Raw genomic sequence first — 144179 nt, 5'->3', positions numbered from 1 at the left:
GGTAGGGACACAATTCAGCCAATAAAAATCTCTATTGAATGTCTTGCACCCCAAGCCTCATCTCAGCATCTGCTTCTGGAAAATTCAGCCTGGGACACTGAGCCGACACATTGAGTCCCAATTCCCAGTATTCATAGGCTTAGCCTGATGGAATCTTAGATTTCTTCCATTTGGTCTACTACACTTGTGATACACCAGCCTTGCTTCTGCTCATGCCCCTTCCTTCATTCCATGTGAAAGCTACTTCCTCCCGGAACAAACCGCAGGTGAAGCCTTACTATGTCAACCGTAATATGAATATCTTGACGCCTCTTGATTGTGTCTCTTCCATTCCGTGACCGCTGCCTTGGTTAAATCCATTGTCATCCTTTGCCCTGGTTTTTGCAACAGCATCTTAACTAGCCTGTCTCCTGTCTTGTCCATGTTTAATTCATTTCTTGCACTGCATCCTTAGTGATCTTCCTGAAGAATTCTGCAGACATAATGTCTGTGTGGTATTAAACAGATGCATTTTTCTTTTCTCATAGGTGATGTAAGCTTCCCTTTCGTTGAACTGGTGGCATTCAGAGCTTAAGAGGGAGGCTGCAAACTCCCTAGAAAGGGGGTTTGTGCTGAGGTCTGCCTGACAAATGAGATATTTTAACTCTATGGCAAGAATGTGTTGAAGTGAGGAAGAAAATGTTGCTTGTTTTTTATTTCCTTCTATGTTTCAAAATTATATTTGCTTGCAAATCAAGGGCCAATTGAGAGTTGTGAGCGGAGTTTGCTGAAAATGCAGATCAGGGGCTGGCTGAGACATAGGGAGATTTCCCACTGGGGGCGGGGGTCTAGGGGAGACCTTCGGGAGCTTGGGAGGGGGGCTGTAGGAGACAGGGCAGGGCAGGGATTCTAGTTAAGAGTGGAGTTAATTCACCCACACCTGAAACTTCTAGATAGCTCTGGAGGAAAGCACAGGACAGGGAAGGTTTCTTCCCCATCCTTTGGGCATAGCCTCAGAAGACAGCAGTCCCGCAGGAGGAGAGGCCTGAGGGGACTGAGGACCCAGGGCTGAGGGAAGAAAGCCTCCAAGTGCCAGGGTCTCAGAGAGGAATCAGTCTGTGGATTTGGGCAGCTAGGGCTGGCCCGATACCCAGAGTTTAGACCCGGGAGGCCTGCTTCCGTGGCCAGCAGCCTGGGCCACACTGGCCAGGCTTTACAGGGAAACGCGCGGACCCCAGGCTTCTGCTCCCAGCCCGGGAGACAGGACCTCAGCTGCTCCCTCCTTCAGGACAAGGAGGGATGAGAGAGATGCCCTAAGAGGAGAGAAACTCCTAGAAGGGCACTGTCAACTTGGACAGGCATAATCTGCCTCCTCACCTCCCCATGTGGTCTCTCCATTAGCTGGAAGAGAGGAGACCACAGGAGGTTAGTTACAGAAAATGTCCTTCCTCCCTCTTTCATCCTTCCTCTCTCCCCCTCCCTCCCGTCTTCTCCCTCTCACCCTCCTTCGCTCTCTCTCTCTCTTTCTCCCTGTCTCTCTCTCTCTCTCCGAAGCACTTCTGATCATGTCACTTTCCTGCCAGTGTCCCCAGTTTTCCCCCAGTGGTAAAACCTCAACACAAACCTTGGCTACAAAGAAAGTGACCCTGGGCCCTGGGGCTTCTATAAGGGGAGGTGCACAGAGGGGAAGGACGCTGGGAGGGACCATGGTGAGCGTCTTCACAGAGATCCTGGTTTCCCAGTCAGATCGAGCGCCAGGGCAAGGGTGCTGAAGGGGGGATTAGTCTCCAAGACCCCGAGATGCCACTCAGGGTGGGCTGCTTCCAACAGCATGTTTGCTCCCCTGCGTGTTTTCCCCATTTGGTAATAATTTGCCCATTATGATGGACAGATTGGTTATAAACATAATCGTTGTGCTGGTCATACTCTAGGGTGGCCCCCCATGATCCTTGCCTCATGGTGTATAATGTGCCTACCTTGAGTGGGGGTGGGGGACCTCTGCCGAGGAACTGAAAGTCAGGGTTGGCTGGGAAGGAAAGATTAGCAAAGCAATTCTCTGCACCGATGGAAAGCAATCTTTTTGGTGATGAAACCTCCTTTCTAGATAATTAGCAGCACATATTATACGTGCTCTGAGACGATGGGCAGCAGGGGGGTGAACAGGACACCCCAGATATCCAGGGAAGCCAGAGCTTCCCGAACCCAGCTTCAGGCTAGAAGGTCTGTGCCTTTAGATGGGTCTCCATCTGTCTTCTGTCAGGAGTCACACCTCCTGCCCCCCGGAGCTAGATTTTGGCTAAGCAATGGGGCTTGGAACCCAGAGGAACAGCTCACACTTTTTCCAGTTAGATGCTTATCCTGCGATTCATTTATTTTGTCTGAATTGAATCCCCAGAATATTAAAAATACGCATAATCAAATGTAAGTACAAGCTCACATTTGAAAGTCAAATATAAAAGGTTTCTGGATTCGTATCATTTTGCATTATCCAGGCTTCTGCTTTCATCCACGAGAATGAATAAATAAGAGTTGTGTGAGACCAAAATAATTTTCTGGGCAAAGTGGAATAAATGTATTAAAATGAAGAGGGGGGGGCGGGAAAGCACCCTGAAGATGAAAAGGTTTTCACCCAAGATTAAGCTAGGAGAGATGGAATCTGCCTCTTATTTTCAGTTTTGATCACCCAGCCTTTTATTATCAAGGTAATGATAGGGGAGTACAAGTACATCACGGGGGGAGGGGGGGCGGGGAGAGAGGAGCCACCGTGAACAAGCGGTGCCTTCATCAATTAGCCCCAAGCACGCGCTGCTGGAGCCCCTAACACCAACCTTGGAAAGCATTAGGCTCTAATCAGTTCTCCTCAAGGTCCTAATCAAATCCCTTTTTTTGAAAATCAAATTTCTTTTGATAATTTAATTAGTATTTTCCGAGGGAGCTTGAGAAAGCAACCCAGTGAAGCCCCTAAGTTAGGGGGATGTTCAATCCGACAAAGGAGGCCCTCCATGCTGTTTCTTCTTTCCATTCTTAGAAAAGAGTAGACACCTTACAGCTGGAGGCATTTGGGAAGCCTTCTCGAACAAGGAGAGATCATTTATTATTGAGGTATTGCTCCTCTGTCCACTTGCTATTTTTCCTCTTGGGTTATCCAAGAAGCCCCACCTCTTTTTTAAAATGGCTTTCTTGATAACGTTTACATAAGAATTAGTTCCAGTTTTAATTATGCATGCATCTCCCCTTGTGAAATTTAACAGGTACTTTGATGAGAGAAATGGAGTCAATGGGTTGAAGTGGTATTTTTAGAAGGCGCACTTTCTATTGTAAAATAGAACATCCATACAGACGTGTGCAGTTTAACAGATAATTCTAAAGTGAACACCAGATATAATCACTACCTAGGTCAAGAAATAGAGCATTATTGGCACCCCCAAAAGCCCACCCTAGTCTCCCTCACCCGCAACCACTGACTTCACCGAAAGGCACTTCCTGACTTTTCTTTGTATGTTTAACTTCCTCCATAGGGATCCTAAGTAAAGACAGGCTTGTCTCTGTCTCTCTTACACACACACACACACACACACACACACACACTATGGCCCCCTAGATTTTTATTTACTCCTTTATTTTTTTTACAGTAACTATTCCTTTTGATGTTCACATGGTCCCAATTTGACCAGAGAAAGCCCACCAAGGTAGCTCCTGTGTCCTTTGGACTTCCCTGTATGGTCTTTAAAATATCAGCCTCACTGTAATATTATTTATGGAAAATTCCACATTTGTCACTGCAGAGTCTGGTAGCTTTGGCCTGTGTCCCCTCTGCTACCATTGCACGAAGAATTTCCAGCACCCACAAACTTCTCTTGTGCTCATGTTCACTCAGCATTATCTGCTTTCATCGCCCTTGACCAGTTTTGTTTTTCTCGAATTTCACAAAAGGGAAGGATTACAGTATGGGCTCTTTGGAGTCTGTTATTTTGTCCCCTCAGCACAGGGTTTTGGGGATTTATTTCTGTTGCTGGGCGTGCCGTGGTGGATCCCTTACTATTTCTGAGTCGTGCTGACCTGTGGGATATACCGCACTTTGTTTATTTCTTCAGCTGTGGCTGGCCATTCGGGTTGTTTCCAGTTTGGGGTAAGTGAGAATACAGCTCTGTGAAATTTGCATACAAACAAGTCTTTCTGTGGACATAATTTTCATTTCTCTTGGGTCAAAACCCAGGCACGGGATTGCTGGTTCATGTATTTGGTTAATAAGACACTGGCATGAGACGACCCGAGTTCACCTCGCCCGTTCCCTGCCCTAGACAGGGCAGCCATTTCTCCAATGAGCTCTGATTCCTTTTTTCCATAAAGAGCAGTATTTGGAAATCAGGGTTGGGAGCTGGGCACGCTAATTGCTACCAGCAGGGTGCTGCCTCTGGTGGGGTAGTTTCCTGAAATACTGATTCACTTTGTCTCAACCTTGGTGGGTCACCCTGCAGCCCCAGCTTCCATGCAGTAAATGCCAGTATCATCCCTCAGTCACTGAGAAAGCGCACACACACACACACACACACACACACACACACCAAGAAAACCCCTGCACGATTTCCACAAGGAGGTACTATTGAGATCCCCCATTACAATTAAGAGCCCCCATTCTATACAGCTTTCTACCATCAAATGGATGTATTGATCTGCGTGGATGTATTGATCTGCGTGGATGTATTGATCTACGTGCATTTCCTTGATCTCTGAAGCTGCCCACTTTATTCTTTCTGTCTCTCTGGCTGGTCCTTGGAAAGCTTTGTCTTCCTCTCTCTCTTTCCTTGTCATTTAAATGTCACTGGACCTCACAGGCCTTTTCTTTTTCATTCAACATTACCCACCCCTCTGGAAGCTATCATTCACTCTCATGGCTCCAGATACCCCCCGTATGCCCCCTGATCCAGGTATCCAGCTCTATCCCTTCTCCTAGGCTCCAGACCCTTCCCTCTCTTCCCATCAGACACTTGAACGTGGACAGTTCAGCAAGTGGCCTCCATCCCTGACTCTTCTCTTTCTTGCACTCTAACCTCTAATCAAATTGCTAGGATTGGCATGTTCTCCTTCTAAATCATCTCTCTAGTCCATCCACTTCATTCTATGGCCACTAATCCAGTCTGTGCCCTTCCTCTAGGATACACGTTAACACTGTGATTTATAATAAATATATATTTGGTCTTCTCCCTGCATCTGGCACAGAACTTTTAAGTTTTTATTCATTTATTTGAGAGAGAGAGAATGAGAGATAGAGAGCACGAGAGGGAAGAGGGTCAGAGGGAGAAGCAGACTCCCTGTTGAGCAGGGAGCCCGATGTGGGACTCGATCCCGGGACTTCAGGATCATGACCTGAGCCGAAGGCAGTCGCTTAACCAACTGAGCCACCCAGGCGCCCTGGCACAGAGCTTTTAAAACCCATGGGATTTCCTAAGTGATCAGAGTGATAAAGGGGTCTTTTGTTATCCATAAGGAGCCCCTTTTTGAGCATACCTGAGTTTATGCTGATGAGGTGACAGGGTGGGGCCCCTAAATCACCTCAGGATGGAGCCTGTCATTAGAAAGACCAACTGGTTGGAGGGTTGGAACATCCAACTTCACCCACCAACCTCTGGGAAGGGCTGGGGGGCTGCATATTATGCTTTATATAAACTCCTGAATGAAGTGATCTGTTGAGCTTCCAGGTTGCTAAATACATCCACATGCTGGGAGGGTGCTGTGCCCTAGTTCCATGGGCACAGCACACCTGTGTTTGTGACCCTTCTGAACCTCACCCTGTGTACCTCTTCATCTGGCTGTTCATCTGTATCCTTTATAATATCCTTTATAAAGACCTGGCCAATGTAAGTATTTCTATGAGCTTTGTGAGCCATTCTAGAAAATTATCAGACCCAAGATGGAGGTTGTGAAAACCCTGATTTCAACCAGTTGTTTAGAAGAACAAGGTGGCAAACTGGCCTTGAGATTGGTGTTTGAAGTGGGGTCAGTCTTGTGGGGCTGAGCCCTTTACCTCTGGGATCTAATGTTTCTTCGGGTAGCTGGTGTCAGAATTGAGTTAAACGTGTAAGAAACCCACTCAGTATCCATTGGAAATTGGGGACTTGCTTGGTGGCATTAGAAAACACACCAGAATACACCAGATCTTCAGAAAAGTGACTAATCACAGTACTTAATACTATTTGCATCATCATATTTATTTATGAGCGATTTTAAAAAGCCCTGATGATTTGTCTCCACTACTAAAATATAGGCTCCGTGGGAGAGGGATCTTGCCTGGTTTACTGATTTAGTCTCAGCGCCAAGAACACTGCCCCACATGGAGGAAGGGAAGGATGAGGAAATACAGAATGATGTCTGATTGAGTTTCTTAGGGAAAAAAGGAAAGGCTGAATGTTTCCTCCGGATACAACACGGAAGAATCTAGGAGAGTAGTTAAGTGTGGAAACTGAGTGATGGGCTTTGAGCTGCCAGGCCCTGGACCTCAGGTTTAAGTTACACCCAAATCTCTGAGGGACAGAGCAGGGAACTTCAGCAGGTTACATACTATGTACCCTCTATGGGGTTAAGGATGTCCCCCCTACCCCTAACTACACCAGTCACACCCAAGCCAGGACCTACCCATCCATTTCTTCCTGGTGGTATGTGTTACATGGCACATCACTCTCGCCATAATTGTCAGCACCACACTGGCTCATACACTCTCTGAGGAACAGATTCCATCTCCCTTGTTCTCTGCAACATCTCCCTGCTATTCCTGGGCCTGGCCCAGACTCGAGGCTAAGTAAGATGAATAAATAAATGAAAAGCTTTTACATGCTAGGAAGATGACGGTCAGAGGTTAAAGTATCAGAGTCAAAATGGCTATAGATATTTGAACCTTTGTCTCAAAATCTGTGCACTTTCCTCTAAATGGCTGACACCTCTGTGTGCTACATTTGAAATACTTACCCATTCACTACATTTTCACTAGCCTTATCTCCAGTGGACTTATTGCTACCACCTATTTCTAGCCCTCTATGATGAATGAATGGGATCAGAGAAATCATGTAAAAACACAATTTGTATTATTTGGAATTCTCTCACTCCTTTCGATGTTTTTTATATTTTGGTTTAAGATGCAAGATATCAAAGCAAAACCAAAGTTGTTTCTGGCTTTGTTGCTTTACCATTTATGTTAGATTGTATTTTATTTCAGAATGTTCACCACCCCTTCCCGTGGGAGAATTACACTTCCCCACCCCACTGAGGTCAGACCTGGTCATGTGATGTGCTTTGATGCATGAAATTTGCATCATGTGGTGTACTTCTGGGCAGAAGCACAGAGTAACTGTGTGGTTCTGCCGTCTTTTCTCTTCCCTCTGCCCCAAGACCAGCTGTATCTCAGATGGGAGCAGCTCTGTGGTTAAGAAGTCTTGGAGCAGAGCCTTGACTGACCCCTCTGATGTGAGTGAGTTGCTATAAACCACCAAGATTTATGCTTGTTAATTATGCTTGCAGCGTGATTAATGTGAGTTCACTGATAGCCCATCTACAATCCATCTTATTGGTAGCCAGCAAAAATAAATTTTATCAAGTATTTTTGTCTCCTGTCTCAAAGCATTTTACCTTTAGGTAATGGGTTAGGACAACAATCATAGCTTAGTACTGGAGAGTTTCAACTGCATCAATCAATTGGATGTTGTCCTCCATCAATGGCTGTGGCAAACTGGAAGGATTTGAGGTTGAGATTCTACTCTTGCATTCACATATGGTGTGACTTTGAGCTTTCACCTCCTCATCTCCAGTGAGGATGAGGGTGAAGGCATCCAGCACCCTTTTGACATAGAGTATTCCCTCAGTGTATTCTGGGGATTTTTGAGGGTGAGGGGAATGTACTAAAATTCCACTGGAAACTTCAACTTTTCAGTTGGCTCATTCCATCATTAAATTATATTTTTCATAACTCAAAGATTTACCTCTTGCAACAAACCTTCTTTGGTGAATATTAACCACATTTGAAACTTACCTGGTCCTCTGATGTCCATTAAGCCCTCTCAGCATGTGTGCAGATTATATCTTTATTTTTCCTTATGTAGCAGCAGGAAGTTATAGAAAGGGATAGAACTAAATTGACTTTTGTGTTTTACACATCTATGTGAATATTACATATAAATGCATCAGGTATGACTATGACTCTGAGGCTAATTTTTAAGGAAATTTATTGTGTAGCTTTGGATTTTTTCAAAAGAATTTGGGCGCCTGGGTGGCTCAGTCAGTTGAGTGTCTGACTCTTGATTTTGGCTCAGATTATGATCTCAGAGCCCCGAGTAGGCCTCCATGCTCAGCAAGAGGTCTGTTTGTTCCTCTCCCTCTGCTCCTCCTACTGCTTATGTTTGCTATCTCTCTCTAAAATAAATAAAGAAATAAAGAAATAAAATCTTAAAAAAACAAGAATTTCTGTCATAATGTATTAATAAAACAAACACATCACCACCCAGCGTCACCAGCACATTCCCAGTACTGTCAAACTTCTTGTCTGCCCCTGGCCTGTCCCATCCTCCTGCCCTCCCCAGAAGTGATCCCTACCTTGAGTTTTGTGTTTATCACTGAAATTCTTTCTCAACAATTGTGCCAAACATCACCTGACCCATGAGAATTTACCCCTTCAGAGTCATCAGTAGTCAGTAGTCAGCTCACACCACTCAACTTTTTGGTTGCCCCTCATGGAATTACCTTTGGAGCCTCAGCCATACACTTTGAACATCCTCACTTACAAGGATTTAATTTTTCAAAACAGTAAAGCCCTAACAACACTCACTATCATTTCTTCAATATTTATTATATGTCAGGCACTCTTCTGTGCTCCCTGGTTTTATAGCTTCCTTAGTCCTCACTATGTCCCCGAGTCTCTTTTACCGCTAAGCGATGGAGACTTAGCAAGGTGAACAACTCCTCCTGAATCACCTGGCTAGTAAGTAGCAAAGCTGGGTAAGTCCATCGCTGAGAAACCTCATCCTATTCACTGCTACATGACCCTGCCAAAGCCAGCTTGTGAATAAGGGGACAGGTGGGGTTAATCAGGACAGGAAATACCATCTGTGATTAAAAATAAAAGCAAGACAGCACTATAGGTACTGATTTTCTTCAGTTGTCCTGGCTCTAAAAGGTCCACAGAAAAGATTCAGGGTTTGAGAAACGGTCCTAGGGTGACTGTCTTGGAAGGGCTTAGCATAGGTTTGGAAATGTGAGCTTCAGGTTTGTTAAATTATGTAACACTGTACCTAAAGACCTGGCCTATCCCCTTTCCTACACAGCGCCTCCCCTGCAACATAAATCACCCTTGCTGCCAGCACACCACCTCACGTGAACCTTCTGTGTTGAAAAAGAAGAGGACACCGAAGGAAAACACCCAGTATTCGATTCCACTTGCATTTCTCTTCAGAAACAAACACTGCTATACATGTCTATGATCAAAAGATGCAACTATTTTTGACAAAAGTACAAAAGCAGTTCAGTGGAGGAAGATGGACTTCTCAACAAATGGCCCTGGGCAATGGGACACCCAGAGGCAAAAAAAAGTGAACCCTGACCTCACATCACACCTGATACAATGAAACCTTATTCAAAATGGGTCGCAGATTTTTACAAATGTAAATGTTAAGAATGTAAAGCTATAAAGCTTTTAGGAAAAATAGGAGAGTATCTTTGGGACCTAGGGCTAGGAGAAGCATTCTTTGACTTGACATCAACAAAAAGGATCCATAAAAGGCAAACGACCTCACTGAAACGCATGTGGTCATCCGCTTTGCTCCTTAAGAGATCCTACTAAATATATAATATCCTATACTACAGGATGAGAAGACAAGCTACAGAGAGACAGAAAGTATCAGCAATCACATATCTGATAAAGGACTTGTAACCGCAATATATAAAGAACTCTCAACAGTGAAGAGTAAAAAGCGAACAACCCAACTAGCAAATGGGCAAGACATGAATGGAGACATGACATGTCTTTGCAGAGGAGGATACACAGATGGCAAACAAGCACACAAGAAGGTGTCATCTGCCATTCGGAAAATGCAAGTTAAAAAGGCACAATAAGACATCAGTATGTACCTACCAGAATGGCTAAAATTTAAAATAGTGACAACACCAAATGCTAGCAAGGATGTAGAGAAACTGGATCACTCGCACATTGCTGGAGGGAATGCAAAATGATGCAGCCACACTGGCAAATAGTTTGGCAGATTCTTATAAAACCAAACATGCAGCTGACACAGCAATTGTGCTCCTAGGCCTCTGCCCCAGAAAAAATGAAGACTTAGGTGCACATAAAAACATGTGCACAGACGCTCATAGCATTTTAATGCAACTTCAAATTGCAGTAAAAGCTATTTTAAGTTGGAGAAAAAATGTAAAGTCAGCCATATTCATCAGTGCTTGCAAAAATAACTCCCTCCCCCCCTTAACACAATACAGTCAGTAGCTAAAAAATGCCTTTTATGAAATTCTTTTCTGCTTTGTAGATGATGCAAATCAGTGGATAATCAGGAAAAGTTCTCATATGAAAAGGGAAGTTTTCCATTTAATTTATTAATATTCTAAGAAGGGTTTTTAACACCTGAAATGGCTTTTGGGAGAAAGAAGTAGAGAGAAAGCCCTCTGGTTTAAATGCAGAGCCTCTGCCAGACCTCAGCCAAGAGCAGCATACTTCCTCCCTGACAACATCCTAATTCCTCTTGTCATTTAGATGAATCGTCAAAAATTTCCACTAGGCTTTATTTCTTGCCTTTCTCATTAGAAAAACCCATAAACTTTAAATTTTACTTATGCTAATGTTTTAAAACAAACCTTGCTATCTTATTTGCATAATATCAGAATATTGTTTGAAATCTTACATTTATCTTAGTTAACTTCAAGCTCAGAGACACACAAGCACTAAGATGCGTTAAAGCCTCCTCTGACTCCATCTCCTCCACTCTGTGAAATGCAGGCCCCTCTGCCAGACACCTACCTTTGTCATCATCACTGCTCACGATGCCTGCGATGGTGGGAGAAGTCTCCAACAGACCAGCCTATGCATTACAACTTCCAGAATTGGAGGTATCTCTCCCTTAGTTTAGTGCCTAGTCAAAGACTTTTATAGCTTACCATGTGCTAGGCACTGTTCTAAGCATGTTACATATGTTAATTTATTCCTTATAACCACCCTATGAAGTAACTAGTATTTTTCTCCATTTTATAGATAAGGAAAGTGAGGCACAGGAAGGCAAATAAACTGCTCAAGATCACACAGACAGGTGGCAGAGGTAGGTTTCAAACTAAGCAACTCATATCTAGGCTCTTAGCTATGCTGCCTCCCAAATGAATGAAAGAGTAGATGATTGGATGGATGGATGGATGGATGGATGGATGGATGGATGGATGGATGGAAGGAAGGATGAATGGATGGATGGAAGGATGGATGGAAGGTTGGGTGGATAGATGGATGGATGAATGGATAGGTGGATGGATGGATGGATGTTTGATGGATGATGGATGGATGGATGGATGGATAGGTGGATGAGTGGATGGGTGGGTGAGTGGATGGATGGATGGATGGATGGATGGATGGATGGATGGATGGATAGGTGGATAGGTGGATGGATGGATGGATGGATGGATGGATGGATGGATGGATGGATGGATAGGTGGATGGGTGAGTGGATGGATGGATGAGTGGATGGATGGATAGGTGGATAGGTGGATGGATGGATGATGGATGGATATGTGGATAGATGGATGGGTGGATGGATGGATGGATGGATGGATATGTGGATAGGTGGATGGATGGATAGATGGATGGATATGTGGATAGGTGGATGGATGGATGGATGGATGGGTGGATGGATGGATGGATGGATGGATGGATATACAAATGATTGAATGAACAAATGAAGAAGTTTGTCCCAACGAATATAATCCCCATTAGTCGGAGAGCTCTATGGTTCTAGGGCCTATCTGTGGCCTCCACATGTCAGCATTTAGACTTGTTCCTGACCCAGGACTTGCTTTCTAATAAATGCCATGGCTGCCAAAGTATAATATCAGGAGTCTGGGGTTGGGAGGCAGGAAACATGGGTTCTTATTTTGGCTGTACCTTTGTTTGTGTGTTTTCAGGTAAATCGATGACCTATTTTCCCATCTGTAAATGAGAGTGTTCAACTAAAAGAATCTCTAATATTTCACAATTCCAAGTGAAATTCTATCAGTAAGACCAGAAATATAGGAGGTGGGCATGAATCAAGCCTCACAGACATGGAGGGTGAAGCACTGGAGAGTGCTGCTGAGGCTGGGTGTTGTTCAAGTTCACGGTCCAAGAGACTACAATAGTGTTGTGTGGCCACAGCTCAGGGAGAGGTAGCAGATGAGGCCAGAAAAGGTGAGCTGAGATTGATCCTCAAGGACTTGGAGCAAATGCTGTGGTGTTGCAACTTTGTAGGCAGTGGGAGACACTCAAGTTTTTTTTTAATTGTGGCAAAAAAATGCATAAAATACTCCTTTGTAACCATTTTTTATGTGAATGGTTCAGTTGCAGTAAATACGTTCACATTGTTGTGCAATTATCACCCCCATCCATCTCCTGAACTTTTCCATTTTCCCAAACTGAAACTCTGTGCCAATGAAACACTAATTCTCCATTTGCCCCTCCCCTCCTCCCCCCTGGCAGCCACCATATGACCTCTGTCTCTATGGATTTGACTATTCTGGGTACCTCATAGTGGAATCACCAGTATTTGTCCTTTTGTGACTGGTTTATTTCACTTACATAATGTCCTCAAGACTTATCCATGCTATAGCTCATGTCAGAATTTCCTTCCTTTTGAAGGCTTAATAATATTCTATTGCATGTACACACCATATTTTGTTCATCCATTCATCCATCCATGGACACTTGGATTGTTTTCCCCCTCTGGCTATTGCCAATAACACTTCTATGAAGATGGACATACAAATATCTATTTGAACTGAAGGATTTTGAATAGTATACTGGCTGGACCATATTTTTCCTTTAGAAAGTTCTACCTGGTAGTGCAGAAGAAGATGATGATGATAACCACAATGAACACTTAATGAGTGACTACCGGGTGCCAGGTGCTATCTCAGGTGCTGGACATGTACGGACTCACATAATCCCCATCCCATCTCATACCTACTCCTTTGAGGTAGATGCTATATTGTTTCCCTCTTACACATGAGCAAATGAAAAGAAGTTAAAGAACCTGCCCAAAGCTGCAGAAGATAGAGTCTATAATTGAATCTGGAAAGTCTGCCTGTAGAACCTACCTGCTCTCGTGATGGATGGGGAGAATGGGCTACAGAATGGAGGTCATTTGTGGGGCTGTTGGAATAATCCAGGCAGGAGCTCACAAGAGTTGTGAGGTGAACTCAGGAAGCAGTGAAGGATGGACATGAGGGGAGAGATTGGAGAGCTTTAGAAGGTGGGATGGACAAGCTCCTAGTGAGTAAGTGGCCCTGGATGTGAGGAAGGGGAAGGAGTCTGAAGTGAGAGACAGCTTTTGAACTTCGTCACGTAGGTGGAGAGTGGTGTCATTCACTAATAGAACACAAGTAACCTGGCAGGTAAGGTGAGGGGGGTAGTAATGATTCTATTTGGTACCACTGAATCTGAGATACCTACAGGACCTTCAGATAGAGGTGTCCACTGGGCATCTCTTAGATAAGAATCAAACTCAATAGAAAAACCTTGCTGGAGGCACAGATGGGGAAGCCATTAGAGTAGGAGAGGATTATGATCTTGGAAGCAGATGAGCTTGTTCATGGATCATGAGTATCTGAAAAGAAGGGGGAGACTGAATCCAGGATTGGGAGTCACAAAGCCAGAGTAGAGGACACACTGGGGTTTGTAAATTTTAGAACCAACATGACAGCATAGAGACAGGGCATGAGGCCCCATTGCATTGTCCTATGTGCCATTTATCCCATTTGGGGAAACACTAATGATTAAGGGCTGAGTCTGCAAAGAGAAGACAGCAGACATTTGCAGAGAAGCATCAGAAGGCTAGGAGGGCATGGAAGCCAAGGCAGGAGGAAGTTTCCAGAAGGGTGGTGTTAATGCTTCACAGAAAGCAAAAGCAAAGTGCCTCCAAGATGACCCTGACTTTTGCAGTTCACATCACTGGTGGCCTCAGAAAGAGCCATTCCATCGAAGAAGTGGAGGCAGGAGCCAGATTGCCTGGAGTTAGGTGCAAAGGGGAGGTTGGAGCATCGATGGGTATGGAAGCACACCCGGGGAGGAGAGGCCCGCTGGAGGGCCCCTGGGGAACTGTGGGCACATTCACAGAATGAGAGGGGACTCTGCTGAGGGTAACCAGAGGATAACCATGGGACCAGCCTGAGAGGTCAGTGTATGGGGGCTGCAATAAGGTGCACATGCGAGCATCCGCCTTCAGTAGGAGGACTACCCCAAAACAGAGGGCAGTAAAGAATGGCTGCATGTCCATGGGGCAGACTGTGGGCAAGTTGGAGGCTTCCAAAAATGAAAATGCTCAGTGCTGATATGGATGTAGTGATGCTGGCACACTCATAGATGGAAACGGCAAGTTCCTTTGGGGAAGTCATTTGGCACCAGGTATAAAGTCATGGTGCCCATTGACTCGATAAAGTTAGTTTGGAGAATTTACCTTAGGGATCAATGAAAAGAAAAGCATGCATCCAAATGTGCTTGTGGCATATTATTTACAATATTATTTTTTAAAAGCGCATTTGGCTAACAATATAGAAACCAGTTAATTATGGAACATATGCTCAATGGATGGAATATTATGAGGTCATTAAAATCATAATTATGACACTTATAGCTGCACAGAAAAGTGATTATGACGGTAAATGGAAAACCAGTTTGAAAATTGTATGTGTAGTCTAACTGCAACTATGTGAAATACACTTTCATGTGAAAACATACTACAATAGAATTCCTAAAAATGATACTAGCTGTTTGCTGGGGATAATGGTAAGATGATTTGTTTTCTTTCTCTGTGAGGTAAGCGCCTTCTGAATCCTAATGCTACAGTGCTGGTTGGAAGGATAAACAGTAGCCTTGTAACTTGTGAGTTATTACTTTATTCAAAAGAAAACAGTTGATTTTTTTTCCCCTCCATACTCTGATGGTACTGAGGTCCCCTAAGATGGATTTTACATGGTGTAGTGATTCTGTTAGGACCCCCCCCCCACAATCCAATGTCAAGATTGAGTGTGGATAGTAACTAATGGGGGTCTCCTCGCTGCCAAAGCAGTCTCCGTCATCAGCAGCACCCAGCATCTTTGGAGGCTTTGGCTAGAAAACACGCCAGCCAAACTCTGGACGACATTCTCAGCCCACGCATCACACCAGGATGGGTTGTCGGTGGGAGGCAGGGAAGGGAAGAGAGGACTCTTCTTGCCAATCCTGGATCCACAACCAGTGAGGTTTTCATTCTGCAGGGGTGAGTCCTCGCTGCCACCAGCATGCTCATTTGCTTCCCATGCCCTCTCCCCCAAGCCTCATGGTGGAATCCGGTCCTAATGCCTTGTTTTTGAGTCTCAGTCTCTTATTATTGGTCTTCCTCTATTTTGAGTCAAATCCTCTCTTTTTCTCTCTTTTTTTTTGGACACTAACATTTAGAGAGTTTGTTAATGGTTCAAAACATCGATATAAATGTTTTGAAAGGCACTCGAAGTTGAATGGTAGCCATTCTGTGGGGCTGGGGGGCAGGGCAGCTTGAGGAGGAAGCGGTGGGTCCCTGACCTTCGTGTGCAAGAGTTTTCCTTCATTAGAAGAAGATGCTGCTAAATACAATTTTGGTTTCTAGTCTTCTCTAACAGTTTACCTTTCGTTAAAAGAAAATAATTTAATAAGAGATAATTGTAAGTTCAAAATGTAATCATCAGAAAAATCAGAATTTAGAAATTCATCTGCAATAGATGGATTTTAAAATACACTTAATATGCCTGATGTTTTCAAGAGGCATCACAATGCACATGAATCACCTAGATTAAATTCTGGAACGGGGCAGGAATCCCATTCCCCTCGCCTCTCCCTGCGTCTGGCTGCTTATTCGATTGTAAACTACTCCATCTTGTGGCTGAACAAGGTTACTCATAGCTAGAAATCTGGACACTTGTCACAGTGAAAAATCACTGTATTCTCTCCTCTATTATGAAAGTTATGAATGAGCTGTAAAAAATCTAAACCGTCCCTAAAAGAAAAAAGTAAAATGTATCAATCATTTCATTGTCTAGAGATATCTAGACACATATATTTTATAAGTCAAATATAGGTACATAACACTTGCACATTCTTTTATGTAAGAAACAGTAGTTACCATTTGCCTGTTTTCACTTCAAATGAATCACCCCATCTCAATAAGACTCAGGAGAGAGCTAACCAGTGTTTGGTTGGCAGGTTGGAATAAAAATGGAATATTTTCATAACTGTTGGGATAACCACAGACTGCGTAGGCTTTGCCTTCCTGATCTGTTATAGGGGTGGTGTCAGAGATTCCACCAGAGAATCCTGATTCCAGGCCCTAGCCCTTGTGGTGCCTGTGGTCTCACACCATTCCGCATGTTTATGTTGCCTCCCTGGGGAAGCATTTGGTCTGCAACAGTTAGTAAATGATTCTTCTTTTTTCTTTTTAAAGATTTGATTTATTTATTTGAGAGAGAGGGCATGAGTGGGAATAAGGGGCAGAGGGAGAAGCAGACTCCCCATGGAGCGGGGAGCACGATGCGGGACTCGATCCCAGGACCCGGGATCATGGCCTGAATGGAAGGCAGACACTTAACCAACTGAGCCACTCAGGCACCCCAGTAAATGACTCTTAAATTCTCCTTCGCTTGAGACATTCACAGATTCTGTTCCTATCCTAAGAACTAGTGCTTCTCAAAGTGTGGCCCTTGGACACTGGTAGCCTCAGCCTCAGCCTCAGAAGTGCAAATTCCCTGGCTTTTCAGACCTCCTGAGTCAGAAACTCAGGGAGGCAGGAACCTGGATGTGTCTGAACAAGACTTCCAGATATTTCTGATGCACACTTACGTTTGACATCAACGAAACATCCCATCCATTCTTATTCACTGTCTCTCACTTTTTCATTATTAATTTTCAAAGTTTTCCCTCCACACAGGATTGGGCTACTGTAGTTCAACTGGTCATAATATGGGTTATAATATTAATTGGTTTGGCAGTTAGTGGCAAGAGTGCCACTGATAAAGTAACAGGACAGAGTGACATAAACTTTAGACGAATCGAGAATGACTTGAATCAGGACTTGGCTTTCCAGCTCCAGAGTCTGAAACCTTTCCCTACCTTCACTGTTAGCACTGGGTCCAAGCTAGCATCATGTCACCTAATTTGGCACAGAAGACCCTATCTGGCGTCTCTGCTCCTCCCACCCACTTCTTGCAGTCACTCCTGGGCGCATCAACCTCTGCTTAGAACGCTCATGACTCTCCTGAACCCCCAAGAGAAACTACTGCTTAAATAACTTCAGGGCCTTCTACTTCACCCCTCCAGCCCTCTGACCTCATCTTATACTATTTCTACCCACCCTCCCACCCTCTGCTCTAGCCACATCTGCCTATTCCTGGTCTTACCTCAGGGCCTTCACACAAGCCCAACCCTTGCTTGGAGCCCTCTGGTCCTGGATGTACCTGTGGCTCACTGACCCGCCGCCTTCACATCTCTGCTCCCCCTGACCTCCCTGTTAAAGTTGGAACCCCTCCACCCCCTCCCCAGTCCCCCTTTCCCTGCTTCCTGGCACTTTCCACCATGTGCAACACCAAGGTACCTGACTTAGTTTATTGTTTGTTTCCTGGCTGGAGTGTGAGCTCTGTGAGGGGCAGATTTTTTTTTTTTTTTTAAGATTTTATCCATTTGAGAGAGAGAGAGAGCACAGAAGCAGGTGGAGGGACAGAGGGAGAGAGAGAAGCAGACTCCTCGCTGAGCAGGGAGCCCAATGCGGGGCTCATCCGAGGACCCTGGGATCATGACCTGAGCTGAAGGCAGGCGCTTAACCGACTGAACCACCCAGGTGCCCCAGGGGTTGGAATTTTGCATTCCACTCTGGAACATCCTCAGCCATTTCACCTGGGGCTCCTGGTAGTGGCGATCACTAAGTATTTGCTGGATAAATGAAGGAGCATCTGGGGAGCCCTGGCTGGGAGGGGTCCTACTCCTTCTCTTGGATAGGTGTCAGCCTGTGAACAATAGGAGGACGGAACTCGACTGGGGAAGGAGGTGCTATGTTGACCCCAGCCAGAGCCATAGCCTCTCATGCAGTGAGACTCTTGCCTGTCCAGCTGAACGTGGATTCAGAATCCTAGCACAGAGATCCATGCAGCTGCACCCAGTCAATCCATCCATGTGCCATGCCTAAGACTATGGCCAAAAGGGGCCGATAAGGCAATATGTGTTTGAAAAGAAACTTTCATCTCTCCTTCTGGAAATAAGTCTTTTTTTTTTAAATAGTTTTTTATTTTTATGTTAATCACCATACATTACATCATTAGTTTTTGATGTAGTGGTCCATGATTCATCGTTTGTGCAGAACACCCAGTGCTCCAAGCAGAAGGTGCCCTCTTTAATACCCATCACCAGGCTAACCCATCCCCCCACCCCCCTCCCCTCTAGAACCCTCGGTTTGTTTTTCAGAGTCCATCGTCTCTAATGGTTCGTCTCCCTTTCCGACTTACTCCCCTTCATTCTTCCCCTCCTGCTATCTTCTACTTTTTCTTAACATATATTGCATTATTTGTTTCAGAAGTACAGATCCGTGATTCATCAGTCTTGTACAATTCATAGTGCTCACCATAGCACATACCTTCCCCAATGCCTATCACCCAGCCACCCCATCCTTCCCACCCCCCACCACTCCAGCAACCCTCAGTTTGTTTCCTGAGATTAAGAATTCCTCATATCAGTGAGGTCATATGATACATGTCTTTCTCTGATTGACTTATTTCACTCAGCATAACACCCTCCAGTTCCATCCACGTCATTGCAAATGGCAAGATCTCATTCCTTTTGATGGCTGCATAATATTCCATTGTGTATATATACCACCTCTTCTTTATCCATTCATCTGTCGATGGACATCTTGGCTCTTTCCACAGTTTGGCTATGGTGGACATTGCTGCTATAAACATTGGGGTGCACGTACCCCTTCGGATCCCTACATTTGTATCTTTGTGGTAAATACCTAGTAGTGCAATTGCTGGATCTTATGGTAGCTCTATTTTCAACTGTTTGAGGAACCTCCATACTGTTTTCCAGAGTGGTTGCACCAGCTTGCATTCCCACCAAAAGTGTAGGAGGGTTCCCCTTTCTCCACATCCCCACCAACATCTGTCGTTTCCTGACTTATTCATTTTAGCCATTCTGACGGGTGTGAGGTGGTTATCTCATTGAGGTTTTCATTTGGATTTCCCTGATGCCGAGCGATGTTGATCACTTTTTCATGTGTCTGTTGGCCATTTGGATGTCTTCTTTGGAAAAATGTCTGTTCATGTCTTCTGCCCATTTCCTGATTGGATTATTTGTTCGTTGGGTGTTGAGTTGGATAAGTTCTTTATAGATTTTGGATACTAGCCCTTTATCTGATATGTCATTTGCAAATATTTTCTCCCATTCTGTCGGTTGTCTTTTGGTTTTGTGGACTGTTTCTTTTGCTGTGCAAAAGCTTTTTATCTTGATGAAATCCCAATAGTTCATTTTTGCCCTGGCTTCCCGTGCCTTTGGCGATGTTTCTAGGAAGAGGTTGCTGCGGCTGAGGTCGAAGAGGTTGCTACCTGTGTTCTCCCTTAGGATTTTGATGGACTCCTGTCTCACGTTTAGGTCTTTCAACCATTTGGAGGCTATTTTTGTGTGTGGTGTAAGGAAATGGTCCAGTTTCATTCTTCTGCATGTGGCTGTCCAATTTTCCCAACACCATTTCTTGAAGAGACTTTTTTCCATTGGACATTCTTTCCTGCTTTGTCAAAGATAAGTTGACCATAGAGTTGAGGGTCCATTTCTGGGCTCTTGATTCTGTTCCATTGATCTATGTGTCTGTTTTTGTGCCAGTACCATACTGTCTTGATGATGACAGCTTTGTAATAGAGCTGGAAGTCCGGAATTGTGATGCCGCCAGCTTTGCTTTTCTTTTTCAATATTCCTCTGGCTATTCGGGGTTTCTTCTGGTTCCATACAAATTTTAGGATTATTTGTTCCATTTCTTTGAAAAAAGTGGATGGTATTTTGATGGGGATTGCATTGAATGTGTAGATTGCTCTAGGTAGCATTGACATCTTCACAATGTTGGTTCTCCCAATCCATGAGCATGGAACATTTTTCCATTTCTTTGTGTCTTACAGATCCTTTGCCTCTTTGGTTAAATTTATTCCTAGGTATCTTATGGTTTTGGGTGCCATTGTAAATGGGATTGACTCCTTGATTTGTCTCTCTTCTCTCTTGTTGTTGGTGTATAGGAATGCCACTGATTTCTGTGCATTGATTTTATATCCTGCTACTTGCCTGAATTCCTGTATGAGTTCTAGCAGTTTTGGGGTGGAGTCTTTTGGGTTTTCCACATACAGTATCATATCATCTGCAAAGAGTGAGAGTTTGACTTCCTCTTTGCCGATTTGGATGCCTTCGATTTCTTTTTGTTGTCTGATTGCTGTGGCTAGGACTTCTAATACTATGTTGAATAGCAGTGGTGAGAGTGGACATCCCTGCCGCGTTCCTGACCTTAGGGGAAAAGCTTTCAGCCTTTCCCCATTGAGAATGATATTCGCTGTAGGTTTTTCATAGATGGCTTTTATGATATTGAGGTATGTACCCTCTATCCCTATAGTCTGAAGAGTTTTGATCAAGAAAGGATGCTGTACTTTGTCAAATGCTTTTTCTGCATCTATTGAGAGGATCATATGATTCTTGTTCTTTCTTTTGTTCATGTATTATATCACGTTGACTGATTTGTGGATGTTGAACAAGCCTTGCAGCCCAGGGATAAATTCCACTTGGTTGTGGTGAATAATCCTTTTAATGTACTGTTGGATCCTATTGGCTAGTATTTTGGTGAGAATTTTTGCATCCATGTTCATCAAGGACACTGGTCTGTAATTCTCCTTTTTGATGGGGTCTTTGTCTGGTTTTGGGATCAAGGTAATGCTGGCCTCATAAAATGAGTTTGGAAGTTTTCCTTCCATTTCTCTTTTTTGGAACAGTTTCAGGAGAATAGGTATTAAATCTTCTTTAAATGTCTGATAGAATTCCCCTGGGAAGCCATCTGGCCCTGTGCTTTTGTTTCTTGGGAGATTTTTGATGACTGCTTCAATTTCCTTAGTGGTTATAGGTCTGTTCAGGTTTTCTATTTCTTCCTGGTTCAATTTTGGTAGTTGATACATCTCTAGGAAGGCACCCATTTCTTCCAGGTTATCTAATTTGCTGGCATAGAGTTGCTCATAATATGTTCTTATAATTGTTTGTATTTCTTTGGTGTTGGTTGTGATCTCTCCTCTTTCATTCATTATTTTGTTGATTTGGGTCATTTCTCTTTTCTTTTTGATCAGTCTGGCCAGGGGTTTATCAATCTTGTTAATTCTTTCAAAGAACCAGCTCCTAGTTTCGTTGATCTGTTCTACTGTTCTTTTGGTTTCTAGTTCATTGATTTCTGCTCTGATCTTTATGATTTCTCTTCTCCTGCTGGGTTTAGGCTTTATTTGCTGTTCTTCCTCCAGCTCCTTTAGGTGTAGCGTTAGGTTGTGTATTTGAGACCTTTCTTGTTTCTTGAGAAAGGCTTGTATTGCTATATACTTTCCTCTCAGGACTGCCTTTTCTGTATCCCAAAGATTTTGAACAGTTGTGTTTTCATTTTCATTGGTTTCCATGAATTTTTTTAATTCTTCTTTAATTGCCTGGTTGACCCATCATTCTTTAGGAGGATGCTCTTTAGCCTCCATGTATTGGAGTTCTTTCCGACTTTCCTCTTGTGATTGAGTTCTAGTTTCAAAGCATTGTGGTCTGAAAATATGGAGGGAATAATCCCAATCTTTTGGTACCGGTTGAGACCTGATTTGTGACCTAGGATGTGATCAATTCTGGAGAATGTTCCATGGGCACTAGAGAATAACGTGTATTCTGTTGCTTTGGGATGGAATGTTCTGAATATGTCTGTGAAGTCCATCTGGTCCAGTGTGTCATTTAAAGTCTTTATTTCCTTGTTGATCTTTTGCTTAGATGATCTGTCCATTTCAGTTAGGGGGGTGTTAAAGTCCCCCACTATTATTGTATTGTTGTCAATGTGTTTCTTTGCTTTTGTTATGAATTGCCTTATAGAATTGGCTGCTCCCATGTTCGGGGCATAGATATTTACAATTGTTAGATCTTCTTGTTGGATAGACCCTTTAAGTAGGATATAGTGTCCTTCTTCATCTCTTATTACAGTCTTTGTTTTAAAATCTAGTTTGTCTGATATAAGGATTGCCACCTCAGCTTTCTTTGGGTGTCCATTAGCATGGTAAATGGTTTTCCACCCCCTCAATTTCAATCTAGGGGTGTCTTTGGGTCTAAAATGAGTCTCTTGCAGACAGCAGATGAATGGGTCTTGTTTTTTAATCCAATCTGATAGCCTGTGTCTTTTGATTGGGGCATTTAGCCCATTTACATTCAGGGTAACTATTGAAAGGTATGAATTTAGTGCCATTGTATTGCCTGTAAGGTGACTGTTACTGTATATTGTCTGTGTTCCTTTCTGATCTTTGCTGCTTTTAGGCTCTCTCTTTGCTTAGAGGACCCCTTTCAATATTTCGTGGAGGGCTGGTTTCGTGTTTGCAAATTCCTTTAGTTTTTGTTTGTTCTGGAAGCTTTTTATCTCTCCTTCTATTTTCAATGTCAGCCTAGCTGGATATAGTATTCTTGGCTGCATATTTTTCTCGTTTAGTGCTCTGAAGATATCTTGCCAGTCCTTTCTGGCCTGCCAGGTCTCTGTGGATAGGTCTGTTGCCAATCTAATGTTTCTACCATTGTAGGTTACATATCTCTTCTCCCGAGCTGCTTTCAGGATTTTCTCTTTGTCTCTGAGACTTGTAAGTTTTACTATTAGATGTCGGGTTGTTGACCTATTTTTATTGATTTTGAGAGGGGTTCTCTGTGCCTCCTGGAGTTTGATGCCTGTTTCCTTCTTCACATTAGGGAAGTTCTCTGCTATTATTTGCTCCAATATACCTTCTGCCCCCCTCTCTCTCTCTCCTTCTTCTGGGATCCCAATTATTCTAATGTTGTTTTGTCTTATCGTATCGCTTATCTCTCGAATTCTGCCCTCGTGACGCTGTAGTTGTTTCTCTTTTTCTCAGCCTCTTTATTTTCCATCATTTGGTCTTCTATATCGCTGATTCTCTCTTCTGCCTCATTTATCCTAGTAGTTAGTGCCCCCATTTTTGATTGCACCTCTTTAATAGCCTTTTTGATTTCAACTTGGTTAGATTTTAGTTCTTTTATTTCTCCAGAAAGGGTTTCTCTAATAACTTCCACACTTTTTTCAAGCCCAGCTAGTAACTTTAAAGTCATGATTCTGAACTCTAGGTCCAACATCATACTAATGTCGGTATTGAGTAGGTCCCTGGCGGACGGTACTACCTCTTGTTCTTTTTGCTGAGGTGATTTTTTTGTCTTGTCATTTTGTCCAGAGGAGAACAGATGAATGAGAGAACAGAATGCTAACAGGCTAAGAACGTCTCCAGCAAATACACTCTATACAAATCAGAAAAGATCTGAAACCAGGGGACAAGAAAGGGAAAGAAAGAAGAGGAAAAAAAAAGGAAAAAGAAAAAGATAAAAACAAACAAAAACAGAACAAAACAAGGAAAAACAGAATATGATCAAATATGATCAGGCTAGTGCATAGATCAATGCCATACTCTAGCTTTTGGGCATATTTTGGTCTGTTAGATAAAGTGCCTGCTAAAATTTTAAAGGAAGAAAGACTTATATATGTACAAAATAAGGGTTGATACAATGAAGGGTTGGCAGATGACTGTAAAGATGAAAATTATAAAAGATTTTATAAAAGGAATTGATAAGAAGTTGTTTTTTAAAAAGAAAGAAGATTTAAAAGAAAAAGAAAAAAGAAAAAAAAGGGAGAGAATGTGATCAGGCAGAAGAATAGAACAAAGCCATACACTAGTGATTAGGGTATATTTTGATCTGTTAGAAGAAATTGTATCTCAAAATTTTAAAGAGAGAACAACTTATATATATATACCAAAAATAAGGGTAACTATTATGAAGGGATAAAAATATGACTCTAAAAATGAAAAATTAAAAATGTTTCTTTAAAAAAAGGGATTGATAAGATGTTGGTTGAAAAAGGGAAAAAGAAAAATTAAAAAAAAAACAGTTAAAAAATTAACTTTGAAAAACTAATGAATTATGGTAAAAAAAAAAGCCATGAATTCTAGGTGCAGTATTCCCCTAGCGCTGGAGTTCTTCGTTTTCCTTGATCGGTAAACTTGGTCTTGGCTTGTTCGTGCTGATCTTCTGGGGAAGGGGACTGTTGCCGTGGTTCCCAAATGTCTTTGCCAGAGGCGGAATTGCCCCGCCTTTGTGAGTCCGGGCTAAGCAAGCTGCTCGGGTTTGCTCTCAGGAGCTTTTGTTCCCTGCAAGCTCTCGGCACAGCTTTGGAGGACCAGGGTGAAAATGGTGGCCTCCCAATCTCCGCCCGGAGGAGCTGAGACCTCGGGTCCCCGCTCCTCAGTGCGCCCCCAGAGAAAAGCAATCACTCCCATCTCCCTGGTCTCTGGCTGGAGTGCGTGCTCACCCGGCCTGTGACCGAGCATTTCTATCTCTGGCACTCGACCCCGTGTGGAGTCTCCAAACCCAGCAGATCCCTGCGGTGCGCTCCCACGCCGCTCCTCCCGGGGGAGGAAGGGGAGTCTCCCCGGCTCTGCCGCTTGTTGGGTCCCTGCTGGAGGAGCAGTGGCCCGACTGGGCCGCGGATCACAGTTTATGGCAACCCCGAGCTGAGAGCCCCGCGCCTCGGCTCCGTCTCTGCAGCTGGCTTCCCCGCTCCCATACCTGGGAGCTCTGCTGCACTCAGGCACCCCTCGTCTTTCTGTGACCCCGAGGGTCCTGAGAGCACACTGTCCCGCGAGGGTTCCACCTCCCGCTTAGCCACTGGAGCGACGTCCCTCAGCGAGCCGACTTCTAAAAGGTCCGATTTTGTGCTCCGCGGCTCTATCACTTGCCAGAAGTGGCCGACGGAGGCCCCCTCCCCCGCCGTCTATCCTCCCGAATATCGCCTCGGATTCACTTCCTCGCCCGTCCTACCTTCCAGTAAGTGGTCGCTTTTCTGTTGAGAGAGTTGTTACTCTTCTTTTCTTTGATTTCCTGTTGAGTTCGTAGGTGTTCAGAATGGTTTGATCCCTATTCAGCTGAATTCCTGAGACCAGACGAAATCCAGGTCTCCTACTCCTCTGCCATCTTGCTCCGCCGCCCCCCCTGGAAATAAGTCTTTATGGTAGAGCCATGGTAGGTGCAAAATTACCCCACACAAGCTCTTCTTAGGCCACAAAAACAGTCTGAGAGAAGGCTGTGTCCCTGGGTTGCATTTGGGAACTCAATTTACGGATCTCACCCAGAAGTCCTTGGCTCCTGTGACTCCATGATGTACTTGGAACAGCTCCCTGGAACCTCTGCCTGGCACCAGCTTGGTCTCATTCTTTCCAAGAGTCTGGTATAAAAATAACAAGAACATATATTCCATACACACCTGTATTAGTCCTCTATGTCAGCTGTAACAAGCCAGAATTTTAATGGCTAAAAACAGCCCAAATTTATTATCTCTACAATTCTGTAGATGAGAAATCCACCTGTGAAGGTTTAGTCTCACCAGGCCAAAATCAGGGTGTGGACAGTCTATGTTCCCTCCTTAATATTAAGGCTAGGGATTCGTTTTGCTGATTAGATTAAACGTATAGAATATGACAGCAGTTAGTCAATGTGTAAATTTTCCTATTTAATTTTTCTAACTGAAAGGAAATAATAGAGATTTACTGAGCCACAAGCAAGTTTTTGTTACTCTGCTAACTGAACTCAGAAGTCAGACAAATGGCTTGACAGTATTTGAAAAGACCTGAGGTCTAGAATGAAATCAGTAATAATAGGCATACAGTAGGTATGTTAAAAAATTTTACTGAAGTAAAGTTGACACACAATGCTGTATCAGTTTCGGGTGTAGAACACCATGACTCAGCAAGTCTATATCTCATGCTACGCTCACCACATGGTAGCGCCCATCTGTCACCATACATGCTATTACAAGACCATTGACTAGACTCCCTACACTGTACCTTTCATTCCTGTGACCTATTCGTTCCATAACTGGAAGCCTGTACCTCCCACTCCCCTTCCCCCATTCTGCCCATCCTCCCACCCTCACCCCTCTGGTAACCACCAGTTTATTCTCTGTATTTATGGGCCTGTTTCTGCTTTTTATTCGTTTTGTTTTTTAGATTCTGCATATAAATCATATGGCATTTGTCTTTCTCTGTCTGACTTATCTCACTTAGCACAATATCCTCTAGCTCTATCCATGTTGTAGAAAATGGTATGTTCTCCTTTTTTACAGCTGAGTAGTACTCTGTTGTGTATATGTATGTGTGTGTGTATATATTATGTGTTTGAATTTAAATATATATATTAAATGTATATATATATATTATGTGTTAGAAATTAAAAACACCCATCAATTTACTCCACAGCTACTAGTGTCCTCAAGCCTCACAAGCACTGGGTCACGCTCCACACATGGGATGACATCTCAGCTCCCATTCTGGTGTTACCCATGAGTGGGCTGCATTCTGTGGAAGGAGCTAAGTTTGTAACTTAAAGATCTGCTTTGGAGTTTTGGGTGGCTTATTGTTGGTCTCCAAATTCTCCCTTCAAGCCCTCTGAGAGCTGAAAAGATGTCTACCAATCAGCCAGGCAGTTCTAGAGAAGGGGAAGTGTGTGGGGACAAGGGTCAGATGCTGATGGCAAGCTTCCCCCTTGCTTAACGTACTGCCCTTCGTCCATTCAGATCCTAAGTTCGGAGGCAGGCGGGGGGGGCGGGCGGGCAAGTGGAGGGAGGGAACTCAGGAAGGCTTGGATAGGGAGAGATCTCAGATGGCGATGCCTTGCAGACAGTCGGAAACACCTATCATCTATGTGTGACAGTACCTGGGGCTTATATTTAGGGAGCTTATAGACAAAAGCCAAAATTAATCCACTGTGCTTTCTAAAATAAGTATTTCAAAGGTAGGAGCAAGAAAACCAGAAATTAAGTAAGTTGACTGGACAATTTTGAATTTGTCTCATCTCAGTAAGGAATTCAATGGGAGGGGCGCCTGGGTGGCTCAGTTGGTTAAGCGACTGCCTTTGGCTCAGGTCATGATCCTGGAGTCCTGGGATCAAGTCCCGCATCGGGCTCCCTGCTCAGCGAGGAGCCTGCTTCTCCCTCAAACCCTCCCATATCTCATGTACTCTCTCTCTCTCTTTCTCATTCTCGCTTTCTCAAATAAATAAATAAATCTTAAAAAAAAAAAAAGGAACTCAATGGGGATTCTTAGCTTGGGGTGCGTAGAAGCCCCAGTGCATGGATGAACTTTAGGGATACTGTGAACCCCTCAATGTGATTGTATGATATTGCCCATACATGATGTTTGTCTAGGGCGAGAATCCCCTGCTTTCATCTGATTCCATTACTCCAACATGGACTAGTAGAATTTTTATGTTGTTTAATTTCACATCATTTGGAAAGAAATCAAGTGTCGGTGGTATGCATGGTGGCCTCTAGCTTGGACAATATTTGTTTGCAAAGATGTCTGTAGAGAATGCCTCCAACACCTGTGTGTCGGGCCACAGCTGACTAAGTCTTTGTCATAGTCTGTGAGATAGGTCAAGGCAAAAAGAAGCAGGAACCAGGAGGACCCCTAGAAGAGAGATCATCAACATGAATCTCAACAAGCCAATTAAAGCCAAACCAACTTTCAGATGAAGAAATAATCATAGCATCGTCCTCAGAGACCCAGTGACATATCCAGTTAATATTGTTTTCCTATTGATTCTGTTGTCAGGAAGGAAAGGCCCGGGTAGAATGGCAATCCAATGTCACATGCCTCTCTAAACGCTACCTATGGGTCACAGCTCACTTTCTCCTTGAAGCAGTTTTGACTTTTGGGGTCAACCCTGAACTTCTTTCCCTTTTAGTCTTTGTTGGTTGGCCTAATAATTACACTGACAAAACAGATGAACAGGAGAAGAATGAGTTCTAAGTTTGTCCCTCTGGGAGATCACAGAAATAGGAGATTCCCTGAAGTGACCAAGGCGGGCAGCTTCTGTAGCTTTTAAACCGAGAAACAATTATTTGTGAAGAATTGACAGAGGGGTTTGGGCTTGGGGTAGCAAATGAAGGAAGAAGCAACAAGGTTTGTTTATCCAGCCCTGGTGGCCCCAAGGGTGCTATTTAGGCAATCAGGATGCCTTCCACCCTCCAGGTGCAGGGAGGGTAGCCTTCACGGGGGAAATAGTTCCAGCTTTCAGGGGACAAAGGAGGGTCCACCTGTTCTTCTTGCACTGGCTGTTTCTTAAATGGCTTTCATGCAAAATAATCAACATACCAAAGTGGCATATTTGGGGGTGGCCTGCCCTGAACCCCATCAGTTCCTTCCTCTTAAACTTCCCTGGAAAGTGCACACTTTAAAGGTGAGCTGATGGCTGGAGAGAGCAGAATCAGGTTTGTCGCTGAGAGGGAAGAGGTCTGCAAAGGGAGAAAAGAGCGTAGACTAGAAGCAGGTTGGACAGAGATGAACAAAGGGAAGTAATTTGACCCACAACCCATTAAACCACCTCCCAGTCCTGGGACTTGATCAGTCCAATACAATGGTTGTGCTTCATTTATCTGATGGACAGAGTTCATCTTCTCTTTCAATAGATGTAAGTTAGACTCTACTTGTCCTGTTTGATTTACATTAAAACAGCATTTTTCACTGATGAATGCATATGCTCCTTATCACCGGGCAGTGAGAGCATGATGAATTTGGAGGATGGCGGAAGCGAAGCTGTTAACTTCCAACTGAGTAGCTTCCAAGCCCGGGTTGGTGGTGTGGAACTCTCGTTCTCTCACCACAGAAGGATTTAAGATCCTTTTCCAATTCATAACTCCCACAGCTTGGGAATAAGGTCCTCAGTGCTAAAAAAAAGCTTGCAGTGGGGATACCCAAGCCGATTTTCTAGTCTAAGATGTTTATGTGGCATGACTTCATGAACAAAGGGGTGCAAGTCTGCAATTCGGCCGGCATTTAAGGTGGGGTGTCTAGTGACAGAAAGAGCCAGGGGTCCGGGTCCACATCACCCTGACCACTTGGGTGGGAACACTTTATAGACCTTGTCGCCACATAAGATTAAAAGACCCTTGTGATTCAAAGCTACGATCAGAGCAGAATCTGTAATATCTCAGATCTGGGGCTTTCCATCACCTCTGCTTCTAGAAATGTTAGCATCCACACATCCACACTTTGTCTGTAAGAGAAAAGCAGGTTGCAAAACATCCGACATAGGAAGCCTGCACGCCTGCTTTGGCAGCTATAAATCTTGGTTTTGTCCCCTGGCCAAGTTAGGCCAGATTTCTTGGTCCACTCATATATAGTTTGCGGTGTTGGGTAGTCTAATCAGGGAGCAGCTAAGATACTGCAAGTCATACAAGTGTGGCTTGTGAACCATCTAAAACATAGAGTGATTTGGCAAACATCTGCGCCATGGGAGGTAGTGCTAGAATCACTTTTAATCTCCTTGACATGTTTGCAGATGCCCACAGTGTTTGTCTGCAACATCCTCCTGGTATGTCACCCAGGAAGGGCCCAGTGGCACGTCTGTTTTCAATATAAAGGGGAACACCTGGTGATGGGTATTGAGGAGGGCACGTTCTGCATGGAGCACTGGGTGTTATGAACAAACAATGAATCATGGAACACTGCACCAAAAACTAATGATGTAATATATGGTGATTAACATAACAATAAAAAAATAAAAAAAAAAGAGTAAGAAACAAACAAACAAAAAAAAATATAAAGGGGAACATTTTCACCTGTTGTCCTTATCTGGGCAACGGACTGTCCTTGAGCTTCTCTAGAGGTTTTCCCAAGCCCAGCAACCCACCCGAAGAAGAGGCAGAGTGATGTTTCTCTAGGAGTGGATGCCATACCCTGCCGTTCACGTGCTTTCCACAAGCAGTCTGCCACATGGGCAGAAACGAAAACCAGTATAGGTCGTTTTGCACTCTTGAGGATGTCAACATCAACATCATCAACACAGCCAGGGGCTGGTAAACTGGCAAGAGGGGGTGTTGGGTCTGGGGCCAAAGTGCTGGAAAGGTAATATTGGTAAGAGCAAGATACAAGTTGAAAGAGAGCCATTGTGGAAACTCAGAGGGAGCAGAGGACGGACTGAAACAAGCATTCTCCACTCAGCCTTCTAATACATGATGAATAAATGTGGGGGGAAATGTTCACTAATAACAAAGGGGTGTGTGTGGGGGGGGGAGTCTTAAAAGAGAGGGAAGGGAGAGGTGGAAGCAAGTTTATTAATCCACAAGCTTGGGAAAGGAGGTCTACTCCGTGAGGCCGTCTGTCGGAGTGCTGACAACAGTGAGTCCATCTTTGATGCTCCACCTCTCATGGCCTGCAATGACCTTACTCGGGGCCACGTGTTCCAGGTGGTGCGGAGGTTAATGGATGCCCTGCCCCAGGTGTGGGAAGGCTTGTTCTGAGCTTCCCTGAGCACCCAGAAGGCTCCACTTTAGGGAACTAGTGGAGGCCCTCTGGCGCACAGATGGCCCCACTTTAGATCATGACCTTGTGATCCCACCACCATGTTCCTCATTCTATAAATGCTGGGGATTAAGGCCCAGACTGGAGGGAGAATGAGGAGCATCCTGGTTCTTCCCCCTTCAGTAAGTTACCCCGAATAAAACTGAGCAGTGTGGGGGGGCTTGCTTCACTTTTCGGCCTCAAAGTGCCTTCTCCGTGTGGGGGATACTTTCCTGACCCTCCTCCACCTTCTGAGAATTGGTGAGCCAGGCACAGAGCGAAAATGAAACAAACACAGGGAAAAGGGGTGCTGGGGGTGGCCTGCGGTCTGCATGGGGGGGCAGCCAGGGGTCCGCGCAGGAAACCCCCAGCTGGCTGGACACCGCATGTGGGGAGACTTGCCCGGGTCTTTCAAGCGTTCCGGACCAGTGCGTGAGTACGGGGACGGGGACACCCTGCAGACGCCCCAGGGAATGTGTCCCATCCGAAACGGTGGGGAAAAAGCAGAGAAGGGAGAGTGGCCAAGCTGTTGCAGCGGTGGCTTGATTGTTGATCTGAGTGTTCAGAGACACCAGGGAAAGGGAATTATGAGTAAGGAGAGAATCGGAACCGAGCTTTAGAAAACCTGTATGAGCCACAGGCTCTTCTAATAGGGATATTACGTGCAAGGGAAGGCCTGGAAATCCTGGCAGGAGCGGGCAGGGGTGCGGACTGCCCCACACTGAAGTGAGACGTAGTGGGTGTCAGGAGAGCTGGTGCCTGGAGCACGGGGTCCCTGGGATGGAGACTCCCCCGATGAGGAGGACTCGGTCTTGGAGGAAGAGGAGGAGGTACAGGGCCCTTTGATTCGGGTGGAGAGCCAGGCCGGTTGTGAGCCTGGGCATGATCGAGAAGAATTCCCACTAGTCAGAAGACTGCTTTGAGAGAATATTCTGCCGTTGAATTTGTGGAGCTAATGAGCCCCTTGAAGCCCAAGGGCCAAGAAGGGGTGGCTGTTTGGGTGTCAGGACTGGGAAACCGGGGGAGATGGTATTGTATGAAATGGGCTTGAGACGCCGGGAAATGGACTCAGTCTCGTGGGACGAAGGTTGCCTGCCTCAGGCTTGGGCGCCGGCACTAACTTAATGCATTAGGTCAGCCTGACATTGATATAACCTGGCCTCGCGAAGGGACTGTTCCATTCCCTCCCTTACACTGGCCCTCTCCAGAAGAACTACAAGAACTTATACGTGAACTGGGAATGAGGCATGCCATTTACATCCAGCATTTTAGAGGCCCAGACACAGAACGCTTTTCCTGTGGTGTGAAAGACTGATTCGTGCAGTCAGGCCCCCGGGGGGCTGTGGGGTGGGGCTTGTGTATCTGTCCTTGCTCCTATGGTTCGTTGGCTCATGGCTACAGTAGCCGCTCTGGTGGCAGACTTACGTGAAACCAAAAGATTCTGTCACAAGGGAAATAGATGGGTTGAAAAACGGAAAAACAAAGGACACTGCCAAGGACAAAATGGCTCACAGGGGGCCCATCAAGGTCTCTCCTTAACAGCTGTGGCAAGATCTAATATTATCTGGGACCCGGGGAGAAAATATGGACAAACAATCCACTCTGGTCTTGCTAAGCCTATGGAAGGCGTTGCCTGAGCGAAAGCAGTTGACTCCCTTGAAGGAAGGCTCAGAAAAGCCAAGTGTATCCCTGAGTGCCCTTCCACTAACAGGAATTTTAGGGGTGGATCCCCCATACCCGCAGAGACTAGGGGTTAGGCCAACATTGCCCTCTAGTGCATGTGCTAGGGGGCGACCAGAGGCCCCATGTCTTGCACTAACAAACACACTGTACTAGCTTTAATATTCACTGGCTGAATGAACACTTATCTATGGAAACCCCTCAATATTTCAGGGAGAAATAAAGGCTATTGATGGTTATGGGAGACAAATTGTCACCGACTCGAGTCCTTGGGCTCTCCAAGCAGTAGAAATTGGCTGGGGCCAACAGGAATTTCCAGGCAAGGCTTTTACTGGGGCTTATGCTTGAGCACAAGGGAGACGGAATAAGGGAAAGGATTCTTCATGCTGGCATTCTAAACAAAGGCCAGAGAAAGTTTTTGAAAAGACAGGTGGGAAAGGAGTGATGTCTAAGAATGGGGGATGGGCAGAGGTACAGGAAGTTGGGTGCACAGGTGCAGTGGACAGAACATGGTTGTCATGCATTGAATAGCTCATTAGCATGTTAAATCTCCACCCCTGAGGGTGATCTTTAGTATTATAATGAGGGCAAAAGTCAATGACAGGTCAGTGCTGGCATCCACCTTGGTGCAGACTGATTTGGTTTGGTCTTCCAGTCTTTGTAGTTGAGCATCTCCTTTGGTAAGCAACCTTCTCCCACCTTCCTGCAAGACATGCTACTCAAGAGGCACAGAGTGTTATCTATCAAGGAACGCTGGACTTTGCGGTCAGGGTTGAGGGGACTTGAGTCCAGTCCCTGCTCTGTCTCAAAATTATTGAGGCCAGCAAACTAGTCTCTACCTACAGACCAGCAGGCTTCCTCCCCACTGTTTTCTAGAGCATATCTCCCCCATTCCTGAATGTATTTGGGGTGTAGATGTTTTACAGGTTGTAGATACAACTACAACGACAGGTGAATTCAGGTTGTGTATCTGAGTAGAGAAACCCATCATGGTGAGTCATGCAAAATGGGAACCTCTATAGCTGCTGGTTCCCAGAGTGGGACAAATGTAAAATACTATAAGCTATCGGGGGTGCGCGACGAGATTACTTCCACTGTGACCAAATTAGAGTACGCAGGGGTCATCAGGTCTGCTCAAAGCCCATTCAGTAGTCTGGTTGGGCCTGTAAAGAAATCTAAGGGGATCTGGCAAATGACAGTAGATTGTAGGGAACTCAATATAGTTATTCTGGCCATCCATGCTGTGGTGCCAATCTAGTCTTATATTCAGAGAAAATCATGGCGTCCATTAAGACCTACCATTTTGTACTGGGCCTCTCTAATGCCTTTTTTAGCATTCCATTAGGACTTGAATTCCAAGACCAATTCACTGTCACATGGAACAGGAGACAATGGACCTTCCAGGAGTTGCCCCAAGGGTATCTCCACAGTCCCACAGTTTGTCACGGGATAGTAGGCAGAGATTTGGAAGAATGAATATTGCCAGAGGAGATGGTGCTTTCTCATGATATAGATGATGTCAACTTGTGATGATTTAGCCTCCCTGTCTCAAGCAGCCACGTCATTCCAGCGTACTAAAAGTCACAAGGATGGGCGGTAAATGCCGACAAGATTCAAGGGCCCGGTCAATCAGTACAATGCCTGGGTTCCATCAGGTTGAGGAAGACACAAATGTTGTGGGAGGTGGTCATCCATAGGACCTGAGCCTTCCCAGTCCCTAATATGGTAAAGGAATCACAGGCTTCTGTTGGTTTATTGGGTTACTAGAGACCTTTTTTTATTTCCCACCTCCCCAGAAGGTGGAGAAGGGAAGCCAATGGGACGGAGGTGCTAACCAACAAGAGGCTTTCTTAAAGGCAAAAATGGTAGTGAAACCAGTACAGGCCCCAGGAGTATTGATGCCTGATGTGAGTTGTGAATGAGATGTGAGTTCATTTCCAGAAGGGCTTGGCTGGGGCTTGTGGCAATGGCAAAATGTGAAACGAGTCCGGTTAGGATTCTGGTCTCGATTATGGAAGGGAACGGAAACCGGGTATAGTCCCATCGAGAAACAACTTGAGCTGTATATCTCGTACTACAAAAGACAGCAGGACTGATAGCTGACCTGCCTGATGGTAGGAATCTCCCTGCAGGTAGGAGAATGGATTTAGGACGTGTTCAGCAAAGTCTATGCCCAGGAAAGCACCTTACAGAAATGGCTTGCTTACCTACAGCAGACATTATGCCTCCCCTCCCCCGAGCAAAGGAATGGGTAGACTGGCTTCCGGCAGACACCGGGTATACTCATGCCAGTTGCCAGGGAAACCCACCTCCTTGGCATTCCTCTGCCATCCTGCTGGATGCTGATGGACTTTGGTTTGGAGAAAGCTATTTGGGAAGCATGCACTAAACCTAATGTAGCCGTCCAAGTATGGTGTGTGTCCGCTCAGTACCCATCTACACCAACACCACCAGGCAATCATGAGGCAGAACCACAAGTTGCTGACAAGGACTGCCCCTGATGCCATCTCAGGTGACAGCCAGGGCATGTTGGTTGGACGACACACCACCCTCTTTCTTGCTGGCAAATAGATAGCATTGGCCCACTGGCAGGACACAAATAGGCACTGGTCTGTGTGGACACCTTCACAAGACTTGTGCAAACCTTTGCCTGAAAAAGAGCAAGTATGGGGGGAGGGGCAGGGGCAGAGGGAGAGAAAAATCTCAAGCAGACTCCCTGCTCAGCGTGGAGCCTGATGTGGGGCTCGATCTCACAACCCTGAGATCATGACCTGAGCTGAAACCAAGAGTTGGACACTTAACTGACTGAGCCACCCAGGCATCCCTCCAGTATTATTCTTAACCCCTTGACATTGGTCAGGGCCCCACACGTGGCTATAGCTTTTGAACCTCTGACACTTAGTGCTGAGGTAGAGAGGTTAGTATGGGTACCAACTGAGACAACCGTGGACAATATAGACACACTCAGATATGAAGGAGCATAATTTATGGTATCATCCCTCAAGGAAAATACCTAAGCCAACAGTGGTGTTGAGTCATGGGGACCAAACCACTTCCATGTTGCTCCAAAATGAAGATTTGTCCATAGCTATTGCCTGTAGAACATTTGTCTTATTGCCTCTACCCTCAGTTGCTGATGTTCCTTCCTACTTGGTCAGGAAACCTCTCCCTGTTATGGATGTTCTCAGTCCCTCTGTGGAAAGGACCTCTTTACTGGGTCGCTGGGGAACCACAGTTCTGAGGTTTTTTCTTTGGGCTTTAGGGTATATTAATGTTGTTGTCGTGGCACAGGGGTGCAAGTCACCTCCTGATCTGTGGCCCTAGGGTCATGGTGGAAGAAGGGTATGAGATTGGGCTGTAAAGATGTCAGGGTGGAGTGTAGGGGTGCTAACAACACTGACTCCATCTTTGGCCTTCCATCTTTTTGTTTTGTTTTGTTTTTTGTTTTTTAAGATTTTATTTCTTTGAGAGAGAGAGAACGAGAGATAGAGAGCACGAGAGGGAAGAGGGTCAGAGGGAGAAGCAGACTCCCTGCCGAGCAGGGAGCCCGATGTGGGACTCGATCCCGGGACTCCAGGATCATGACCTGAGCCGAAGGCAGTCGCTTAACCAACTGAGCCACCCAGGCGCCCTTTGGCCTTCCATCTTGTTCATGCGCCCCAATGACTTGCAGGACCACATGTTCCAGGGCCCGTGGGATGAACGTGTGCCCTGACTTGGGTGCAGGAAGGCTTGTTCTGATCTTCCCTAACATGGTGCACAGAGGGCAGCACAGTGCAGATGGCCCCACTTTGGGTGACCAGTAGAGAGCCTCTAGCGCATAGATGGTGCCCCTTTAGAAGACTTCCATGTGACCTCACCACCATGCCCCTCATTCCATAAAAGCTAGGGATTAAGGTCAGACTGGGCAGAGAATGGGGGTGGAGAAAGGCCATGTACCTCCGGGATTGCCCACATGCCCAATCTCCGCATCAGTCAGTTACCTGAAATAAAACTCTGTGTGAAATCAAAGAGCCTTCTCTGTGTACAGGATGCTTTCCTGACCTCTTTCACCTTCTATCACCATCTGTTTCAAGAGCCTGGGAGTTTGCTCTAGAAATCCTTCCTTTAAGGTCATCTATAGGGATTGTCTTCCGGTTATCTCAGAAGTGATGAGCTGGGTTTTCTTTGGCATAGCTTGCACGAATCCAGGAGATTTTCTTTTATTTTCATTGTGGTTACGTGGTCAGTAGTACCTCATAAGGTCCTCCCAGCGAGGTAACCATGCATGTTTTCTTCTAAAGACCTTGAGGTATATTGGTCTTCTGGTCGAGAGGGATGGCAAGCCTTGTCCATCAGTGGAGGCCATGCCCCTTTTACCTGTTGGTGATATGTTTTAGGTATACTGAAGTGCTTGTATATAGCTAGTCATAGCATCAAATGGTTCACTTAAGTTCCCACAATGTTCACTTAGCCCAGGATGGAAGGTTTGTTTGTTTGTTTGTTTTTTAAGATTTTATTTATTTTTTCGAGTGAGAGAGCATAACTGGGCAGGGAGCGGAGGGAGGACAAGCAGACTCCGTGCTGAGCGTGCAGCCTGATGTAGGGCTCGATCCCACGACTCTGAGATCATGACCTGAGCTGAAAGCAAGAGGTCCAATGCTTAACCAACTGAGCCACCAGGCACCCCCAGGCGTGGAGGGTTTTAAATGCCAGGAGGCATTGGGTGTCCAAACACTATTTCAGAAAGGGTCAATCCATTTCTCCTATTTGGAGTGTTCTGCATCTTTATGAGGGGAGGGGTAATGCATCTGGCCAATTAAGTCTAGTTTCTTGACCAGTCTTTCCTACAGTCCTTTGTATGTCTAAATTTTACGCTCCACTTGCCCTGATGATTGAGGATGGTATGGAGTCTGAAACTGTAATGAGTACCCGAGTCTCTGCAAGCAAATGGTTTCTCTCTGCTGTAAAATGAACTCCCGGCCTGACTTGATCCATAACAGAGTAACAAAATGTGGAATAATCTGTTATTAATTTCTTTACCACTGTTGTGGTATCAGCACATCTGGCCAGATAGCATTCAGTTCCTCCACCAAGGATACAGACAAAAAAACCCACACCGTGAGAAGAGCCCAAGCCTGGGGGCAAATCTATAAAATCCATTTGGAACACCACCACTACATGGGCCTGGGAGGACTTCCTAGGGTATGTCCATTTCTTCCAGAAATTTGGTGAGACTGACAAGTGGACACTGGTAAGTAATCTGGTCAGCAATTCTGTGGATGCCAGGACAGAACCAATTGTCTTTTAGTTCCTTACCTATCCCCTGTCTGCACATATGTCCCATTCGGTGGGAGATAAATACACGCCAACAAGTCCAAAGGAAGGGACTATGGAAGTGTGTCTGGCCCAAGGTATAATCCATCTGGTAACTTGTTTGGCACCTTTTAGTATCCATTTGTCTTTTTCAGATTGGGGCATGGGGCATTTGCCTAATAATACCAGTCAAGGATAAAGGCGGGCTTAAAAGTTGGGTGGAGAAAGGAAGGGAGTTCTGTTTTGGGCTGCGTACTTAGCAGCTGTATCAGCCCTATTGCTTCCTAAGGGTATAACATCCGTTTCCTTAGTATGGGTTGAACAGTGAACGATGGAGGTTTTAGAAGGAGGAGAATGGCTTGTAATAGGGCAGTGATCATATGCACGTTAGCAATAGAAGTACCGCAGAGGTGAAGAATCTGAGGGCTTTCTGAACTGCGCCAATAGCATGGCAGACCCCAAAAGCCTATGTGGAGTCAGTGTAAAAAGTGGCGCTTTTCCCTTCCACCAACGTACAAGCTATGGTGAGCGCTAGTGGTTCAGCCGCTTGGGCCGATTTCAGAGCAGGCAGGGAAGGAGTAGGCCACCAGTGTTTCACATGGGGACACTATGGCGTAGCCAGTTTTTACATTTCACTGGAAATTTTGTTTATAGGAGCCATTACGAATGAGAGGTAAATCTGGGTTGACTAAGGGGGTGTCTGGGGCCCCTCCTGTGGCTTTGAGCCCATTCTATAGTGGCAAGGCAACCGTCATGGCGGGGGGCTGGGGGCTGTACTCTGGGTAGTATGACGGCTGGATCAAAAGCATAACAGTAAGATGGTGGACGGTTAGTCAGAAGAACTAGGTTGTAGGTACTGTGTCTTATGAACTTGTCAGCAGGCAGACACCTCATGGGGAACACAGGTGAAAGGGGAGAACCCAATGCAAGGCTTTGTCAGTCAAGATGGCAGTGGCTACAGTAGGCAAACACGGGGGCCATGCCTGTGCCACGGGGCCTGACCCACAGGAGCCCCCTGTGAGCAGTACACCACAGGGTGAATTGGAGACGCAGAGACTGTCCTGGGACCCTGTTATTTTCATGGCAGTATAGATAAAAAGGTTTGTGAACATTAGACAAGCCAAGAGCTGGGGGTGTGGACAATGTTTATCTTAAGGCTTCAGAGGAGGTTAATGCCTTGGAAAGCTGGCCAGGAAGTGGGCTCTGGAGGACATACAGAGGTTTAGCAAGGGCAGCAAAATTAGGAATCCATTGGCCGCAGGAACCGGCTACCTCACAGAAATGTATAACTTTTTTTTGGTTTTGGGGAGAGGGATGGGCAAAAGTGATTCGAGGCATTTTGGGGTGAGCCTTTGAACACCCTGAGGACATCTCATGCCCTGACTAGGTAACAGTTGTCTGCACCCACTGAATTTAGATGGGCAGGCCTTATGGCCTCCTCGTTCAGCTGGTGCCTTTCGGAAGATGCGGGCGGCTCTGAGAGAGGCTGGCCTAGTGTGCTTCTAGCATAAAAGCTCATCAACATACTGAAGGAGAGTGGAGCCTTGTGTGCAGCCTACGGAACCCAAGTCGGCTTTAAGTACTTAGAGTAGTGAGGGAGACCCATCGTATCTTTGAGGTTTGCGAGTCCCTGTTAACTGCTCCCTAAGGCAATCTTGAGTCAGGATGCCGTGGGGCTAAAGAGAAAGCCAAGCAGAAGTCATCTACTGCAAACCAGACAGCATGCCCTGGAATCGAGGCAAGAACAGTAACTGGATTAGGGACACAGGGTAACTGGTGGGGGGTGTGTGTGTGTGCAGGAGTTTATGGCTCTTAGGTCTTGCACAAATGGACAGATTTCATTCCTGTCCGAGTCCAATTTACCTTCTTTCTTTACTGGCAAAATTGGAGTGGCACAGGGTGAGGCCGTAAAGACCAGTGTGAGATCTGCTGCCAACAAACCTCTTACAGGCTCCAGGCGCTGCTGTGTGTGTCCGGGGTCGGGGTGCTGGGCTGCTGATGGGAAGGGCTCATTCCTTTCCAAGAAACACACCCGCTCGGCACTCAGGCACAACCCAACCTCACTCGCATGTGTGGCCCAGAGATGAACTGGGGCATCCTTTACAGACCCATCCTCTTCAGAGGAATCCAAATCAAGATGAGTTACAAGTAAGGAGAGTAGGAAATCTGTGGTTTCGCCGGAGGGCTAGGAGATAGACCCCTCTCTCGTTGTATTTTACAGTGGCATTAAACTTACACGAGTCTGAACCAGGAAGGTTTGCTGATGAGGAGCTGGACCCCAGAAAGACATGCTGGGTGCCAGGAGGGCCTGAGGATCTTGGAGTGGTTGAGACTGGGGCCATGGAAGAGGGTCCCAGAGTCTCCAGTGCCTCAAATAGAATCAGGTGACAGGCAGAAATGAATCCACCGAGCAGATGGTAGAGAGAGTCACACCAGGCCCGATTTAAACATCCGGTTCTGGGTCCTCTATTTCCACTTGAACGGTGGGCTTGGGTGTGATGGAGGATCAGGTGACCCCATCCATGGATGGTGAACTGTCCCACAGGGGTCGACAAACTGACCTTCTGGGGATGTGGGCCCTGGGGGATGGTTTCCTCAACTCTTCTCTCTGAAGTGCAGGGCAGTTATTCTTCCAATATTTTTTATAACATCCACAAATGTCTGGAGGCGAATAGGAAGGGTCACAGTGGCCTTGGAGTAGCTTTGAGAGTTACAAGTTGCAGAGAAAGAGTAGTTGATTTAAAAAAAAAAAATTTCCCTACAAGCTATTTTCAAAGAATTTAGTAGCTGTTTCATTTATAGGCTGGCCAGCTGATCCAACTATATTATTTTGAAGGTGCCTCTGTATATCAGGGAGAAAGTTTCCTACTAAAGGGGAAATTAAAAGATTTTTATATTCTGGAGTTTCTGGGCTCGGTGCAGTCGCACGTTTGAAGAGTTTGCATAAAGCATTCAGCAAAGGCCTTTGGATGTTCTCCTTCCCTCTGAGTTCACAATTCAACCTTAGACCAATTCACTTTAGGGAGAAAAGCCTCTAATACCGTTCCCATCAAGCCTTGAATATCAGCATCCAGCTGAGCCATCTCCTGGTCATTTGCAGAAGGGCCTTGGAGAATTTCTGGCCATCTGTTTCCTCTGCGAGGGGGTTTTTCCAGGGTCTGTCTGGCCTGCCTAAATAACCACAGTATAGTCACGGGAGGGAAGAACACTCGCAAGCAGCCGAGGCAGGGCTCTGGGAGTAGGGTGGTAAATGGCCACTAATCTTTCTAATTCCTCTCTAAATTTGATAGGATCTTCTGAAAGTGGAGGTAAAAGAGCTTTATAGTTTCAAAGGTCGGCTGCTATCCAGAGGACATGAATTCTTGGCGGTGGGGGGGTCCAACATGCATCTGTGAAGGACGCTGCCTAGGCAGGCCTGAGGCAAGCAGGGTCTGAGTAGAGAGCCCTGGCAAGTAGGAGGAGCTGTAGGGGGACAGTAAGCCCGCCTCACCGCCTGCCCTACGTGTTTCGGCTACACTCACTTCCCGACCTTCAGTACTTCCACAGGCAACCTGTGTACCCTGGGCTGGGAAGTCAGGCCAGCGTGCCCTCTGAAAATCTTGAAGGGAAAGGGAAGTTAAAACAGGGAGCTGAAGGGATTTTTCTGGGGAAGATGGAAGAGTTTGGGGAGCTCTGAGAATTTGCTGAGGAGAGAAAGCTGGCTTCTGAGAAGGGGACTTTGACCCAGCGCCTGGAGATCCATAAGATCTTCTGGAAGGTAGGGGACAGGGAGCTGGGGGTAAAGGGGTGCATGAGACTGTGGAGACAGGGAATTTATGCTGGATGTGGATTTTAATCTTTGTTCCCAGTCTGATTTCTGTTCCTTCCTCTTGTTAAGGGAGCCCCAAATGTTGGCCATTATACTCCTTGGTGTCCTGTTCTCAATTTGATCTTCCCAGAGATACCAACAAGTTAGCTCTGTAGGAGGAGAGCTCATTTTTTTTTTTTTTTTAAAGGAGAGAAATTCTTCCCATTCAAAAGATCCATCATCTGGTCATTGACCAGTGGGGTCTCCATTAGTATATTTATTCCAAATGTGACTCAATCCAATAAGCCTTTTTAGTGGAAGGACCTGGAGATAACTTCCCAGGCTTAGAATAAATTCAATAAATCTTAATCATGGGTATAAGGCACCTCCAGAGTGGGTGCAGAAGATGGAACCCCACAACCCAAGGCCTCCTGGAGTTACTCTATGAAAACACAGACCTTGGTAGTCACAGGCGAACAGTGTGGTGAAAATGGGGTCTCCGGTCCGTCACGGGAACGTGAGACACCTGCCATCACAGACCCGCAAATCTGTGACACCAGGCAAGTGCTCCTGGAATGGGGCTCATGAGGCTTTTCTAACATTAGCAAGACAAGGAAGGCTGGGTCAAATGACAAAGGGCCCATGTGGGCTGGGACCCCTTATAACAAACTCTCCTGAGAGCAGGCAAGGAAGGACAAAGAGAGTGCTGCCTGACTTTGTGTCTTGGATCGCCAGTCTCTTGGACTGGCCACCACTGGGACCTGCCCCTTCTCGATGGTGGGGACCAGAAGGAATATTCTCTTCACTGGTCCCAAAGCCAAGCTCTCAGGCCACAGAACAAGACAGGAAAACCTCATGCAGTTTTTAGAAAGAGGACCCACAGCAAAGTCTAAGCAGATGCCAGTCTGGTGAGGCTGATGGGGCCTGTGCCTGTGTCCCATCTTGTGGGTTTCTGCCCTGTGACAAATGACACACAAGACAAAAGAAAACAGTCACCGCCTGTGGGAGGAACAGGATCAATAGAGAACAAAAGTACTCCTAACAAATCTTTACCAGAGTGCACGCAGGTATTTTCTCCTGCCAGGAAGAGGGTTCTCTCCGGGTTGTGTCTCTGGGACCCTGCGGGCAGAGCAGGAGGGAGGAATTTCACCTCTGCCGGCACCCGTCAGCCGTCCCAGGGCTCAGCCGGGGCAGCCCCCCGGGGCGGGCAGCGTCCGGCCAGGCCAGGGCCCCGCACGGGGCGCCAACACCGTCGGGAGGAAAAATGTCCTTTCTTCCCTTCTAGGTTCTGTGGCTGGCCTCATGATTACATTGACACGAGACAGAGGAACAGGAGAAAAACTTTAATTTTGTCCATATGGGGGCTCACAGAAATAGGAGACTCCCCAAAGTGACCAAAGCCTTTGAAACCGAGAAACAATTATTTGTAAGAACTTGACAAGGGGTTTGGGCTTGGGGTAGCAAATGAAGAAGCAACAAGGTTTGTTTATCCAGCCTTGGTGGCCCCGAGGGCGCAATTTCGGCAATCAGGATGCCTTCCACCTTCCAGGTGCAGGGAGGCTAGCCTTCACCGGGGGACTATTTCCTGCTTTGAGGGGACAAAGGAGGGTCCGAGTGGTCTTCTTGCACTGGTGGTTTCTTAAATGGCTTTCATGCAAAATAATCAACATACCGAAGTGGCATATCTGGGGGTGGCCTGCCCTGAACCCCATCACATCTATTCCCCTAGGACGTGTCCACGTCGGAGACTCTGCTAGGTATTTTGCTCAAGTTTGCTGAGTGGTCTGCAGAACCCTGGGAGGCAGAGACAGCAGCTCCATTTTTCAGACTAGAAAGCAGAGGCTCGGTGAAGGCAGAGTGGCGGTTTCCTGAGCACCTGTTGTGCACCATGCCCCACTGGGCACAGCGTGTTCAGGCCCGTGTCTGTCCCCTCCAGCATCTGCCCTGGCGGTGCCCTCAGCTCTGACTCCTCTCCCAGCCAATGCATCTCAGCGGGGCTGAACACTTAACTGGCCTCTAATTGTTGTCTCTAAGTCCAACTCTGGGGACTGAACTCTGACTCGACTAGTTTTGGCAATCCTCTTACTGCCGGACCCCAAGGAGAGCCCGCGCGTGCGGGGACAGAAGAGTCCGGGCTGCACGGGGCAGGCAGGCACAGTGTTCCCTTTGAAATGGACCGTTTTTCTGAGGACTCGCTAACGAAGTCCTTGACCTCTGTGGCAAAGGTTTATTCCTGCCCCTTCTGTGAGCCAGGCCCCGGGCCTTGAAGATGAGCCAGACACTCTCCCCACCTTTGCGGAGCTTGCGGTCCGGTGCGAGGAAAACCCACAAGTGGGCACTCAGTGTTGAGTGCCATGCCCGCTGCGCAGGGCAGGTGTTGTGGGAGCAGAGGGGAGCCGGTGGGGGCAGTGGGGCCAGGCCTCAGCACCTCAGATGGCTGGCGGGAGGGTGTTGTAAGGAAGTAACAGGCCCTGAAGGGTGTGGAGAGGCCATGTTCTTTCATGCGTAAGGGGCCCACAACCACAGTGGGGCAGGGGGAGCGTGCAGACTGCCTCTACAGACCTGCAAGGACAATTTCTATTTTTTTTTCTTTTTTCTTTTATTATGTTAGTCACCATACATTACATCATTAGTTTTTTTTTAATTTTTTTATTGTTATGTTAATCAACATATATTACATCATTAGTTTTTGATGTAGTGTTCCATGATTCATTGTTTGTTCATAACACCCAGTGCTCCATGCAGAATGTGCCCTCTTTAATACCCATCACCAGGCTAACCCATCCCCCTACCCTCCTCCCCTCCAGAACCCTCAGTTTGTTTTGCAGAGTCCATCATCTCTCATGGTTCGTCTCCCCCTCTGACTTACTCCCCTTCATTCTTCCTCTCCTGCTATCTTCTTCTTTTTCTTTTTTCTTAAAATATGTTGCATTGTTTCAGAAGTACAGATCTGTGATTCAACAGTCTTGCATAATTCACAGCGCTCACCGTAGCACATACCCTCCCCAATGTCTATCACCCAGCCACCCCATCCCTCCCACCCCCCACCACTCCAGCAACCCTCAGTTTGTTTCCTGAGATTAAGAATTCCTCCGATCAGTGAGGTCATATGATACATGTCTTTCTCTGATTGACTTATTTCACTAAGCATAACACCCTCCAGTTCCATCCACATCCTTGCAAATGGCAAGATCTCATTCCTTTTGATGGCTGCATAATATTCCATTGTGTATATATACCACTTCTTCTTTATCCATCTGTCGATGGACATCTTGGCTCTTTGCACAGTTTGGCTATTGTGGACATTGCTGCTATAAACATTGGGGTGCACGTACCCCTTCGGATCCCTACATTTGTATCTTTGTGGTAAATACCCAGTACTGCAATTGCTGGATCGTATGGTAGCTCCATTTTCAACTGTTTGAGGAACCTCCATACTGTTTTCCAGAGTGGTTGCACCAGCTTGCATTCCCACCAACAGTGTAGGAGGGTTCCCCTTTCTCCACATCCCCGCCAACATCTGTCATTCCCTGACTTGTTAATTTTAGCCATTCTGACGGGTGTGAGGTGGTATCTCATTGAGGTTTTGATTTGGATTTCCCTGATGCCGAGCGATGTTGAGCACTTTTTCATGTGTCTGTTGGCCATTTGGTTGTCTTCTTTGGAAAAATGTCTGTTCATGTCTTCTGCCCATTTCAGGATTGGATTATTTGTTCTTTGGGTGTTGAGTTGGATAAGTTCTTTATAGATTTTGGATACTAGCCCTTTATCTGATATGTCATTTGCAAATATTTTCTCCCATTCTGTCGGTTGTCTTTTGGTTTTGTGGACTGTTTCTTTTGCTGTGCAAAAGCTTTTTATCTTGATGAAATCCCAATAGTTCATTTTTGCCCTGGCTTCCCGTGCCTTTGGCGATGTTTCTAGGAAGAAGTTGCTGCGGCTGAGGTCGAAGAGGTTGCTACCTGTGTTCTCCTTTAGGATTTTGATGGACTCCTGTCTCACATTTACGTCTTTCAACCATTTGGAGTCTATTTTTGTGTGTGGTGTAAGGAAATGGTCCAGTTTCATTCTTCTGCATGTGGCTGTCCAATTTTCCCAACACCATTTCTTGAAGAGACTTTTTTCCGTTGGACATTCTTTCCTGCTTTGTCAAAGATAAGTTGACCATAGAGTTGAGGGTCCATTTCTGGGCTCTTGATTCTGTTCCATTGATCTATGTGTCTGTTTTTGTGCCAGTACCATACTGTCTTGATGATGACAGCTTTGTAATAGAGCTGGAAGTCCGGAATTGTGATGCCGCCAGCTTTGCTTTTCTTTTTCAATATTCCTCTGGCTATTCGGGGTTTCTTCTGGTTCCATACAAATTTTAGGATTATTTGTTCCATTTCTTTGAAAAAAGTGGATGGTATTTTGATGGGGATTGCATTGAATGTGTAGATTGCTCTAGGTAGCATTGACATCTTCACAATGTTGGTTCTCCCAATCCATGAGCATGGAACATTTTTCCATTTCTTTGTGTCTTACAGATCCTTTGCCTCTTTGGTTAAATTTATTCCTAGGTATCTTATGGTTTTGGGTGCCATTGTAAATGGGATCGACTCCTTGATTTGTCTCTCTTCTGTCTTGTTGTTGGTGTATAGGAATGCCACTGATTTCTGTGCATTGATTTTATATCCTGCCACTTGACTGAATTCCTGTATGAGTTCTAGCAGTTTTGGGGTGGAGTCTTTTGGGTTTTCCACATACAGTAGCATATCATCTGCAAAGAGTGAGAGTTTGACTTCCTCTTTGCCGATTTGGATGCCTTCGATTTCTTTTTGTTGTCTGATTGCTGTGGCTAGGACTTCTAATACTATGTTGAATAGCAGTGGTGAGAGTGGACATCCCTGCCGCGTTCCTGACCTTAGGGGAAAAGCTCTCAGCCTTTCCCCATTGAGAATGATATTCGCTGTAGGTTTTTCATAGATGGCTTTTATGATATTGAGGTATGTACCCTCTATCCCTATAGTCTGAAGAGTTTTGATCAAGAAAGGATGCTGTACTTTGTCAAATGCTTTTTCTGCATCTATTGAGAGGATCATATGATTCTTGTTCTTTCTTTTGTTCATGTATTATATCACGTTGACTGATTTGTGGATGTTGAACAAGCCTTGCAGCCCAGGGATAAATTCCACTTGGTTGTGGTGAATAATCCTTTTAATGTACTGTTGGATCCTATTGGCTAGTATTTTGGTGAGAATTTTTGCATCCATGTTCATCAAGGACACTGGTCTGTAATTCTCCTTTTTGATGGGGTCTTTGTCCGGTTTTGGGATCAAGGTAATGCTGGCCTCATAAAATGAGTTTGGAAGTTTTCCTTCCATTTCTCTTTTTTGGAACAGTTTCAGGAGAATAGGTATTAAATCTTCTTTAAATGTCTGATAGAATTCCCCTGGGAAGCCATCTGGCCCTGGGCTTTTGTTTCTTGGGAGATTTTTGATGACTGCTTCAATTTCCTTAGTGGTTATAGGTCTGTTCAGGTTTTCTATTTCTTCCTGGTTCAGTTTTGGTAGTTGATACATCTCTAGGAAGGCACCCATTTCTTCCAGGTTATCTAATTTGCTGGCATAGAGTTGCTCATAATATGTTCTTATAATTGTTTGTATTTCTTTGGTGTTGGTTGTGATCTCTCCTCTTTCATTCATGATTTTGTTGATTTGGGTCATTTCTCTTTTCTTTTTGATCAGTCTGGCCAGGGGTTTATCAATCTTGTTAATTCTTTCAAAGAACCAGCTCCTAGTTTCGTTGATCTGTTCTACTGTTCTTTTGGTTTCTAGTTCATTGATTTCTGCTCTGATCTTTATGATTTCTCTTCTCCTGCTGGGTTTAGGCTTTATTTGCTGTTCTTCCTCCAGCTCCTTTAGGTGTAGCGTTAGGTTGTGTATTTGAGACCTTTCTTGTTTCTTGAGAAAGGCTTGTATTGCTATATACTTTCCTCTCAGGACTGCCTTTGCTGTATCCCAAAGATTTTGAACAGTTGTGTTTTCATTTTCATTGGTTTCCATGAATTTTTTTAATTCTTCTTTAATTGCCTGGTTGACCCATCATTCTTTAGGAGGATGCTCTTTAGCCTCCATGTATTGGAGTTCTTTCCGACTTTCCTCTTGTGATTGAGTTCTAGTTTCAAAGCATTGTGGTCTGAAAATATGGAGGGAATAATCCCAATCTTTTGGTACCAGTTGAGACCTGATTTGTGACCTAGGATGTGATCAATTCTGGAGAATGTTCCATGGGCACTAGAGAATAACGTGTATTCTGTTGCTTTGGGATGGAATGTTCTGAATATGTCTGTGAAGTCCATCTGGTCCAGTGTGTCATTTAAAGTCTTTATTTCCTTGTTGATCTTTTGCTTAGATGATCTGTCCATTTCAGTCAGGGGGGTGTTAAAGTCCCCCACTATTATTGTATTGTTGTCAATGTGTTTCTTTGCTTTTGTTATGAATTGCCTTATAGAATTGGCTGCTCCCATGTTCGGGGCATAGATATTTACAATTGTTAGATCTTCTTGTTGGATAGACCCTTTAAGTAGGATATAGTGTCCTTCCTCATCTCTTATTACAGTCTTTGTTTTAAAATCTAGTTTGTCTGATATAAGGATTGCCACCCCAGCTTTCTTTGGGTGTCCATTAGCATGGTAAATGGTTTTCCACCCCCTCAATTTCAATCTGGGGGTGTCTTTGGGTCTAAAATGAGTCTCTTGCAGACAGCAGATGAATGGGTCTTGTTTTTTAATCCAATCTGATAGCCTGTGTCTTTTGATTGGGGCATTTAGCCCATTTACATTCAGGGTAACTATTGAAAGGTATGAATTTAGTGCCATTGTATTGCCTGTAAGGTGACTGTTACTGTATATTGTCTGTGTTCCTTTCTGATCTTTGCTGCTTTTAGGCTCTCTCTTTGCTTAGAGGACCCCTTTCAATATTTCGTGGAGGGCTGGTTTCGTGTTTGCAAATTCCTTTAGTTTTTGTTTGTTCTGGAAGCTTTTTATCTCTCCTTCTATTTTCAATGTCAGCCTAGCTGGATATAGTATTCTTGGCTGCATATTTTTCTCGTTTAGTGCGCTGAAGATATCTTGCCCGTCCTTTCTGGCCTGCCAGGTCTCTGTGGATAGGTCTGTTGCCAATCTAATGTTTCTACCATTGTAGGTTACATATCTCTTCTCCCGAGCTGCTTTCAGGATTTTCTCTTTGTCTCTGAGACTTGTAAGTTTTACTATTAGATGTCGGGGTGTTGACCTATTTTTATTGATTTTGAGAGGGGTTCTCTGTGCCTCCTGGAGTTTGATGCCTGTTTCCTTCTTCACATTAGGGAAGTTCTCTGCTATTATTTGCTCCAATATACCTTCTGCCCCCCCCCCTCCTTCTTCTGGGATCCCAATTATTCTAATGTTGTTTTGTCTTATCGTATCGCTTATCTCTCGAATTCTGCCCTCGTGACGCTGTAGTTGTTTCTCTTTTTCTCAGCCTCTTTATTTTCCATCATTTGGTCTTCTATATCGCTGATTCTCTCTTCTGCCTCATTTATCCTAGCAGTTAGTGCCCCCATTTTTGATTGCACCTCATCAATAGCCTTTTTGATTTCTACTTGGTTAGATTTTAGTTATTTTATTTCTCCAGAAAGGGTTTCTCTAATAACTTCCACGCTTTTTTCAAGCCCAGCTAGTATCTTTAAAGTCATGATTCTGAACTCTAGGTCCGACATCGTACTAATGTCCGTATTGAGTAGGTCCCTGGCTGACGGTACTACCTCTTGTTCTTTTTGCTGAGGTGATTTTTTTCGTCTTGTCATTTTGTCCAGAGGAGAATAGATGAATGAGAGAAGAAAATGCTAACAGGTTTACAGCGTCCCCAGCAAATATACTGTATACAAATCAGAAAAGACCTGAAACCAGGGGAAAAGAAAGGGAAAGAAAGAAAAAAGGAAGAGAAAAAAAAAGATAAAAACAAAAACAGAACAATACAAAAAAACCAGAATGTGATCAAATATGATCAGGCTAGTGCATAGATCAGTGCCATACACTAGATTTTGGGCGTATTGTGGTCTGTTAGAAAAAAGTGCCTCCTAAAATTTTAAAGGAAGAAAGACATATATGTACCAAATAAGGGTTGATACAATGAAGGGATGGAAGATGACTGTAAAGATGAAAATTATAAAAGATTTTATAAAAGGACTTGATAAGTTGTTTGAAAAAAGAAAGAAGATTTAAGAAAAAAAAAAAAAAGGAAGAGAATGTGATCAGGCATGAGACTAGAACAAAGCCATACACTAGTGATTTGGGGTATATTTTGATCTGTTAGAAGAAACTGTATCTCAAAATTTTAAAGAGAGAACAACTTATATATATATGCCAAAAATAAGGGTAACTACTATGAAGGGATAAAATATGACTCTAAAAATAAATAAAAAATGTTTTTTTTTAAAAAAAGGGATTGATAAGATGTTGGTTGAAAAAGGGAAAAAGAAAAATAAAAAAAAAAAACAGTTAACAAAAATTAACTTTTATGAACTAATGAATCATGGTAAAAAAAAAACATGAATTCTATGTGCAGTATTCCCCTAGCGCTGGAGTTCTTGCGTTCTCCTTGATTGGTAAACTTGGTCTTGGCTTGCTGGCTGTTCGTGCTGATCTTCTGGGGGAGGGGCCTGTTGCTGTGGTTCCCAAATGTCTTTGCCGGAGGCGGAATTGCCCCGCCCTTGTCGGTCCGGGCTAAGGAAGCTGCTCGGGTTTGCTCTCAGGAGCTTTTGTTCCCTGCAAGCTCTCAGTACAGCTTTGGAGGACCAGGGCGAAAATGGTGGCCTCCCAATCTCCGCCCGGAGGAGCTGAGAACTCGGGGCCCCGCTCCTCAGTGCGCCCCCAGAGAAAAGCAGTCACTCCCGTCTCCCTGGTCTCCGGCCGCACTCCGTGCTCACCCGGCCTGTGACCGAGCATTTCTATCTCTGGCACCCGACCCCGTGTGGAGTCTCCAAACCCAGCAGATCCCTGCGGTGCGTTCCCGCGCCGCTCCTCCCCGGGAAGGAAGGGGAGTCTCCCCAGCTCTGCCGCTTGTTGGGTCCCTGCTGGAGGAGCCGTGCCCCGACTGGGCCGCGGATCACAGTTTATGGCAACCCCGAGCTGAGAGCCCGCGACTTGGCTCCGTCTCTGCAGCCGGCTTCCCCGCTCCGATACCTGGGAGCTCTGGCGCACTCAGGCACCCCCGGTCTTTCTGTGACCCCGAGGGTCCTGAGACCACACTGTCCTGGGAGGATTCCACCCCCTACTTAGCCACTGCAGCGACGTCCCTCAGCAGAGCCGGCTTCTAAAAGGTCCGATTCTGTGCTCCGCGGCTCTAGCACTTGCCAGAAGCGGCCGGCGCAGGCCCCCTCCCCCGCCGTCTAACCTCCTGAATATCGCCTCCGATTCACTTCTCCGCACGTCCTACCTTCCAGTAAGTGGTCGCTTCTCTGTTCAGAGAGTTGTTGCTACTCTCTTCTTCGATCTCCTGTTGAGTTCGTAGGTGTTCAGAATGGTTTGATCCCTATTCAGCTGAATTCCTGAGACCAGACGAAATCTAGGTCTCCTACTCCTCCGCCATCTTGTTCCGCCCTCACATCATTAGTTTTTGATGTAGTGTTCCATGATTCGTTGTTTGCGTGTAACACCCAGTACTCCCCACAGAACGTGCCCTCTTTAATACCCATCACCAGGCTAACCCATCCCCCCACCCCCCTCCCCTCCAGAACCCTCAGTTTGTTTCTCAGAGTCCATCGTCTCTCATGGTTCGTCACCCCCTCCAATTTCCCCCCTTCATTCTTCCCCTCCTGTCTTTTTTTTTTAACATATAATGTATTATTTGTTTCAGAGGCACAGGTCTGTGATTCATCAGTCTCACACAATTCACAGCGCTCACCATAGCACATACCCTCCCCAATGTCTATCACCCAGTCACCCCATCCCTCCCACCCTCCACCACTCCATTATGCTGAGCGAAATAAGTCAATCAGAGAAAGGCATGTATCATATGACCTCACATCAGTGAGGAATTCTTAATCTCAGGACAATTTCTATTTTAAGACGACCTGGGACAACGCTGGGGTGTGCTGTTGTCTGTGTGGACTGCTGCCTTCTGGGGATAGGACCTGCTGGCTTCTAGCTGTCCCCCCCCCCCTTTTTTTTTTAAGATTTTATTATTGGAGAGAGAGCGTACACAAGCCGGGGGAGCAGTAGAGGGAAAGGGACAAGCCAACTCCCACCGAGCAGAGAGTCCGACGTGGGGCTCGATCCCAGGACCCTGGGATCATGACCTGAGCCGAAGGCAGGCGCTTACCGACTGAGCCACACAGGTGCCCCAAGCTGTCCCTTCTCCTGCTCCAGCCACGGGCTGCCATGGGAGCTGCCAGAGTTCCAGTCTGACCCCAGCTCCCTGGAGCCAGTGGGAGGTGTGTTCGAGTGTGGTTTCCCGGCATCACTGGGAAGCACCTTGAGGACTAGGTGAGCTGTGGAGTTTGAGAAATGGTGGGAGTGTTTCTCAGCTGCAGGAACAGTAGCTGTGCAAGAAGGGAAGGAGGCAGAGGGCACAGATGAACGATCTGGGAGGCCCGAGGAGCTGCTCCCCCTTCCCGCAGGATGGCTGTGTACCTCTTCATGCAGATAGGCTGGGTACCCTGAGAGCTTCTGGAGAAACCCCCTTTGCAGGTGAAAGACGGTCCAAGTTTGGGGTGTTTGCAGCCTGTGCCCAGGAGAGTTCTAATATGACCTAATCATAACAGAATACCACCACCGACAGACACGTGATCCTCAGCTCCCTTAACTTTGTCCATTAAACACCACTAGGAAAACCTGCCTTCCCTCAGCCACTTCCTCCCCTCACTTCAGAGAAGCAATGCTCTAAAATTACAAAAGAGAAATTCCACTTAATAGCAGGGGGATGCCGTGAGAGAAGAGTTGCCTCCAGAAGCCATGATGGGGAGGACTTGCCAGGTTACATATGATTGTGCGGAGCTCGGTATGAAATCTTTCGTGCCTGACCTGGAGGGAGAGATCTCACACTGTGAGGCTGGCCCCCCTGGAGAGGTTTCAATCTTTTTTTAGAAGTACAACCACGTGCTGGGAAAATGAAAAGAATCCATCTGGATTCCTCATGAACAGTTTTCATAGAGGATCCCAAAGTGGTTCTACCTTTTGTTAAAGCTTAAGCAGCAGTGATTTAATGAAAGGTAATATGAATTTACCACCCCCAATAAAGGGGTGTCCTCGCTTCTCTCAAAAACATTTTCTGGAAGGAACTTGTCTTGGTTGATGCTTATAACCGTGGTAAATAAACAGTGAATACAAATCGAATGACAAAGCGCTAACATAGAAAAGTGATAGCAATCATAGAACTAGTCCTAGCGTAACGGGGCCTTTTGAGGTTGAGGCCTTGTTTCAAATGTAGGTTTTATTATGATTCAGGTCTGGTGAGGCCAACAGATCAGGAGGTGACTGCCACTGGAAAGCTCTTTCGTTACAGTTCCCGAGAGGAGGGGGCACGCCACACAGGGCCATGCAGGGAAGGACCAGGGTTGGTTACTAGCCAGAGTGAGGAGAAAAGCTGGTTTTTATTGTGCTTTCTGCGGGATGGAGTGTGTGAGACAGTATAAGCAGGCTTAGGGGTGGCTAGTTTTGGAGGGCTCTGGGACACGGGCTGTCCCTCGTTATAAGATACGTGGCCTTGAGGTGATTAGGGCAGTGAACACAGGAGGTGGCTGGGGGTGTGGATTCGGGGCTGGTTGGTTTGCGCTGGCTGGCAGGTCCGGCTCCAGTCAGCAAGGCCTCAGAAACACATGCTTAATACAGGTCTCTGTCCCAGAAATCGTTTATGTGATTTACATGATGAAACTTTAAGCATCTAATCCTAACGAAATAGTCTGTGGTTCCTTTTTTTAAAATATATACATAACATTGATGATATTGATGATTTCGTTTAAAAAGCTAACAATCTGTGGCTGAATGGTAGGACTTGAATTCTTTGAAAATGTTTCTCAACACTTTGCTCCTCAGTAATAACTCACAATCTGTTTTCTGTGAAATGGCAGCAAACAGTCTTTGGTAAGACTGCACACAGTATTGACGTTCGGTAGTTTTTACAGGTTAGTGTTCAAAGATTACTCGTATTTTTTAGTAATGCGTTGTTTTGGCCATAGGCTTAGAACAAGAGAAACTTCTGCGGTTTTCCACAAGGTTGTTCACCAAAGGGGCAATAATTTCTGTGAGGTGATGAAGATTTTTATCTTTCTGGCTCCTTGCCTGTTAACTCTGGGGACCGTGTTACAGCCCATTCAAGGCACTTGGCTTCAGTATTTGCAAAACGCAACCTACTGATCCCTCCTCATAAACACCTGTCATACCCTGCTGGTTGCTATCCACCGTGGCTCTGAGCCCTTCCCGAGGCTGAACACACCCGATGTTGGAAGGTTCCTGAATCCAGTCCGGCCTAGATATTCTCACAGACACAGAGACACTTGGTCTGCAACATCAAATTGCACCACCATTTGTACCAGCACGTTTTAGTTTTTTCTGGATGGCCCGTGAAGTCTGTGCTCCAGAAGGAGGCAACACATAGCCAGTGCCTTGCTCCTTCATGGCCCAGACTACGTGCTCACACCACCGCCCCTACTCTTGCCCTCTTCCATGCTCGTGGACCACCACGCGCTTTTGTTTCACTGAATGACAGTCGGTGAAAGAGGGATTTTTTGATAAGAATCATAACCAACATCTACAGAGCTCTTCCTGTGGGCTCCATGGCTCCTTGTGGTCCTCGGAGGCATGCTGCTCTTCTCCCCGCTTCACAAATGAGCAGTTGAGGTGTAGGGAGGTCAGCTGGTCTGGGCTCACACACGGACTTCACAGACTATGTTCTGAAGCCGCCACGTATCACCTCAGGGTGGCCTTGTACTTACTTTTATCCTGTAACAGTTTGTAATGAAAAGCCTATGTAGCCCCTTTGGAAGGGGTATTAAGTGGACACCCATGGACCTGTCTCCCCAACCCCCTGTCCCCACCCGGCACAGCGTCCCTCACCAGCATCTACAACACATGTCTGCCTCACCCACTGCTTTCAGGGCTGCTCGTGAAGGCCAGCCTTATCTTTCTTAAAAAACAGAAACAAGACCAAAACCCAAAATCTTCCTTGTTTTTTGTTTTTAATTTTATTTTATGTTAATCACCATACATTACATCATTAGTTTTTGATGTAGTGTTCCATGATCCATTGTTTGTGTATAACACCCAGTGCTCCACGCAGTACGTGCCCTCCTTAATACCCATCACCAGGCTAACCCATCCCCCCCACCCACCTCCCCTCTAGAACCCTCAGTTTGTTCCTCAGAGTCCATAGTCTCTCATGGTTCATCTCTCCCTCTGATTCCCCCCCTTCATTTTTCCCTTCCTTCTCCTAATGTCCTCCATGCTGTTCCTTATGTTCCACAAATAAGTGAAACCATATGATAACTGACTTTCTCTGCTTGACTTATTTCACTTAGCGTAATCTCCTCCAGTTCCATCCATGTTGATGTAAAAGTTGGGTATTCATCCTTTCTGATGGCTGAGTAATATTCCATTGTGTATATGGACCACATCTTTATCCATTCATCTGTTGAAGGGCATCTCGGCTCCTTCCACAGTTTGGCTATTGCGGACATTGCTGCTATGAACATTGGGGTGCATATGGCCCTTCTTTTCACTACATCTGTGTCTTTGGGATAAATACCCAGGAGTGCAATTGCTGGGTCATAGGGTAGCTCTATTTTTAACTTTTTGAGGCACCTCCGCACTGTTTTCCAAAGTGGCTGTACCAACTCGCATTCCCACCAACAGTGTAAGACAGGGTTCCCCTTTCTCCACAACCTCTCCAACGTTTGTTGCAAAACCCCCCTTATGTCCGTGCCATTACAGGGATGGACCCCTCTGGGCATCTCGTGAGAGCGATGGACCAATGTCCAGGAAGAATTATACGTCCATAAAACCTTGGGAAGGATTCTAAGGCTTCACACATGCCCTGGAAGTGTGGGGAGCCAAAGAACGAACTCCTTAGGAGTTACACGTAGATAACCCGGTGATACTGAGAGGTGTAGGCTGGGCCATCGCGGGCAAACTGGGCGAGTCCTCACCTTCCTCGGGCTTCATCCCTGGACTCACATCACTGTTCATGCCTCACCTGGAACCTTCTCCCACAGGCACCTGGCCCACTCATTGTCCTCCCAGTGACCCCATCTTGATGGCATGGCAGGGACAGCCCTCTCTGGATGTGATGAAGGCTCAAGGTTGGCTGTCGGGCATAGTAAAAATGCTAATGAATCAATGGTTACCCATCCATTAGGATCTGCTGGGATCTCCGCCGCCTCTGTCAAATCTCCTGGCCGCACCGAGCCACAGGCTCTCCTTCCATGGACCGTGTGAGCACGGGTGGTCTGTGCGGGCTCCTGTGCTGTGTGTCTTGCCTCTCTGCCTCCCACAGGGTTCAGAGCACGGTGCCGGAGCCAAGATTCCAGATTCCAACCCGGCTTGGCCATTCCCTCACCGTGCAACTTTGGGGAAGTTATGTAATCATGTCCCTGGGCACTGATTTTTCTCAGGACTACCTGATAGGGTTGCTGTGAGGATTAAATACATTCTTACTTGTAAAGTACTTAGAACAGTACTTGGCACCGGGTAGGAACTACAGAAGCATTAGCACTTACTATTATCTGAAGGCAATAATCTTGTCAAATGCCTATTTTTTTTTTTAAAGTGCCTATCAGCCCTTCTCAATGCTGCATACACAGTTGGTGTTCAGAACCCACTTACCGAGTTTCTGACCAAGGTGACCGAGAAGGTCAAGATTCAGAGGCTGGAAAGCTCAGTGCCTTTAGCTCCTGCCCTAAGCACTTGTTTGCAAAAGAGCCAGCCTCAAGCTGAGCAGAGAAACAAGGGTCTGGGCCTGCTTAATCCTCTTCCTTGGCTGCCTCGTCCGCACGCTCCAGTGGCCCAGCTCCTGAGTGGACCGCCCCAGCTGTCCCGCTCTATCTTATTTGATCCTCATGAAAGGGCAGGTGGGGCTGCCAGGGCAGACAGCGAGCGACGCCAATCTGACGTGAGGCAACTGAGATAGGGAGAGGAGCGGGACCCACTGCACACACACAGCCCACACTGTCCGCCAGCCCAGGCCAGCCCAGGGAGGGCCCCTGCAGCTTCCTTCTCCAGTGGCCTCTGGTCACCACCCCCAGACTTCCTCCTTCCTCCCCAACCACCGGTGCTGCTTCTGGCTCGTCTCCGTCAGGCTTTAAACTTCGCTGTTCTCTCCAGAGCGGAGGCTTGGCCTTCTTCCCACCACATGAAACAGTGTTTCAAGTGCCCGACCAGGTACTGGCCTCCCACACAGGCCACCGGCCTGACGCCCCTGCTCAGTTACAGCCCCCTCATTTCCAACTGTCTCCGAACATCTGAAACTCCAAGCCAGCCCCTCTAATGTCACTGTCCCCTCCATCGCGTTTGCAGTTCTCTGCTTTACCAGCTGCCTGCTCACTCCCCTACTTGGCATCTGCCCCTGCCTCTTACAGCCAGCTTGGGCCTGCTCTGGAACATTCTGCCCACCTGCCCCTGTTCTGGTCATCCTGCCTGGTCCGGTCACAGAAGCCTCCTGATGGGCCCCCCACTTCGAGTCCCTCCTGCTCCTGCAACAGCTGTGATCTTTCCGAGGTAGAGATTCTCCCATGGAGCCTTGAATTCCTGAGAGCTGCCTCACCTGAAGGTGGGACCTAACATTCAGACTGTTGTTACAGGCTGGACAATGTGGGGATTCGGGGTGCCAATCCCTGTGCAGTAGAAAATCCGTGTAGAACTTTGGACTCTCCCAAAACATACTAATAGCCTACTGTTGACTGGAAGCCTTACCCATAACAAAGAGTTGTTTAGCAAACATTTTGTATATTTATTATATATTCCTATAGTAAAGCTAGACAAAATGTTAAGAAAATCCTAACATACATTCACAGTATTGTACTGACTGAAAAAAAAAAATCCAGATATGAGGAGACCCATGCAGCTCAAAGGTCAATTGTATTGTGTGCTGTGATACTCCCTACTAGCTAAACTATCTCAGAGTCGTGTTGCTAACAGTTTGAAATCACTGCTGTAATCCCAACCCTCCTGGCTGTTTTCCTCAGAGAAAGCCAGCCTCAGGCACTCTCCGGGGGCAGGCAGCACAGACACAGCTCTGTGACCTTGTGGCCGCCACAAACCACCCAGCACCTTCCCCACCAGCAGCACCCCGCCTACCGTGTGTGTCCCGCCCCAACATCCTGAACTCGCCTTCTGCCCGTCCCTCTGCTGCTGCCGGGGTCTGCACCCCCACCTCCTGCCTCCACCGCTGTCTCTGCCAAGTCTTCTGTCCTTCAGGGCCCCGGCTTTCCCGCACCAGCGCCCTGGTTTCCCCCAAGGCGTCTCCTCCACGAGAAGGGTCTCCCTCATGAGAAGCGCCGGCCGGCACGCGCTCGGGCTGGCCTGTCCTGCCAGGGCTCGCCAGGTGTGCGCCAGGTGCTGGCGGACGCCCATGCCCACCTGCAAGACCTCAGCGGACCCATGCCACACGGCAGGACCGCTCGTCACCCACCTCTCATCAAGGTGATAGTGCGCTCCAACAGAAGCGGGACCGAACCTGCCACGACTTCACAGGAGAATGCAGCGCAGAGAAACCAGGGCACATTTTCCACCATTTCGTCCGAGATGAATAACGCATTGGGCACGATGCGGGGATATGTATGCCCTTGTTTTCATCGGGTTACCGTACGGTTTAAGGATCTGAAGTGTATGTACACATTTCAGAACTTAGCCTAGACTTTTAAAAAACAGTTACTGAGATATCAGTACTAGATAATTTCCTACAGAAAAGACAACTGAACACTGAGGGTCTAATTTCTGAAGTATTTATTAAAACAAGTGTATTAAGATGGATTTAAAGCACCCCTGTCACCAACTACCTTTTCCCCTCAAAAACCTGCAAAATTATAATAGTTAAAATCTAAGTTTCTTAAAGAACTTTAGAAACCCTATAACAAGCTCCTCCTCAATTTAACACTTAGCTGACTAAGGAGTCCAGCTGTTGGCCAGAAACCTGTATGTGGTCTTTCAGACCCAGTGCAGGCAATTACAGAGGCTGTCCCAGGGAAGCGGCCCTCTGCACCCCTGCCCTGCGGACAGCTAGTGTGTGGCAGTCTCTGGGGGACCCGTAGTCAAGGACTCGGCCCCTGGCCCCCGCCCTTCCACCTATGTGAACTCATGGCCTACCCACCTTCCTTCGGAGCCTCTGTATCACAGGCACCTCTGCTGAGCCTTCCGTGGGCTGGGGGAGCACGTCCCGGGCTTAGTCTCTTGCTTATACCATAGCAGTAAGCAGTTACAGACTTCACTATTAATTTCACTCGGCTTTCTTCCCAGCTTTACTGAGGTAGAATTGGCAATGTTGTAATACATTTAAAATGCACAATGTGACGATTTGATATACAGTAGTCCCCCCTTATCTGTGCTTTCAGATCCCCGTGGTCAACCACAGTCTGGAAACAAATGGTCGTCCTCCTGCTCTCTCATCTGAGGGTCAGTAGTGGCCTAACGCCGCGTCCCGGTGCCCACGTCTTCCCCCCTCTTCATCTCCTCACGGGGGCATTTTCTTATCTCACACCATCATGAGAAGGGTGAGTACACCACAACAGGGTATTTTGAGAGATACCACATTCACATAACTTTTATTGCGGTATACTGTTATAACTATTCTATTTGATTATGTTACTCTCTTACTATGCCTAATTTATAAATTAAACTTTATCACAGATATTTATGTGTAGAAGAAAAACCCCGTTTTGTATCAGGTTCGGTTGGTTTCAGGCACCTCCCCTCCGGGGGTCTTGGAATGTATACGTGTGGATAGGGGTGGGGGATTACTGTACGCACACACGGGTTGTGAAAGGGTTCCTACCATCAAGTAAATTAACCTATCCATCGCCTCATGGTTTCTTCCCCTCCCTACTTTTTTTTTGGCGAGAATGTTTCAGATCTAAGCAGATTTCCATTATATAATGCAGAATTATCAACCGTAATCCGCACATGAGATCCTCGGAACTAAGTCATCTTCTAGCGGAGAGCCTGAACCCAACTTGGAGAGCGTTATGCTCAGGGAAATAAGCTGGATGAAGACAAAAACCACACAGTATCACTTGTATGTAGCATCTTAAAGCTGAACTCCTACAAACAGCAGAGCGGTGGCTGCCAGGGGCTGGGGGGAGACTGGCCTATTGTCTGAATCCGCTCCTTGAACACTTGGCAGCTCAGTCCTCTCTGGCTCCTGACAAAGACCCTCACAACTTACTTCATTCTCTTGAACAAGCATTCTCACCCCTCATTTTGAAAAATATGTTGTAACAATGGCTGTATGGGAAAACAAGAGAATCAGGAGAAATGAGTTCTCTCATTAAATTAGCAGTGCAGCTCTGGTAGGTCCCTTCATTTTGGAGGCTGGGACTTCTCGCCTGCAAAATGAGGTTACTTGACTAGATGTTGTTGAATGTTCCTTTCAGATCTAATATGCCAAGGTTCTATGAGAATCGTGCTTCTAAAACGACCTTCTGAAAAAGTTTAAAAAATAAGGCAGCAGAATGAAGCTAAATATTTTTTAAAAATTATGTTTACAAGGTAACCTTTACAAAGTAGCATTTAAAAATAAATCATTTCACAACTCAAATGCCTGATAGTGTTGCCCTCACACTGGCCAGCAAATATTTATTGTATGTCTGCCGCATGCCAGGCACATACATATACACGGCGTTTCCTCTCCTCGCCCGAAGAACACTTAACGCTTCTTCCAGGTGAACTTTCTGCGGGCTCCCTCTTGGCCTGGCTTCTTCCGTTCTCTGACGCGTGGATCAGGAGTCAGCAGTCCAGCTGCGGTGTAGAAAGAGAAGCCTTTATGAAACATGGGAGATGCATGCTGCCTACAGGAAAGCAACCAGGCCTGTAATAATTTACCAGCCTGGTGTAAGTCTCACGATAGCAGTTTGCTCTCACTCTTTTAGGATAGTTCCCCCATTTCGGAGACAAACACCAGCTGCATTGTTTCAGTCTGTTCTTCTCCTCCTATGAGGGCCGTGGTTCCTTGTAGGTTTTTAAGCCTGTTCAACTTAAGTCTGCTCTTGCGTGGGTGGTCACTACTCACCGTGACGGCACTGACGCCGCCCGCTTATTATTACAGGTGTGAAAGTTCCAACGGAGACACGAGGCAGACAAGAAACACTATACGGCCGAGTAAGAGGAAGTCTATGGACACTGTAGATTTGAGACCATGAATATACAAACATACAGGTACAGTATGACTTATCAAACCTATCTGAGAAAAGAAACTTCTGGAAGTTTTCACTCCCTAATCATCAAGAGCGGGTAATTTCTAGGCAACTGATGAGTTACTCTTAGCATATGCCCCGAATAATATGCCCCTGTGGTGGCTGGAACCACAGATTTCGAGAATACCAGTGATGAGAAAGCTCTTACAATGCTTTTATAAATACGTAAACAGGCCACAGTTTTTCCTTGTCTTTTTCACTCTTCCAACACGAGCACTGCTTCTCCCTGTAGACAAGGTGGGGGTATCTTATTAGGAGTATCTGGGTGTAAAGCAAAGGCAAGCTTCAATCACTCATTATATACCCATTACGCTTTTGCATTTATGTGTCTTTAAAAGGGCATGGAATAAATATTTTGGACAAAATGCAGACAAGACTTGTCTAAATTCTAGTTTGAATTGTAAGTAATAATGCTTTATTACTTTTCAATATGCCCACTAAGTCAAACTGGAAGAATTGTGAAGTGAGGTCCTGTAAGTTATTAGAATGACTAGACATGAATTGTACAAAATGGTAAATTTTTTTATAAGCAAATGGATTTTTAAGAGACTTAAAGAATCAACTAGTCTAAGCCGTAAGTGGCACTTCTCTGTAGCGCGGTATTGGACCGCAGCGGCTCACGCGGGAGGGCACAGGGCAGGCCATCTTACTTGCCTGGAGAGGAGCTGCGGGGCCCAGAGGCGCTAAGTGACGTGCCCGGGCCACACAGCTGGTCAATAGCGCCCCCAGCGCTTTCCTCCCTTCATAAACAGTTGGAAGATGGTCTTCAGCTTAGAACCACCCTGATTTATCCTAAGCACTTAAAACAGCGCCCTCATGAACAAACTGATGGCCTCTTCTTTCTCACATTGCAGACTCTCGTATTCATGACGAGGTGAGAGTCACCCAGCGAATAAGACAACATAAAATTCATAGTCACATCACAGTGGAAAAACGGAAATCTCCAATAACGTTGGAAAGATACAGTATGGGCTTCATCACATCAAACAGTTACAAGTTTCTAGGATAAGACAAAAACAGTCACTGATTCATCTGTTAAACACAACAGGGCAGTGCTTGTTAAGCTGGCTAAGCGGTTAGGCCCTAAAGGCCAGAAGAAGCCTTCCCCAATGCTGGGAGGGCCTCCTTTTCTTTTTCTAGCTCAAATTCACTTCACACATATCAGAAGTGAAAAGCACCGGTATGGTTGTGGAGCATACAAAGAGAAGCCAGCAAACTGCAAGGCTGCGTATTGAACAGAGTAGTTTCTGGTTTCCAGGGACTGGTGCAGGAACCGGGGAACACCACAGATCGGGCGGAGATACCCGCCCCCCGCCACTCCCACCACGGCTCGTACCTTGTCTCATCCACTCGACCTCTTCCTTGGTGACAAAACTGCACAAGGCTCTTGCCACCGCCAGGCGTATGGCTCCAGCCTGGGACGACCGCCCACCCCCCGAGACTGTGCAGGTCACGTCGTGTTCTCCAAGCCGGTCAAGGAAGCAGAAGGGGAACATCAACTGTTCTCTAGAACACATCACAGGGAAAGGTAGCTCACTATCGAGATGCTTGTGTTACAAACTGCTCACGTTGTCCACATTCATAGAAAGCGAATCAGGCATGCCAGCACACATACTTCAGTCAACCAGTAATAGGAACAACTCCTGGTGTCTCTGATGTCGAGAATGCTCTGCAGACAGCCACGTTTCTTCTTCTTCCTGGATAGAGCAATACACACCCTCTCACAGTTGAGCCCTTTTCTCTCATGAGAACCTTCCGAAGCTTGAAAATAACCTTGTAAAGAAGTCTCAAAGTTGGGAAATTCCACTCATCAGCGGAATCTCCCTGGATTCAGTGATCGATTATCCAATGCCAGTTAGATTCACTAAACAAAATGCACCGTAACACATCTGTGTAATGTAGGATGCTCATCCTGACATGGTTTTGACAGTTACTAAAACCACATTCACCTCCTACCCCACCCCCCCACCTCTGAAACACCTATTCCTATGACCGGTTCTTGAAGGTGCCACGTGACATTGTGCACAACACCAGCTGGGCCCACTTCCCTTGGCAATCTGTGCCCGCGTGGGCCCCACAGGCACCCCAGCATTGGAGAATGGAACACGGACACAACACCGCCCAGACCTTCTCTTGCTCAACCCAGCAAGTGACTGTGGAACACCATTTATGTACCAGGTCCAATTACCACTGCCTGTCAGGTACGTTGATCTTGCTATTTTGCCCCAATATCTCTACTGAATATTTAGAAAAGCCGATTCATTTTGCATTGACTTGCTTTATCTGACAGTGTAGCTTTCTAGACCTCAAATAAAACTTATACCACAGTGATGCTGAAAGACAGATATGGACAGTTACATTCGAGTGTTACTCTTCAAGCTACACGGGCAAAATAATTGCATGCAGACAGATGGACAGAACCTTCTCTCTGAACAAGACCTTCCAAGAACACAGTTAATTAGAATCTGCAATAGTGCTGCTTCAACAGGGATGTTTTTTGTTTTTTTAAAGATTTTATTTATTTATTTGAGAGAGAGAGAATGAGAGAGAGCACGAGAGGGAAGAGGGTCAGAGGGAGAAGCAGACTCCCTGCTGAGCAGGGAGCCCGACGTGGGACTCGATCTCGGGACTCCAGGATCATGACCTGAGCCGAAGGCAATCGCTTAACCAACTGAGCCACCCAGGCGCCCAGGGATGTTGTTTCAACAGGGATGAAACAACAACAAACACGGGCCTGAAATAACATAAATCCATATTGCTTTTTTGAATAAAGCAACCAAGGAATGCTATAAAAATAATACTGTTCTAAGTAATAGCCATATTATCATAATAACTAAAGAAAATTTAGAGACTGATAATGTAATTCCACCATGCCACTTTTCCAGCAGGGCAAGAGAGGCCAAGACGGAATCTATGGGACTGACATGCAGACATGCCTGGAGGGCGGGGGAGACTCTGTGTTGCCTGACACAGGTAAGTGGTTAGTGATGTAAGTGACATTACTGAGCAGCTCTGGTCACCCACTTGTTTGGGAGCTTAAACACTTATCTGTGTTAATTCCTAAAATTCTAAGATTCCCTAACAAATGCTTATATAAAGAAATAGAGACAAATTCAGAAAAAACATATTCTCTAATCTACTCCAGACACACTAGAGTGACTGAACCAGGGGTCAAGGTTAAGACAGACCACCAAGAAGGGTCTGGACATTTGGGAAGTGGGTGCACACTGAGGAAGAAAACTTAACTGATACGTAGGTGTGATCCAAAGGGTAACAATTGAAGATGATTATATATAGCTATTGATTTTAACTAATCTGGACTGCAAATACGTGCAAAAACCGTCTTCATCTGCTCTCAGGCATCTCAGACAGTTATTTTGTTCTTTATTACCTAATCAAAGTTATTTTGAAAAAAAAAAAAAATAATCTCCTTTCTCCTTATGGCACCAATTCAAAAGCATATAACTTAGCGTATGTACAAATGCATGCTTTTTATTTTTAACTGCTTAGAATGCTAACCTTATCTCCCCTATTACACGGCTAGTGCTGTGTGAGGAACGCATTTCTTTTGCACAGATGATCAGTTAAGAGTTACTTTAGTGGTTGCCTGACAGAGCAAAGGCCTTTCCAAATCAGAAGGGTTATTAATCTTTGTATTCCACAGTACTAGGCACTTAGTAATAAATGTCTGTTGTATAAGTGAATGGATGAATGAACAAAAATTTTCTGATAACACTGGGAAGGCAACACAGTCAACGTTCATTCCCAATGATCTATTTGTGCAAACAGCCTGAATAAAGGACCCTGGAAAGACAGCTAGCCATCCAGCTGACTTGTAGGCGAGCATCTGAGAGATCAAGTCCAATTCTCCTACAAACTAGCAAAGTGACCTTAAGTATCTGGGCTAAGGTCACACAGCTAGAAAACAGAACTAGAAGCGAGATCACTGGATTCTCAGTTCAGCTGTCTTCCTGCTGGTCAGTGGTCACCTTGCTGCTGAATTTGTAAGCTCCTGGTTGCTCCTGCATGTGGGAAGCCCAGCCTAGCACAATCCCTACAACCACTTTAAGATGACGAGACAGTCCGGGTGCCCATTTCTGCCAAGATTCTCTACTTAGGCTTCCCAATCAGAGAGGAAGTCTCTTGATGATAGAAATCGTATCTTAAATAGCTCTGCTATCGGGGCGCCTGGGTGGCTCAGTTGGTTAAGCGACTGCCTTCGGCTCAGGTCATGATCCTGGAGTCCCGGGATCGAGCCCCGCATCGGGCTCCCTGCTCAGCAGGGAGTCTGCTTGTCCCTCTGACCCTCTTCCCTCTTGTGCTCTCTATCTCTCATTCTCTCTCTCTCAAATAAATAAATAAAATCTTAAAAAAAAAAAAATAGCTCTGCTATCTTCACAACACCCAGAACAAGATGGTGCACACAGACCATCCTTAGTAAGTGCCTGCTGAATTCAAACTGGAAAATAAATTCTAAGGATACCTATTGATTTATGAGTTCAAGCCATAACTGAGATTTATGGTTAAAGCATCAGGAGTTATATCCAAAAGTAAACTAACAGGTTATTATTGGTCAAATGCCATTCCTCCAAGCAGTTTCCAGTGCTGACATTCTGGGTCTCTCTCTGGCTTTTCTTAAGGGAAAGAAGAGCTTCCTCTACCCATTTCCCTGTGAGAAGGATGGCAGAATTAGCCTACTCCATTTGAATGGAGTTAGAGTGGGTTACTCCTCGACACAAACACACATACTAATAAAATAAACATACATTTCCTGAAGTCATTATTTGGTCCAGAAACTTGCACATTAACAGGGTCCTCTTTTCCTTACATAAGCACTGGGATCAGCGGAGCTTTTGCCTCTTTTCACCTTAAATAGTGCACTACACATTCAGGAAACAGAGTCTAATCATGCAGAACTTGTGTTACTTGTGGATAATGACAGTAACTACTAGAAAAATAATAACCGCCTCCAAAAGAGGCCTTTAGATAGTGACTCACAGAGATCGAAGATGAGCATATTTAGAGGACTTGAATTGTAATACTTATTTATGATTAATGTCTATTTCTCCATGGGATACAAAGTTCAAAAAAATAAAACTGCCATATTTGGCACTGGGAACTAAAGCAAAGCATGATGAGCTCTTGTTTTAACACATCAGTGTCAGGTTTCTTTGCTTGCTCATTATGTAATCAGTTTCCTCTGAGTAGCAAAAAAAATCCAGAGCGTAAAGCAGACTTCTTCTAATACTTATGCTGGTAAAAGCCAAGGTTGGTTTCTGTTGTTTTGTGCACATCTGCCCCCCAACTAGGGAAACAGAAGGTGGGAATCTACTTTTCTTTCATTTTGGCATAGTCTGCATTTCAGAAAAGAAGATACGTCTAAAATACTCAACTTCCAGTAGGATCTGAAAGAGGAGGAAGATTCAATTAATGAGGAATTCTAGAGACGCTTTTTCAAAATCTGGAAAATCACATTAAAAAAAAATGGTGACAGGGCACCTGTGTGGCTCAATCGTTGGGCGTCTGCCTTCGGCTCAGGTCATGATCCTGGAGTTCCAGGATCGAGTCCCGCATCGGGTTCCCTGCTCAGCAGGGAGTCTGCTTCTCCCTCTGACCCTCCCCCTTCTCATGTGCTCTCTCTCTCTCATTCTCTCTCTCAAATAAATAAAATCTTTAAAAATAAAAACAGTTGACAGCTTCCCTCTAGCTAGTTTGATTTAATTACATTGGTAAAGAGAAACAATCATTCAGACATATATAATCAGAAAATCATAAGGCTTTTTAATATAAAGACAAAATGCAAAACGAGAAACGAACCTGTCTTGTGTCACTGGGAAGTAAAGCAGGTAATCGATTCCATTTACTTTTATTTTTCCACTTCCATGCTCATAAACAACTGCTTCTGCTTTTGCACTCTTTCTTTTACCTTTGTAAATACAGAATTTCTATTAGTAAAAATCTTCGAGGTGAATGTTTTGAGATAGGTAAAACGATGTTATATTTTTTCCCCAGAAGGACCATATACTATTACACTGTATATAGTAAAGTTCTATGAGTATTACACGTCAAACAAAAATAAAACAGGCAAACTACACCATAATCGATGCAATAGAGCTTATTACGGGGTAATTTTGTTCCTCAACTCCATTTTAGGAACACCACAATGATTTAAAATTAGTTTCAATGAGCAATGAAGTAATTTGTATTTATTTATGTTACTTTAGAAAAACAACCACTTTACAGTGTTCTTCTTTGATAATCAGTATATCTAATCATATAACTTAAAAATATATGAACAGTATAATAAAATATAATTAGTAAAAAAGAAAAGAATCCTCAGGAAAGGTCCCATTTCTTTGAAAGCATTAGTTGAAATGCCAAGGAAGAATGCTCAACTGTGAAGAGTTGCAGGTTTATCATTTAATGGGTCAGGCCTTAAAAGCTGCATCGTAACGAAGGTCTGCGTGGCTCCAAGGAAGATGTGAGGTTGAGGACCTCAAGTTTTCACGTTTCACAGTTTCAGTATCCAAGCAGATTCCCTGAGCATTTTCATTTTAGATGGGAAACCTTTATCACAAACATTTTTTGTCTCTGCCAGTTGAAAATGAAAAAGATTTAACATAAGTCTAAAAATAAAAAGCGTCAACAAGATGGGGTAGGTACGCATCCACATTTTTTCTTGGGACATGAGAAGGTTCAGATTTTTGAAACTTCAACAGTCTTAAAAATTAGAAAATTCAGTGTTACGGTAGCAAAAAACAAATGGACCAACTGAATAACAGGGAGTGATAGCAAATCAAAATAATTGTTTCTCGTTTTCACAAAATTTTTCTCTCCACAGAATGTCATTACCTTCGCTGGTGCTGAAGGCCATTCCTTGCTCATCATACTGCACAGGTTCAATCAGCTGTTTTTTTGATTGAATAGTTACACTCCTACGGAATCTCTGCACAAATTCTTCTTCGACACCACTGTGCAGTGTCAATAACCTTTCTAGCAGCCGAATGAACTGTGCATACTACAGACAATAAAATAAAAATTCATTAGAAGATGCAAGTGTAATTGCATTTGCTAAATTTTTTTCTATTTTTGTATACCTGATCTTTCCAATGTTGCTTTTCTTGATGAATTTTGACAGGATGACACTCCTGCACCTTCATGCTGCTTTTAAAACAGCATGTAGACGCAACACTTCCCGTGTATCCCTCAGTGCCCAATCTTTTCTTTTGAGAAACAAGAGACTTAGCAAGCAAAGAAAAATCAGCTTCTCTGTATTTTAATTACATGAAATTGAGATTTAAATTCATTTTCAAAAAATATTTAGATGATCTTCAAGTGTAATTTCTACTCTTTTATTAACTGGATCAAGAGGAGGTTTAAAAATAATTTCCAGTTATGTATAGTAAAATGGGAAGAGCTTGATTTTGAGAAAATGTACCTCTTAAATTATATTTCATAATACATTTGGCAAATATATCTTTAGCTGTTCAAGCTGTGTTACTTTAATGTTTATGATTTCCTTTAAAACCGAACAATCAAGCTATTTAAAAATTCAAGAGATACTTGACTTAAAGGGCAACCTCTTGAAATAAATTATCCCTGCTACTCTGTGAGTTTTTTTTAATAGTTCTCGAACATGTGATTAGAAAGTAAACAACTTGGTATTAACCCCTTAAAATTGACGCCAGAGTAATCATTCTAAAGTGTTTATGCAGGAGACAACTAATACTCGAGATCCTTAGTTAATGTGGAGTGTGAGACCCAATTTTTGATAACCTTATTTGTGTTTTTGTCAACCCTAAAAATCATACTCCTCTTTGTCGCCTCTGACTTTATCGTGAACATCTGCCATTAATGATTTGAAATGTGGAAAAATCTCAACAGTAAGTTTTAAGAGACTGCTTCAATTACTGCTTCCTGTGCTGTCACAATAAAAGAGAGGGGAATTTTCTAGGTAAGGGTGACAGACTTTGCCACCTGCGGTACCTGGACTGACACAGCTCTGTTCTTCCCCTCCATTTCTGGGCCTGTGCCCTCTGCTCTCAGCGGTTCTCTCAATTCCATCACATGCTGACTATAAACGTACAGAGGGGTAGCTACGAGTCTGGCATGGCCTTTCTGATGAGCGAGGGGTAAGGTTTAAGAAGTCCCTGCCTCCCCCTGCCTCCCTCACCTTGATACCAGCCAGCAACTTCAGGACCTCTTCTGCTATCCAGTACCCCAAAAGTACAGCAGACTATCATCCACACATCTACTGTCTATGATTAGGAGATACATTCATCATTATGTGTATGTATGGAAAATGCATTTATTTGGTCTTCCCAGTTGCACACCTCTAAAAAAAAAAGTCCTTGGGATGTTTTCAAAATGGAGAAACAAAAAAAACCCCCAAAAAACAAACTTGTATTATAAAAAAATCAAAGCAGCCAGAAAACACAGGAAACAATGAAATGATACGTTCAATGAAGAAGCAAAGAGATTTTTTTCCATTAGATCCAAATGCAGCAATAGCGACTTGGCAGTTAGGATATTAGAAATTAACTCCAGATCTACCACTCACCAAATGCCTGACACCTTGCTAAGCAAGTTGCAATGTTTCCAAATCATTAATTTCTCCAATATGTTAAATGAAAAAAAGCGCAATTTAAGTACATGACTTAAAATCAACACGGGTGGCAAGGTACTAACAATGTTAGCCAGTGCCAATGGAAGAAAAAACCCTTCTTGGAACAATTTGTGAAACTTAAACTCAAATCTTCTAGAAATAATCTAAATTTAGAATATCAACATATTTAAAACATCAAATTTCCTCAGATAATATTGGCGTATATTAGAGCCTTTAGCAAAGGAGCACTCCAATGAAAACCTAAAGCAGGGGGCACAGACTTTATAGGGTATAAGACTCACCTGGGGAGCTGGTTAAAAAGAATTCCTGGGTGACACCCCTGGAAATTCTGAGCGAGGTCTGAATTCTTAGGAAACTGCATTTTCTAACCAGTTTTCTGGCTGCATTTTAAGTGATTCTGACATAGGTGGTTTCTCAGATTCCAAGATGAAAAATACCACCCTTCTAGATACTGCATACAAGTAGGCCAGGGAGCAGCAAATTGCACAAGGGCGACCATGCGCTCTTTTCTTTTTCTACTTCACCTGTGATAACTCCTTACATTAGCTTGTAAAACGAGCTATCGGCTTTACTTAAGGAGATGAAAACTGACCTCTGCTGCGCTTCCCTAGAACCGCCAGCGGAGGACACCGAGGGCACTTGTGGATAGGAGGGTCTGGCCAGAAGGCATGTCACCTTCCTGACTGCAATAAGGCCCTTTGGCAGAAACCAACTATACATATGTTTTAGAAAGGAAAACTGTCTTAGGAACACCTGCCTCTGAGGAACATTACCGTGACGATCCTAAATACAGCAATTGTCTGCATTCTTACAGCACAGGTCCCCTTAATTTTAAAAGATTAATCACTCACATCTTGATCTGACAGTTTTTCCACTAACATTTCTTCTAGTTCCTCCTTAATCAGCCATCTGCTGCCAATCAGGTCTCTGTTAAAATATCACATATATTCTCTTTTAAATTAACCATGCAATTAGAGTTCTATCACAAAAGATCCCACATGCAGTAGCGATTCTTGATTGGGAAACAATTTTTGTATTCTAGAACATTAAAATTTCACCTAAGTAAACTATTAAACTATTTTTTAGAAGTGTTATTTCATTCCCTCATTCTACTTTAAGAAAGACACCCAGTCTAGCAAATGTTTTATTGGAGGACTTAAACACGTTCTTGTGGAACTCATTTGATACACCAAGCTACCAGGTTTCTTAAAAATTAACACTGTGCTTGTTTTCCATTATTTACTTCAAAGGAGAAGCAATGGACACAAAGTTGACCTGCCAGAGGACTAAAGTAGTAATCAAGTCCAAAGAAAGAGCTAGCGGTGGTTAAGTATGACTTCAACAAGGGATTCTCAAAGACTTGTGTCTTCTGCATAAGAAGGAGTGAAGCACCGGGCTGACAGATCTAACCTATCACTGTTTGCCCAATGGAAGTCCAAATCTTAACATTTACACGCCTGAATTGTTTTTGGTATTTCAGTAAATATACAGCTACATAAACAAAAATGCTGAGGATCTCCTCTTCAAAAGTTAAGTGCCATTTAATACATAAATCTGGAATGAAGATAAAAATAACAGCTGTAAGATCTACTTCCTCCCAAACAAAAAACCAGCCTGTTATTTTGACCCCTAACTTTAATGATCGATGCTGAAATCGGGAACACACTTCTAGGCTTTAAGTATGCCTAAACACCACCAATGACAAGTGGCATGTTTTTCATTCAAATTTTGCATGTATTTTAATGCGAGAGAAGAACTTACTTGGTTTTTTCTGAAAATAAACCTTTGGCTTGCAACTGGTTCTGATGCTTTTCTGCTTCTAGTAGCTTTCCATATGCTTCCTGTGGCAAATAAAATATACACGCTAAAATAAGAGCTACGGTACATTATGACTTCTACTTCATATTTTCCCTGTGAGCATCCCTCATTTCAGAAGGGACCTCCTCACAGAATCTAGCTGCACAGCAAATAACACTGAAAACACTTTTTAATTATACTATTTCTCACTCAAACTAAAGGACGGTAATTTCAATGAGAATTTAGTATCATACATAATAGCAAATGTTAACTGATTTTCAAATAACTCTAAGAAATTTACTCTAAAAAAATTCTAGTGAGGTTGGAAAACACAAAAGAAAGCTACAAACGATTTTCCTTTAAGTTCCACAAAAATAAAGAAATCATAATTTATATAGCAATATGCACTTTAAATTTAGGGAATTAACCAGCAAAGTTATGATATTTACAGCTGAACTACTGATCTAATATTCAATATTTACATATTTAAGTCCTCACCAGGTTAGTCTATGTCTTAAACAGTTTTCTATTATATTTGTTTCATTATTTGATTTGTTTCCATTAATTTACTTTCCAACAAAGTCTGTAAATGTGTCACTTGTTAAATTGTAATGTAAACGGGGGGAAAACTGCCATTTTGTTAGAACTTGTAAAAAGCAATAATCTGGCAATGAATAGTATCAATAAAATACATTTTCCAGGAAATGAGTTTACAAAAGTAGAATCATGCAAGTTGTCTCCCAGTTTTTTGACTGAACAAATTTTCATTGAGGACTCACATCCAATATGTGTGTATTCACTTATAATTTAACATAATCTACCATACTGATACCTAATGAGTAGACATTTTCAAAGGATGAGCCAGAGATGATATAAATGACATTTTTTTCTTGCTGATCATGACACCTTCCAATATCATCAGCTACTTACTGTCAGATAATGAAGACACAACTTGTCACTGTAGACATGTTCATCCATCTCTCAAATAGTCTTAATAATTTCAAATTTTGGAAGGGCAACTTCTTGTTGGCTCTGATTAAACTGCCAGAGGTTGCTGCCAGAGTTTGTTCTAAGAAAAGGGGAAGTGTCCCTTTGCATGGGTTTCTGTCTGTACCAGGGTGCGTACATTAACAGTGTACATGAGGATGTCAAACAAAGTGAAACCATCACCAGTTTGGTAACTGTAAAGGTAAGTTTCCAGGGCAGCAGCGGCAGCATAAGCATAGAACTGGTTAGAATTGTAATTTCTCAGGCCCTAACCCAGACTTTCAGATGAGCAACCTCTGGGGTGGGGCCCACTGATCTGTTTTAATGATGACCCTAAGTTACATACACTGACGTTTGGATCTAAACACTAGAAGTATCAAGAGTCTAGTTCAACATAATATAGCAAAGGGACAAATTCAGTTAATTCTATTCTAGTGTCCACATTAAGTATAACAATCTCTACAACTATATCCAAAGCACAAATCCATCGCCCGTAGCAGCAGTACTACAACCATCTACCCCCAAAGAAAGCAAAAATGAATGTGAACCATCCACATGTAGTATATATACCTGCTATTCAACTTAAAATTCTACAATTTATCTCCAAAGAATTGGTAAGCCTCATTTGACTGGCTGTGTATTTTAACTCCCAAGAATTGGTTAAGTCTCATTTGACTTTTAACTCATTTTAAAAGGCTAAGATACTGGATTGTGACCCCACCTGGATACCATATCAGAACAATTTCTGTGCACCTGTTTCTAGAAAGCAATTCTCAAATGCTCTGAATAGGTAAAATAAAGGAAGAAAGAAGAACCCAGAAGACGAATCCCATCCCACTTGTACAAAGTAGACAGACACAGCGCACATGGTATCTCTCTGTGCACCAGGCCCCCCGCTGTCAGCAGGCTGGCCCTAGCCACACTGCTACACCTCGGGGCTCTGGTGAAGGAATGGCATCAGTCTCTCTGGTCTGCTCCAGAGTCTGGACGTTCTGAGGGTACGGAAGTCAGAGATATTCTATCTTTCAAATCCAGCTAAAAAAAATGCAAATCCAAGAGAACACCAACAACAGTAATAAGATGCCTTCTCCTGTTTGTAAGGCTGTTAGTTTCTGGAATAACTATGACAACTAGAAATAATAATAACTATTATTATTATTATTGACCTGCCTCACAGTCAAATTTCAAGTCAATGTGTGGACTGCTAAAGTCATCATCATTTTCCAGTGACTCTGGACCAACTTTTAAGTCCATACTCTTCTTCACAATTTTTTCACTATGTCATTACCTTTCATGGTTATATTTAGCTCCATAATGATTTAGAAGTAGTACAAGCGAAATAATGAGAAAAAAAATGAGGACTATGAGAAAACCACCCATGAATAGTACATGTCAAATTTCAAACATGGTAAATTTTATTCATTTATGGCAGATGCTTACACTTTCATGGTTGTGATCCATCGAATTATGTAATTCTCACTAAGCCACCCCATACATTTCTTTAAATAGGAAAACATGCATCAAGTATTTAGCGCAGTACCTGACCTGCAGTAATGGTCAAGAAATGACAGCAGGGGGGCGGTATGGCACTCAAGAGTCTAACAGTTGAAACAATTTTACTGGTGTACCATTTCTATTTATTCTTTCTCTTCTATATAAATAAAGTCACTCTAGAGATCCTACCTTGGTTAGAGACAACAGCTCTCTGGAAAGTAGATTCTATAGCTTCAGCTCCCTGAAGAGATGTGTACTAACCTGCATCAAAAAATCCCTGAGGGTATAAAATATGCCAGGAACTGTCAACATCACAGATTATCACTGGTAGCTTCTGGTATATTGTTAAGTTTCCACTTAATTTTTAAAGGACACTAGAGAATTAGCGTGACCCCACCTACACTAAGTTTATATACTGTATTTAATAGTATAATTTTCAAATACGACAGGAATAACCCAGATGTGAAATGCTGAATCATTAATCACAGCTATGATTAATATTTCATAAAATCAAAGCAAGCCTATCCACCCCTCGTGTCATCAGATTTCCATAATGTATGAGTCAAATTTAGAAGGTGCCTAATTTGAAAATACCAGATGCTCAGGTTGCAGAAAAGGGATGCGTTTAAACTAAACCCTTCCAAGAGCATGAGCAATATGATTTTTTAGTATTCTTCTAAAATCTGTTTTGGCTATAATAATCATGTAGAAATTCCAATTTTCGGAAGGGTAAACAAAATTTCTTGTGGGGGTGGTATCAGAAAAGTCAACTGTATTTTGATACCCAAAACATACACTAATAAACTAATAGTAACTGTCATCTTAGATACTAGTTAAATAACAGAATAGTAATGGACTTAAACTATGTCTGTCAAAAAGAAAAAAGTCACAGAAAATCAGATTTCCTAAGTAGCAATCTTCCCAAATTTTTGGCTACTGGCATATACAATGAAATAAAATGAAATAAACATAGAATTCATCTATCATGGTTACTGCTATTTATCTAATGTTTTAAGTAACATACTGCTATCACACACCCTTGCTAACACTTTGTGAATACAATATGCTGCCTTAAAGGGGCATGCAGAGAGATGTCAGCACCACTCTGTAGCTTTTTAAAAATCAGCACTTTGCACAGTTTTAAAGGAGTTATTTCATAATACCTCATTGTGAGAAGGGTCACTGTTTTAACTCCATTTTTAAAGATAAGGACACTAAATCAAAAGTTTTAAATATTCACCACAAGGTTACAAAGACAATGCAAACTACGTAAGAATTCTGTGGCACTAAGTCCCCAGGACTTCTGCTCATTGGACTCTGGGATCTTCACATAGTGAAGTCACTTCGAGGGCTGTTGTTCTCATGCTTTATGAACACAGAAGGTTAAGTCATTTAAAATAAATCAGAGACTTTCTAAATAAGCCAGGCTTTTTTCAAAAGGCAAATGAATCCCGTTTATGCATAAGTTATCGGATTAGAATTACTTGGTTTTCTTTCAAATTTTAACTTTTTTCCATTTCAGCAGAGTAGTTTAAATAATATATAATGATCTACTTATTCCTTAATTTCAAACTTTTTTGGGTAGGGATTTCATCTGTGGCCATGTAATTCCTTCAATTCACGGAAATACTTTGAAAATATTCCATTGTTTACTGTAAAACGAGTCCTAAAATATAAATGAGGTTTATAGATTTAAGAGACTCAATTCCCAGTGCAGTAAAAACTGCATCTAAAAAGAGATGCACAACCACATCATAGAAACTGGGGTGAGGGAGATTGTGTAAAATGTCAGCAAATGCCTAAAGTGTTTGATAAATGATTTTTTCCTAAGCTCTGGTCTCATGGAACGTTAAAAGGGGCTCTGGGCAGAAAGGGTTCCGTGACCCGATGTTTGAGCAGTAGTGGGTTACTGCAACAGGCTTCTTTACCACTGGACTTTATCATGCTATCACATGGCTCCTGGTGGAGTTTCCCAAGACTCAATGTGCGGCACTGCCAAACTCACTTCGTGGCAGAACCTTTTTCATGAACCATATTTTATAACCTGTGTTTCTTAGCAAGCACTTAGGGAAAGGCTGCAGTAGACATGCCCGGACTTAATGAATCATATTTTACAAAGGGTTCCCACTTCAGAGTCAAATAATCACCTCCTGTAATGAATTTTAAATAATTTTCAATTCGCTTATAGTGAGTTAATTTAAAATTTTTCAAGAACATGTATATATTAACAAATAAACCTGAATTAACATTTTTCCCACAATTAGAGGCCCTGCCCAAACTCAACCATGGCTGTCCAGGTTGTAAATGTCTCGCTCATGGGCACAGCCTTCTTCCACCACCAGCGTGGCCGGTCTTGGACAGGTACCCCTCGACCCCCCCCCACTAGGCTGCCAGGCCCCAAGGGCACACAGACCACCCTTCCGGCCTGTCTCCTGACTGTGCACACTGGGTTTTCTCCTCATCTAGAGCAAGGCTATTCACAGCTCAGTTGTACCATGGCACAGGATTTTCTTTTCTGCACGCACACATATATCCTCTTTAAAAATTCTTCCCTTTCCTTCATACTTTGGCTCAGTTGTTTCAGGAAACTTCTCTTTTTCTCCCTGTTTGTTCCTTCTGCTCCTGAAACCCTAAACTGAAACTCTAAATCATGTCTGAAAAGTATACAAGTTCTCCTCGTCACATGGCTATTAAGGAAATGGAAAGCCATCCATTTTGGGTGAGAAAAGACAGATGAGCCAGTGCCATCAAGCGTGGAGCTCCCTTTTCAGTACTCAACGATCCTTTGAGAAACTCCTTAAGTCTCTTATTTCTTCTTACTTAAACTACTTTTTATTGTTTAAGACATTACTTGTTTAAACTGTCCTATATTTTTTACATTACATATGCACACCATATTCACTACAGTGTAAAATCAGTGGGTTTTTATTGACTTTCCCGGGAACCTGAAGACATGGACATATTATCGTATCCGTAGGAAAAAGGGAGTTCCAAGGAAGGTGGTAACAACCTTTGGAAAGTAACACATTTACAAAGTCTGAGACCACCACGGATCAGCACATTTCCTCCACTTTACGCTTTCCTATCATACTTCACTTCTGGGCAGGAACAATAAATTGCTTCTTTCTTCTTGTCCTCATCTTCCCTCAAAAACCTCCCTGCCTCTCCACAAAGACCAGATGGACTGATGATAGGCCAATTGGAAACAGTGTTCACTAAAACATTGTATGTTATCCTGAACTGTAAGCCACATCGGGACTCTGTTGTATTAGTTGCTGTGAGGTAATATATAAGTCTATTATACAAACAGTGACCAAATACTAAAAAGAGGAATTGGCATTATTACGGAAGATAAAAAGGTTAATTGATGTCAGAAAGGTCTCCTGGGCAGAACTGCACACATGCTCTAGATCTGTGGGGTTTTTTGTTAAAAAGCTTGGCCCACGACTGCCATGCCTGACAAAATTACAGTTGGCTAATGATAAAAACCTAGTTTGGCTTATGGCCTTTTTACCCTGTCACATGGTAAGAAACTGTATCAAAGAAATGGCAAGAACAAAGATACATTTCCAAGTGTTTAGGGCCTGCCACAGTCTTTGGGGGCTGACTCCTTGCTGCAGTGGGATCACTCTCCTACAGAACGAACAGCATCTGACACCCCCCACTCCCCCTGCCAAGAGAAGGCAGACCCCACCCCCCCAGCCAAGAGAAGGCAGAACAAAGAAGCAAGCAAACACATGAAGCAGTTTCAAGTTTTATCCTTTCCATTTTACCCAATGCCTGACTTCCCTACAAAACCACTTCTGTAAGCTGACCAGTGGATATTTAGTCACATACCATTTCAAAGTAACAAAGTAACAGAGAGCCTCTAGGAGGAAGCTCATCTGCATGATCTAGGAAATGAGGCTGGTAGGACTACAGCTGTTAATTAATAACACTGGCCATACAGGGCGCTGATTGGCATATATTTAGGAAAGCATTTGTCCTTTTCTCCACGCATAAATTTACTTTAAGATTCCATAAAAAGAAGTTTTGCAAATACAAGGTTTTATTAATTATCCGAATTAAAATGCTCAAGTTAACCCAAAAGAGCTGTAATTCATACGTGTAAACTGTTCCGATGAGAAATACAACAAATGCGAAGCCCCACACTGCTTGGGGAGTCAGAACACCCAACAAAATAAACTGCCCTAAATTACTGGAGTTTCACTAAAACAGAAAAGCCCAAAGAACTCTGCTCTACATAACAGAAACTATATTACTCAAAAAGAAAAAAACAAACCTTAATTAATCAGACGTAATTTGACATTTTCAGTCAGAGTACAGTAGCATTTTATCCACTGAGAAACCGATCGGTTTTTTGAGCAGTACCTTTCTAAAACACAGAAACCAACCCAAATCGAAGTTAGGCCCCTCTACAATGCATAATTTCTTCATTCTGATGGAATGCAACAAAACATCTTGCCCTTGGGTTGCTCAGTTTCAGCCCAAACAAATGCAAATGGCGTGTCAGCTGACAGCTGTTTGGTAAGGCTCCCCTACACGACCTGCATGCTTTACTTTTTTCCGTGAAACTCGGGATGAAAGGCAGAAGGCAGGAAGAGAATTAATGTAGCATACAGTCTAAAGGCAATGCTACAACCGTGATTAAGTAGAAAAGTTAAAAGGCACAGATTTTCCACAGCTTCGCTGCGTGCAACCCATCCGTGTAACAAGTTGACAGGCCTAGCGCGTCAGCTCCATCATCCCCTCCGACAGCTAAAACGCAGCACTGCATCCCTTTTCAGAGAAAATTTGCGTCTGCACCATGAAGCGTTGTACATTATTTCTTAGCACTGCAGGGGGCTCAAGTCCATATGGAACCTTCACAAATATTACCACAGATCAAACCAGCGGCGTTGGGAGGCAGATTTGACATACCTATTTAAATGAACAGCAGGGGTCCTCGGGCAGCCTCGGGCTGCGGGGGCAGCTCGGCGGAGCGCCAGCCGCAGCTCCATTAGTCAGCAAAGACACACTCTACATTTATCATTCATTTCATTTCTGCCAGGGCAAGAAGCTCATTTGCCCAAGGTCAACAAAAAGCGAAAAGAAGGTTTTCTTTTTTTTCCCCCAGAAATAAATGTACCTGACAAGTGGGGATTTTGTCCTTTGGGTCTGTGGAGCACAAATAAACACCAGAGAGTTCTAAAAGAGCCGAGTGAATGTGTGCCTGGGATTCAAGCAACCTGAAAGCTGACTGAGGATGCGGAAGCCCAGTGAGTGTTTTTGCAACTTTTAAAAATCATTCTGTGAAGAAAATAAAACTTGACATCGCATTCTTAAGGTAACACGGGTCCTGTTGTCGAAAACCGGGTATTAGCATCTAGCCATTTTATTCATAGCACCCTAGGGAACCCCCAAATTTGCACGCTACCAAACACAGCTCTGAACCAACAACAGAAAGCTGTTCCCAGTACACTCAAACACAGATGCAAGTCACAGTGTAATAACACCATTTCTTAGGTCTTTTGGAGGCACAAATTCTAGACTCCTGATGCTGCACTTGCTTACTCTGAAAGGCAAAAACTGTATATGAATAAACAGAAAGTACAGACGACATTTTGACTCTCTCTGTGGTCAATGCCTTACAGCCCCTTGGCAGCAGCACATACTCATCCCCTTTCCAGTTTCGCGCCTCACCTTCTGCACATACGTGCATTATTACTGAGTGGAGCACTTACCTCCTAAAACGATCTCAATTTGTTAAGAACCAGCATTTGAAGGCCAAACCATCCTGATACAAATTCTGTTTATTAACCTTTAGCAAAAATGAATTAATAATATATACAGTCTTTTGACATACTGTCTTACCTCTAGAGGTCTTAGTTTCGCTCAATATGAAACATACTAGGTAAATCCTGAAGCCAAGCAAAATCTCTGGTACAGTCACTTAGCTTACAGTTCATATTATTAATCATCGATGTAATATACTTACATGCATTAATGAATAATACGACTGTTTGCCAGTATAAAAGAGAAAATGAAATGGACGGCCATCTTCTCCCCACTGGATTGCTAATAAAAAGCCAGATGAAAACAAATAAACAAAAATAAAAATTTATGCAGAGAGAGACCAAATAGCTATGTTTAACTGAAGTTAGGAGACATGTCTACAATTCTGATTAACTTTTAAAAATGACAAAACAGCATTAATATTTAGAATTTTAATATTTAGTTCAGCATGTTTAACGTGCATGCAAACTATTTAGGATATTTAATATTCCACACTCATTAACATAAAACAAGGTTTGTATCTTCGATAAAATATTCCTGTATATTTCATCATGAGAATTTCTAGAACTTGTTTTAAATAAACACACATAAAATAGCAAAAATCATCTTGTTGGAACAAAAAAATCTAGGTTTGGCTATAAATACAACACGCTCCCATATTCTTAAAAAGGGAAACTGATAAAGTAATAACGTCGTACATTCAGGAAATTAGGAAAAGGCATAATAAAACAACAAAGAAAAAAAACTAAATGGATTTTTCCATGCCACATTACTTGTCCCAACTCTGTGGTGACATACCTCTGAGAGTTTAAACGTCTAAAACAGAAGGGGCCCCCACAAAGTGTTATGTGTAATTCCTTTTGAAATACAGATGGTCATTCACATCTAATAAACACCAAACAAACTGAGGAATGGAGTCACTGTAGTAAATAAACCAAACCTGACTCCACATCCTTTGCCCTTATTTCTACTGAGTTGTTTCTCGGTTAACCATTTATGGGAACTTCAATACATTAAAGGTATACTCCTCTGTCAATTACAGAAGTTGAAAACTCTTTTCTCCCAATCTGTCACTTCTTTTACAAAAATTATTTTTTAGAGAAAGCATCTTTCTTTTTTTTTTTTAAGGATGAAGTGCTTTATCTTTTTTTTCCCCCCATGGGGAGGGTGTGTGAGACAAACATAGACAGCCTTAATGTGTTGAAATCCTGTGTCATCCATCTTTTAATTTGGTTTACAGTGTCCTTCATAGTCAAGAAGTTTAAAATATATGTATACTGTAGAATCTCTCACTTTCCTCTATGGCATGGTTTATTGGCTGTTTCTCACTATCATCCCTACTAAGGAGTCTTGTTAGACATCTTTTTCCTAATTGCCTCTCTCCCCATGAAACTTCAATACCACCAATATACTGTGGATCTGTTGATGTACCCGGTGGCCCTTTGGAGGGCTGTAAACATTCTAACAGCTCAGACATTTCTCATCTCCTATGAATCCATTTATGCCCCCCAGGGACAACATCACTCCTATGGAGAGAACATGTTTTAAGACTTTAGGCTTTCTAAAAACTATTTTCCTATATTTTCTTCTGAAAAAAAAATTTTTTTTTCATGTTCAGAAATTCCATCTATCTGAATTATGTTCATCAGGCAGAAATCCAAGTTATTACCTTGTCCAGCAAAGAGAATCTTTATCCCATCACTTTTTTGATACTATACTCTTCTGTTGAGTAAATCTTCTTTTAAAGATTAATTTTAGAGAGAGTGTGAGAGAGCACTCGCGTGAGCATGAGCAGGGGGAGAGGCAAAAGGAGAAGGAGAGAGAATCTCAAGCAGACTCCACACTGAGCACAGAGCCCAAAGTGGGGCTCGATCTCATGACCCTGAGATCACGAACTGAGCCAAAACCAAGAGTCCGACACTTAACCACCCAGGCGCTCCACTATGCTCTTGTGTTGAAATACCACCTGTACAATAAATAGAATACTTCTGCTTCTGAGGATAACTGACATTACACATAGGCCACTTTAAATGAATATATTTAAAACAAAGACCAAAATTTCATAATAAATTATGAAGGAAAGTCTTGATAGGGATTTTAGCTTAAAAAAGAAAACCAGATTCTTATATGCCAATGGTTGTGGATGAATTAAATACTTCTCCAACATCATTTTCACAGATTTCATGAAATCCTGCATATTTTCCAATATTTATAACTTCACTATGCAATCCATTTGCACTGTGTTGTTAAAGCAGTCAGTCAGAAAGCGCCTAAGAAAGACAAATATCATGGCTGCAAATAAGACTCTACTGTAAAAGTTGGGAGGGGTTTCTGAGGTGGGTCTCATTTCATGTGTGAGTGTGAGTATACAGAGGTGTATGTGTCTACTTGATTTCATAATACTTCATTCAATCTAAGATGTCACAGATTTTAAGATGTCCCATCATGTATCTTATACAAAGGAAGGAAAAAATGCTGGTCATCATGGTTTATATTAACTGTAAAATGAATCCTGTTGTCTAACTGCTAAAACTGAAAACTGTTTTAGAATTCACAAAATGCAGCATAAAAAACATGCTAATGCTGAATACTCTCATCTGGGCCACAGGTGTGTCTGTCAGAATACTGCACCACTACCACCATTTGATTAAAATAAGCTTTTGCTGCATTTTGATAGCGGGTAGGGTAAGGTTGCTGCATTATCCTTACTTCTTTTTAAAAATTGTTTTCTGCTTCTTGCACATTTACTCTTTCAAATAAAGTTTATAAATATCTCCCAAAAGTCCTATCAGGACTTTGATTAAAATTATATGTTTGTTAATGATTTTTAAGGAAATAACTTTGCAGTATCTTTCTTTACAGGAACATGAAATCTTTCTTCTAGTTATTCAGGCTTTCACCTATGAGCTTTAAGTTTCATAATTTTCTACATAAAAACTTGCATATTTTTGTAAGTTTTATCTGTTTTAGTTTTTTTTATATATATTTTATTTATTTGAGAGAGAGAGAGAGAGAGAAACAGCATGAGAGGGGAGAGGGTCAGAGGAAGAAGCAGGCTCCCCGCTGAGCTGGGAGCCCGATGCGGGACTCGATCCCAGGACTCCGGGATCATGACCTGAGCCGAAGGCAGTCGCTCAACTGAGCCACCCAGGCGCCCCTAGTTTTTGTTGTTCTTGACATTGCCCCCTCATTTAACTATGTTTTCTACAAAATCAACTTTATGCAATATACCCTTCTTTCACTATTTTTTCAACAAACTTTTTCTTTAGAGCAGGTCACAACAAAGTTGAGAGGAAGACAGAGATTTCCCATATACCATCTTTGCCCCATATATGCATAGCCACCTCCATTATAAACATCCCCTAACAGTGTGACACCTTTGTTACAAGCGATGAACCTACTCTCTCTGGTGCATTATCACACTAAGTCCATAGTTAACATTAGGGTTCACTCTCGTACACCCGGTGGGTTTGGATCCACCACTATAATACTATACAGAGTAATTTCAGTGCCCTAAGGATCCTTTGTGCTCCACCTACTCCCCTATAAACATCTGTCTGCAGGTTTCTGTGTGGACTTAAGTGTTCAACCCCTCTGGATAAATACCAAGGAACACAAATGCTGGATCATATGGGAAGAGTATGTTTAGTTTTGTAAGAAACCGCCAAACTCTCTTGTATCTTTTTTGTATTCCCAAGAGCTCCTGTTGCTCATCGTCCTTGGCAAAATTTGGTGGTGTCAATGTTCTGGATTTTGGCCATTCTAACAGGTATGGAGTGATATCTCACTGTTGCTTTAATTGGTATTTCCCTGATGTGAAGCATCTTGTCATATGTTTGCCATGTATGTATCTTCTGTGGTATCTATTAAGAACTTTGGCCAATTTTTAAATTGGGTCATTGGTTTTCTTACTGTTGAGTTTAAGAGTTCCTTGTGTATTTTGGATAACAGTCCTTTATCAAATGTCTTTTCCAAATATTTTCTACAATCTGTGACTTGTCTTTTCATTCTCTTGACAGTGTCTTTCTCACAGCAGAAAATTAGAATTTTAATGAAATCCAGCTTCTCTTTTGGTGTTTGTATATAAAAAGCCATGGCCAAACCCAAGGTCTTCTGGGTTATTAACTACTGATTCAATTTCTTTAACTGATATAGGCCTATTCAAATTGTCTACTTCTGGTGTAAGTTTTGGCAGATTGTATCTAACCTACAAGGAAATGGTCCATTTCCTTGTAGGTTATTGTATCTGAAGGCAGAGAGTTGTTCACAGTATTCCTTGATTATCCTTTTAATGTCCCTGGGATCTGTAGCGGTATCCTTTCTTTCATTTCTGGTACTAGTAATCTGTGTCCACACTCCTTTCTTTCAGTTAACCTGACTAGAGGCTCATCGATTTTGTTGATAAAACTGACATATAAAATTACCAAAGAACCAGTTTTTGTTGATTTTCTCCACTGATTTCCTGTTTTCAACTTCACTGACTTCTGCTATAATTTTTATCATTTTTTCTTCTACTTATTTTGGATTTAATTTGCTCTTCTTTGTCTAGTTTCCTAAGATGGAAGCTTAGATAAGTGATTTTAGATCTTCTTTTCTACTATACACATTCACAATGCTATAAATTTCCCTCTGAACACTTCTTTTGTTCATTCTTTTTATAAAGATTAAATATTAGAATTCCCTTGCCAGAGGCAAGGCTGAAAAGTTGATTGTTCTAGACTCTTTCAGTACATTTATCTATGTTTACCTACTGAAATACAGAGGACTGTCTGCATGTTTTTTAAAAACACAAATGGTATTAAGCTGTATTTATACTACATACTTCCTATAGACTATTTGTCTTCCCTGTCCCCCAAATTCATGTCGGAACCTAACCTTCAATGTGCTGGTATTTTGGTGTGGGGCCTTTGGGAGGTGATCCAGTCATACGGGCAAAGCCCTCATAAATAGGATGAGTGCCCTCACAGAAGGAACCCCAGAGATCCTGGGTCCCTTCGCCACGTGAGGACACAGGGAAAGACAGTGGTCTATGAACCAGGAAGCAGGCTCTCACCTGCTGTCTTGATTTTGGACTTCCCTACCTCCAGAACTAGGAAAAATAAATTTCTTTGGTTTGTAAGCTACCCAGAGTATGGTAACCTGAATGGACTAGGACAACACTACACCATTTTCACTTCCTTTTCTCACCCAACAGTGTGTCTCATTTGTACTGATACAACTAGAACTACCTTTTTCTCTTTTTTTCTTTGTGGACTGAGAGAGGGAGGGGAGAGGGAGAGAGACAGAGAACGGGAGTATGTGTGAATGAGGGGAGAGGAGTAGGGCAGAGGGAGCGGGAGAGAGAGAATCTTAAGCAGGCTCCAGTGTCAGTGTGGAGCCCTACGCAAGGCTCAATCTCACAACCCTGAAATCATGACCTGAGCCAAAATCAAGAGCTGGCGCTTAACCGAGACTGAGCCACTCAGGCACCCCTGAAACTACCTCTCTCTTGATTATCAGCATATTACTCCACAGTAGGATTCTCTGACAGTTTAGTTAGCTACCCTAATTGGTAAACGTTTAGATGGTTTCTAATTTTTTGCTGACACATAATATTTACAATTTCTAATCTGGTAAGTGTAATGATCTATCATTGTTTTATAAAACATTGTTTCTGATCTGATAATTTCCTATGTTTACTGGTTACTTGTATTTTCATTTATGAATTGCCTATTTTCCCCTTTGCCTATTTTGTCAGATGCTTAACTGACTGAGCCATCCAGGTACCCCTGTTGCTTGCTTTTTAAGTTTATACTGTCTTTTTTCCAAAGAGAAGTTTTGAATTTTAAAATAGATAATTTATTGATCTTTGTCCTTTTCATTTTTTTATGACTTAAGGACATAATATTATCCATTATTTGATAGTTTTATATTTATCCTTCAACTAGCCACTTTAATTCCATTCTAGAATGTAAATTTCTTAATTCCAAAATCATAATGAACTTTTAAGTCTTGACCCAATTCTGTCATGTTCTGGATACACTCTATTTTTTTTTAAATTCCATTGAGTGGATTAAGAAATAGGACACTTCTAGGGCACCTGGGTGGTGCAGCTGGTTGGGTGCCCAGCTCTTGGTTTCAGCTCAGGCCGTGGTCTCAGAGTCGTGGGATCAAGCCCGTGTTGGGCTTCATGCTCAGCGCAGTCTGCTTGATATGCTCTCTCCCACCCTCTCCCTGCCCCTTCTGCTTGTGCTCGCTCTCTCTAAAATAAATAGGTAAATCTTAAAAAAAAAAAAAAAAGACACTTCTGTCCACAGAAATGCAGATGCCTACTTCCATCTATTTTTTAAAGACTGCTACAAAAATAAAACAGAAAATGAGAATAATCCAAATGTTCAGCTAAAGAAAATTCATCCTTACCAAAACCAATGACAAAACAGAAGGAAAGTGAAATGCAACACTCCAAACTGAATTAAATATTTTCAAACAAGCATTTGGGTTTACTAGAGAACACTCTGAATCAAATCTTCAAAATATGAGCTCATAATGGACAAAAAACTAAAAGAAATGAAACAACTTGATTAAACTCGGGGAAGAAATAGGAAAAAAGCTAAAATCATGAGAAATGTAGACTGACTTATAAATTACCCAAAGAAGTAGATTAAAAACATTATAAAGGACACTGGAGAAAAAGTAGAAAAACAGTCAAGAAAATGAAGAGACCAAAAAAAAAAAAAAAAAAAAAAAAAAAAAAGGAAGATGAGTCAGAGACAGACTGCAGTTGATGTGGAAAACAACCAAGGAAGGAAATAAAATTTATATAATTGGAGTCCCAAGGGGCAAAACAGAAAGTGGAACAGAACTAGTATTTATAACTATCAAAAAAAAAAAAAAAAAAAACCTTTCTGGGTGTAAAGGACTTGAATCTACAATACTGAAAGAGCTCATCGGCAGCACAGTAACCTTTTTTTTTTTTTTAAAGATTTTATTTATTTGACAGAGAGATACACAGCAAAAGGGGAACACAAGCAGGGGGAGTGGGAGAGGGAGAAGCAGGGTCCCTGCTGAGCAGGGAGCCCGATGCGGGGCTCGATCCCAGGACCCTGGGCAGACGCTTAATGACTGAGCCACCCAGGCACCCCAGTAAGCTAACTCTTAATAATCAACTCAACGTCATACTTCCACAAAGCTACTAACAAAAGTCCAAAGAATCCTTAGGACCACCAGGGAAAAAGATTAAATGACTTACAAGGAAAGAATAACTAGACTGATCCGAGACTTCTTAAAAACAACAAAGCAAGACATCTATAGAGCAGCACTTTCAGGAAACTCAAAAAAAGAAAGTGTGAACCAAAGATCTTTCCCTCCAGCCTAGCTGTCCTTCAAGTATCAAGGCTATAGGAAAACAATTTTAAACATATAAGTGCTCAAGAAATTTTGTAATCTATGAGATCTCTTTGAAAAATCCATTAGAAAATGAACTCCATTCAACCAAGAGATGACAAGGGAAACTTTAGCAAAAGAAGTTTCATAATTTAATTATAGATGTAAAATCAGAACAAAGATGAGTAAGAAGTGTATACAAAGAAATGTTAAAATAAATAGAATACACACGGGACACATATTTTTCTATGTGTATATGTAAATATGTATTTGTAAAGCTGGAATTCACTGTTTTTAAAACAGTTCCTGTCCACCAAACTACATACAGGCAGAGAAAAATCACAATTTATTTGTTACCAATGTGACTATCATGTTACTTAGATCATCATTACACTACATTCCATACTGACTTGTGGGGATTTGGCCACCAAGTCGTCAACTGGCAGGATGCTCATATCATTCTGCACAATCAGTATTTTGCCCTTTACCTATACTGTGGCATGCTTTTATGACAGTATCACTTAAGGGGCACCTGGGTGGCTCAGTTGGTTAAGCGTCCGACTCTTGATTTCGGCTCAGGTCACAGTCTCAGGGTCGTGAGACAGAGCCCCAAGTCAGGCTCTGTGCTCAACATGGAGTGTGCTTGAGATTCTTTCCCCTCCTCCCTCTCCTTCCCGCTCTGCTCCTCTGCCCCACTCCCTGCTCACATTCTCTCTTGTGTGCTCTAAAATAAAAATCTTTAAAAAAAAAAGAGTATCATTTAAAAAAAATTAGAACTCATAGTTTGAATATTTTTAATATTCAGATATCCAAATAATGATATTCTATTGTAATTCTAATACAGTTTTTAGTTTGTGGTTTGTATTTTCTGGGTGGGCAATCCTAACATCTGTGAATAATAACTGACTTATTCCTAACCTCTGTACCTTTTTTAATCCCACTGGTTAAGCCTTTCAAAACAATACTAAATACCAGAGGCAAGTGTGGGCATACTTATCTTATTCCTGAACTTAAGGTAAAGTAATCCAGTGGTATGTTTTTTAACTTAATGTGTTTCTGTTTCTCCTGATAGTTTTTCTCAAACTAATAAAGTTTCTTTTTAGTTCTAGTTTAAGAGTTTCATTAAAAACTAAATGCTGAATTTTGTTTAATGACCTTTTTTTAGCTATAAAAATATTTACCCCCTGACTCAAATAACACACTAACAAATTCCTAATATTAAACCACCCTTATATTCCTGGGGGTAAAAAGGTCCTCTGGTATATTCTCTTAATATAATGCTTTATTTGGTTTGCTATCATTTTATTTAATGAGACGAGACGAGACTACAGGTTTTTCTGCAACTTGTGTCCAGATCTAGTAATTGTGTGAGCCTTTAAAGTGAACCTGAAGGTTTTATTTTTTCTGCTCTGCAACAGTTCACATAATATAAAAGTTCAAGCTTTTACAAGTATGACAATTCACAGAACCTCTGGGCCTGGTGCCTCTCTGGTTAGATCTCTGATTACCTTTGACCTCTCTAGCTTTTAGTCTAACCAATATTCTCCCTAAGACAATTACTACCTGTTTGAGAGTCAGGGACGTGTGGCAGTGCTTTGGAGTCAAGACTGTCAGGGCCTACCTACATCCTACCTCAGCCACTTCTTGCAGGCCTGCAGTTTTGTTCTCTCAGTCAGATTGATTTCTTGGTTGTTCAGAATGATTTGATATTTATCTAGCTGTGATCGAGGGACGAAGCGAGCTTAGGGTCCCCCTACTCCTCCACCGTCTTAACTCCTCCCCTCTGCCTCAGCCAGTTCCTAGCTGTTGTTAAGATTACTCTCCAGGTTTTAGTTCCTTCATCTGTAAAATGGGGAACATGATAGTATCTACTTAATAAAACTGTTGTGAAGATTATGAGTAAATACATACAAAGCACTTAGAACTGTTGCCTGGCCCACTCCATGTTTCAATAAATACTAGTTATTAATTAGGATATATATTTTTTAAAGATTTTATTTGTCAGAGAATGAGAGAGTGGGAGAGAGAGAGCTCAAGCAGGGGGAGCGGCAGGCAGAGGGAGAAGCAGGCTCCCTGCTGAGCAAGGGTCCTGGTATCATGACCTGAGCCGAAGGCAGATGCTTAACCCACTGAGCCACCCAGGCATCCCTATTAATTAGGATATTTTTCAAAATAATTAGAATAAAGCTACCCACAACAATCTTCACTTTAAAAATATCCTCTGAATATTATTTAAAATGATTAATATTGTCCTAAATTTTACGTTTTCTTTTTTCCTTGACCAGACTTGCCAGAAGTTGATCAATTTCATTGGCTTTTCTGAAGAACTAGTTGGTTTTATTTATCCTACCTCTTCTTTAAAATTTCTTCATTCATCAATTTAGTTCCTTTCCTACTTTCTTGAATACTGAGTTCATTTATTTCTAGTATCTGTTAATGTCTCATAAATACATTTGCTTCTGCATAATACCTCTCTCTGCATAATACCTGTCTATATCGTAGGGTTTGATATGAACTGTTCTCATCTTTCTACATTTCTAAATAATCTGTGACTTCCATTCTGATTTCCTCTTTAATCCAATAGTTTTATGGTTCTATTGATTTGAAGTCAGAAGATCTAATCTGTATCATTTCTACTTTTTGGAATTTGTTGGATGTTCTCTATTAACTATTACATCATAATTCTATTAATATTCCATTAGCATCCATATAGAAAATGTATTCTTTGTACTTGTATGTGTAGCTGTAAAATCATACTGTGTTATTCAAATTCTTTACAGCCTTAGTTAACAGCTTTTGCTATGAACATTTCAATACTAAATGCCTGGTACAAAAAGATTCATGGTCGTCAAATCCACTTAAAGGGTATTAGATTCTATCAATATCAATTAACATTCTTGTCTCATCGAACCACTCCTCGACCCCCCTGAATTCCATTTCATCTAGTGTTAGGTGCTATTCCTTGCGTCTGTCATCAATCTGGCATATATTTTTGTTTTTCCCGATATTTTTATCACTTGCCTTAAATAGTAGAGTAGGATTTTTATGTTAACTCTATCTGGAAGCTTCCATCCTTTAGTAAAGAAAGTGGTGGCACTTTACAAGCATCATAATCTATTCAAATCTAAATTTCACTGATATTTTTTAACATAAAAAATGAGTTTGTCTTATGTCTACAAAGTACAGCAAAATTGGTAGGTAGGTGGCAAAAAATATTTTGCTAATTCTAAAGGAATCCTGTCTAAATATAGTTAACTGCAATATGTAATAAAATCCTACCAATACTGACACAGCTCCAAAATAACAGGAGCATTTTGCAGGGATGTCTAGAAGTTTCAGTTGTTACATTCTAGCTGATAGCAATAACAAATTTCTATTACTGAGAAGCTGGTATGATTTGAAAGAAACAGTTTCAGAGGAGCAGATGTATAAGAGATGCAAAGAGACAAAGACATGTGAGGAGCCTGTGAGGCTGAAAAATAGAGAAGCCACTAAAAATAAGGAAAAAAAAATCAGTTACCACATTTACAGAAAAGCCATTAAGTTTCTATGCCTTGTATATACAGTATTATTTCAATAAACTTGAGCTGCATCTTTAAAACTAATGTGTACTTTTTTTTTTTTTAAGATTTTATTTATTTATTTGACAGAGAGAGAGACAGCGAGAGAGGGAACACAAGCAGGGGGAGTGGGAAAGGGAGAAGCAGGCTTCCCGCCGAGCAGGGAACCCGATGCAGGGCTCAATCCCAGGACCCCGAGATCATGACCTGAGCCGAAGGCAGACGCTTAACCAACTGAGCCACCCAGGCGCCCCCTGATGTGCACTTGTAACACAGCCTTCATTTATTATCTCCCCAAGAGCTATCAATTGAAATGTTATAGTTTATAATCAACTACGTCAAAGAAATGAGGAAATATAAAAGACAATATATTTATAAAAAGACCCCTAACTTTTATAACAAGATTCAAAACAAAAGTTATCATTTCAAGGAGCGAAGTGGAGCAGCAGAATGAAAGAATGCCTACCTCTGGGGACGCCTGGGTGGCTCAGTCAGTTAAGTGTCTGCCTTCGGCTCAAGTCATGGTCCCAGGGTCCTGGGATCAAGCCCCATGTCAGGCTCCCTGCTCGGCAAGGAGTCTGCTTCTCCCTCGGCCCCTTCTCATGCCCTCTGCCTCTGCTTCTCCCTCTGCTCCCGCTCATGCTCTCTCTCGCTCATTCTCAAAATAAATAAATAAAATCTTAAAAAAAAAGAATGCCTAGCTTTGAACACAGGTTAAGACTTAGCAGAAATATCAGTGCAAAACAAATACATTTTTTATTGAAATATCTGCTCTCTTACCAATCTCCACTGAATCAGCTCTAAAAGATACTGAGTAATGCCGCCTGCACAATGAGCATCTGTGGCTAGCAGGCTCTCCTCTAGGAAATAGACACATTTTTGCTGCAGAGTTACATGCTTACTAAGAGTCAGCTGTGTCCATTCCCAAACCTGTTTATTACAATTATATTTATTTCTGTAATTACATGAATTAAGTATTACATAAACAGATGAAATATGAGTGGAAACAGAAAAGATAGTTTTTGCTACTGTGAGAACTAAGTTGAATGCTTTAAAAAAACTGAAAGGCAAGTTACTAAAAAAAAAAGTTTGCTCTACTTCAGTGTGGTTAGAGGAAAAATCTGTAGAAATATAGAAATATTCTACACTCAGATTTCTTAGAAAGTTTTAAGTTCTTTGCTCCACTAAGAGAAAACCAAAACTAAAAAACTTTGATGATGTGTCAGTGACAGCAGGGTTATGCAAAAGAAACAGGGAGAAACACATACCTGGCTCAAAGAAAAAACCCCTCTAGGGTTGTAGCAAAAGACTGATGAATAAATATAAATTTATACTGAGTGTTTTTAAGAAGTAATTTCTAGTTTTAGTACTTAAAAAAAATTTTTTTTTTTAAAGTAGGCTCAATGCCCAGCATGGAGCACAATGTGGGGCTTGAACTCATGACCCTCGAGATCAAGTCCTGAGCTGAGATCAGGAGTCCAATTCTTAACCCACTGAACCACCCTAGCTTTAGTACTTTTTAAATTAACTAATAACTACCACCAGTCCACATTGGCTAACAGGCTTTTAATGTAAATTGGAAAATAGTAAATATATTATTTCCTGGCAACCTTAAAGCCTGCTGTATGTTTTCTTCAAAATTTAATTTTACACATTTAAGAGATAAAGAGAAAATCTTAAAAGAAACCAGAGAAAACAGAGGGCCAGGCAAGAATGATGGCTAACTGCTTATCAGAAACAATGCAAGACGAAAGACAATGTAATTATATCAATAAAGGAAAGACAAAAAAAAGGGGTCTATATTCAGTGAAAATATGCTTCCGAAATGAACAAAAATTTTAAATTTTCACATAAAAAAAGGTGAATTAGTCTCCAGATCTGTACCAACCTCTTCCTCAAAAAAGCATATTAGAATGAGTATGACATTAGTATCGGCATAAACTCTAAGCTGATCTAATTATAATATTATTTAATTAAAAAGAAATAGTCTATAAATTCCAGTCATTTATTTTTACTTATAAAGTATCACTGATCGACCTCACAACTGCCACAACACAGGGGTGTATCTCCACCATATGTGGGCGACTGCTGATATGTAACATAACACTGCAGCAAAGGAAGAACTGCTCATTCATTCTTGAGCAAACTTACCTCTTTGTTTTGGAAAAATCTGTTCAGGATGCTGTAAAATAAATTACAATGAATTAGATAATTACTGTAACATATTATAAACCTAAGTGAAATTTTAAAAAATATTAATGAAGAGAACTACCTTCATTATTGGCCTGGCTTGCTTCTCAAACAAACCACTTGGAAAAAGGTAAGCAATAGCTCTCTGAAAATATATAACAAATATAACAAAGGTTAATTAACAACTGTTATAAACACAAGTTAATGTTATGACTAATAGTTCCTGAGTTCCTACATGCCAGATATCAAACTAAGACTTTCATATACATTATCTCATCTTATAATCTTTTAAACATGAGAAAAAATTACCACATACACATCCCCCAAAGAAAAAATTATTTGTGACTATTAAACTGGTTATTAACAATTTTCAAGTGTCAGTTTCAAACATGAATGTGACACCACAAATCTCTCTTTTAAAAGCCAAACGAGAGTTGCTCCTATACAAACTCGGTGGTAATGTGCTCAAGAGCACCCCTTCGAACTCCCCATTGGCAGTGCAAATATCAAAGACCGAATACTGAAAAGAGCAGGCTCCAAGCCTCATCCACTGTGATAGCCCAAATGTTTTTGATGCTCTTTGAACTCTTCCTAGAAGTTTTGAGAGGTTTTTATACTACATTTTTCCAACCAAGTTCTCTTAAATGTCTGTTTCTCAATGGGGATGCCATGGCATTTTGAGTGTGACAGCTCTGTTGTAGGCAGCCTTGCCCTTCCCGTGTCCTGCAGGTCACTTAACACCCCTGGCCCTTCACCATCTATGCCAGTAATATCCCTAGTGCCTGTGATGAATCTCACCCCCACACATTTCCAAAAGCCCCTGACCTCTAGTACTGCCACCAACTTGACAACTATGTAAGCCATGACAGCGTCTTCTCGAACACCACTCCTCACAATTAAAAGCAAACCACATGCATTTTCATTTCTCTTGAATGGTGTCAGATGAGAAGTCTGTGGCCTTGGATCTTATTAGCACTGTATCTGAACTCTAAATGAACTGGCAGCTCACGTAAACTCAGTGCTGTTCTTTTAGAGAGGCTGTTCTCAGGATGGGCCTCTCTGCTCACCCACACAGTAAATGTGCTAGACCAGATTTCGCCCCTGAAAGTTAGGGAGCTATAACTTGGGGCTTATCAATTCAGTTATCTTAGGGAGCCCATCTGTGTCTCTGGGTCAAGCATCATTCTCCCATTCGGCCTTTGGCAATAAAACGGACACTAAAAAAACCCTTAGATCACACATCCGAGTGCTAATTTTGTGACCATTTTTTCTTTTTAAAACCAGGGACTCCTCTGCCTTTCCTTCTCTGAGGGAGAAAAGGTAGACTTTTTAGTAAGTGATGTTGAGACAACTGACTCCCATTTGGAAAAACATAAAAGTGGATGCAAACCAGACACCGTACACGAGAATGAACTGCAGATGGGTCAGAGAGCTAAACACAGAAAATCAAATCAAACAAGCATGAGAAGAAAACAGGGCGAATTCCTTTATATAAGCTATACCCCCACAGGCAAAACCAACATCATCACAGGTTATTCACTGATTTATAACAACAAAATATTAGAAACACCCCCCCCCACAAGGTTGGCTGCATAAATGATGGCACATCCATGCCATCAAGCACTCTAGCCATAAAAAAAGATTGATAAAAGACGCAAAGTAAATGTACTTACAGTGTGACCTTTGGTATAAGAAAAAGAAATAAGAAAATACATGTAGGAATAGGGAGAAATATACATAGGTTTCTTTCCACAAGTAAGGGTACAGTGGAAACTAATAAAAATCATCACTTATTAGATGGTAGCAGGGTGAGGGCCAGGGGGATGAGTAAGGCTTCCCTAGGTATGCCTTTATTCAGCTGAACTTCGAAGCATGAATATGCTTTATATATTAAAGACCAAAATTTTCCAAAAGAAACTCTTAAAACTTAATACAAACAAAAACAAATAAACCTCAAACAAAAACAAATAAACCTAATTTCTAATGACAAAAAAGAATAGCAAAGAAATCTTCAACTTTACTTGGAAGGCTTATTGTTAGTAATATTAATATTAAAATTCTGAAACATTCTGTGTATATTATAGCATAAAGTAAATAAATGTATTAATTGTATGGTGACCAAAATTTTACTGTAGAAGAGATACAAACATAAAAGAAGAAATGTAATGTTAAGTTTGAATTAGGCAAATCTTTAAAAAATATTATTTCCTGGATTATTCCTATAATATTTAAAAGATAGTACTTTTTAGTTCTGTCCCCTGAAAGAGCATAGATGCAATGAAACTCTGAAAGCAATGAGTGGCCCCTAGTATCCAAATCTTGGTTTCTAAATACAATTTCCTAGTATAAGGAACAGAGTATCTTAGAGAAATGATTAATTCTAGGCCTAAAGCAGGAAAAGCACAAAATAAGCCTAAGACACCTTCCTGTGCCAGGAAACAAGGAAGTGCTCAAAAGGACAGAGAAGCCAGCTTCAAGCAGCTCCCACTGGCCACACGTGGGACAATGTGAACATCAAAGAACAATGACAATGCCTGGTAACACACTTAGTACGTACATGTCGAAGAGTGTGCCTCTACACACTCTCTCTCTCTCCAGGGTTCTGAAGGAGGGGGCAAGGAGAAAAGGAAGGCCTTTTTATGAAACAATACCAGTTAATAAAAGTAGAAGGAATGACAGAAGTAGAAAATCACTGTTTTATAAGTTCCAAAGTAATCTCCAATTTCAGCCAAGGAGCACCAGTGGATGACAAAGTCATTGGCTGAAAGGTTACTAGGGAATAGAATATAGAATAGAACCCCAAATAATCACCCTACAGATAACTTAGTTACAAGGGGAAAAAAATCACTTTTACAATAAAGAGGTCTACTGGTCACCACATTAACCAAGGGGTCAGATGTACAATCAATAGTGGGACAAACTCATCATGTACCTCCTGGTGTGAGGGAACAGGAAGTATACCACATCACGTAAGTATTACCCTTTATACATTCTAAATCTAATCACAAGAAAGCAAGTAGAAAACCACAATGTGGACAACTGTATAAGACAAGTGGTCTGGATTCTACAAAACTAGCTAGTTATAAAGACATTTTAGGGAAAACTGAGAAAATTTAAATATAGACTATAGAATATATGACATTACAGAATTATTGTAATTGTATTAGATATAATAGTGGTATCGTGGAAAAATGGTATAAAGGATGTATGTTCTTAGGGGTAAATACTGATACAAATAGGGGGGTTAGGTGTTATGATACTGCATTTTCAACACTCACTCAAAATAAATTTTATATAGAGAAAGGAAATGTGGCAAAATGTTAACTGGCAAATCTATATGAAAGGTATATATGTGCATGTGTGTTTGTTATTCATTGAATATTCAAGTTTTCTGAAAATCTGAAAAATTTCAAAATAAAAATCAGGGGAAAATGTTAAAAATTAAAAAATAAGTCAATTGGGTCTTTCCAAACCTAACCTGTCTCAGCAGGGTCACCATGAGCCTACAGCATCTGTGGGACAGGTGGTCTTCAGGTCTGGTTCCCACAGTCAGCCATGGCATCCCCAAGGCTGGTCAGACATTTTAGCCAAGGGGCTACTAACTCAAGGCCTGGGTGAGAATATTAGCATGGAAGACTGAAGTACAACTCTGCATCTTGGGGTAAGCACGCGAGGATCACGGGGGTGTAAGTCCAACCAACTTTCAAATCAGGTTCAAGCTGTCACTGGCATCATTTCAAATATAAAAATTACTAGTAACCTAGGGGACTACTGAAAAGAGTTCAAGACGGCAATGAAAATGTAAAGAATTCATCCCGCAGCTAGATTTCTCATGAAAACTAAGATATAGACAAGTCACCAGGAAGTTAATCAGTAGAACTTGAAAATAAAGCATCAATTGCAAAGGGTGTCTAGGTCTTAAGGCAATCTCTGTATTAACTTAAAAACAAGTTAATAAAATATTTGGTGGAAATTAAAAAAAAAAATCTCACCTAAGAATAAATTAACACATATTTACTAATTCATAATTCCTCACCATATTAGGTGATCATGTTGATTTTATTTATTTTAGAGAGAACATGCAATGCAGGGGGGAGGGCAGGAGCACAGGGGAGGGCAGGAGCAGAGGAAGAGGGACAAGCAGACTTGGTGCTCAGCACAAGCATGACAGAGGACTCAGTCTCACGACCCTGAGATCATGACCTGAGCCAAAACCAAGAGTCAGACGCTTAACCGACTAAGCCACCCAGGCGCCCCTAGGTGATAATAATAATACAACCAACTGTATTATACTAACTATATCATACTATACTATATACTCTATTACTAATTACTGACATGGCGTGTACAATGTACTATGCTATACTGTACCAACTATATTATATTTGTGCCAAACTATATTAGGTACTGTGGAGAAGGTCCATAGAGCACGACACCATGTTAGATCAACAGCAAAATCGCAAATTCAGTAAAAACAATGAAAAACAAAGGATGGCAGGAAATGGAACAAAAGAAGAAACAGTACATAAAACAGCTTTTTTTTTCCAAATCTGTATTACATCTTTTATACCAAATTATGAGGAATATACTTTCTAATTCCAGTGGAGTTATAACACAGTGTTATATTAGTCATAAATTGGTTACTTTTTAACCAAACAGAAGATAGAAAACAGGGAAGGCACACTAGGAGTTCTGTCATCTGTTCAGCATGCATGGGACAGTGCGACCACGACTTAACCTATCACTTCCATTTATCTCCTCCAGGCACTCTAAATTGATTTCTTCCAAATTCTGAGGCAAACAAAGGACTACCTGGATTTTATGAAAAAACAATTTTGTTGGCTTTCCAGGCCTGAAACTCAAGTAGGTAAATACCGTTTTGTAAAAAATAGTTTTTATAGGAAGAAGAGAATTCTGAGTGTGAGTAGCAAGTTGAGCAGCCAGCCCACTGCTGTGTTTTGGGCAGAGCATCATGTGCTGTAACGTAGGAAAACCTTTACTCTCGCTGCACTTCAGAATTCAGAACAGAGGGAGTGGTGAATGTCTAAATAACATAAGACCCTTACTATGTCCTATAACCATAAAAATATTCTCCGGTAACACCATTCCCAGTGATTCTAACTTGTAAGGACATCAGCTTTATCTAGTTGTTGTAGGGATTAAATAAGGTATTTGCAAAAGCACAGCACCCCACATGCACTAGATAAATGTGAGCTATACAAAAATGTTCTATGTGAAACATTTCTCCACATTATTTTGTTTTAGGACTTAAAGTGGCAAAGCTAGAACCCGAACCTCCTGAAATTTACTATCTGAATGTGCTCTTCCCTGTTGAGGTCAGGGAGGCAACCTAGGTCTCTCAGAAAATGGATTTACGTCTCCACTGGCATGAAGGACATTCAGCTAGTTAGTGGTAAAATTAGGAGAAAAGCCCAACTATGCTCAAAGGAAAAGAAACTGACCATTTACTGTGAATCAGTTTTACCTTGATCAATTTTATTCAACAAATATTCATCGCACCTAAGTTCTAGGGACTCCGAGAGTTTAGGAAGCTACGATTCCTGACCGAATGCCAGCAGCAGAGACAGACGCACACATAATCTCACATACGGGGGTTACTGTCAGAGTACACATGAAATAACATGGGTTGGTAAAAGAATATTTTACAGGACCTGTGCTTCAACTATTTCTAGGTTATGCGGAGGGAAGTAAGGGAAGTGGCCACAACCTTTTTTCAGCAATACTTTTCATCTGGCTTTTCTTAGCAGTCACTTGTTCCTTGCCAAGTCAGGTCCTTTACGTACTATTTTCTCTGCCTGGAATACCATCATTCCACTTCTCCATTTAACATATTCCTGTTTGTCTTTTGAGACCTAGCTCCAAGGCCAACCCTCCTGAGCGACTTCCCCTGACTCCCTGGGGGCTCTGTCATTTCCCTTCTTTGTTTATACCTGTTGGAGCGCTCTCCACACTTGTCTACTGCCCTACCACGTCAGTCACACTGGACAGACAGAGCCCTCAGGTCTCTCCAGCACCACACCGTCTGGCGAGTCTATTCTCTCCCCATCCTTCTCCCCTGGCTTGAACTTCCACACTTTTTGCAGCAATCATAAAGGCTGATGCTCACCTCCTTTCCTTTACATACCAATTCCTGCCCTGTGTGTGAGCCACCTACACAAGACTCCCAGTGCCACCCAGGCCAATAAACCACTCTCAATTCCCATATCCATCCTTAGAAGCACATACCCACTTCCTCAACGACCTTACTCTTTAGCTCAAAGATTTCAATCAGGCTTACCATAATTCTGCTCCTGTGATTGCCTGGCCTCACCAAGCCTCCCTTTGGAGCCTCATGACCTATAGGTCTCTTCCACAGAAGGTTACTGTCTTCCCCTCATAGCCATGGTCCCCTCCTACCTCTCTCCAAGTTCTTCTCTGGTTTCTTGTAAACACATCTCTGCTCCTCCCTTAAATGCTAGTTCCCTCAGAGTGCCACCTCTGATTCTCCTCCTGTCGAGCAAATTCATGTGGAGAGAGGCTAAATCTATTTCTGTAGTTTCCAAACCATTCCCAACTGTCAGCTGTGTTTAGGATTGTTCCACTGAAGTTATCCTAACAGCACATTCATAGCTCCTCCTCAAATAACTTACTTTTGCCTTCTTACAGTTCTTTCTCCCAGGCCCTGTTACCAATTCTTTGGATTTTACCTTGGTCACATGTAGAGGGTGCTCTCGAAGGCAAAGGACCTTGGTTTTTTAGTCACCGATTTCCCACCCCAGATGGAGAACATCGGCAGGTACCACAGTCCCCCTTATTCGCGGGGGATACATTTCAAGACCCTCAGAAGCTGCCTAGAGCCACAGATAGTACTGATCTCTATAGACACTATGCTTTTTCCTATACATACATGCCTATGATAAAGTTTAATTTATAAATTAGATACAGTAAGAGATTAACAATAAAATAATTAACAATATACTGCAATAAAAGTTATGTGAATGTGGGCTCTTTCTCAAAATGCTTTATTGTATTGTACTAACATCTTCTTGTGATGGTATGAGATGATAAAATGCCTATGTGATGAGATAATGTGAAGCGAATGACGGAGGCACTATGATGTAATGTTAGACTACTAGTGACATTCTGATATGTCAGAAGGGGGATCATCTGCTTCTGGACAGATAACTGAAACCACAGAAAGCAAAACCACAGATAGCAGGGGAATATAGTACTCAAAGGACAAAGAAGCAAATTGATTGCAGAGTCCTTGAGTGAATCAACTAGAAAATACAACACTTTACAGGTAACTGGGGACATTTAAATACAGGTTAATATATAAATGATCTCATACTGCACTACAGACTATATTCAAATTAATTTTGTTAAATGTGATAATGGTATTGTGGTTATATAGGAAAGTATCCTAATTTTTTGGAGATGTATACTCAAGTATGTAGGGGTAAAGCATCATAACGTTTGTAATTGACTTTAAAGTAGTTCAGGGGCGCATGGGTGGCTCAGTCGGTTAGACTCAGGTCATGATCTCTGGGTCCTAGGATCAAGCCTGGGGTCAGGCTTCCTACTCAGTGGGGAGTCTACTTCTCCCTCTCCCTCTGATGCCCCCCACCACCCCCACCACGTTCTCTCTCTAATAAGTAAATAAAATCTTTAAAAAAAAAAAAAGAAAGAAAATAGTTCAGCCACAAAATACAGGGGAAGCAAATATGGCAAATGTTAAGTTATTTAAACTAGGTGATGGTCATAGGGCATGCATTATACAATTATTTCTCCTTTTCTGTATGAATGAAATTTTTACAAGTATACAAATTAATGTTTACTGCTATTGCCATTAGCCTATAATATTTCAGGTTTTCAATTTTCAATTCCTACTCCCATGTAAAATACATACACAAATATATATATGTGTGTGTACACAGATACATATACACATGTAAGTCATGAATCTTTTGTTCTTCTATAATTGAATAACTGAACAACTGAAATTGTTTTAGTAAACCTGCTGTTTCTGCCAGATAAAAGCAACAATTTCCTAGACTTCTAAATTTCTATTTATTCTTACGGTGTATTTTTGAACTGTTCTCAAAACCAATTCTTCAGGTATTTGGAATCATGTCACAAAAACAATATAAAAATGAAATTGCAGAATGATAACACTTATACTTCCCAACTGTTCCCTTTCTTTCAAATAACACAAGACAAGAAATGCAAATTCTTACTTGGGGGGAAGTGACGGAGCAATCCTCTGGTCAACACAGTCTGAAAGAACTTTCTTCGATGATGGAAATATTCTATAATCTGTGCTGGGTGATATGACAGTCTGTAGCCCATGTGGTTATTGTGCACTTGATATGTGGCTAGTGTGGCTAGAGAACTAAACTTTAATGTTCGTTAATATTAACTACCTACAAACAATTCCACACAGCTAGTGGCCACCACACAGCTCTAGACTATTTTAACCAAAGCCTTCAAGCAGTATGGATAGCACTGCACTGATGTTATTATTGTGTATCTCAGCAAGGCTTTCAAACTTCATTAAACTGTTACAAAGTTATAAAGTCTGTGATTTTACTGGTCTAAACTAACAAACATATACCCACTTTCATAAGAGAGAATATTAACAACCAAAACATCTTTGAATAGAAGATTTCTATGAAGAATCTGGTCATGATAGCCATTCCTCATTTTCTCTTCCATGAGGTGAGAACATTTGAATACTCTGTGATTTGATTCCCTGGGGGTTTGAATGGGGAGCTCAGTATCATGGAAACCATGTGGAAAGCTGAATTTCCTGACATCTCTCTTAGCACCACTGAGGCCCTCTGCTAATAACCAGAATGACTAAATTACTTTTGTCTAAGGCGAGAGCACTTGGATTCTAAACCTCATTTCAGCCTGGATTTCAATGCTGGGAGTAGGAAGTAGAAACATTTATATACAGGCAGTTGCAGGAAAATGTAGGTCTATATACACACAAACACTCAAAAGGGGCAAAAATGAAAGTAACATCACAAAAGACTCCAGATACCCAATTAGTCTTCTTGTAGTGTTTATTAATTCAGGACAGCCCCCACTGTCCTCTCCTCACCTCCCATCGTCTGTTGTTCCTTTCCACAGTTAATCTTAACTTGCTACTGGAAAGAAAAAGATATAAATAGGGGCGCCCGAGTGGCTCAGTCGTTAAGCGTCTGCCTTCGGCTCAGGTCATGATCCCAGGGTCCTGGGATTGAGCCCCACATCGGGCTCCCTGCTCCGCGAGAAGCCTGCTTCTCCCTCTCCCACTCCCTCTGCTTGTGTTCCCTCTTTCGCTGTGTCTCTCTCTGTCAAATAAATAAATAAAATCTTAAAAAATATATATATATATATAAATATCCAGTTGTGACCAATCCTGAAAACTCCTGCTTGTTTTGCACCTCTTTTCTTCCAGAAACAAAGAAAAAAACAACCAAACATAACGACAAAAATGACAAGCATCCACCTCTTTCTTGTAGCCTCGGAATGCCTACCTGAAGGAACAAGTCATCCTCCAGAGCTCCTGAAGACAGAGCCTTGTCTGCAACATGCCCTTCAGGGAACACTCCAGCCAGACTTTGCAGGGCCTTCAGTCCAGGTCCACAGTAACTGTCCCCACCACCATCTTAAAGGCAAGAATGGTGAGGAGAGGAAGTTGTGCATCACCTTTCTCTCCAAAGTCTGCTGCTGGTAGTGACATGGCTTCTGGACATTCTACACGTTTGCAAAGTATGAGAACACATGTGCTGCAGTCTGCTGTTCCAGCACCCACCTCACCAGTACGGTCTCACTGAAGTCACTGCCATCTCGTTAGTAGAAGCTCTGCATCAGTTCTGAGGGCACTGGCCCCTGCAACGGGAGCAAGACCCATCAGGGAGCACAACAGCCTTCCTGCTTCCTGTCTTTCAGAGCGTCTTCTTATCCTAGGAGCCTCAATGATAAGATTTCGCCTTTCCTGACCAGGATAACTCAGTGGCAATTCAAAGCCAGGCTAGGAGAAGTTAGCTCAGTGGCAGGCACATCCCACACCCATAAAGGGGTCTGTTAGGGCCTAGTGACTTTACACCTATTTTAGTACAAAGGCATTTGTGCAAGCCCTTCCAAATATGGCATTTAACTCTCTACCTCTCTCCATACCCCCACTAATTTGCCCCTTTGGCTTCCTCAATCGGTTTCTATTAAAAGCCACAGGTTCAAGAGACTTCCTCAAGCTCTCCTTGTAGATGGCAGACAACTTCATCCTCACTCCTTACAATTGACAGCCTCTGTCCCACACTGGAAAAACATTTCATGAAAGATAAAGTCTTCCATGGGCTAATCTCTTGAGTCCTTGGGGCTTCCCAAAAATACGCAATATAAAAATACTATTCCCAGTTCAACATAAAGCTATGGATGGTATTTCAAAGAAGAGAATTATAATAAAAAATAAGTAACAAAAATGGTTAGGGGCAGAAGGGCTTTTCCCATAAAATTTTAAATTAAGGTAAAGATTTGGTCGGGAAAGGTTCAAAAGTACCAGAAAAGAAAAGGAGAAACAAAGGCAAAGAAAGTGTTAAAATAATTCAGTTATTTTTAAGCAGTTTTCCTGATGTTATTCAAAAATATCTGTATTAGCATGGTAAAAATGCAGAATTCAAATATTATAAGGTGAAATTAAGTCAACCAGAAAACCAGTGGAGGAAGGCGGTGAGAGAAATACTTGACTCTGTTAATGTTAACCCATCTATCAACTATAATGTTCTCAGATTCCCTGGTGCATGTGACACTTACCAGGCACCAGAGAAGTACCAGTAGGACATGGCCTAGGTCTTCAAGTATCTTCAAATTAGAGGAAACTTGGCATTTCACATGTGAATTGTGGTTTGGCCCACCTGGACCACGTTTATCAACAAAAGAACTAACAGAAATTTCTTAATTATCTGAAATAAGCACCTTTTCACTTCTAAACAATCTACGTAAAACACGGTTATGTAAACTGAGCAACACTCAGTTCTTCCACAAAAACAAAAGACAAAAATAATGCATTTGACCCGTGAACAACACAGGTTTGAACTTCTGCGGGTCCACGTATGTGCTGATTTTTTTTGACAAACAGCGCAGTACTGTAAATGTATTTTCCTTATGATTTTCTTAATAACATTTTCTCTTCTCTAGCTTGCTTTCTTGTAATTATACAGTATATAACAGACATCACATACAAAATCTGTGTTAATCAACTGCTTACGTTATCAGTAAGGCTTCCAGGCAGTAGTAGGCTGTTAGTAAGTAGTTAAGTGATGAGGGAGTCAAGTTATATGCGGATTTTCAACTATACAGGGGGTCAGCGCCCCTCACCCCTGTGTTGTTCGAGGGCCAACTGTCTATCAGTTGGGACTCAATTCTTCAAGAAGCTTGAAAGCAATATTACTGGCCTAATGTTATTTGTTTTAGGTTAGCATTTGTGTTTCAAGAGAACCTTTCCCAGTCTAGGAACTAGATTCTGGATGTAGCCTGTAGTTAACACACTGGTATGCAAACACTGCCAATATCCATGAATATATATACCTGAAAGAGATACCAAATCACTGCCTTACTCTGATTTTGAGGCTGTTGATGACTTATTCTTTCAGTTTGAAGTTCACTCAGAAGAAACTCTGAGCCAAAGGGAGGGAGAGAGGAAAAAAAGAGCATTTTCCTATAAGTTCTAGTTTAGTATTTCCTATATTAAGTTCTGAAATTTGTATGGAATTCAGCGTAAGAAAGTTTTTAGGGGTTTTAAACTTATGTTACATTTGAAATAATTGTTTCATATTTGAAGTAGGTTCAACGGTTGTCACAATAACAAAAAAACAAAACACAAAAACCATGCTTTTGGAAATAAAAAAATGGAGTATACATTTAATGGTAATTACAGGAACCTTTAAAAATTTATTAGACCGTAGCACTGTTCATCTGGATCTAAAACAAAAAAGTGCTGACAAAAATAAAGAATGTAAATTTTAAAACAAATTAATCCAAATAAGTCATGGAGTAAGGCAATTCTCCTTTGTAAATATGTTTCCTACATTTTCAGATTTTTAACTAGAATACTGGTAATTCAAGGGTTCCCTAAAATGAAGGCAAAGTATTTAACTACATTCTTAGGCTTAAATCAAAGTATAAAAGGATTGCAGGCTCAACCCAGGAGGAGCACTGGGTCAGGAATGCAATCTCTATTAATTAGGTATCCCAGCTGGGCAGTGGGTCTGCAGCTGTTAACTTGATCAATGACTTACCTAAATGTCATCTCTACTGATTCGCTTATAAATTACCAGCAAGTGAGACTAATGTACAGGTGCTAATTTATTTAAACTGTTCTCTACAGTTCTACATAGCTTTATAAACTGCATCTGGCACCTAATGTTAGCTGTCAGTTGTACTTAGACATGCCTGTCCTAACGACTCTGTTCATTAGAAGTGAGCACAAATTATGAAATATTGTGAAAAATGATACATCAAATGGAATGGGCACAGCAAATCAATTAGAGAAACTTCATACAGCATATTCACACTTAGGAGAATAAAACATTCTGATTTCAGAATGAGGCCTATAATACCAATTAAAAAGTAATTGGTAGACTTCAGCAGTGCTATATATCAATTTGCTGGCTTTTTTCCTGAAATTCTACAGTAATGTAGAACTTAACTTTTAATTCCCAAATAAAGACATTAGTAAATGCAAGTGCAATTTTGTATCCATAATATTTAATATCACTGAGATGTCTCCAACTTAAAATTGGTAACTGATACCACTTAATTCAAAAAGGAAAATGCAAATAGCAGTGGTTCTCAACTTTCTTCTGTGCTGACAGCATGATTTTGAAATCACTGTCACCCAGTGTCTGCTCAAGTATAACAATGTGTAACAATGTCACTGGACCAGGCTTTCCCTTTGGGTCACTGAGGGAAACCGCTGCAGCTCTGCCTCTGTCACAGGCTCTGGAGCTGATTTCTTTAGTCTCCAGACAGTAAAGTAGTGTCTTCCCTTGGCCAAACTGTAACTTTTTTTTTAAGATTTTATTTATTTACTTATTTATTTGAGAGAGCGACAATGAGAGACGGAGAGAGAGCACATGAGAGGGGGGAGGGCCAGAGGGAGAAGCAGACTCCCCGCCGAGCAGGGAGCCCATTGCGGGACTCGATGCCGGGACTCCAGGATCATGTCCTGAGCCGAAGGCAGTCGCTTAACAAACTGAGCCACCCAGGCGCCCCTCAAACTGTAACTACTTTAAGTTCAATTACAGAACCCACTCAGTGCAATGTTCAATCTGGCAGTTCAATCCTCCTCATGGTAACTGTACGGTGAGAGCTAAAAATATTTTTTATATGCTGATCAACATTTGGCAGTAACCTGTAATGTTAAAGGTCTGAGGAATGGGAGTTAAGAACCACAGCATTAAGATATATTTTCAAAACAGCAAGCATGTCAGTACTTGCAACTATATATATATATATATATATATATATATACATAGTATTCATGTATACATGTATATATGCATGTCACCATATACGAGGGCACCTGCTTTCCTCCTGCCAGATCTGCCACAGGTGGTCAGTAGCATCACAGTGGTTCAGTGGGGAAGTGTAATAGGTGGTTTCTTTCTTTTCAAAAGAACTTAAAATATTAGGCAAAAATGAAAATGAAACTACCTTGAAATGGAGAAAATCTGTACTTGCCCATGACTAATTTCTTTCCAGTTAATGTGTTATTTCACAAGCCAAAAATAACTTTTTCACATAAATACAATACCAAGATTGAGCATTAAATATAAAAAAGTAATTTTGCAAAAACAAATCTAGCAGATACACAATGCTGTAGCTTTAATAATAAACTTCTAAATAACGTAACTTTTAAGTAAATATTAAAAGTGACATAGAATTATTTTTATTCATAAAGTTTTATCTGCCATATCCTTTCTATTTTACCAACCCACATCTGTACTCTTTAAGAAACTTTATAAGTTAAAGAAACACTAACATGTAAGATTAGCTAGGTATAATTTTCACATATCTATATGCTGGACTCAGTAAGGCCAGGGGCCAGATTTCTATTCAAGTTCAACCTTCTGGAATAAAGTTCTAAACCTAGAAATCCACACAAAAAAAATGCTTACGAAGAGTTAACACAGATGACATAAATTCATGATTTTACTTAGTAGGAAGGGCACACAGGTCCTCACGCCAAGTCCAAGGGCTCTTAGTTTTAATTCACAGGCCTAACAAGTTTAGTTATGCCAGAAGGCTGGAAGGCGAGAGGGCCAGAGGCAGATGCGCGCACACAGACATCCTGACAGGATGTCTGACAGGAAAGGAGATGACAGGAATCAGTACTACAGCATAGCCAGGCCATTCAGTACAGGAATTACGAGCCCCTGCCAGGGTATCAGCTTAACAACCATACTGAAAGGAAAATCCTGAGGCACTGTAAGGTTAAATTATACTCACTATACTCTACTAAATAAGGTTGGGGAGAACACTATTTTAGAAAATGTTACCCAAAAAATTAATCTTGAAAGTGTGGAAAAACAGACTTTGCATATAGGAAGACCTTGTACAGCTCTGGGTTCCTCAACAATAAAGACCCCACAACATTTTTCTGACTGAATATGGTAATGTAAATCAGGCTCCCAGAAAGCATCTTGAACGTATATAGGAGGTTTTTAATAAGTGGTGGTATTTTTCATTACCAGTAACAATTAAAAATAGGTTTCCCTTATCTGAAAACTTCACTTCTGTGGAATACCGAATTTCCTGATCATATAAAATAAGAGAAAAATCACTGTACCTGGTTTTAAATTTTGTATTAAAAGCCAAACACATTACAAAAAGCATCATAACCTCTAAATATATAAAAGCAATCATGACGTTCTTCCAAAAATTATCTGGAAGCTTAGAATAGTTTCCTGATTTTGGATATCAAATTATTTGGTTTTGTCTTTAGAAATAACTAAGCATTTTGTCAGTATGGAAATGCTACGTAAGACTCATTAGCTATATACTCTCTTTCAGGTTATATATACAGCCAAATCTCAAACAAAAATAACAGTTTTGAAAAACTGTTTGAAAAACACAAAACGAGGAACTGCAATGGGTATGTAATTTTAATGCTTTGGTAACAGTTGGCTGTCACTGTTCTCTTTTGCTTTTACATCTACTTAGATGCCAAAGAGAACCCACTAAATTTAATAAAATGCCCAAAGAGTTCATTGATATAAAATGTGAGACTTAGTGAGGCAGATCAATCACTTGCAGGTAAGTCTAACGCAGCAGAATTACGTCACCGGTGTGAAAGGAGCTAACACTTCCATGCAGGCATTTAGGCAATGTGCTGGGTGAGACAAAATCTCAACCTGAGGGTTATGATACCACCTCCGGTGTCGATCACTCAATGATAAATCAATATACTCAAGAGTACTTCCTACTGTTCTCCTCAACACGCAGTCTTAGGTGGGGGATGGAAGATTTGTGTGACAAAGGCAATCAGAGAACTAGTGAAGGATTCAAATTATGGTAGATTTTACTTATTGCATTTAATAGTAATAGTAATAGTAACACAATGGCACCTAATTTACCAATGTGAAAATTATACAGTGAGCCTAGGCTTTCAACCAGGTAAATGAACTAAATTATACGCCATGTCTACTACCTAGAAGCTAAATCCTCTTGAAAATATTTTTAACAACCCAAACAAATATTCTGATTAAAGATCTAAGCACTGAACTAACCACTCCAAACAACATATAAATTTTAATACATTATGAAAATGGTTATCTTCTCAGACAGAATTACAAAACTGTTGAACAATTCTGTTTCTTTCAATGAGCTAAATATCTCCATGTATAACCAAAAAGGTAGTAAACTCAGTTGGGTAGTGGGATCCTCTTGCTCAGAACAGTTACTCAGGGACACATAGGTCACCAGGAGAGAGGGAAGGGCCAGTTTTAAATGCAAACAGTAATATAAAGAAAATTACCCACAAAAAATCCCAAGCCCAAATGAATTCAACCAAACATTTAAAGAATTAATACCAACTCTTCACAAACTCTTCTAAAAAGAGAGGAAAATACCTACCAACTCATTCAATGAGGCCAAGTATTACCCTGATATCAAAATGAGACAGAGACATACAAGAAAACTACAGGTCAGCATCAGTTAGATGCAAAAATCTCAACAAAATACTATCAAACCAAATCCAACAATACATTAAAAAATCATTCACCACAATTAAGTGAATTTATTTCCAGATGCAAGGGTGGTTCAATAATCACAAATCAATCAACATGATATATCACATCAATAAGAGAAAGGATAAAAGCCATATGATCATCTCAATACATACAGAAAAAGCATTTAACAAAGCACATACACACACACACACCTATATGTTCTTTATATATGTATAAAGAACATATACTACTCAACACCCAAAAAGCAAATAATCCAATTAAAATGGGCAGAAGACATGAACAGACATTTCTCCAAAGAAGACATCCAGATGGCCAACAGACACATGAAAAGATGCTCCAACATCATCACCTCATACCTGTCAGAATGGCTAAAATCAGCAACACAAGAAACAACAGGTGTTGACAAGGATATGGAGAAAAAGGAACCCTCGTGCACTGTTGGTGGGAATGCAAACTGGTACAGCCACTATGGAAAACAGTATGGAGATTCCTCAAAAAGTTAAAAACAGAACTACCCTATGATCCAGCAATCACACTACTATTTACCAAAAAAAAAAAAAACCAAAACCCAAAAAAAACACAACCCCAAAACACTAATTCAAAGGGATACATGCATCCCTATGTTTATAACAGCATTACTTACAATACCCAAATCATGGAAGCAGTCTAAATGTCAATGGATAGATGAATGGATAAAGAAGATGTGATATACACACACACATATATACACCCTGGAATATCATTCAGCCATAAAAAAGAATGAAATCTTGCCATTTGCAATGACATGGATGGAGCTAGAGTATAATGCTAAGTGAAAGAAGTCAGAGAAAAACAAATACCATATGATTTCACTCATATGTGGAATTCAGGAAACCAACAAAACAAAAAATGAGCAAAGAAAAAAAAAGAGAGAGAGACAAACCAAGAAGTAGACTCTAACTGTACAGAACAAAATGATGGTTACCAGAGGGGAGGAGGTGAGGGGGATAGGTGAAATAAGTGAAGGGGATTAAGGGCACTTGTCATGATGACCACTGGGTGATGTATGGAAGTGTTAAGTCACTATATTGTATACCTGACACTAATATAACATTGTACATTAACTGTACTGGAATTCAAAATAAAATTTTAAAAAGTTAGAACAAGCTGCAAAGTGGTTAAATTTTAAGTACCTTTGCTAGCTATGGTGGGATGTCTGGCAAAAAGTATTATTTATTATTACTACTTTTATTACGGTTAGAACAACTCAAGAGAGGAACAATAAGAGAGTTCTAACTTTAATTCTCAAATCATTTAGAACATGCCCTGACTTTGAAAATTCAAATACATAATTAAGATAATAAAAAACACTCAACTCAGGTTTACTTATGGGATTTCCTGTAAACTTCACTATATTTCCATCACCATCTGTTTTATCATTTTGTAAGAAAGCTGAGTTTTAGACTCCACAATAGGATAAATGTTTCCAAATTGTGTATGAGCATTCACAATGGCTCCTAAGACCTTGAATCAAGAAAATTATCCATTTCTCATTAAAATCTAAAACTCACTATGCTTCACAATGCTTCAAATACAGAGTAGCATTTCTCTTTGAAACCGTGGTTCTAACTTGCAATACATAGTGGTTTTTGTCCTTATTCTGACAGATTAAAATTGACACAGAGCTAGGGGCACTTGGGTGGCACAGTTGGTTAAGGGTCCAACTCTTGGTTTTGTCTCAGGTCGTGATCTCAGGGTCATGAGATTGAGCCCCGCATCAGGCTCAGAGCCCAGCAAAGAGTCTGCTTCAGTTTCCTTCACCCTCTGCCCCTTCCCGCTAGTGCGCTCTCTCTCCCCCTCTAAAATAAATAAATCATAAAAAAACAAACTCTACAGCAATTACTTTCCCAACAGAGTAATTGCACTTACGTCAATATCCTCTTGCGTAAAAGTTTCTGGATCTTCTCCCATCATGTTGGCTAAATGTCTCTTTCCTATGTTGAACTCTTCAATCTGCTTTTTAATAAAATCCATTGTGTAAGTTTCACGTCTTAAGGCTGCAACATTTTTCTTTGTTGTTACACCTGTGGTGTGCCTTAGCCTTAATATCTAGCAGAAAATATAAACAAAGAGAAAAGATTTTAAGTTAAATAATGATCTTGTACGCCACGGTCTTTATATAAAACAGGATGTTCAAACAGTTGTCTTTATTATAGTACTCAGTTGGCAAGTCTGGGAACAGGTAAAAGGCCTGTTAAGAAAGCTGTTAGAAATTGTCCTCCCCTCAAAAGCTTGCTTTTAAAAGCCTCTCCTTACACAGTAGTTTAAACTACTGGCATTTCAACACATTAAAACCCAAAATACCTGTAAGTAATATGCTACCCTCCTTATCTACTACAAACATCCACATTTGATACCGATGGATCAAGGTCAACTAGTTGTGATATTTGACACGCAGGCAATGAAGAGTAAAATGCCACTCCCTTAAAAAGAGGCAAATGCACGTGCAGACAGAACCTAGCAAGCAGAAGTCAAGGGAAGGAAGGAGCATGTACTGGGGTATAGCACACTTAGGCTACTGGTAGTCACCTTGTTTAAGGGTACAACTATGGCCCATCTTTCAATGCCTTAAAATAATAGTTTAGCTTAGCTTAAGACAATTCTGTGGTCCTTATTTTAAGCTGATACGGCGAAGAAACTGCTTCACTAAGCACTGACATGATTTATCATTAATTTGGTTCAATACACTGATTTACAGAAATAAGGGCTTTCCCATCCTTTTAAACTATCAGTAATGATATCACACTTGCTGCTGTTGATCCTTTTATGCTGTAGCACTAGGAATTTCCCCTCAAGGCATTAATAGTTCACCTACAATAAAGGGTGCTAAAGAACCAGAAAAATAGTTTCAAATGACCGTTTAGCCACATTCAGTAGCTGGATATAGCTAGAACAGATATTTCTGGTCCTGGCTTTTTTCAAAATCTTAATCTGTGGTTCTCAAATTTCATCCCAGCCTCAACAATTTTAAGCACTCTTAAGCAATTCAGACCTTAAGAACTGTAATTCTTAGTAACTCATTCACTTCCCTTTTCATTACCATAAATTCTCTTTCGTGCATACCAACACCAACACCATCCCTGCCTCATCCATTCCCTAACTCTTCGTGAATCAGAGATTCAAGTAACTAATAATTTGTCAGTATAGTAACAAGAAGCAGAAGAAAAAATACAGACAAGTATTACAATAACCTATTAATAGTAAAAATTATGTTCTTAAACTCTCACAAATCAAAATAGTGATAAAATGATTTCTTGCTACTCTTAAATGAGTAAGATAGGGAAGGCATTTTAAAATTCCATGAAACTTTATAGTTTATTTTTCCTTGGGGGAGCACAAAGGAGTTTCTCTCTTTATATTATTAATTGAGAATCTTAAGATGCTTTATAAAGATACAGTGTCACTATCAATCAGTAAAAACATGACCCAAACTTGCTTACGTATAGTTAGCCTGCCCTTATACAGCCTCTTTGTACATCCCTGTTACCTCTCCCCACCGCCAGTGCCAACAGCACCAAATCCTCATCTCAAGAGTTTACCATCTTACTATATTTTTACTTTTTCCAGGGTTTTGCTTCTGTTTCTTTCTTTCTTCTTTTTTTTGCGATTTCATGTTTTCTTTGAATACGGGAAGATGTTGCTTCCCGTATTCAAAGTGAAGAGAAAATGCCTGTCTGCGCCAAGAATCATGGCAAAGCTATGGATCTAGAGGAGAAAGCAGCTGTCACTCAGTAGAGCTGATTTTCCCCAATGTTCCACTGCCAAAAGGATGATTACATTGCTGGTTTCTTAAGTCATATGACAAGATGTTTTGGTCCATAACTAAACAATCCATTTGTAATACAGGTGACTCCACTACACTTCCCACCGATCACCCAACCACAGCCCTCAGGAGAAATGAGTCTCCCAGTGAATATGGGAGACTTCCACTCACTGAAGTAATGAGTTCTAAAGAAAGAGTAAGATTAGGAAGAAAGTGATGAGTTCAATTTGGGGCATGACAAGTTTGAGATGCTTGATGGGCATCCCGGGAGAGATAGGTGTCCTGGAGGCAGATGGTTCTGTGGGTGTGTACACAGGAGAGATCTGAGCTAGAGATGCCGTCTGTTAATAATCAGCGTGGGACATGATGTGACACCATCAAAGTAGGGGAAATGGCAGGCATTAGTGTTAGAATAAGAAACATCTATTTTACTATGCAAAGAAACAACACAGTTTGTGAGGGAAAGTAGACGGAAAGGTAAGATTGCTTGTCTTATGACCATTTTTTTTTTTTTTTTTAATGAAACAGGACAAGAGATGGGTCTGCAGAGTAAGGGGAGACAGGTTTGATGGACCGAATACTTCATATTCAAAGAGCAATGATACAGTGGTTGTAAAGTAGACAGAACAATTAAAGAAAATAAGAAAAAAATGTAAGCACCCCTTTATACTGGATGTGAGCCAGAATAATACCAAAGAAACAGTTATGAATCCATATCCATACAATAGCTATATTTTATTAATTATCTTCCTGTTTCCTATATATTTCCTTTGTATGTTTCAGTGGTACATTCGATGTACTAATTAGTTCAGAAGAGTTCTATCATCAGGCAAATTGTACCCTTCAAATTATCAAGCATTCCATTCTCAGGCAATACTTTTACCTTGAATTTAATTCTGTTGAATCGTAATATTTTCAAATATTCAAACTTCCCTTTGCCTTTCCCTGGAATATCAGTGCCCATATTTTTCACTGAAATTTTGATTCACTTTAGTTTTTATTTGAGTCAATCTGAGGTTTTTTAATACATGAGAACATCCTATTCAAATGGACTTAATAGATACTGTCTCATTTTCTATCTTATTTTTATCTTTGTTTTTATGTTTTCATTCCTGTTTTCTTTCTTTTGCTAGGTGGTCTGTAGTTTTTTTTATATTTGTCTCTTGATCCAGCTATTTAGACACCAAACAGCCTTTTATTTTAGTAATGATTACCTTTATGTCTCTGAATAAAATGTTTAAATTATTTCTCCCGTCAACTTCAGAAAGTAACACTCATTGAATTCTCACTTACTTACTGTTTTCTTCTTCGACTATAGAAATTATCTGTTTTTCTGTCCTCCATTCATATCAGCTTCTCTCAGTCTTATTATCTCTTTGTTCTGCATCCTGTATGATTTTTAAACCTTTAATCCTTGGGATTTTTTTGTTTTCTGTGGTGTTAATTCTGCAGCCACTCTGAATTTTTAGCTCTTAAATCACTGGTCTATCTCTAAAAATCTTTCCTTAACCATTTCTTTAATCATATTTTCTTATCTCCTGTTTCATACAGCTCTCCCTAACCCAACCTTTTAAGAATGTCCTTGACAGTGTGAAGCAGTTATAGTAAAATAATTTGTGTTTTCTTCATCTCTCTCTCCCACACTGTTCCTTTTCTTTTGTTCTGACATTTTAGTATCACCTCAAGCAAAAGAGTTGATTATTGGCTTGAAGATTCATTTCTTCACTTGATTTAAAATTATCTTGTGTCTATCTATATTCTTCTGACTTTGTGACATATGGCGGCTTTCTTAGTTTTAACATAAATGAGGCTTAAAAAAACTGTAAAAAATTTTTATTGTTGTTCACTTAGGAATTTTTTTAAAAAGTCCCTACTTTGCTATTTTTCATAAAATCTCTTTAGGATCTTTAGAATCTTTTCAAAGACATTGGTATACACTGCCTAAGAATATGGCATCTGATTTATTATAAAGCCATCACAGCATCAGTACCAGATTACTGAACAGATTTATAATTGTTCTCAATTACAGCAATGATTCACACAAAAATATTTACATTCAAGAGTCCATTTCTCATTAGAACAATCCATTAAGTAAGATGATGCTGAATGTGAATCCACTAGATCTTTAGCTACGAACAGCCAGAATTCCTGGAAAGAACGTGCTTTGCTGATAAGTACAAATCAACAAAATTCTCTACAGGTTCTATTTCCAACTGAAAAGCTATGACAGAGAATTTTCCTCACACTTTGTTTTTATGGACTGGTACAGCTACAACTTGACAGATTTGTTTCTTTTTTAAGATAATCAGTGGGTCAGACAACTATAATTTCAATCAAGCCGGTTGCCAAAGAAGCAGACACATCCTGACAGAGCAGTGATGTCCCAAATTTGGCCAAATGCCAGTGCTACACACTACTTTAATGATATTACAAGTATTAAGGAGTTTCCTTTTTGTTCAATCGGATAAAAATGGAACAAAGAAGGATCTGCCGCTTATTTGAATAGAAAAGGCAAAAGAAAAAATACTCTTGAGGAATAAAAAGAAAGGTAAAGACTAAAGTCAGATTAGAGAGAACATGGATAGAAACAATATAAGGACACCAAGTGAGAAAGGATAGTAACCTTTTTGAATGAGTTTATATTTTTATCAGCTAGAGGTCTCTGAATGCAAGCAAAAGAAAATGACTTTGCTTAAGCAAAAGAGACATTTCTTAGAAGACTAACAGGGGCCCAGGACTATAACTTGAAGCAGGCAGCTAAAAAACAGGAACTCCAATGATCCACAACACATTCAAGAAGTCTGTGGCCATTAAGATAAAATGCTATTCCAACTGTCCTTAGCTCTCTGCTCAAGATCTCACGGGAGGGACCACCTAATGGGGCTACTTTGGGTCAGATGCCCCAGATTATAGTTCTTCCAGATTGTATCCAGTGGGCAAGAACTCATTCCTCCTGAGAAAACAGAGTGCCCTGCTGAAAGGGAAATGGACAATTAAAAGGTTAAATAAGGAAATCTACTACACTACTTAAGCAAAATTCACCATTTATTTTCTTTACACAATCTTATAAATTTAGAGCCTTAACATATTACCAATCAAATAAAATATAGGGGCTTTGTTTGAATTGTGCTTTAAACAAACCAACTATAAAAAATTATTGCTGGGACAACCAGGGAAATTTGAATATGGTAACAGATGATATTAAAATTACTGTTCATTCTGTCAGATATGTGCATAGTGGCATGGAAGCTTATGTTTGTCTTTTTAAAGATTTATTTATTCATTTGAGAGAGAGAGAGCACGAGTGGAGGGTTGGGGCAGAGGGAGAGGGAGAACAGACTCCCCACTGAGCAGGGAGCCCAGTTCGGGGCTTGATCCCAGGACCCTGGGATCAGGACCTGAGCGAAGGCAGACGCTTAACAGACTGAGCCACCTAGGTGCCGCCATGTTTTTTTTTTTTTCTTTTAAAATCTACCTGTTAGAGATGCACGTTCAAGTATACACATAAGTAATATAATGGAAAGTCTCAGATTTACATAAAAGCTTACAGAAAAAAAGGTAGGGAGACAGATGAAACAGGATTACAAAAACATTAATAACTGTTGAAGCCGGTTAACTTATATATACATTGCGTTCGTTATTCTATTTTTGTAAATGCCTGACTGAAAATGCTTTATTTTTCATAATAAAATTCTAAAAAGTAAACTATTTCACAAGTTCATTTAACAAATTTAAGCAACTACTATGGGCCACGCTATCTACTGAATTTTAACAGAAATAACTGTCAAGCAGAATTGAGTGGTGTTAAAACGCGAACATTGCCATACTGAGAGAAGGAAACATGAAGCATGGTCAAACTGCAGTTTTCTTAAAGTTACTAATCTATCTGGCAAAAAGGAGTGTGGCAGGTGTTCACATGTATACACATGTGCATACACACATGTACACATGCACATATCCCTATATGTAAGAACTCTTCACAAGCTTAAATTCAGGAGATGATCAGTGAGCATCTAGGAGGTATCTGTGGGCACTGTACTAGGCATCAGAGTGGGGATACAAAGGTTATGCTATTTTTCTCAAGAGTTTTACAAACCAGCTGTAGGGGAAAGACCTAAACACACAAGACACTTAGTTAATAAAAAAGAAGTAAATGTGGGTCTTTCATAGTTGCAGATAGCTTCCAAGATGGCTCCCAATGATTCTACCATTGGTATTCATCCTGTTGTTCAATCCCCTCCTGAGTGTGGGCTTCTGTAACTTGCTTGAGTAACTTGCTTCTGATGAACAGAATACTATGAAAATGATAGAATGTCACCTTTAAGATCATGTTACAAAAAGACTGTCTTCCCTCTTTTTCCCCCTCTCTTGATCAACCTGATGGAAGCCAGATGTGGTGAGCTGCCCTACAAAGACCCACGTGACAAGAACTGAGGGTGGCCTCCGGCCAGTCCAATAGCCTGGCAGGAGATGAATCCTGCTAGCATCCACACATAATGAGCAAATGGGGAGGTAGAATTCCACCCTCCAGCCTTGAGACGACTGGAGCCACAGCCAACACCTGGACTGCTGTGTTATGGGAGACTGAGGGAAAACCCAGTAAAACTGTGCCTGCAGTCCTGATGCACAGAAACCATGATATAACAAACGTCTGCTGTTTTAAGCTGCTAAATTTGGGGGTAACGTGTTATGCAGCAATAAATAACTAATTAATTTATCATCCTACTTACAACAATAAAGCATAATACAAGTAGATTTAGTCCACTAAATCTATCCTTAAAAGGACCGGATGAGATCTCAAAAGAAAAAACTTATCCCATCAAAGGAGTTTTAATTTCCATTGCTAATAAAATGGGATTTTTTCAAAATTCAAAAGTTACCTAGGGGAAAACGTAACTAATTTACAGAGCTGCAGACAGCGTTTGATACAAATGCAAGTCAATTTTTAATTTCAAAGAGTTTTTAAGAAATTTATCAGTAAACTTTATTAAGACCCCATCATAAACCAACTGGATGCTATGATAAATACAGGACATTATAAGCTCCTAGGAGACCATAAGATGAAAGAAGAAAAGAACAGATATTTAAGACAAGAACAACAATGTTTTTACAATAAAATCAAAATACACAAGGGCTAAGCCACCAAATGCCATTGATCATTCTTTGGCAGACAGTCCAATTTAACGTGGGGTGCACTGACTCAGTGAACACAGAAAGTTTAAGCACTGTTTAGTAGAAAATAAAACTAAGAGGACATATCATTGATAACTGGTAATATTAACTTTCAAAATAGAAAACTGGTCTACTGCTTTTCCTTATTATAGAAGTCATAGGGGTGCCTGGCTGGCTCAGTCAGTAGAGCGTGCAACTCTTGATCTCGGGGATGTAAGTTCAAGCCCCATGTTGGGTGTAGAGATTACTTAAAAATAAAATCTTAAAAAAAAAAATCAGGGGCGCCTGGGTGGTTCAATCGGTTATGCATTCAACTCTTGGTTTCGCTCAGGTTATGATCTCAGCGTCCTGAGATCGAGCCCCATGTTGGGCTCTGTGCTCATCAGGGGGAGGGGGGGAATCTACTTGAGGATTCTCTCTTCCTCTCCCTCTGCCCCCTGCTCACACACACTTTCTCTCTCTATATATATACAAAATAAATAAATCTTTTTTAAAAAGTCATAAATATTTCAAAAAGCTAAATTAGCATTCTTACATCATATTGATAGAGGATTTAAGAAAATCTGGGTAACCTCTGCAGTACACCATGACTGTCAACTGCTTATAATGCCAGTGCTACTCTCATTAGTGAAAGATTAAAAAAAAAAAATTCAAGTACCTTAGTATAGCAGAACAAATCATAATCTGGGCCCTGTCAAACTTTCCCATCTCTCACCATTCTCGCACCAATTATTATACCAATTATAACTGCTATAACCAATTAGTTGTTGTTGCCAGATCCACTGACTCTGTACGTCTGTCTCTTCTGTACCTATTACATCATCATAGAACAGAATACCTCTCTTTTTTCATGTAACTCCTAACTGCTCCTGAAGACTCTTATCATCTCCTTTGAGAAGCTGCCCACCACTCTACCCATTTCAACTCATTTGCATTAGACACTGCATTTCTGTGCTCTTCTGTATTTATCTCTGTAAACCTTACGGTAAACTGTGTGTAGGTCCCTGATATTCAGGGGTTTATAACCTGAAGTTTTGCCAGTCACAAATAAGATTCCCTCCTCCACCCCAAATTTGGTACACTTAGATATTTGCAATTGTAGCGGCATTAATACAAAACGTGTATACCACAAGATTGGTATGCAAGAGGAAGTCTGCTAATGAGGGTCCCAACTGAGCACACAGGAGGCACAGTTTAACAGAACTTGTTTCTTTTTCCATGTGTCATCAGTGTTTCTCACTTTTCTGACTGTGACCCACAGTAATAACTACTATTTAGATCACCACCTAGGATACACTTATACATATAAACAAAATGCAAAAATACCCTGTATGAGATGTATTTGATTATCATTATTCCACTGTTTTATAAAACATGGCCCCTAAGAAAAATGTAACTATGTTTTTTCTGAGAGAGTGAGAGAGTGTGTGCGGGAGTGGGGGGCAGAGGGAGAAAGAGAGAGAATCCTAAACAGGTTCCACCCCCAGCGCAGAGTCTCAGGCAGGGCTTGATCTCATGACCCTGATATCATGACCTGAGCCCAAATCTAGTTGGATGTCCAACCGACTGAGCCACCCAGGTGGCCTGAGAAAAATATAACTATTAATGTTAGAGATGGAAGTGAAGGAGTATTAATATTTAAGACAGACAAGCTCTGTGCCAGGAAAAAAAAAAAAAAAGCTTTATGTCTTTAACCATATATATGGTAATAGTAAGGGTCTGACTGGGGTCAGTTAAGTCTTTCAGTTATATGTGTTGCACTCCCTGTGGTAAAACATAAACTGTGACAATACTAAGGAATTTGGGGATTCGGCAATCTAAGGATCATCCCTAGAGAGTGCTAAGGGTCAATACTGTCTGGTAATTATTTGATAATGATTTGTTTACTTCACAGTGCCTGGCTCAAGTAAAGTGCTCAGTAAACATTTGCCATATGGAGGGGAAGAAAGCTTTATTTCAAGTCAGGGAGATGAAAATTAAAGTAGCAAGGAAAAATCACTGTTCACCCATCTTACTGAAAAAAATACCTGATGCCAGTAGGAAAAGGGGCACTCTCAGACATCAATGATGGAGTGTGGATTGCTACTGCCTTCCTGGAAAGCTATGTGGAAATATCTATTCAAATGTAAGATGTACACATACTTTGTAGCAATAAACTCCCAACTGGAACTCTCTCCTACACAAATAAAAGCAACAGCACCTAAGAATTATTACAGGATGTTTACTGAACATTTTATTAATGGTAAGAAAATGTGAAACAAAATAAATGTGCATCAACTATTACCACTGACATATATGGATGCATATGATAAAAAGAACATAGAGGAAGATAGAGGATACACAGAGTTTGAGGGAGGAAAAGTTAGCACCCCTTCCTCCATACACACACTTCAAGTGTCAACAATAAAAACATTCTATATGCTATAGCCCCTTTTATAGCTAACTAAGCATATACAGGGAAAATATACTCAGATGCATGAAAAATAAAATTTTCCAACATATTTTCCAATGATAAAGTATTAAGGGGCACCCGGGTGACTCAGTCGGTTAAGCATCCCACTCTTGGTTTCGGCTCAGGCCATGATCTCAGGATCCTGGGATGGAGCCCCAAGTAGGGCTCCCCTGCTGAGTGCTTCCCGCTTAGCCCAGAGTCTGCTTCTCCCTCTCCCTCTGCCCTTCCCCCTGCTCACGCTCTAATAAATAAATAAAATCTTTAAAAAAAAGTATTAAAAAATAAATGATGGATAAATGAATAGATGGACTGGTTGATTTAGGTTAAAATATAAAAGATGATTAAAAATATACAGCATTCCTTTTCTCAACAGTTTTTATTTCATAATATTTGACTTCTTTGCAGTATTTGGTACTCGTTTATCACTTTCCCTACTTAAAACATTCACCTGTTTTCCATACCACCACCCTGTCTGGTTCACTGAATGAACTTTGGCAGTTCATGCTCAATCTTTGGGAGGCTCTTCTTCCTTGACTGTTGTCCTTCAGGGCCCTGTCCCTCTATTTATTCCAGTTCAGGACACCTTCACTAGGTGTCTGAATTCACTTCCAAGGCCTTGATTAACATCTACAAGTTAACAGAGGACTTGTAAATCAGATTTCTTCTTGAACTATAAACCTGTCAATCTTTGGGCCTACTGGAAATCTCCACTTGGACATCCCAATTATAACTGTATAATAAACACATTTATATCCAAAACTAAACTCGTTTTCTTTCCTCTCAAAACTTTTCCCTCCTTTTGAAATTCCATGTCAGCAAATGGCACCATCACCCAACTGAGTCCCGTGAAGCTAGAATCTTGGCTTCTCATTGCCCTCAGGAGTAAAGGAAAAGTACAAGTTCTGGTTTCCATCTCTCCAGAGACAAGGTGTCGGGAAAATTAAGAAAACAGAAACTGCACAGATGCAAAGCACTTGTAAAGTCACTATCAAACCTATCCACGGTGACTTTCTCCATTAAGTCTTCCAGACTACTGCAGGAGTCCAGTTCTCATTCACCTCCCCTGGCGTGGCCTTCCTCCCTACTGGACCGCGGAGCAAGCGGGAAGGACCGGACCCTACACCACACCTAAGGCACCGACTCCCCTTAGCTTGGCAGCCAACTTAAGGAAGGGGGTCGCTCTAGTTCCGACTGCAGATAACTTCATCCCTCACTGCACCTGCGAAAACCAGAAACAACCTCAAGTGGCCGCTGCAAACTAATACCCATTCCTCCTCTCTCAACCTCAGACCTCTACTAGATACCCCAGACCCTTAAGTCCCCGTCTGAGGGAACGCGAAAGGCCAGGGGAAGGTAGCGGCGCCGGCTCCACATCTTCGCGCTACACGGACCAGTGCTTCCACTTCTCCCTTACCTGGAATACAGCACCTGTCTGCAACTCAGCAGCCGCTGCTTTCCCGACGCCTTGTCTCCGGGCGAGGCTAACCCTACCTCCGAGAAAAAGCCGGTAGGAAGCTGCTGCGCCGCAAGACACACGGGAAGCCGCCATATTGGCTACCGGAGACCCGGGCAAGAGGGCGAGGGGGCGGGGCCTGAAGCATGCGCAGGCGCCGGTGGGAGCTAGGTTCCGGGGGCTGTCGGGAAGAAGCAGGGGGCGTGTTCCGCGGTCCGGGGCTGCTCGTCGCTGGTTGGGTGTGTGAGCTCCCGGGGCGTGTCCGACTCCACCCCCTGGTTGGTAGTAGCCCCAAGCTGAAGTGGTAGTGGGTTGTACCTCTTGGCTTGTTTCGCCTTCTACAGCTGCTGAATTCTGTTGTTGTCTAAGTCTTGGTATGACTTCCACGTGGCTCTTTAGCCAACCCTTCCTTCCCTTGCCCAGCGCTGCACCTCGAGCTGACTCTCCCTGAACCGCAGAACCCGCGCCGCTCCCCCGCACCTCCTTCTGCCGTCTGACTTCACCACACTCCAACGCAGAGGCTGCTCTCTTTGCTCACGCCAGAATGGACCCCAAGCCTTGCCTCCTATATGTCTTTTCTACTATGGGTTTCCCCTTCTCTCTACCTTTTCACATTTTCAGGGTCCAGGGTCTCCACCTTCCTCCAGCAACTGCCAAACCACTCTATACCTTCCATGGCGCTCACACTCCTATTGTTTAACTGTGTAACGCGCAGGCTAAACCATTCACAGGTGAGGATGAAACAGTCGTAGCCTTGTTTACACGCCTCTCCCCATAGTATTAGCGCTAAGCCTTAACTTGAAATCCAATCAGAATTAAATGCACCGTCATGGAATAGAAATGAGTATACCTTGCTTTCTGAGACTTGTGTGCCCTTGAGAGTAACTCCCAGGGTGCTTTCTACAAAATACATTTTAAATGATGCAGTAAGCTGCTCTGAAAGGGTTTCCACACATTTAGAATTGAAGGACCAGGAAAATTAAAATACAAACACACAAAGTTGCCAAGCAAATACATACACCATCATTTCTTAAAACACATTTAGTCATTAAAAAGGTAGAAATGACATAATCCCAGGAAAAAAAAAGTGTTCCTTTAAATGGAATGCACTTCACTGTATTGAAAACTCACTCTGTTGTTCTGTTATTACCTTTTAGGCTAGTAAAACTTTCATCAGAAATTGGCAGAGGTTGACAAACCAGGATTTGGGAACCAAAACTTTATAGCTCATTAAAATAGATGCCTTTAGACAGCAGTTCCTATGCATTGTCACAAAAGTGTTTTTAACTTAATTGTGGATATTTAATTAAGAAGAAAACAACCAAATAAGTATGTGAAAACAGAATTTTTACTATTTCTTTAAAAATTTTGGAACATATAAGAACAAAGTAAGTTCAGAAATTAAGGTTAGGAATTGTAAAGTTTTCTATTTTTTTTCTCTAAAATTCATGTTATAATCTTTCATTAGATTACAGTAAAGTGAATTTAATACATTTCCCACCTCTAGGGGCAACACTTGGACTGCTGCATGAAATTTCCTGTGTAGCCTTTGAGTTTGGAAAAAATATACCACTATAGGTTGACATTAGGTACATAATTTGGAGTCAGAGGGAAAGATTGGGATCAGGAATGTGCTGGTAAACATTTAAAATAGAAAAAAATGTAGTTTTACCACACAGCTAAAGCTTAGATTCATTTAATTTTCCTCTCATTTACTGAGCACCTATTATGTCAGAGGCATCAGGCATCCTAGGCACAAGGATCATAAAGTCCCCAAAGTCCAATATGGTGGGGTCACAGCTAATGTGAGGGTTTAGTTCTAAAGTCAGCTTGTAGGCATAATGTTGAACTAACAAGTGCTGCTGAGACATGAGATAGCAATAACTTCTAGATGCTTCTGGTGGGAGTATAGTAGTTCAGCCCTCCTGAAATCAGCCAACCAATCCATGATGTTAAGGGGAGCACACCCTACAATCCATCAGTTACAATCCTAGGCATATACCCTGCAGAAATTCTTGCACAGTGTACCAGAAGACATGTATCATTGCCATCAGTGAGACCCCTGAACTGAGGAACTCCTAGAAGCTTCTGCCTAACTATAAATTTTATCTTTTAGAAACTAACGAATTGCTGGAACAAGAAAAAAACATTTGAATATGATCCCCCAGGACAGACACCTGTGCAGATGAATCATAAAGTGTCTGAACTTCATTATAACGTTAAAATCCCCACCCTGAGAGGGACATAAGCCTCGTTGGCATGACATACAACATATGTATAGGCATATTTTCTGAGTGGGAATGTGTAACTCTATGCCTGTCCATTGCATGCGATGATGAGACCTCCCTCTCTGAATATTCATCCCAAACCCTAATAAAAGGAACCTGCTTACCCCTGCTCTGGGAGACACAGCTTTGGAAAGATTCCCATGATCTCGGGCAACTCTACCTGGTGTAGTCTCTGTGGCTAACTCACCAAGGAGCAGACACACATCACTACACAAACATAAGAATGTTCATAACATTATTTTTTTGTAACAACAAAAGTAACCTATCTATTGATCCGAGGATGGATGGACGTCAATGACAATGAATGAATCACAATCACACGATAATCACCAGGTAGAGGAAAAAAAGGAAGTCACATATGCTTACCCAGGCTGATTCCATTTACATAAAGTTCAAAACCAGGTAACACAAAACAAGATATTGTTTAAGGGTCTATCCCTCCGTAGTAAAACCATAAAGAAAAACAAGAGCATGATCCACACCAACTTGGGAATAGTAAATAACCCAGGAAGGAGGGAGAGGGTGCTGTGAACAGGGCACACAGAAGTGTCAGTGCTCCTGCCAATGTTCTTTGTCTTTAGATAACTGGTGGATATATAGGTGTTCATCTTAACCTTGAATTTCTAAAAATATAGATACATATAACAGGTAGAGCTGATTTCATCTCACCTCCCACCGTGACTCACACCGGGAGATATGGCAGGCTATGGCAGGAATGTAAATTGGTACAATGGTGATTTCTTTTTTCTGTATTTCTCACACCCCATTTCCTTACTCTTCTCTCCTTCATTATCTCCTCTTCATCTCCTACCCTCTCTTTTCTCCTTCCCTGTGTAAATAACTTAATGATGAATGATGTAGTTTCCAGAAAATTCACACACACACACACACACACACACACACACACACACACACACCCTTTAAAGGATTCCTGGAACTACAGAGTTTTGTGAGTCAGAGTGAAAAACCATAACCTAGAAAAAACACAAAGTCTTCATGGGCCCACAGATAACTGAGCTCTTCAGAGAACTTTGGGTCAAAGATGACCAAACACTCTGTGGTTCATGGAAAGTGCACTGAGTGTAGACCAAGAAATATGTGGTATCATCTGAACTCTGCCGTAAACTCACTCTTTGACACTCGGTAGTTCGTTTAGCTTATGGAAAACCTACATTTCTCATTAGTGTAACCAAGGGGTGGATTAGACCAGTGATTCTCAAAAGTATGATCCCCAGAGCAGGAACCTCAGCATTACCTGATTATATTGTGTGTTAAATTAGATCCAAGTCAGAAGATGTTGAAGTCCTAACACCCAGTACTTCATAACATGAGCTTATTTGGAAATAAGGGTTATCTAGAGGTAATCAGGTAAAAAAGAGATCAGTGGAGTGGGTCCTGACCCACAAGGACAATATTATAGGGAAATTTTGATTTAGAGATAGACATGCACAAAGGGAAAACAATGTAAAGACACAGGAGGAAGATGACCATCCGTAAGCTGTAAGCCATGCAGCACGTGAGGCTACCAGAAGCAAGGAAAGAGATCAGGAACAAATTTTCCCTCACAGGCCTCAGAAGAAACTAGCTCTACTAACACCTTGATCTCAGCCTTCCAGCCTCCAGAATTGTGAGAGAATAAATTTCTGTTGTTTAAGTCACCCAGTTTATGGCACTTTCTTACAGCAGCCCCAAGAATAAATCCAGTATATTGTTTTTTTAAAACGTCTACAACTTTTTGGTACTCCTCCTTTTTTTTTTTTTTTTAAGATTTTATTTATTTGAGGGAGAGAGAGCACAAGAGAGAGCATGAGTGAGAAGAGGGGCAGAGGGAGAAGCAGACTCCCCGCTGAGCAGGGAGCCCGATGCAGGACCCGATCCCAGGACCCTGGGATCATGACCCAAGCTGAAGGCAGATGCTTCACTGACTGAGCCACCCGGGCGCCCCGGTACTCTTCCTTTTAAAAGGTAGAGTCCTTCCTTTTGAATATGAGCTGGATTTAATGACCTGTCTATCAAGATTATACTTTAGAACTAGTCACAAATGCTGGCTTCCTGCTTGCTCTCTGTCTCTTGAAGCCTCCACTCTGGGGAATTCAGATGTTGTGCGGTGAGACAGCCATACCGAGAGATCTGCCTAGGGAGGAACTAAAGTCTCTAGCTAACAATGGTGGGAGTGAGCCATCTTAAAAGTGGGTCCTCCAACCAAGTCTTCATATGACTTCAGCCCCCAGTCAACAGCTTGATTACGACCTCATGAGAGATCCTGAGCCAGAACCACTAATCTCAGACTCCTGGGCCACAGAAATTATGAGATAATAAATGTACATTCTTTTAAGTCACTAAAATATGGGTTAATTTGTTATGCAGCAATAGATAACAAACACACCTGGGAATTCGTTAGAAATGCAAATTCTTGGGTCCCAGGCCAGACCTACTACATCTCTGAGTGAGACCCAGCATAAAGCCTTCCAAATCTTTCACAGTTCTTCCTAAGGTCAGATTCCATTACATTTCATCAGGTGTCAATACTCTTTCATCTTACCATCTGGTCTGACCGTGCAGATTCATACGTGTCTTTTGTGTACATGTGTGGTTAAAAAATACACAACATAAAGTTTACCATTTTAACACTTTGTAAGTGTATAGTTCAGTGGCATTAAGAATGTTCACGTTGTTGTGCAACCACCACCCCCATCCATCTCCAGAATGTGTCAATCTTCCCAAATTGAAACTCTGTCCCCATTAAACACCTTCTAATCACCCTCTTCCCAATCCCTGGTAACCACCATCCTACTTTCTGTCATTATGAATTTGACTATTTTAACTACCACAGATAAGTGCAATCACAAAATACTTGTCCGTTTGGGCCTGGCTTATTTTACTTAGCATAACGTTTTCAAGTTTCATCCATCTGGTAGCATGTTTCAGGATTTCATTCTTTTTAAGGATCAATAATATTCCATTGTTCCATTGTTTCATTGTTCCATTGTTCCACATTTGGTTTATCCATCCATCCATCAAGGGACACATGAGTTATTTTCACCTCCTGGCTATTGTGAATAATGGTGCTATGAACATGAGTGCACAAGTATCTATTTGAATTCCTGCTTTGAATTCTTTTGGGTATATACTTAGAAGTGGCATTGCAGGATTCTTGTTTTTAATGGGGCCAGACTTTTAACTTAACCTACCCAGGCAGGTGCCCACACAACTTCAGTGAAATTTAAATCTACAACTTAAAATGTTTTTATTATCTAGACCAGCTAAATAAGCAGTGTACGTGGAGTAAAGAAATGAGTAATGCAAATTTTGCTGAAGTGTAAAAATACTTATGAGAGGTAATTTTAGTACATTATCGCTATATATGAAGCTTCTGTAACAGTTTAAAAACTGAATCTGTCTCAGCCTACAAGTAAATCTATTCTCCCCAAATGCATATATTTTACAATATTAATTGGATTTCAATTAATAACAAATAGAACAATTTGGTATTTTCCCCCACTGTGTTCAGTGTGGACCCAATCCATCTACATATGCTCTTTACCTATGAGCTGTCAATTATGCTTGCTATAAAAGACACAGAAATTAGGGAGCTGTCAGTCAATGTTGTTATGATGCTTCAGGAATCATTTCTCCAGGCTTCATTATCAAAAATAAAACAAATTCACATGGAACATAAAGGTGGATCGATCACACCATTTGCTGTGCATTGAAGATGATTTCCAACATACATAGCTTCAGGGGCAGTGTGCTTAGGGCCAGTGTCTTCTTGACCATATTTGTAATTATTTTGCATAGATTAAGTCATTTTTTAAGTGCATGTAGACAGTAGAAGTAGTTACTCTGACTGGGTGGTGGAATTATAAGTGGTTTCCCTATTAGGAATAGTAGTGCATACAAAATGTTCTATGATATTATGGGTATTTCTTTCATCCATGCCCTCCCTTGGCATGGATTTGGCTCGATACAGGATTCCCTTGTGATGAGCCCTGAACAGAAGTAAAGAAGGTCTAGAAAAGGGGAGCTAAATAGCCAAGATTATAGATTGGACATAGTCAAGATACAGGATTTCAGAGCAAAAAAAAAAAAAAGTTAAGAAAGAATATAATTGAAATCAATAAAATCAGTGAGGGCCTGGCTAAAATAAATACAGACTTAATAATCAAATTCCAGAACACTAGAGCCAAAATAAACTTCTTGAGGCATAAAGAGACTATATTTTAGGACAAAGAGAGGAGGTGCCACTTTACACAGCAGGGAGGCGATTTAAAAAGTGCATTGTGGGGAAGAAGTTGATGCAGCCCGAAAATGTAAATGAGTAGAAGATTGTCATCTGGGCCTGGAAAAAAAAGAGATGTTCTGAAGTATAATCTTCATTCTTATGCTTTTGAGGAAGTGAAGGTAAGAGCAACATATTTCTAGCGTCTCTGAGAAAGCGTATGCATTTAGATGGACCATGAGATATAATTCCAAGAAATATGGAAGAGAGTTGTATAAATTATACCGCATATGCAAGTGAACACACACAAAATATTAATTGAAAGAGCATTATATAACATTATATGGCAGTCACTGAGGGCTGTTCTAAGTTTTGCCTCATTGAATCATAACACCATCCTTATGAGGGAGACACTATTATTATCCTCGTATTAGACATAAGGAAGTTGAAGTGTGGGTGTGTTAAGTAACTTGCATAGGGTGCCACAGCTAGGAAGGCATGGAGCCAAGCAACATGGCATGGAAGACACACACCTAACCACACTTCCATATTATGGCCAGTCCCAGGAGAACTGAGTTAGTTAACCAGGGTGTCTTTAGAATCCCCACTTTCCCCTTTATACATTGTATCTCCTTGCTGTTAACCGTTCTCTCCCAGGACCCAGTTCCCTTGTCCTCTTGCATTAGCATCCAACCCCACGTAATTCTGTCTGCGGCTCTCACACTTCTCACCCATCCCATCTCTGGTGTAAGGACATGAGAATACTTCTGTCTAAGTTGCTCTTTAGCAGTCAAAAATTGGCTGCCCTTCAGATACGTTTTCTTTGTCTGCACAGTGGTGTGTGTGTGTGTGTGTGTGTGTGTGTGTGTGTGTGTGTGTGTGTGAAGTTTAAATGTGGATACTCTAGGTTGACCACATACCCTCCATACCCTCCAGTCACCATGTCCCCTCCACTCTTGGGGTCCCACTTCAGACTGTTCCCACGCAGGTTCTTATTCCATCCTGCCTTCTGCACTGCCCACCATGACTGCGACACACATGAACTTGAAAAATGTTTCCTGATATAAACATGAGCCCCAGAACTATTCAGATTTTGCAGACTCAAAGATAGCTAGAAATGCTGGGGCCCTAGGGCTCAAAGGATTCTTCCAGAAGGGCCAACCAAGGAACTGGTTATTTCATAATTTGGAGACATAGATAAACCTGCCTAGTGTCTCTGCTGACTTCACTGCCCCGCTGAAAAGTGGAAATTTAGTACTATAGGAATTGAAGTAAGAAATTCAATCTACACAAAAACTATTGTGTCTTTATCACCCAGTATTATTGATACCTGTTTCGCAATGTTCTGTGATAGGAACCATCTGAGTATTAATATGATACCTGTCTTTCAGGAGCTTATAAACTTATAAGGGGAAAAAGATATTTACACAAATATGATTATTCTAGAAAGATTGTGATATAGTCATGAAAGAATTGCTAAGTAATTTGGGAGTTTGAGAAGGAAAACATTACTTCCTGCCAAATGGATCAAGATGGTTTTATTTCCTAAATGTTTTATAGAGCTGCAAATCAAAATAAGAAAACCATCTAACTCATTTCTTTACCATTATGCAGAACCACTTCCAAACCCTCTCTGAAGGCAATTAACCTACCCCATTTTATAGTACCTACCAAGTAGAATTTTCTATCTCAATTTATCAAATCAGGTGATTAAAAATTATTCTTCACTATCCTTAAATGACGCTTAAGCATTTGCATGCCCCCTTTCCGATTTCCACTGAAGATACATTGCTGGCCCATTTTCCAACTGTTTTCCAAAATCAAGTATCATATCTGAAATGTGAAATTGTGTCCAATTTCAAGAAGCATATCACAGCCTAGTATCTGATTAAACTATCTCATCTCTTTATGAATGGTTTGCTATGATTAGATTGTAAACACCTGCATGTTGTTATTTTGACTTTAGACTCAAAGGAACATTTTATCTTGGGAAATACAGATTCCTGAAATAAGCATATCAGTTTTCAAACCAAGCTTTTAGAGTTACATTCTTAATGACCTTTGAAACTTACAAATATTTATGCTTCTGTGGTAAATCCATGATTTCCTGATATCTTATATATGTATATATATATGCCTACCACTTTTTAGATATAGGTTGCCGACCTCAAGGCACGCGCTTGTCAAATATTCAGATTTCTTAAAACTTCTTATCCAATCAGGGCAATGTGTTTCTTTATGTAGTCAAAATCAAGAGTTCAATTTAAGAATTCAACAACTCATGCAGTTATGCCAGAGAAGGTAGAATTGATAGTACGAGATAGCACGACTTCCAGATTTTTTAAAAATACATTTGGCCTATGGTTGGAAAGAGAGAATGTGAGAAAAGAAACAAAACTTTAGTTTTGATCTTCTGTCTTTTGTTTGCCCATAATCACACACACACACACACACACACACACACACAGATACACAGACACACATACACACACACGTATTGTAGATTTGCAGCTTCCCAGCAGACGGGAGGGATTCCTTCTAGACAACAATAGGTACACGTTTTGGGTTAATAACACTGTGTCAGTGTGTGTTCCATTTCAGGCAATGGTATCCACTTTTAACTGGTTTCAACAGAGAGGGATTTATTACCAGGTATTCAAAAAAATCATTGAAAGGGACAGTGGATCATGCCGCAGCTGCACTTTGAGGTGCACACAGCTACTATGTGCACCACAGCCAACGGGATATGCCTCACGCTCTGCTCATCTTTTCCCACTTAAACCAGTTACAAATTCAAGTCTCACATGGATACTTCTGATCAGCAGAAACTAAACCATCCCTGGAACTCAAGCTGCAAGGGAGTCTTTAACTTTCCTGCTTTAGCAGTACAGGAGAAATGTAATTTCTTAATTGTTTTGCTCACTGCACTACTCCTAGCAGTTTTTCAGACAGTACCCGGGACCTGGAATATACATGTTGGTTGAAGGAAGGAAATTGGAAGGGATGTTGAGCAAGCTAATCCATGGTTTTTGCAACAACCACTTAATAGGGATATTACAAAGGGGGCTTAAGGCTCTAGTAGATGCTTACATGAGATGAATCTGAAGTCCTTGTCAAATCCCTTGAGCGCAGGGTCCATGTCTGTTTCGTTCATGGTGTATCCTCAGCTGGACTGTGCCTGGCACAATACTAGGCAATCAATAAATGCTTGTTGGTTAAATGAATGATTACATGAAACATAAAATTGCCTTTTTTTTTTCCCTATCACCACCATCCTTCAGGGGTCAAGGTTCATATACAGATTGTTCTCCAATTTTTGTTTGATGTCAGATAGATATCTTTGATAATTCTGTCATTTGGTTTCCTTTTCCTAAGTTAAGGAGGTGTACAAATTGAGAGTTTGTGAACACCTTTGGGTGCACCTTCTCTTTATACTGTCAACTACATTTACTTTGATGCCTGGGTAGCTCAGTGTGAGTTTACTGGCCATTACAGTAACGGTACGGTTGCCCATTGGGTCCATTTCTACTTTTATTGCACAGAAAAGGACCATTGATGATTTTTACCTCTCAGAAAATGCCTTCCTTCTAACCTTAGAAAGTGACATCTTAGACCTTGAAGCAAGGCAAGTACAACATGGTGGGTGAGAAAATAATGATCATCAGATCAGTTTTCCAAATAGCATGTCCTCCATGTTACTTTGTGTCTGTGGTTTGGGATGAAGGATAAGGAGAACTGCCAGTTTCTTGGCAAATGCTTCTCTCCTTTATTTCATATTCATAATACTTGGTTTTTTTTTTTACTTATTTTCTATTCCTTATATTAGAAACCCTGATTTTTTCATTTCCTAAAAAACTTCACTGATGCTTCATTTTCTATCCAGACATCTCCATTATCTTCTGCATGCAGACCCAGCGCGTACATATCTCCATAAATTAGTTATTGTAATGATTATTTAATTGAGGTTCCCAAAGTTCAGCACCTTTAGGAATTAAAGTGAATGGATTGCACATTATACACAACTCCATGTTTTATTTTACAAATTTCCACTTTGTAAGATTTGTCTTTCTCCAAAACTAGATTTATAACCTTATCTATACCAAAATGTATACCTTAACTTTATTCAATAATTTATATTTTTCAAGGGTTGTTATATATTTTACCTCATTTGATTCTCACAGCAATCTAATTAGTTTAAGCATACCAGGAACTGTCAAGTTTGGATACACTGGCTTGCATATTTTAAGTGTTAAAAGCACATATTAACATTGGAAAAGTGTTATTTGATCTTTAGAAAGAAAAAAAATACCTATTAACACTATGAAAATAAAATACTTCAAAGGAAAAATAAAACATTATCTAGGTAGATTGGTTGTGAAAATGGAATTGCCTCTTACATTTCGTAGATGTTCTTAATTTCTTCACACACACACACACACACACACACACACAGAGAGAGAGAGAGAGAGAGAGAGAGAGAGAGAGAATCAAAATACCCTGAATAATGTGAAAAAATCCTTTAATGATTTTTGAAATAATTTCATGACTGCAAACACTAATTTGCCCTAAATACTGGTATCCAGGTTTCATGACTACTCCCTTGGCCAGGAGTTCAAGCTTATTCTCCAAGTTTATAGTAAGAGTGAATAAGTAAGGATTTAGAAAAACAATTGGCTGAGATATCTCTTCTATTTTTTCCTTGCCATTTTCCTTCTTTGACTTATAATCCTTTCCACATAAACCCTTTCTCTCATAGTTTGATATTAACATCTCTCTTTTTTTCTGATTGTGGTAAAATACACATATCATAATATTGACCATCTTAACTATTTGAAGTGTATGGTCCAGTACATCTGCACTGTTGTGTGACCATCACCAGCGTCCATCTCCAGAACTCTTTTCATCTTGCAAACCTGAAACTGTGAACCTATAGAAAAACATCCTCCCCTCTCCCAAACCCTAACAACCACCATTCTCTTTTCTGTCCTTATTAATTTGATGACTTAAGGAAACTTATAAAAGTGGAGTCCGACATATATGCCTTTTAGTGACCTGCTTATCTCACTTAGCATAATGTCCTCAACATTGATCCATGTTGTAGCCTGTGGCAGAATTTCTTTTCTTTTTTTAAGGCTGAAAACCTTCCATTTTATGAATGTACCAGATTTTTCTTATGCCTTTATCTGCCAATAGACACTTGGGTTGCTTCCACATTCTTGCTATTGTGAATAATGCCACTATGTGGTTACTATTTGCACAGAATATCTTTTTCCATACTTTCACTTTCAACCTATTTGTGTTTCTGATCTAAAGCAAGTCTCTTGTAGACAGCATACAGTTGGATCATATTTTTAAAGCTATACTGTCAATCTCTGTCTTTTGACTGTAGAATTTAATCCATTTACATTTAAAGTAATTACTGAGGAGGAGGGACTTACTTCTGTCACTTTGCCATCTGTTTTCTATATGCCTTATCACTTTTTGTCTCTCATTGCCCACATTACTATCTTTTTTGTGTGTTTAGTTGATGTTTTCATGGTGAAATGTATTAATTTCCTTCTCATTTCCTTTTGTATATTCCATATTTTCTTTGTGATTACCATGAGGATTACATTTGAATCCCAAAGCCATAACACTTTAATTTGAATTTATACCAGCTTAACTTCAATAACACAGAAAACTTCTCCTACACAGCTCCATCCCCACCACTTTCAGTTATCAATGTCACAAAATTACATTTTTATGCATTATGTGTCCAAAACATAAACTAAAATTGTATTTTTTATGTATTAGTCTCTTCAATTATGCACAAAACAAAATATAGAGTTATAAACCAAAGTTAAAGTAATACTAGCTTTTAGACTAATAACTTTTTTTCTTTATTGAAAATGTTGATATTTTATTCACTATGCATTTTTGCATTATTTCCTACTTTTTTAAAAAATTTTTTATTGTTATGTTAATCACCATATATTACATCATTTGTTTTGGTGTAGTGTTCCATGATTCATTGTTTGTTCATAACTTTTAAAATATATTTGTCTCTTAAATCATGCAGAGAACAAAAAGTGGAGTTACCAATCAAAATTACATTAATACTAGCTTTTATAATTGCCCGTGTATTTCACTTCACTGAGATCTTTACTTCATATGGCTTGGACTTGTCTGGTGTCCAAGCATTTCAACCTGCAGGATTCCTTTTCGAATTTCTTATAGGGCAAGTCTAGTGGTGATGAACTCCCTCAGCTTTTGTTTATCTGGGAATATCTTAATACCTCCCTCATTTCTGAAGGACAGTTTTGCTGAATCTAGGATTCTTGATCAACGATTTTTTCTTTCAGCGCTTTGAATACATCAGCCCACTGCCTCTGGTTCCAAAGTTTCTGAAGACAAGTCTGCTGATTATTCTATTGAGGATTCTTCTTTGTTAAGAGCCATTTCTCTTGCTGTTGTCAAGATTCTCTCTTCATCTTTGGCTTTCAACAGCTTGATTGCAATGTGTCTTGGTGTGAGTCCCTTCGAGTTTATTCGGCGTGGAGTTCATTGAACTTCTTGTTCATATTCATGTCTTTCATTACATTTGGGGAATTGGGGCCCATTATTTTTTTTAAATAATCTCTCTTCCCCTTTCTCTCTCTTCTCTCTTTTGAGATGCTCACAATGTGTATGCTGATTGGCTTATGGTGTCCCATCAGTCCCTTAGCCTCTGTTCACTTTTCTTCAATCTTTTTTTCTTTCCTTAGACTTGATATTTTCCATTTCTCCATATTAACGCTCACTGATTCTTTCTTCTGCCTGCCCAAATCTGCCTCTGAATCTCTCTAGTGAATTTTTCATTTCAGTTATTGTACTTTTCAGCTCCAGAATTTCTGTTCTTTCTTTTTTTAGGTTTTCAAATCTCTTTTTTGTTATTTTCATTTTGTTTACACATCATTTTCTTTATTTTCTCCATGTCTGCCTTTAGTTCTTTGAACATCTTTAAAACAGATGTTTTAGAGTCTTTGTCTAGTAGGCCCGTCATGTGGTCTTTCTCAGGGACAGTTTTTGTTGTCTTTTTCCCTCCTTGAAATGAGCCACACTTTTCTGTTTCATTGAGTGCCTTGTGGTTTTGTTTTACTGAAAACTAGGCATTTGAATAAAATAATGAGGTAACTCTGGAAAGCAGATTCTCCCTTTTCCTGGGGTTTGCTGATTTTGGTTTTTGCTTTTATTTTTTGATTGTTGTAGGCTGCTCTGTGCTGGGGATCAGCCTGAGGTATAAACTAAAGGTCTTCTCAGGTTTTTTTCTGAGCCTGAACTTTTCCCTGGGTATGCATGATGACTTTCTAAATTCCCCACCATATATGTGATTGCTTTTGAATATCCTAGAGCTTAACTATCTGGCTCCCAAAGGAGGAAATGAGGTGGCGGGGGGGGGGGGGGGCGAACAAAAGAAAATTTTAAAAGACACTGGCCCTTTAAATCCTCTGACAGTCATTTCAGCCCAAAGACAAGAGGCTTGTAACAGTGGAGGGATGAAGGCAACAATGCCTCTCTGTGTCTGCACTCTGCGCCTGTTCTTCTGTGATCAGAAACAGCAATCAGCGATCAGAGCACAGATCCCTGATATTTGGAGGCAGAGTCCTTATTATCCACCCTGGCTCCCTCAAGCTGTATGCAAGCTGCTCCTGAAACATGTGCACAGCTGTCTATTGTGGGGCCAGAGGATGGGAGATGGGTAGTTGCTACAATGAAATTGACTGAAATTAAGTGCAATTTACCATCCAGAAAATTTACTTCCCCTGGAAGTAGCAAGCCTTCAATAGACTCCAGAGTTCCAAAATAGTGATAGCAGACAGAATCTGCCAGTACAATTACTGTCTAGGTGGGGAGACAGATTCCTAGTGCTCCCTGCTCTGCCATCTCCCCAGAATCCTCCCTTTATTTTTATAAGATAAAAAGTGGCTTTCTTATTATTTCTTAAAATAGTTCTCTTTGTTTTGTATTTTTAAGACAATAAAATGTTTCCCTGTAGATTTCTGCAAAACTCTGAATAGCTTGTCCTTGCACCAATTAAACAATTTTTAAATAAATACCAAATAACATACTAATAGGCAAATAGTCTGATATCTTTGCCCAAAGCAAGACATTTTCCTACTAACATGGTACCATATTAAGGAGCAGATTTTTGTGTGTTTGCTTGTTTTGTTTTTATAGACTGTGAACAAAAGCCATTTTAGGAAAGGCAACAGATATCTTTTTGCAAGTGCCATCAATATTGAGACCATATTCTATGCCATAGTTTCTTTACATTGACTGCATGTTGAAAAAACACTGCTGTCTGGCCCTGGGCCCAGAGACTGTGATTGAATGGTCCGGAGTATGTCCTGGGCTTTGGGAGTTCCAAAAGCTCCCATGCAATTCTAATGAGCACGGGAATCTCTGCTCTATGCATGCTTTCTTTCTCTTGTGGCAGTGAGCATGCTACTCCAAATATGACTGCTCAGACATTTTTGTACTCTTTCAGGACAAAGCTCCTGATTTCTGAATGAGCACTGTCCTCACTTTGCAATTCCAGGATATTGTCTAATGTTCCTATGTGTATTGGACACTGTTGGGGCTCAGCCAGATTCAGTTGGATCTCTTTTATTCTTATGCACCCCTCCTTTGGCTTCTGTAGGCTTTTGCTTGTAATTGTCCACACCTGTGTCTTTCTTTGGAGGTCTGCCCAAGGTCTGCTGAAGTCACTTTGGGCATAAGTACAGAAAGCAGGAAATGCCTGGGAGGTCTTGCCTCCTCAGGTAAGCTCCTAGCCAATGGCTGACTGATGCAGCCAATGAAAGCCCAGCTCTCTTGCCTGCAATTGGGATAAACTGAGGAAAACTTGTAACCCAGTTCCCCTGCCAGGTCAGGCTATTTCTTCTCTTCAGCAAACTTTGCCTGAGATCATACACCCTTGCTTGCCTTTTCTCTTTCCCTGTCTTGCTTCCCCCGTCCCTTAGTTTCTCCTGGGAGCAGTTCCAGAATAAATCATTTGCACGCTTATCTTTGTCTCAATATATGCTTCTGGTGGCGCCATGATAACTAACCCTAGAAGTAGGTTAGTTAAGAGAGGAAAGAGAAACTAAGAGAGAGTGAAACATAGATTGGAAAGAAACAAACCAACTTTTATTCTGCAATGGTTGAAGAAATTCCAGGGTCAACAAAGAGGACCATCTATGTTTAATCATTTGAAAGTTAAAAGATTATTTTGTGTGTTTTTAAAAACTGCCCAGGGCTAGCATGCCATAACTGCTGATGTATTCATCTATTAGGGAACTGCACCAATAGCAAAATAGTTTCATATATGTGATCATCAGTATCAAATTTGCAGAGATGAGTATACGTATTCTGCCAGCATGACTTAACCGGACAGACTTTTGCAAACTTACACATCCTAATTATATTTTTTGGTTTTCTGGCATGAAAAATTATGACATGCCCATGCAGGGACATAGTTCCATGAAAAATCAGGGCAGACAGGATTTCTCTTCCACTCATGCAAACAAAACATTGGGTTACTTTTAAATAGGTCACGATAGTTCAAGAATCATTTTAGACCAGTTGCAGGTGGAAAGGCAGAGTGGGCTTCAATCTTCTTTCTGACACATGAGGCTCCAGAAAGCACTTCTATACCCAATGCTCATTTTCCCCCTGAAGACTGTAACCTTAGCAAAGAAGCAAATGTGACCTGAAGGTTAAAAGTGACCTGAGTCTTCAAGTCTCAGTAAGGAATTGAGGCCAAGAGGAGCATGAAGGTAGTGCTTTTCTAAATACACAGATTCTGAGCCTGAATAAAAGGCTTCATTTTCCAGAGCTGTCAGTCTGATGCATTTCTCGACAATTAGATTTACTAAAGAATTTTATAGAGGAAAAAAAGAGAGAGAAATTAAGTAAAATGTCCAGATGTCATCTGTTAAAAATGTTGTATTGAGACAATAAACAAATAACATCAACAAGTACTAAAATTTTAATTAAAATATGATTTACAATGTTGCTATACACTACTAGAAGCATTCTTATTGATAGGAAATAAGATTGCATTGCTTGTATCCTTAGGACACTCAAACATCCCATTTGACTTTGTGGGTCTCCCCCCAAGTAGGGCGCTCTTATGATGTACTTTCCATGCCCATGAGCATGAAAATTTTCTTCAACAAAACACAACAGCAGTATCAATCGTTCCCTTTCATTGCTGGCTACATCGCTAAATAGATGTATATGATGTTCTCGCGCCTTCTGCTCAGAAAAATCTAAGTATTGCATTTCTGTCAATTCATTGATTGAAGAGCTTCCCCCTCAGAATGTTGACAGCTGTTTCAGACATTTACAAAATAACTTGGATAACAGCTGCAAACGGGATTGGCTAAAGAAGATTTGGAAGCATGTAATTAGCATTCATCAAATGCACACATTCCCATTGAAAACCCTCTTCAACCCAAAAGTTGACTACCAGGAAGCTGATGACTCTTGTTCAATCTGGGAACAGGCCCTGCTAACACTTAACTTTCCATTAGCTGATTTAAAAAGGAGCGCATTAATGTAGTTACTGTTGAATACTATTGAATAACTTATTGGTGAATGCCGTCTGTAACTGACACTGCTTTAATTTTTGTCCTTTATCCATCAGACAAGCATCCGTGTGAGAGTGGCAGGCCATCTCTTGATAATGTAAATAACTGATAAATTCCTTTTACTTGAGCAGATGTAATTCCCAGATATAAAGTAGAAATACACCCGGCTAATTAATTAGCTTTATGGACCAAAAAATACTCTTCGCAAGAAACAACAACATAAATATCTTAGTCACCTCTGTGTTAAAAAGTGCATTAAAAGCCTCAAAGTAGGGGCGCCTGGGTGGCTCAGTCGGTTAAGCGTCTGCCTTGGGTTCAGGTCATGATCTCTGGGTCCTGGGATCGAGCCCCACTTCCAGCTTCATGCTCAGCAGGGAACCTGCTTCTTCCTCTCCCTCTGCCCCGCACCCCGCTTGTGCACAGGCTCTCTCGCTCGTGCTCTCTCTCTCTCTCTCTCTCTCAAATAAATAAATAAAATCTTAAAAAGAACAAGCCTCAAAGTAAATGTCAAAATGTTAACAGTGATGGTTAGTGTGGCATAACTGTGGGAGTGTTTCCCTTCTTCCTGTATATTGTAGGTATTTTATTTGAACCTGTGATTCTTATATGACTGAGAAAATAAACTTTATATGAAAAGGCTTTGAGTACTTCAAGGACGCTACAAGTGTACCTTCCGAACCAAAAGGAGCACTAGTTTTTCAAGACTTAACTGTCTTGAAAGGACCTTCAGTTTAAAAAGAACTTCCCCAGGCACTGGGTTCCTATGGATATATGAGTAGATACCACAGTGCTTGCAACATAAACAGTGAAGTGCTTATAAAAGGGTCCTACAAAGAATAAGGACACTCAAATGGGGCTCGCATTAAGAAAGAAACTATTTTATCTGATTAGTGATATGACTACAGATCTGAATATCCATACAGCGAAACATATGCTATCGAGGGGAGGTGATACTGCTCTTGAGCCCCGCCCAAAAGCATACCCAAATCTGTGCATTTGTTCAGGCTCTTCAATCTCTCTGGCATTCATTCCTTCTCCTTCACTCAGTTTGACTTCTTCAGGGTTCATTTGGATTGTTGGCTTCTTCCCTGAGCTCTCCCCTCACTCCTGGATGAGTGTACATTCTCCTTCTTGACCCATCTCCTGTCTTCTCTAATACACTGATTTGGCTCTAGCTTCATTGTTAGAGACCACGAACAGCTCTCTCACCAGAGCCAGGAGTTTTTACAGACAGGATTGGCTTCTTCATCCCTCACCACGATGAGATATCATCATTTTTATTTTTGTGTATGATGCATGTATTTATTTTAATTTTTTACCTGATATTAATGGCTAATATTTTTTACAGCTTCATTGAGGTATAATTGACGTACGTAAATTGCACATCTTTAAAGTGCACAACTTAATAAATTATTATATATATATATATATATATACACATCTGTAAAACCATCACCACAATCACAATAATGAACAGATCCACATGCCCAAAAGTTTCTTTGTGCCCCTTTGTTATCCCTCCATTCAACCCCAGTTCCAGATGACCACTGAGCTGCTTTCTGTCACTAGAGTTGAGTTTGAATTTTCTAGAATTTTATGTAAATGGAATTATGCGGTATGTACTCCTTTTTCAGGGGCAGAACTCTGATTGCTTTAACTCAGTACTTTAAACGTTCTTCCACATACTTTTGTATCAATAGTTCATTTGCTTTTATTTCTGAGTAATATTCCTTGGTATAGTTTAATCATAACTGGTTTATCCATTCACTAGTTAATGGACACTTGGGTTGTATCCAGTTTGGGGTCATTTATAAATACAGTGCAAGTTCTTGTGCAGACATATGCTTCCATTTCTTCTGATTAGATAAATAGCTAAGAGTGGAATAGCTGGGTCATAGGGTAGGTGTATTTTTAACTTAAGAAAGTGAGCGTTGCTCTGGATCCTTGCCAACACTTGGTGTAGTCAGTCATTTTATGGTTAACTATGTGGTGGGTGTGAAGGTGTGTCTCATGGTTTTAATTTGCAATTCTCTAAAAACTAATGATATGGAGCATCTTTTCATGTGCTTATTAGCCATCTATGTGTTCTTCTGTTGCCCACTTAAAAAATTGGCTTGTCTTATTCTTGAGTTATGAGGTCTTTATCCTTTATCCTTTGTAGGATATATGTTTTGCAAATAATTTCTTCCAGTACATGGCTTGTTTTTTCATTTTCTTAATATTGCCTTTAAGAAGAACAAAAGCTTTTCATGTCAATGAAGTCCAATTGTTTTGATTTTTCCTTTTATAATTCATACTTTCAGTGTCATATTTAAGAACTCCTTGTTGAACCCAAGGTCACTGGGTTTTTTCTTATTTCTTATTCTGGATATGTTTTAGTTTTTGCTCTTATGTGTAAATATATGATTTCAAGTTAGTATTTTTACATGGTGTGACATAAAGATTGAGGCTGTTTTCTGCATATGGCTATCCAATTATTCTAGCACCATTTGGTGAAAAGATTATCTTTTTGTTGATGAATTGCCTTGGCACTTTTGTTGAAAATAAATTTACCATATATATGTAATTCTATTTCTAGAATCTCTATTTCATTGATCTATTTGTGTAACACCAATACCACACTATCTTTTACTGTGACTTTATTATAAAGATTAAAAACAGTTAATTTAAGGGGTGCCTGGGTGGCTCAGTTGGTTGGGTATCTGACTCTTGATTTTGGCCCAAGTCATGATCTCAGTGTTGTGAGATTTGAGCCTTATATCGGGCTCTGCGCTGAGCATGGAGACTGCTTGGGATTCTCTCTCTCCTTTTCCCTCTGCCCCTCCCTGCTGGTGTGCTCTCTCTCTCTCTCACTAAAAAAAAATTAATTCTAAAAAAACCCCAGATAATTTAGGTCCTTTATCTTTGCTCATCTTTTCCAATATCATTTTGGTTATTCTAGGTCCAGTGAATTCTAGGACACCCACTCGAGCTTCAGTGTCCAGGGTCTTTGTTGGGTCTTCATCACGTAGGCGTGATTGATTGATTGTCATGTGATTGACCTCAATCTTCAGGCCAACTGTGTGACCACATTCAGAAGGAAGGAGGTAAAGATTTGGTAAAAGGGGGCAAATAAAAGGAATGTTAGTTGGATGGTGAAAATCTGGACACCACTTGGGAAACAGAGACTGATTAAAATCCAGAGTGGCAGAGTGGTCAAAAAAGGCTTTTACCGTCTTGTACTGTTGGTGGGAATGCTAACTGGTGTGGCCACTGTGAAAAGAGTATGGAGTTTTCACAGAAAGTTAAAAACAGAACTACCCTACAATGCAGTCATACTAGGTATTTATCCGAAGAATGTAAATGTACTAATTCAGGGTGCCTGGATGGCTCAGTCAGTTAAGTGTCTGACTCTTGGTTTCCGTTCAGGTCATGATCTCAGGGTCCTGAGATCAAGACCCACGTTGGGCATTGTGCTCAGCGTGGAGTCTGCTTGTCCCTCTCCCTCTGCTCCTCCCCCCCATAAATAAATTAAATCTTTAAAAATAAAGAATACAAAAATATTAATTCAAATGGATACATGCACCCTGATGTTTATAGCAACATTATCTACAATAGCCAAATCATGGAAGCAGCTTAAGCGTCCATCAACAAATGAATGGATAAAGAAGATGTGGTCCTTTCTGCCTGTGGACACCACCAAGTAAGCATTGTTAAAGTCTCCCCTCCTACTGTAGTCACATATAAGTCAGAGTCTCTCAAAGAGCCTGAACAGCTGCGGAAGCTCTTCATCGGAGGTTTGAGCTTGAAACAACCCATGAGAGTCTGAGGAGTCATTTTAAGCAATGGGGAACACTTACAGACTGTATGGTAATGAGAGATCCGAACACCAAACACTCCAGATGCTTTGGGTTTGTCAAGTATGTCACTGTGGAGAAGGTGGATGCAGCCATGAATGTAAGGCCACACAGGTGGATGGAAGACTTGTGGAACCAAAGAGGGCAGTCTCAAGAGAAGATTCTTTTTATTTTTTAAATTTTTTTAATCTTTAAAAATTTTTAAAGATTTTATATATTTATTTGAGAGAGAGAGAGAATGAGAGAGAGAAAGAGAGAGAGAGAGCACGAGATGTGGAAGGATCAAAGGGAGAAGCAGACTCCCCGCTGAGCAAGCCCGATGTGGGACTCGATCCTGGAACTCCAGGATCATGACCTGAGCCTAAGGCAGTCACTTAACCAACTGAGCCACCCAGGCACCCTCAAGAGAATATTCTTAAAGACCTGGTACCCACTTAACTGAAAAAGATTTTTGTTGGTGGCGTTAAAGAAGACTCTGAAGGACATCATCTAAGAGATTGTTTTGAATAGTATGGGAAAATTAAAGTGACTGAAATCATGACTGACCAAGGCAGTGGCAAGAAGAGAGGTTTTGCTTTTGTAACATTTGATGACCATGACTCTGTAGACAAGATTGTCATTCAAAAAGCCCACGACAGTGAAGTAAGGAAAGCCCTGTCTAAGCAAGAGATGGCTGGGGCTTCCTCCAGCCAAAGAGGTCGAAGTGGTTCTGGAAACTCTGGTGGTGGTTGTGGAGGTGGTTTGGGTGGGAATGACAACTTTGGTCGTGGAGGGAACTTCAGTGGTCGAGGTGGCTTTGGTGGCAGTCGAGGTGGTGGTGGGTATGGTGGCAGCGGGATGGCTATAATGGATTTGGTCATGATGGAAGCAACCCTGGAGGTGGCGGAAGCTATGATGATTTTGGCAACTACAACAATCAATCCTCAAATTTTGGACCCATGATCAGAAGAAATTTTGGAGGCAGAGCTCTGACCCCTACGGTAGTGGAGGCCAATACCTTGCCAAACCATGAAACCAAGGTGGCTGTGGCAGTTCCAGCAGCAGCAGTAGCTACAACAGTGGCAGGAGGTTTTAATCACTGCCAGGAACCAAAGCTTAGCAGGAGAGGAGAGCCAGAGAAGGGACAGTAAAGCTATCGGTTATGACAGATTTGGACCTCAGCCAAGCACAGTGGGGGCAGGGCCGAGCTGCTACAAAGAAGACAGATTTGAGACAATACTCACATGCTCCAGCAAAAAAACTTGAGGACTGGATTTGTGACTAATTGTATAACAAGTTATTTTAGTTTCTGTTCTGTGGAAAGTGTAATGCATTCCAACAA

At 41.7% G+C, this 144179-nt stretch overlaps 1 protein-coding gene and 1 pseudogene across 2 annotated transcripts; one reads left to right on the top strand and one right to left on the bottom strand.

Annotated features, from left to right (window-relative positions):
• Window positions 1-60364: 60364 nt before the first annotated feature.
• MRPS9 (mitochondrial ribosomal protein S9) lies at window positions 60365-122041 on the bottom strand. Of its 2 annotated transcripts, XM_088026604.1 has the most exons (12): window positions 121885-122041; window positions 110953-111132; window positions 92889-92951; window positions 92768-92798; window positions 79897-79976; window positions 71403-71482; window positions 70493-70568; window positions 67868-68033; window positions 66833-66941; window positions 62352-62521; window positions 61164-61241; window positions 60478-60560 (listed from the first exon to the last, which is right to left on the bottom strand). In XM_088026604.1, the coding sequence occupies exons 1-11, from the start codon at window positions 122017-122019 to the stop codon at window positions 61171-61173; spliced, it is 1161 nt and encodes a 386-aa protein (XP_087882730.1). In that variant the 5' UTR covers window positions 122020-122041; the 3' UTR covers window positions 60478-60560; window positions 61164-61170. The 2 variants fall into 2 exon arrangements, with proteins under 2 accessions (XP_027959791.2, XP_087882730.1); XM_028103990.2 differs by lacking the exon at window positions 61164-61241 and having other exon boundaries at window positions 60365-60560.
• A 20833-nt stretch (window positions 122042-142874) lies between these two features.
• Window positions 142875-143933, top strand: LOC114209728 (heterogeneous nuclear ribonucleoprotein A1-like; annotated as a pseudogene).
• Window positions 143934-144179: the final 246 nt, after the last annotated feature.

The sequence above is a fragment of the Eumetopias jubatus genome, unplaced genomic scaffold (assembly GCF_037043125.1).
Source record: "Eumetopias jubatus isolate StellerSeaLion01/CBP00866 unplaced genomic scaffold, mEumJub1_p1.0 scaffold_9, whole genome shotgun sequence".
NCBI lineage: Eukaryota > Metazoa > Chordata > Mammalia > Carnivora > Otariidae > Eumetopias > Eumetopias jubatus.
Note: the sequence above shows the minus strand (reverse complement) of the source record. Positions and strands in the feature narration are given on the sequence as shown.

Coding starts and splice junctions, on each gene's coding strand:
- MRPS9 (XM_028103990.2), bottom strand. CDS start 122,019: ATGGCGGCTTCCCGTGTGTCTTGCGGCGCAGCAGCTTCCTACCGGCTT. Junction 92,952..110,952: donor TTACGCAAGAGGATATTGAC/GTAAGTGCAATT, acceptor ATATATTTTCAG/AGAGCTATTGCTTACCTTTT. Junction 62,522..66,832: donor TTCCCAGTGACACAAGACAG/GTTCGTTTCTCG, acceptor GATGTGTTCTAG/AGAACAGTTGATGTTCCCCT.